This window comes from Phyllobates terribilis, unplaced genomic scaffold (genome assembly GCF_046119375.1).
Source record: "Phyllobates terribilis strain yellow unplaced genomic scaffold, ASM4611937v1 Scaffold_2__4_contigs__length_985480577, whole genome shotgun sequence".
NCBI classification, from domain to species: domain Eukaryota; kingdom Metazoa; phylum Chordata; class Amphibia; order Anura; family Dendrobatidae; genus Phyllobates; species Phyllobates terribilis.
The window spans coordinates 243,450,660-243,594,838 of NW_027362762.1; the positions used below are offsets into that span (position 1 = coordinate 243,450,660).

General features: G+C 43.7%; 1 long non-coding RNA gene across 1 annotated transcript; it reads left to right on the top strand.

The window, feature by feature from the left end:
• The first annotated feature begins 31,770 nt into the window (after positions 1 to 31,770).
• On the top strand, positions 31,771 to 70,032 carry LOC141251438 (uncharacterized). The gene is made up of 3 exons (XR_012313183.1): positions 31,771 to 31,837; positions 65,514 to 65,572; positions 68,264 to 70,032. It is a non-coding gene; the product is annotated as an uncharacterized lncRNA (long non-coding RNA).
• Positions 70,033 to 144,179: the final 74,147 nt, after the last annotated feature.

Below are 144,179 nucleotides of genomic sequence, written 5' to 3' on the forward strand. Positions count from 1 at the left end.
ACGAGTGGGTCTCCTATACTGTTATTGCGTATGCAGTGACTGCAAGGGCTAAAAAAATTTGGACGCAACCCAATACCCCTTTGAAGAGACATAGAGGAGGGTCTCAGTAATAAAAATTTTTCCCATTATAAAGGAGCTGGTCTCCTATAGTGGTAATGCCCATGCTTTGACTGCAAGGGCTGCCAAAATTTGGGAAAAACCCCAATAACAATTTAAAGACACACATTGCTGAGCCACAGTAACGAGTACGACATGTTCCCATTAGAAAGGAGAGGGTCTGCTATACAATTATAGGGTATGCAGTGAGTCCAACAGCTGAAAACATTTAGGAACAACCCTACTAACAATTTAAAGACACATAGATCTGGGCCACAGTAACGAGTATGACAAGTTCACATTAGAAAGCCGAGGGGCAGCCAAAATTTAGGGAAAACCCTACTAACTATATAAAGACACATAGAGCAGGGCCACAGTAACGACATGTTCCTATTAGAAAGGAGAACTGGGCCACAGTGACAAGTATGACATGTTCCCACAAGAAAGAAGAGGGTCTACTATACAGTTATAGGATATGCAGTGCGTTCAATGGCTGGCAAAAGTTTGGAGGCACTCCAATGTCCCTTGCAAGAGACGTAGAGGACAGAGGGCCTCCTGAAAACAATGTTTTCATTTTTTAAGAGTCAGCCTGTCAGCATTTTCAGTTGACAGGCGGATACGCCTATCGGTTATAATTACACCAGTGGCACTAAAACCCTGCTCTGACAAAACGTTAGCGGCAGGGCAGGTCAGGACCTCCAACGATTAGAGAGCCAGTTCATGCCATGTGTCCAGCTTGGATACCCAATAATTATAAGGCACAGAGGTATCACGGAGGACGTTGATACGGTCAGCAAGGTACTCCCTCACCATCTTCCAAAACTTTTCCCTCCTTGTGAGAGTACCCCGCTCCTCAGGGCCTGTGCGATGGGAGGGTCAGAGAAAACTGTCCCAGAACTTTGACAGTGTTCCCCTGCCTCTGCTGTATTGCATTTGTGTCTCTCTCGCCTGTACTCCTTGATTGTCCAACGAATCATGACCTCTGCCATCAACGTTTTCAGATGGGAATTTATTAAATAATTCTGCAACAAGGGCCTTCTCGTACTGCCCCATTTTAGTAGGCCATCCACGCTGAAGAGCCGGTATGACATTTGTGCAGATAGTACCGTCTATAGCGCAGAAAACTATCTCCTGTTCTTCCTCCTCCTTTTCCTCATTGTCACCCAGTTCACGTTGGGATGAGATGAGGCTGGGAAGTGTGGAATCACTCTGTATAGTTCCTTGCTCCATCTCATCGTGCTCCGCCTGCAATGCATCCTCTTTTATTGTGAGCAGAGAGCGTTTCAGAAGACAGATAAGCGAGATGGTGATGCTAACTATGGCATCATTGCCGCTCACCATCTTGGTGGAGTCCTCAAAGTTTTGGAGGATGGTACTGATGTCTGACATCCATGTCCACTCCTGAAAGTCGTATGTGTAGAGTGTTAGAACCCTCCTGTTAGGTTTTTTCTATTTTATGGTCACGTGATCTGCTGCCTATTTATTCCATCTCCGCCCTTCTGGCTTTGCTGGACTTCAGTGTTACTTTGACTCTTAATCTAGCCAGGTGCTTTGTACCTAACTCTATAGTTTGCTTGGTCCTTGGACCTCTAAGTATTTTTGTCTGTTTGTCTTTTTGCTCCTCTACAACTTCTGCTAGGTGGTGTCCAATTTTGTCCTAGTCCTTAGTACTGTTAGGGACCCCTCCCTTATATCTATAGGTCTGCGTTCAGACTAGCTGAGGACGAAGGCGGGTCTGTTCACAAGGAACAGGTTGCCCACTGCATCGTAGGGAATCAGCTAAGTCCTAATGTAGGGACAGTTTTCCTATCTTTCCTTAGTTATTGTAGCAGATCATAACATAGAGTCTGACCTGAATACTAACAGCCTTGTTGATGCTGGTAGTCAACAACCGCCCTCTTCGGCTCACAAATCCTTCCCAACATCTACAATGTAGAGTTCCAGTGCATGGGGAAGTCACACACCAATTGGTGAGCTGGAACAGCAAATGCTGCTGAAGCACGGCAAGGACGGCGGAAGCTGTAGTTGACTTTCTGAAATGACAATACAAGCGGCGTACTTTGACAAGCAGATCTGGCATATCCGGGTAGGATTTGAGAAACCACTGAAATACGAGGTTAAGCACATGGGCCAGGCATGGTACTTGTGTGAGCTCACCTTGCTCCAGAACCGCCACCAGGTTCTGACCATTGTCACACATGACCATGCCTGGCTGTAAGGTCAGCAGTGTGAGCCACAGATCGGCCTGCTCTTTCAGAGCTGTCCACAGCTCTTCCGTTGTGTTCGGTTTGTCACCTAAGCATATAAGCTTCAGCACAGCCTGTTGCCGCTTGGCCAAGGCAGTGCTGCAGTGCTTCCAGATTGTGACTGATGTTGTCATTTCGCAGATGGAGGCTGAAGAGGAGAAGGAGGAGGTTTAGAAGCTGTAGAATGTGGGGTCAACACTGATTGACCCAGGGCCCGCAATCCTCGGCATCGGGAGGACGTGTTCCGTCCCAAGGTCCGACTGGGTTCCTGCTTCCACTATATTAGCCCAGTGTGTCATCAGCGAGATGTACCATTGCTGCCCGCAAGCATTTATCCACGTGTCCGTGGTTAGGTGGACTTTCCCAGTAACTACATTTTTGAGGGCACGGCTAATGTTGTGGGACACGTGCTCATGTAATGCGAGGTTGGCACACCGGGAGAAATAGTGGCGGCTGGGGACCGAGTACCAAGGGACGGTTGCCGCCATCAGGTTGCGGAAAGCTTCCGTCTCCACGAGCCTAAAAGGCAACATTTCGAGCTTAACCATTTGCGATATGTGTGAGTTTTGTAGTGTAACCTGTGTGACTGGGGTAGGGACAACTGAATGCTGTGCTGGGACAAGGACATGGACGTGCTTGCTGATGGTGCTAGTTGAGAGTGTGCAATGACACATGCCGGGCAGGAGACATCTTTGCATGTGCCATGGACAGGGGACTGTCGTGCACGCACAATAGTGGAAGAAGCAGTGGTGTCACCCGCAGACCCTGTTTCTGGACCCTGGGGTTCGGTCCACAAAGTCGAGTGCTTTGCTGCCAAGTGCCTGATCATGCTGGTGGTATTCAGGCGGCTAGTTTTGCTAACCCTGCTGATGCTGGCCTGGCAGGTGGTGCACATGGCCTTTTTGGGGTTATCTGCAGACTCTTTAAAAAGACACCAGACTCAGGAAGACCTAACAGTTGTACTGGCAACTTCGGTGTTGTTGGCGTTATGGGAAATGCTTTCCCGCCTTGTGTCTGCGGCAACCACACTGTTTTTTCCTGCCTGTTGTGGTGCTGTGCCTCCCTCCCCCTCTGTGCTGCTGTCCTCACTCTGCATGTCCCCCTGCCAGGTTGGATCAGTTACTATATCATCCAACACCTCGTCTTCCACTTGCGCACCCTGGTCCTCCTCATGACTCTCTGGCAGTTGGGTCTCATCATCATCATCCACCTCTTGCAACCGTAATTGTACTTTCCCACCATTGCCTTCGTGTGCCCGTGGATGCTGAAATATTTGGTCATCGCTACACGCGTTCTCCTCTTGACTCACTTGAAGCTGGCCGGACAAGAGGACCGAATCTACAAATGGAAAAGTGAAAAGCTATTCTGAGTGTCCAATTGTGGGATCAGTTGTCTCCGAGCATGGTGGGATTAAGGAAGATCATGGTGAGGAATATGGGGTCCAAACTCACCGCTACTGAGACTTCACCATGTGAAAGACAGGGTGGTCGTGATGGTGGAGTGACTGGAAGCATTATCTGCTATCCAACCAAAAACCTTTTGACACTGCTCTGGGTTCAATAGTGTTGTGCTGCTGTCCCCTAGCAATTGGGACAGGAAGGTCAAATGACAAGATGCGGATGTTTGTTGGGGCAAAATTTCAGCTTGCCCACGGCCACATCCTCAGCCTCTGCATGCACCATCACGCCCACTTCCTCATCCCTTGCCACGCACCTTGCCCATTTTAAATGGAAGACAATATTTTCCAAGTTCACGAGAAATGGCTGATTTTAAAACAAAGTTATATGTGATACATCTGTCAGAGAACCACGGTTTTAAATAGCAGGCCTGTAGCTTACTAATACTATTCTTCACAGAGACCTAGTGTGAATAGCTTGACCAACACACTGCAACGAAATGGAAGGCAATAATGGCTGATTTTGGAATGCTGTTATATGTGATACGTCTGACAGAGAACCATGGTTTTAAATAGCAGGCCAGTAGTTTACTAATACTATTCTTCACAGAGATCTAGTGTGAATAGATTGACCGACACACTGCAACAAAATGGAAGGCAGAAATGGATGATTTTCTTACCCTGTTATATGTGATATGTCTGACAGAGAACCACAGTTTTAAATAGCAGGCCTGTAGTTTACTAATACTATTCTTCACAGAGACGTAGTGTGAATAGCTTGACCGAAACACTGCAACAAAATGGTAGGCAAAAACGGCTGATTTTGAAATGCTGCTACATGTGATACATCTGACAGAGAACTACGGTTTTAAATAGCAGGCCTCTAGTTTACTAATACTATTCTTCACAGAGATGTAGTGTGACTAGCTTGACCAACACACTGCAACGAAATGGAAGGCATAAATGGCTGATTTTGGAATGCTTTTATATGTGATATGTCTGATAGAGAACAACGGTTTTAAATAACAGACCTCTAGTTTACTAATATTATTCTTCACAGAAACCTACTGCGAACAGCTTGACCAACACACTGCAACAAAATGGATGGCAGAAATGGATGATTTTCGAACGCTGTTATATTTGTTATGTCTGACAGAGAACCATGGTTTTAAATAGCAGGCCTGTAGTTTACTAATATTATTCTTCACAGAAACCTAGTGTGAACAACTTGACCGACACACTGCAGCAAAATGGAAAAAGAGGGCAATATTTTCCGCATTCAGTTCAAATTTCAGAATTTTTATCGCTGTAATATGGAAAAGAACTGGTTGTATTCTGCAGTGTTAATAAGCAAATGGATCATAAAAATTGTGTATTCTGGATTGCTTTTTAAGCAAATAACCAGGATCAAGATCAAAAAAATTTTTTCCCATGCCCCGATACCTGGGGCTATGTCTACAAATATCTGTAAGAACTGCAGAAGCAGACAGAACGTTCAATGGACCCTCTTGTGCTGTATCATGCACTGCAGTCTGCCACATACCCTGCCTGCCTAACTCCTGCTATCTCCACTGAATATATGCAGGTAGATTAGTCCTCAGAATGACTGTTTGTTCAGGTGGATGTATATATATATATATATATATATATATATATATATAAATATATATATACAGTACAGACCAAAAGTTTGGACACACCTTCTAATTTAAAGATTTTTCTGTATTTTCATGACTATAAAAATTGTACATTCACACTGAAGGCATCAAAACTATGAATTAACACATGTGGAATTGCATACTTAACAAAAAAGTGTGAAACAACTGAAAATATGTCTTATATTCTAGGTTCTTCAAAGTTGCCACCTTTTGCTTTGATTACTGCTTTGCACACTCTTGGCATTCTCTTGATGAGCTTCAAGAGGTAGTCACCGGAAATGGTCTTCCAACAATCTTGAAGAAGTTCCCAGAGATGCTTAGCACTTGTTGGCCCTTTTGCCTTCACTCTGCGGTCCAGCTCACCCCAAACCATCTTTGGGGTGAGCTGGACCGCAGAGTGAAGGGTTCAGGTCTGGTGACTGTGGAGGCCAGGTCATCTGGCAAAGCACCCCATCACTCTCCGTCTTGGTCAAATAGCCCTTACACAGCCTGGAGGTGTGTTTGAGGTCATTGTCCTGTTGAAAAATAAATGATGGTCCAACTAAACGCAAACTGGATGGAATAGCATGCAGCTGCAAGATGCTGTGGTAGCCATGCTGGTTCAGTATGCCTTCAATTTTGAATAAATCCCTAACAGTGCCACCAGCAAAGCACCCACACACCATCACACCTCTTCCTCTATGCTTCATGGGGGGAACCAGGCATATAGAGTCTATCCGTTCACCTTTTCTGCGTCGCACAATGACACGGTGGTTGGAACCAAAGATCTCAAATTTGGACTCATCAGACCAAAGCACAGATTTCCACTGGTCTAATGTCCATTCCTTGTGTTCTTTAGCTCAAACAAGTCTCTTCTGCTTGTTGCCTGTCCTTAGCAGTGGTTTCCTTGCAGCTATTTTACCATGAAGGCCTGCTGCACAAAGTCTCCTCTTAATAGTTGTTGTAGAGATGTGTCTGCTGCTAGAACTCTGTGTGGCATTGACCTGGTCTCTAATCTGAGCTGCTGTTAACCTGCGATTTCTGAGGCTGGTGACTCGGATAAACTTATCCTCAGAAGCAGAGGTGACTCTTGGTCTTCCTTTCCTGGGGCGGTCCTCATGTCAGCCAGTTTCTTTGTAGCGCTTGATGGTTTTTGCAACTGCAGTTGGGGACACTTTCAAAGTTTTCCCAATTTTTCGGACTGACTGACCTTCATTTCTTAAAGTAATGATGGCCACTCGTTTTCTTTAAGTAGCAGCTTTTTTCTTGCCATAATACAAATTCTAACAGTCTATTCAGTAGGACTATCAGCTGTGTATCCACCTGACTTCTGCACAACACAACTGATGGTCTTAACCCCATTTATAAGGCAAGAAATCCCACTTATTAAACCTGACAAGGCACACCTGTGAAGTGAAAACCATTTCCGGTGACTACCTCTTGAAGCTCATCAAGAGATTGCCAAGAGTGTGCAAAGCAGTCATCAAAGCAAAAGTTGGCTACTTTGAAGAACCTAGAATATAAGACATATTTTCCGTTGTTTCACACTTTTTGTTAAGTATATAATTCCACATGTGTTAATTCATAGTTTTGATGCCTTCAGTGTGAATGTACAATTTTCATAGTCATGAAAATACAGAAAAATCTTTAAATGAGAAGGCGTGTCCAAACTTTTGGTCTGTACTGTATATATATATGTATTTGTTGTGGAATACCTATACTAACTATAAACAAGCAAATCTCTTCCTGACTTAGCAGCAGCTCTCCCTACTCTGTCTGGTTCCGGGGTAGACTGTGATGAGCATAACGGTGCCAGGTCTTATGTACGCCTGATGACGCTGTGCGGCCAGCCAATCCCTGTAATGCCCACAGCCAACATGACTATGGCATTACAATGCATGGCAACCAATCCCTGCATGTTCATTGGCTCTCTAAAGTGCGCCAAATATGCAGGGCGGTAGCCCCAGTTCCCACCCGAGCAACCCAGAAATACTTGCCGAGTTTGTCGAGCACTGTGATGCTCGGGCGAGTACCGAGCAGTGGCGAGCACATTTGCTCATCACTATTGACTACTTTTCCAATTTCATTGTCCTCATCTGCGAACTCTTTGACCTGCATTATTTTGTATACCTGTCTATACAATCAAATATATACCCTGCAGGTTCTATCCATATATGTTTTTTAAATAATTTGTCTCATTAGTTTTAATATTGTGTTTGTACCTGTCATAAATTTAGCCACCAAAAACCTACTTGTGCATTTAATAAACATTGGATATTTGTCTTATAGACCTTTTATTCGAATTTTTTTTTCCAATTTTTCAATGTTTCATAACAGGTATGTAGCAAGTAAGTTTCTGACATCTATCTAACATTATTTAATGATATATAGTCTGATTATCCACCACTATGTGCACTTTATTTGTTGTTAATCATGTATTTGTCCCGTGTATCCATCTCATTTATCCCGTATAGTTGTGGTTAATAAAGTGTTTATAATTTTGGTTAAAATGACCTTTTTGTCGTTTATTTTGGCCTTAGGGCCATCTCCCCTCGGCTTAAACTCTGTAAGAGATTGAGCCAAGTGTCATCTGAGGATGATCCAATTTTCTCGCACTAGAGAATCGCAGCACAGATACGGAGAAGATGGAGAATTTCATTTTTCCATCTTCTCCATTCTGTGTGTCTGCGGATATCTGACTGCACTTGGATGAGACCCGAGTGGAGTCCAATGTTTTACACGCACCTACAGACTTGTATAGGTGCGCATGATCTGAATATTGGAGCCACTTACAGCATGCTGCAATTGTTTTCTGATGAGTGAGCCATTTAACTGATATCCATAGATGATAGAAAGGTTTGTTTCCCCCTCCAGGCTTTATTGGGTTCAGGACAAAAAGGATAAAGGTTTGTTCCAGCTACTGGGTGAAGATTAAAAAGATTTTTTTCTTTAACAAAATATTCTTAAAACATGGTAACAAGATGTGAGCAGAAAGAGGCAGGCAAAAGCGAAGTGTTTCAAACTCTATCTGGCATTCTTTATCAAAACTTGTCTGTGAGTGGCAGTGTGAACGAGCCATTTAACTGATAACCCTAGATGGTAGAAAGGCTTGTTTCCCCCTCCAGGCTTTCTTGGGTTATCTGTTGGTAGGAACATTTCCTCAGTGTTTGTACTTATGAGTAGTTCAGTCATTTTTCCAAGTGGCACACTACTTCCAGTGAAGCTTAATCTTGAGGTAAAAGGCTCAACAGTTTACCTACAGCAGTGGTGCAACAGAAGCTATTTTAATAATTTGTGCTATGATTAAAATCAGATGTTTGGAAAATGTGCTCTGAATATTTCATAATGCATGTACTTTTAAGAGACAAATGTAATTGTGAATTTTGTATAAAAGCACATATAATACATCTGGTACAAGCATGTAGCTTTTGAGACCACACTTGAGATCAAAATGTTTTTCTTTAGTACTTTGTATTTCAATACACAATTTTTCACACTGATTGACAGGATTTGTTACATTGTAAAATGTACATTGAATAATATTCTGTAGCTATTAAATGTTATTTAGTAGGTTATTAAATCACATGCCAAACAATGTATAATCCAAAGCCAAATCAATTAACAAGCAGTACACATAGCTTGTCGCTACTGGTCTGTTCATTGATGTAGATTACATTTTAATCTGCATCATATAATTCATCAACAATTATACTTGCTTTATTTAATCAACATTGTTGTGGTGACAATATACTAAGATAAGGTATATAAGGTATATACAGGTGTTTAGAGGTCCTTTTTCTGTTCCATTAGAGAAAAAGAAAAACGGAGCTCTTGCAAAAAAAATTGGCTCTGTTCATTGATCAACAAAAACAATGTCAGAAAGACCTTATTAACTATAATGTTTCTGTTACTGGTCCGGATGGTGGAACCTCTGTGCTTCAGTGCAAGGAGGGACCAGAGGGGCATGACTAAATACCTACTCAGCCTGATCAAGGTCGCACGGCGGCTCAATCGACTCCGTGAACCAGGGAGGGACCGAGCAGGGGGGACCAGGTGTCACTCTGGGACCGACTTTGTGTGAGAGCATGTGACTCCCACGGGTCAGATGGCAGGAACTGACCAGTACAGCGGATGAGCACGGCTGGAAGGCTGACGGGTGGTCCGGGTACACAACCTAACGGGCACGACTGGTAACAGGCAGGTGCTCCAGGTAGGCAGCCAGCCAGCACAACAGGTAACAGACAGGTGCTTCCAGGTAAGCAGGCTGGCGGGCACAACAGGTAACATGCAGGTGCTTCCAGGTAAGCAGGCTGGTGAGCTGTTCACCCACACCGGGGAATGCAGGAACAGGCAGGTTAGCTGGTATGCAGACAGGTGAGTACTGGCAGGCACAGCAGGTATGACGGCAGGTGGGTACTTAGCAGGCACGGCTGGTATGAAGGCAGGTGGGTACTGGCAAGCACGGCTGGTATGCAGACAGGAGGGTGCTGACAGGCACGGCTGGAATGCAGACAGGCAGATACTGGCAGGTATGAACGCAGGCTGGATAGGGACCAGCACAGACTGGGATACAGGAACAGAGCCGCATGTGAGGTGGACTAGCAGAGAAAAACCGCAGAAGCAGTGAACTAGCATAGCGGAGCAAAACCGCAGGTGCGGCGACCTAGCAGACCGGAGCAAAACCACAGGTGCGGTGAACAAGCAGAGCGGAGCTAAACCGCAGGTGCGGTGAACAAGCAGAGCGGAACAAAACCGCAGGTGCGGTGAACAAGCAGAGTGGAGCAAAACCACAGGTGCGGTGAATAAGCAGAGTGGAGCCAAACCGCAGGTGCGGTGAACAAGTAGAGCGGAGCAAAACCGCAGGTGCGGTGAATAAGCAGAGTGGAGCCAAACCGCAGGTGCGGTGAATAAGCAGAGTGGAGCCAAACCGCAGGTGCGGTGAACAAGTAGAGCGGAGCAAAACCGCAGGTGCGGTGAACAAGCAGAGCGGAGCAAAACCGCAGGTGCGGTGAACAAGCAGAGTGGAGCAAAAGCGCAGGTGCGGTGAATAAGCAGAGTGGAGCCAAACCGCAGGTGCGGTGAACAAGTAGAGCGGAGCAAAACCGCAGGTGCGGTGAACAAGCAGAGTGGAGCAAAACCACAGGTGCGGTGAATAAGCAGAGTGGAGCCAAACCGCAGGTGCGGTGAACAAGTAGAGCGGAGCAAAACCGCAGGTGCGGTGAACAAGCAGAGCGGAGCAAAACCTCAGGTGCGGTGAACAAGCAGAGCGGAGCAAAAGCGCAGCTGCGGTGAACAAGCTGAGCGGAGAAAAACCGCAGGTGTGGTGAACAAGCAGAGCGGAGCAAAAGCGCAGGTGCGGTAAACAAGCGGAGCAGAGCGGAACCGCCAGAGCGGTGAACAAGCAGAGCAGAACAGAACCGCAGGTGCGGTAAACAAGCGGAACAGAGCGGATCCGCCGGAGCGGTGAACAAGCAGAGCAGAAGGTGAAGGCAGACAGGACAGGGCTCTGTTCACATGGAACAGACTGGAAAATACAGGAAGATGGATAGAACACATGAGGTAGATACGGAGGCAGGAAAAGGGGACAAGCAGAACCAGATGCACACAAGGTACTTACAATGAAGTAGCGAGTGGACACAAAACTCACAAACAGAAGTATAGAGACAACGAGTTGGAGTTAGGTGCAGGTTAAGACACTGCAGGAAAAGGGAAGGTACAGACATAGAGAGGAACAAGTAACAGGCTAGGACACTGTTCAGACAGGAACTGAACCGCGAACAAGATACAGGAGCGAGCCTGGGAACTCAGCCCCCAGGGTGGCAGAAACAGCCTAGAAGTCAGAGATACAGGTAGCGGCCATGGGTACTCAGCCCCCAGGGTGTCGGGAACAGACTGAAAGTCAGAGATACAGGTAGCGGTCCTTGGTACTCAGCCCGCAGGGTGGCAGAACAGACTAGATACAGGACAGGATCTGGCAACTCAGTTGCAAAAGACAAACTGAGTGAAAGTTTTGCCCAGGCCCCTCCTACTGGCTGGAGGGGGTTTAAGTATCCAGTGACTCACAGCAATAGGCTGGAGACGCATTAGGACTGTGCACACAGTAGCTATAAGAAACAAGCAGAAAGCGGCTCCGACGCCCTTAGCAATCAGACAAGAGACTTGGACACAGCAGGTACTGGAGCAAAGAGTGCAGCATGGACTGACAGGTAAGATTGTGGTCTTGCATGGTGGGAGGTGGTGCACCATGCAAGCATGCCACCAGGGATGTTACAGTACCCCCCCTTTACGCCGCCTCTTCCTCCTGCCAGCAAGGATTTTCTGCAGAGAATTTGGAGGCCGATCCTACTTCTCAAGAAGATTTCCTCTTCTGTCCACTAGAGGGAACAAAGCTCGTCTCATCATCTTGGTAAATACGATGCTTCCTTCCATCGGGCCATCCACAGCAACAGATGAAGTGGGCAAGGTACCAGGAACAGGGCAAAGGAAAGTCTCTCTCCACTTATTAATATCGGGTAGCACCTCAAAGGATTCACGGGACAACTGGAGGTCCTCAACCAGGTTGGAGGCGTGCAGAGACTCGGGGTTAACCACCGCTTTGACGTACACTTTGCCAAGCTTACTGGATGAAGTGGGCGAAGTACCAGGTACAGAGTGCAGAAAAGTTTCTCTCCATTTGTTTTCAGGTAGCACCCCGGGTAATTCAGGAGACAACTGGAAGTCCTCCGCCTGGTTGGAGGGGTGCAGATACTCGGGGGTAACAACCGCCTTGATGGACTTATTGCCAGATTTGTTAGAGATGGAGGTTCCTTGCTTAGGGACCAACTTCAGTCTGGTTTCTGAGATGACACGTTTGTGAGGCGGGGCGGTTCCTAAAGCCAGATCATTGATACAATCGTCGAGACTGTGTGGGGACAACGCCTCCGCTTCCCTTCCTTCGGAGACTTCAGCGCACAGCGAGTCAGCGACTAGCAGATCTGGTGAAGAAGAAGAAACTGCTGACTGTCCTGAAGATATGGGGACTGGACACCCCTTGCACCTCAGCAGTCCCCCAGGAAACACCATGCAGGATCTCCAGACCTGAACAGGCACTTGATCTCTCGGCTCTGGATGACCTGTGGGTAAACCAAACTGCACCTGGAATGTGAACTTCTTCACGTGTAATGCTCCAATCTGGAGCTTAATTTGTATAGACATATTTTGACTGTTTCTGAGTAGGGCTTTTCCTTCCGCTGACAATGCCCAAACTGGCTTCTGGAGTTGTCGGACGGGAATCAGACACCGACTCTTCAAGGCTTTATGCCCGAAACTTCCGGTTAATCCGAGGCCTTCACTTGCCACGGAGACAGTCATGGTCATCTGTAAAGAGGAAACACTAACGCCAAGGGCAGCCTCTCCTACAGGCTAAATGTCTAGGAATTCTCCAACCTTCGCTGGACAAAGACCATCAGGGGATCCCAAACAACCGCAGTGGGATCGCAATCTGATTTTGTGACTGTGTTCGGGCCTCTGCTTTGCCTGATGAACATAGTCATCCTTCATGCATTCTGTGCGGACAGCTGTCTCTACAGGCCGGGGAACAGAAGGTCTTTGGGAGGACAGAACCTGGTGTGACGGTTTACCTCTATGCCTTGCACGTCTGTACTGCCTCTTGAGGTTGGGAAGGGAAGTATTCTGTAGAGCATTGTCATCCTGTGTGGATTCTGTGTGGGCAGCAGTCTCTTCAGGCTGGAGAACTGGTAGGCTACCTACACACATCACCCATCGGGGCTGCTCCAGGATATTGGGAAGGGAAGCTTTAGTAGAAGCTTCAGGATTAGGGTCATCGAAGACCATTAGAAAGGCCACCAGGAAGGCCTGCAGGTCAGAGACGATAGGATCCCATGCTTCCCATAGGGGGATGATCCATTTCAAGGCATCACCCGCTAGGTAGGACATCATGAATGCTACTTTAACCCAATCAGTAGGAAAATATTGAGCATAGAATTTGAAATGCAGCATGCATTGCTCCACAAATGCACGGCTTTGTTTTGAATCCCCATAGTACCGTGGTGGATCCGCAGGAACGAGTGCTGATAGATCCATTTGGGCTGGTGAGTAAATCGCCTAGGCCTCAGCTTGCGAAAAAATTTTTCCTTGGTGCATGTATTCGCCAGACAAGGATTCAAATGTCTCTGAGAGCGAAGGGCCGTGGGGCTCAACGGGAGCCATGGCCTGAGCAAACTGCTATGCTCGCGCCCGGACAGACAGGCGTGAGCGTGATTAGTGATCCCACTGGACCATGAACCGAGGAGTGCCTGGAGGGGCATAACTAAGTATCAACCAGGTCCAACCAAGGTCGCACGGCGGCTCAGTCGACTCCGTGAACCAGGGAGGAACTGAGCAGAGGGACCAGGTGCTACTTCAGGTCAGACCCCGGTCACAGCTGTTGACCCACACCGGGGAATGCAGGAACAGGCAGGTTAGCTGGTATGCAGACAGATGGGTACTGGCAGGCATGGCTGGTATGATGGCAGGTGGGTACTTAGCAGGCACGGCTGGTATGAAGGCAGGTGGGTACTGACAGGCACGGCTGGTGTGCAGACAGGCGGGTGCTGACAGGCACTGCTGGAATGCAGACAGGCAGATACTGGCAGGTATGAACGCTGGCTGGATAGGGACCAGCACAGACTAAGATGCAGGAACAGAGCCGCAGGTGCGGTGGACTAGCAGAGAAACTGCAGGAGCGGTGAACAAGCAGAGCGGAGCAAAACCGCAGGTGCGGTGAATAAGCAGAGCAGAGCAAAGCAAAACCGCAGATGCGTTTAAAAAGCAGAGCGGAGCAAAACCGCAGGTGCGGTGAACAAGCAGAGTGGAGCAAAACCGCAGGTGCGGTGAACAAGCAGAGCGGAGCAAAACCGCTGGAGCGGTGAACAAGCAGAGCGGAGAAAAACCGCAGGTGCGGTAAACAAGCGGAGGAGAGCGGAACCGCCGGAGCGGTGAACAAGCAGAGCAGAACAGAACCGCAGGTGCGGTAAACAAGTGGAGCAGAGCGGAACCGCCGGAGCGGTGAATAAGCAGAGCAGAACAGAGCAGAAGGTGAAGGCAGACAGTACAGGGCTCTGTTCACATGGAACAGACTGGAAAATACAGGAAGATGGTTAGAACACAGGAAGAAGATACGGAGGCAGGGAAAGGGGACAAGCAGAACCAGATGCACACAAGGTACAATGAAGTAGCGAGTGGACACAAAACTCACAAACAGAAGTACAGAGACAACGAGTTGGAGTTAGGTGCAGGTTCAAACACTGCAGAAAAAGGGAAGGTACAGAACGAGCCTGGGAACTCAGCCCCCGTGTGGCTGAAACAGACTAGAAGTCACAGATACAGGTAGCAGCCCTGGGTACTCAGCCCCTAGGGTGGCGGGAACAGACTAAAAGTCAGAGGTACAGGTAGCGGCCCTGGGTACTCAGCCCCCAGGGTGGCAGAACAGACTAGATACAGGACAGGACATGGCAACTCAGTTGCAAAAGACAAACTGAGTGAAAGTGTTGCTCAGGCCCCTCCTACTGGGTGGAGGGGATTTAAGTATCCAGTGACTCACAGCAATAGGCTGGGAACGCTTAAGGATTGTGAACACAGTAGCAATAAGAAACAAGCAGAAAGCCGCACCAACGCCCTAAGCAATCAGACAAGAGACATGGACACAGCAGGAACTGGAGCAAAGAGTGCAGCATGGACTGACAGGCAAGATTGCGGTCTTGCATGGTGGGAGGTGGTGCACCTTGCAAGCACGCCGCCAGGGATGTTACACATTGGCCGGGGACTTTTTAGAATGGCGCACGCGGCCCCTTTAAGAGGGAGGGAGAGCGAACGCGCGCCCTAAGCACAGTGCCTGGGAAGCTGCACGCTGTGCGCGCCACAGTAGCTGAAGGACGGGAGCCGGAAGACGCCGGACCAGGGCCGTGGCGGTGAGGGGAACGGCATCTCTGCCCAGCAAGAGGCAGAGACGCCGATGCTACAGTTGTCCATTTGGTTTTCATTTGAGTGGACATCATTTTAATTGAAAAAATAGTACAACATGCTATAGTTTGTTTCCACTGGTGAAAATAATGGAACTTGCAAAGGAGTCTCCTAATGAAGGCTCTGATGTGAGTGTGATCCTATCATCACCTACTCAGTACACTTATAAAATTGGCTTCTGATTTTCATATTTATTTATGTGTTAACCTGTTCTTTCAGCAGCCAGTTTGAGCTTTCGAGATCCAGGCAAATATTTGAAAGCTGATATGAGTCACTTTATGCGGTAATTAGCTCAGGAATATTTCAACAGATCCTAGTTATTTTGAGACTTCTTTTTCTTGACATACTGTATGTTATGTTAATTCTAAATTTAGGTTGAAATTAGTGTTGAGCGAGCATGCTCGACACTGCTCGGTACTCGCCCGAGCATCTCACTGCTCGGGATGTTCGGCGAGCACAGAGCATTTCCGGGTTACTCGGGCGGCAGCTTGGGTCTCCGCCCTGCACGTTTGTCGCTCTTTACAGAGCCAATGATTATGCAGGGATTGCCAGCCAGTCACTGTAATGCCACAGCCATGTTCTTTGTGGACATTACAGTGCCTGGCTGGCCGCACAGTGTCACCTCGAGTATTTAAAACCGGGCGCCGCCCTCTCGGACACAGTCGCACGGGATCAGACAGTGTAGGGTCAGTGCTGCTGAGTTAGGGAGAGATATATAGTGCGAAATAGGTAGTGTAGGGTCTCTAAAGCCTGCCAAATCAAACAAACAGTCCTTCTCAGGACTAATATCCATCACAGATATCAGGCAGGCAGGCAGGCTGTATAGGAGACGCAGTGGTTATACCAACAAACACTGCATTACAGTCCTGTGTGCTCCTGCTGGTCAAATTGCTAGAATTATCCCCCGGTCTCTGGGGCCAGGAAAAAGCCTTTTTTTTTCATCTAAATCCTGTATTTTTTTTATTTCCTCAGTCAGACTGTTCAAATACGCGTCTTATTAACCTTTTGGTATTCCCCCACCCCAAAAAAAAATAAAAATTGAGTGTGTCTGTAACTGTTCAGACACCAATATATCTGTTTAAAAGAGTCTGGTGTAGGCCAGATAACTAGCACTGTGGTTTTGCAGTTCCGCGGTTCAAATCTCAGTATTATGCAGCTCTTGGCCTTTTTTTCCGTTAAAAAAAACTGTAATAGTGTCTCCCTGACTGTTCAGACACAAACATATCTGTTTAAAAGATTCTGGTGTAGGCTAGATAACTAGAACTGTAGTTTTGCAGTTCCACGGTTCAAATCTCTGTATTATCCTGCTTTTGGCCATTTTTACGCAAAAAAAACAGTAATAGTGTCTCGCTGACTCTTCAGACACATATATATTTAAAAGATTCTAATGTAGGCCAGATAACTAGAACTGTGGTTTTGCAGTTCCACGGTTCAAATCTCAGTATTATGCAGCTTTTGGCCTTTTTTCCGTAAAAAAAAAACAGTAATAGTGTCTCCCTGACTGTTTAGACACAAATATATCTGTTTAAAAGATTCTGGTGTAGGCCAGAGAAATAGAACTGTGGTTTTCCTCTTCCACGGATCTAATCTCCTTTTTGTTACCCTTTTTCCATTGATTGTGCGAGTGTAAGCTATTTTACTTCATATACAATGAGCAAGGCACGTGGCAAGGGACATGGAACTGGACGTTCTGGTGATGGTGCGTGTAGAGGACGGGGCCATGGCCAAGGTGAAAATGTGCCACAACCAACAGCCACATCTTCTCGCTCCCACTTCTTAACTGAATTAGTAGGGAAGCACACTACAACACCAGTATTGCGAACTGATCATTGTGAACAGGTTATTAATTGGATAGCAGATAATACTTCCAGTAACCTGGGCACCACCAACTCCCGTCTGTCTTGCACACGGTAAAGTTTTAGTACCCATGAGTCTCGACCTCCTCACCCTGATGCTACTTCCTCCCACCATGCCGAGTGTCGTCAGACAGCATCTGATCCCACAGCTGGACACTATGAAGAGCTGTTCACTGGTCTATTTCCATATTTGTGCCCCTCGCCTGCTCCGCTTGAAGTGGTGGAAGAGGAGATCCCATGTAGCGATTCCCAAATATTTAAACAGCCACGGCCACAGGAAGTCGACGCTGGCAATTTTGGCACAAGAGGTGGACGATGATGAGACACAGTTGCCACAAAGTGAGGAGGAGGTTCGTGGTGCGCAAGGGGAAGAGGAGGAGGTGGTGGATGGTAGGTCTTCCAGAGTTTGAAATATTTTTAAAGACTCTGCTGAAAACCCTAAAAAGGCCATTTGTACCACCTGCCATGCCAGCATCAGCAGGGGTGACAAAACTACCAGCCTGACCAACACCAGCATGATTAGGCACATGTCAGCAAAGCACCTGACTCTGTGGGGTGAACCCCAGGATCCACGACCAGTGTCAGCGGGTGTCACCACTGCTTCTTCCACTGTTGTGCATGTAAGAGAACCCCTGTTGTGCGTGCAAGGCAATCCCCTGTCCATACTGCATGCAAAGATGACCCCTCCTCTCAGTCTTCACTTGTCATGGCAATTTCTCAAGAAACAGCATCAACGTCCACGTCCACGTCCCACTGCAGTGTTCAATTGTCCATATCCAAGACCTTTGAACGAAAGCGCAAATTCGCAGCCAACGCCCCACAGGCCACAGTCCGAAATTCGCACATTTCATGACTGCTTGCATTGGAAATGCTGCCTTTTAGGCTGGTGGAGACGGAATCCTTCCGCAACCTTATGGCGGTGGCCATCCCTGAGTACTCGGTCCCCAGCCAACACTATTTTGCCCGGTTTGCCATCCCCGCACTACACAAGCACGTGTCCCAAAACATCTGCTGTGCCCTCGGTAACACAGTTACTGGGAGAGTCCCCCTGACCATGGACAAGTGCTTGTGGCCAGGGATGGTACATCTCCCTGACAGCACACTGGGTAAACATAGTGGAATCCGGGACCCAGTCGGACCTTGGGACGGAACACATCCTCCCCACACCGAGGATTGCGGGCCCTATGTCAGTCAGAGTTGCCCCCACAGTGTACAGCTCCTGCGCATCATCCTCCTCCTCCTCATGTTCAGCCTCCATCTCAGATATCACCACATCAGTTACAAGCTGGAAGCACTGCAGTAGTGCCTCAGCCAAGGGGCAACAGGCTGTGCTGAACCTCATAAGCTTAGGTGATAAACCTCACACTGCTTGTGAGTTGCGCACAGCTGTGAAAGAGCAGGCAGATCTGTGGCTGAGACCACTAAACCTACATCCAGGCATGGTCGTGTGTGACAATGGCCGTAACCTGGTGGCGGCTCTGAGGCGAGGCGAGATCACACACGTACGATGCCTGGCTCATGTGCTTAACCTCGTGGTTCAGCGGTTTCTTAAATCGTATCCCGAGTTTGCCAGTTTGGTTCCTTAAAGTGCGCCGCCTGTCAGCTCATTTTCGCTAGTCAGCTACAGCTTTCGCCGCCCTTGCTGTGTTGCAGCAGCGTTTGCAGCTTCCGGCACACCGACTGGTGTGTGATGTCCCCACATATTGGAACTCTACCCTCAACATGTTGCAATGGATTTGTGAGCAGAAAAGAGCAGTTGTTTAGTACCAGCTGCAACAAGGCCATCGATATTCAGGTCAGACTCCACACATAACACCTCAGGAGTGGACCTGGATGTCTGACATATGTACCATCTTGACAAACTTTGAGGAGTCCACCAAGATGGTGAGTGGCGATGACACCATCATTAACGTCAGCATCCCACTTGTCTGTCTTTTGCAACGCTCTCTGCAGAGAATTAAAGAGGAGGCATTGCAGCCAGAGTATGATGAGTTGGATGAAGAAGCCGTAACGGGCGATTACACACAGCCCAGCCTCATCTCATCCCAACATGCATTGGGGGACAATGATGGAGAGGAGGAGGAGGATGAGGAAGAACAAGAGCTGGTAACATGCGCTATAGATGGTAGTACCTGTACAACTGTCATACCGTTGGTTCAGCGTGGGTGGCCTGAGGACAGGGGGGAGGAGGAGGAGGAGAGCATGGTCAGTCGTCATCTTGGTGAGGACACGGATGTCTTGCCCGTTACCAGTTTGGCATGCATGGCTGACTTTATGTTACGCTGCCTTAACCGTGACCCTCGCGTTATCAAAATGTTGGGTGACAGTCAGTACTGGTTGGTGACACTTTTAGACCCCCGCTACAAGGAGAACTTTCACTCTCTTATTCCTGAGGTTGAGAGGTCTACAAAAATGGGGCAGTACCAGAAGGCTCTTGCTGCAGAACTGCTAAAAAAATTCCCATCTGAACACTCTAGCGGCAGAGGTCACAGTTTGTTGCCCAACCAAGGCATACAGGTGAGAGAGACGCAACTCCAATCCAGCAGAGGCAGGGGAACACTGTCAACGTTCTGGGACAGCTTTCTGAGTCTTGCCCAGCTTACAGGCCCTGAGGCGCGGGATACTCTCACAAGGAGTGGAAAGTTCCAAAAGTTGGTGAGGGAATACCTTGCCGACCATACCAGCGTCCTCCGTGATTCCTCTGTGTCTTTTATTATTGTGTTTCCAAGCTGGACACTTGGAATGAACTCACTCTGTACGCCTTGGAGGTCCTGGCCTGCCCTGCCGCTAGCGTGTTATCGGAGCGTGTTTTTAGTGCCGTTGGGGGAATTATAACTGATAAGCGCACTCGCCTGTCAACTGACAATGCTGATATGCTGACCATTATCAAAATGAGCAAGGCCTAGATTGGGCCAGACTTCTCATCACCACCAAATGACAGCAGAGTAACATAAAGTCAAATCCACTGTGTTATTTCGGGAGGTGTATTCCCGTGTATACGCTTCCTCATTTCGGCTGTATTTTGCTCTTCTCCTTATCCTCAGCCTCCACCACCACTATACCACCAGGGTGACCGTGGTACGTGTTACTGGCATTGCAAGTTCCTCTGTCCTAATATTTGTCAGCTTTTGCTTGGAAGGCATAGGCAAAGACTATGGGAGACCCACTCCCCAATGATGGGAATAATGTTTTGAATATGCTGTACTGCATGGCTCTTGGTTGCCAGCATTGCAAGTTCCTCCGTCCTAATTTTGGCAGCTTTTGCTTGGAAGGCATAGGCAAAGACTATTGGAGACCCACTCCCCAATAATGGGAATAATGTTTTGAATATGCTGTACTGCATGGCTCTTGGTTGCCAGCATTGCAAGTTCCTCCGTCCTAATTTTGGCAGCTTTTGCTTGGAAGGCATAGGCAAAGACTATTGGAGACCCACTCCCCAATAATGAGAATAATGTTTTTAATATGCTGTACTGCATGGCACTTGTAAGGGGCATGAAAACCGTCCTGTTAAGCTACTCTGAACTCCACGTCACTTCCAAGGGCATTAAAACCATCCTGTTAAATCACTCTAACCTCCACGTCTCTTCCAAGGGACATTAAAACCGTCTTGATAAGTTACTGTGACCTCCACGTCTCTTCCAAGGGGCATTCAAACCGTCTTGTTAAGCTACTGTGACCTCCACCACTCATCCAAGGGGCACTGATATTGTCTTTCTATTCAACTGCGACCTCCACCACTCTTCCAAGGGGCATTACAACTGTCTTATTAAGCTACTGTGAGCTCCACCACTCTTCCAAGGGGCATTAAAACCATCTTGTTAAGCTACTGTGACCTCCACCACTCTTCAAAGGGGCATTGATATTGTCTTTTTATTCCACTGCGACTTCCACGTCTCTTAAAAGGGGCATTAAAACTGTCTTTCTAGGCCACTCTGAACTACATGTCTCTTCCAAGGGGCATTAAAACCATCTTGTTAAGGTACAGTGACCTCCACCACTCTTCCAAGGGGCATTAAAACCGTCTTGTTAAGCTACTGTGACCTCCACCACTCTTCCAAGGGGCATTAAAACCCTCTTGTTAAGCTACTGTGACCTCCACCACTCATCCAAGGGGCATTAAAACCGTCTTGTTAAACCACTCTGAACTCCACAGCTCTTCCAAGGGGCATTAAAACCGTCTTGTTAAACCTCTCTGAAATCCACAGCTCTTCCAAGGGGCATTGAAATGTTGTTTTTAATTACCTGTAACCTCCATGACTCTTATAACGTGCATTGCATTTCCTCCTAATTTTAGTCAGCTTTTGCTTTTCAATGCATAGGTGAACACTAAGGGAGACTCACTCCCCAAAAATGGGTAGAAGGTTTTTAGTATGCTGTAATCCACGTCTGTTTCAAGGGGCATTGCAGTTCCTCATAATTTTTGGAAAGCCTTCCATTCACTGCTTAGGCCAACAGTGTACAGGAGAACCAGTTGCTATAAATGGAAAAAATGGTTTAGTTAAGACCCTCTGACCTTCCCGTCACTTCCAAGGGGCATTGGAGTGCCTCGAAAATTTTGGTAGGCATTGCACTCACTGTATGCCCTATAACTGTGAAGCCGAACTGCTCCTTTTGGTATAGAAACATATCCTACAAGACATGTGTGGTTGACTCGCCTGATATTGATGTGAATGGTCCCTGTTCCTCCTGCTCTTTCTCCTTTGCCACCACCTCATCCATCATTCATCACCTGAAGCTTTGTTTTAACGGGAGTCATAGAACTGGGATAGTAGCAGGAAAACATCCAGCAATCCTCGGAGGAGGTAGGATATGCACCAAAATGCTGACCAGCTCAGGCCTAGTCGCTACTACCTACATGCGCTTGCATTCCAAGGAACAGAAAGCTAAGGAGATGGATGGCCTCATGATCATGAATAATTTACTCTTTGAGTAGGAGGCCGACCTCTGCTGCTGTCTACCTTCTGAACTGTGTGTTGAAGCCTGATTGACCCAGGACCTGCAATCCTCTATGTCTGGAGGATGTGTTGCATCCCAGTGTCCAACTGTGTCCCGGCTTCCATAATATTAACCCAGTGTGAAGGCATCAGTCAGATGGACCATCCCTGGCCACATTCACTTGTCCACGTGTTTCTGGTTAGGCTGTCCTTCAAATAGAGGCGGCTGGGGACCGTGTGTGGGCACCCTGCCACTGGGAACTGAGTCAGGATACCAGGCCGCCGACGCAGCCATGACGTGGTGGCCAGATTCCGCCGCCACATGCCAAAAGGGCCAAATTTCAAGTGCAAGCAAGCAAGCAGTATGGTATTGCAGCCTGGGGGTGGGCGGGTGGCAGGCTGCATACTTGCGCTTGAATTGCAAAGAATGGGAGAGGTACAATTGAACACTGCCCTGGGACAAGGACTTGCACGGGGATAGTTGCAAGTCTGCATCTTCTGATGCGACAAGGATTACTTCTGATGGGCACACTTTTAGGCAGTGACCTAGGTGTCAGAGATGCTTCCAGGGGTCTTCCCCATGCTGTTCCCATGTCTTTTCAGCACTGTATGCATGTGTCACACAGCACATGGCCAGATAAGGTTGTAAAATGTTAAAATGACATTTCCCAGTAAATGCATTTGTCACGGTTGAAAGCAATACAAAAGTGCAAAAACGCATAAAAAATGCTACTTGTGAACATAGCCGAAGGTGTGGAGTAGTATTTTTGTTTTTGGTTATTTATTTTACCTTATGCACAAGTCTTTACCCTGGAAACTAAGTTTCTTAACATATTTCACAGGAAAAGCGTTTCTTTTTAGTTTTTGAACGTTTTATTGTGAACTCGTAAAAGTGGCTTAATACCTCTGACCACGTTGTTGACAGCAGTGACCTGGGGGTCACAAATGCTTCCTGGGGCGATCCCCATGCTGTGCCCATGTCATTTGAACACTGTCACTATCGTTTTTCGTTTTGGGCACTTTTTAGGCTTTCTACAGACTGCCGGGGGTGCAGCTGCAAAAATGCTCGGGTCTCCCATAGACTAACATTGGACTCGTTGCTCGGGTTGAGCACCCAAGTATCACGGTGAGCTTGGCCCGAGCATTTTAGTGCTCACTCAACACTAGTTGAAATGCTTTATTTATTTATTTATTTTACTCACTTTTATAGTGCCATTAATTCCACAGCGCTTTACAGACATTATCGGCACAATCTAGATTACCTATCAGTATGTCTTTGGCGTGTGGGAGAAAACCGGAGAACCTGGAGCAAACCCACGCACACACAGAGAGAACATACAAACTCCTTGCAGATGTTGTCCTTGGTGGGATTTGATCATGGGACCCCAGCGCTGCAAGGCTTCAGTGATAACCACTGAGCCATTATGCTGTTCTGTTTCACTGGGGTCAGTGAGAGGGGCCTCTCAGCCTGACAGGGGTGTGAGTGAGTGTGGTGCCACATCAGTGACTGTGTGGGCCGCCTCTTCTCACTCCCTGTACCTTTCTATGCCCATGTGGACAGGGAGTGTCTGTGTAGAACTGTACCAATCTGACCTTACGTGTGCTTGAGGGGGTGCGGAAAGTCACCTTGGTGCAAAGGGCAGATCCATATCACGTGATCCGTCTGATGTAATAGTGACGACAGGTGGATGGAGAGGTGAGGATGCTTCACATGTGGTGGCAGGGGTGGGATTCTGCAGGATCTCTCTGGTGCCATTCATCACATTTGCAAAGCATCAAATGCTTTGCAATTTTGTATTAAAATATTTGACATTTGAGCAAAGATTCTGAAAAAAAAAGCAATATTCAAACTTTAAATGCTTGCACTTTTTGATAGTAATGTGTTACTAGGTTTTTGCTATCCCAATAGAGAGCAGCATGATGTAGGGTGAGAGACGCTGATTCAGATATATATCACTTTATGTGGATGCTTGGTGTAGTTTTGATAAAATAAATTTTATCTGCTGCAAATCTACCAGTTCTCTGAATGCTGAAGCCTGATCATACCACTGATTGACAGCTTTCTCTGTGCTGTATAAAAAAACATGAAAAACAACACATTTCAGGAGTTATTTTGTGAGCTACAATATGGCATACAGGAGCTTAAATAGGAAAGGATTGTCACCACAATATTTTTATTTACAATGCAGAGTCCATGCTTTTGTTCAGTGGTACTCAAACCTATCAAAGTTTGAGACAGGATTCCACGATTAGATGCATTAGGAACATTGAACTATTGGTACACAAGGGGCGTTATGAGTGCCTTTTAAATAAAAAAAATTGACTTTATAATAAGCAAAACCATCAAAGGTGGTAATATGTTGTCATGTTTTTAAGCTACATAAAGGTATTACCTACCCACCTAGATGACCTATTATTTCCAAAACTAATTGCCTAACTGCAAACTAATCTAACTACCGTATTTCTTAGATTATAAATCGCACTCCCCCTCCAAGTTTGGGGGGAAATTGGGGGTGCGTTTTATAATCTGAATGTAGCTTACCAGGGAAAGGGGGAGGCTGCAGTGAAGAGGGTTCCCAGGAAGCAGGGTTGCTGCGGCAGGAAGTTGGAGGTGGCGGCAGGAGTAGGGAGATTCTGCGGACCCCGGGCTAGAGGAGGGGGTGTTCGGCGATGTAAGGCTGCTGAGTGTTCTGGGCTTTCAGAAATTATCTTGGGAGCTGAGATCTCAATCTGCACATGTGCCACCTCCAGCGGCCATTTTCCCCAACTCCACCGCAATAAAAATCATAGGAAGTGTGGGAACTCCCAACCTTTTCTGAAAGCCCAGAGTCCACCACAGCCTTGCACTGCCGAATATCCCCTCCTTGCTGCCCGGGGCATGCAGCATCGCCCTACTCCTGCTGCCACCTCCAGCTTCATGCAGTAGTGACCCTGACTCCTGGGACTCACTTTTTGTAAGTGCATTTTTTATGGAAATATCATCCTTCAAATAAATGGAAATTTTAATTACACCACATCGCTGGAGTCTCCTCACTCACTGGATTTTGGTCTGAAGTTGTGTTCAATGCAGCAGTATGCTGCTATCTGAGCAGAAAGGAGGAAACACTGGGAAGGAGTTTATAGGTGAGCGGACTTTATTATCATCTTATGGTCCGATGCCTTTCATAATCCACAAAATCCATGCTATATAGAAAAATACCTTTAATCATGTGTCACTCAATTGCCAGTCTACTTTAAGGGCACAAGTCATAGTGTTGAAATGCTAAATATGATTTATTGGGATCAAAAATATCTAGGAAAATGGATGACACATCGATGGAAACTAACATAGAAAAATAAAGGGTGCAAGGCCGTCCAATTCTTCATGAACCGAAGGAGGAAGTATAATATCATCAAAATCATTTTATTATTATGACTGCAATAAAATGCAAACTTGTACCCCAAGTCAAAGTACAATGAAAAAAAAAAAAAAATTAAAGGGCTATTTAGAGCATGTTAGTACTACTATTTAATTTGCTTCAACTGGAAGAAACTATCCTACAGCATGAGCTTTTATTCCTGTAGAACAATTTTAACACCTAGTTTAACCCCTTTACAACCCAAGGTGGTTTGCACGTTAATGACCCGGCCAATTTTTACAATTCTGACCACTGTCAATTTATGAGGTAATTACTCTGGAACGCTTCAACGGATCCCCTGATTCTGAGATTGATTTTTTGTGACATATTGTACTTCATGATAGAGGTAAAATTTCTTCAATATCACTTGCGTTTATTTGTGAAAAAAATGGAAATTTGGAGAAAATTTTGAAAATTTAGCAATTTTCAAAATTTGAATTTTTATGCCCTTAAATCAGAGAGATATGTCACACAAAAGAGTTATTAAATAACATTTCCCACATGTCTACTTTACATCAGCACAATTTTGGAACCAAAATTTTTTTTTGTTAGGGAGCTATAAGGGTTAAAAGTTGACCAGCGATTTCTCATTTTTCCAACAAAATTTACAAAACCATTTTTTTAGGGACCACATCACATTTGAAGTCACTTTTAGAGGTCTTTATGACAGAAAATACCCAAAAGTGACACCATTCTAAAAACTGCACCCCTCAAGGTGCTCAAAACCACATTTAAGAACTTTATTAACCCTTCAGGTGCTTCACAGGAATTTTTGGAATGTGGAAGAAAAAAATGAACATTTAACTTTTTTCACAAAAATGTTACTTTAGACCCAATTTTTTTCATTTACGCAGGGGTAACAGGAAAAAATGGACCCCAAAATTTGTTGTGCAATTTCCCCTGGGCACACAGATACCCTATATGTGGGGAAAAAACACTGTTTGGGCGCACGGCAGGGCTGGGAAGGGAAAGAGCGACATTTGACTTTTTGATTGTAAAATTTGCTTGAATAATTAGCGGATGCCATGTTGCGTTTGGAGAGCCCCTGATGTGCCTAAACAGTGGAAACCCCCCAAAAGTGACCACATTTTGGAAACTAGACCCCCCAAGGCACCTATCTAGATGCATAATGAGCTCTTGCAACCCCCAGGTGGTTCACAAATTGATTCGTAAAAATGAAAGTGTTTTTTTTTCCACTTTTTCATTTTTACGAATCAATTTGTGAAGCACCTGAGGGTTCCAAGTGCTCATTATGCATCTAGATTGGTGCCTTGGGGGGTCTAGTTTCCAAAATGGGGTCACTTGTGGGGGAGCTCCAATGTTTAGGCACACAGGGGCTCTCCAAACGCAACATGGTATCCGCTAAAAATTTGAGCCGATTTTCCATTCAATTTGTTAGCGGATACCATGTCGCATTTGGAGAGCCCCTGATGTGCGTAAACAGTGGAGCTCCCCCAGAAGTGACCCCAGTTTGGAAACTAGACCCCCCAAGGCACCAATCTAGATGGATAGTGAGCACTTGGAACCCCCAGGTGCTTCACAAATTGATTTGTAAAAATGAAAAAGTGGAAAAAAAACACTTTTTCATTTTTTAAAATCAATTTGTGAAGCACCTGGGGGTTCCAAGTGCTCACTATGCATCTAGATAGGTGCCTTGGGTGGTCTAGTTTCCAAAATGGGGTCACTTGTGGGGGAGCTCCAATGTTTAGGCACACAGGGGCTCTCCAAACGCAACATGGTGTCCGCTAACAATTTGAGCCGATTTTCCATTCAATTTGTTAGCGGACACCATGTCGCGTTTGGAGAGTCCCTGATGTGCCTAAACAGTGGAGCTCCCTCACAAGTGACCCCATTTTGGAAACTATACCCCTTAAGGATTTTATTAAGGGGTTTAGCGAACATTTTGAACCCAGAGGTATGACAAAGAATTTGATAACATTAGGTCATCATATTGAATAAGTTGTCATTACTCTTGAGCGCAAGTGCTCGCTACTTGAGTTTGCATCGGGTACTCAGGTATGCACCATGTATCACGGGTGCTCAAGTGAAATGCTCGAGTCCCCGCCCACATGTTTCACGGTTATTAGACACCCCCAAAAAAACATGCGGGGATCGCTCGTGCATGGCAGGCAATCCCCGCGAGGTTTTTTTGGCCGCGAAGCATATGGGGCGGAGACTCGAGCACCCGCGATACTCAGTGCATACCCGAGCACCCGATGCAAACTCAAGTAGCGAGCACTTGCGCTCATCATTAGTCGCCATATCGTCATCTTTTTTTTTTTTTTTTTTTTTTACTTTGGAAAAAAAAAACAACCCCAACCCTAACATTAGCATAACCCCAACCCCAGCCCTAGCGTTTATTTTTTACGCTGTTCCTCATGCAGTATAAGTGATGAGATTACTTTATTCTTCGGGTCGGAGCGATTACAGCGATACCAGAATCATATCGGGTTTTTATGATTGACAGCTGTCACACACTAAAAGACACATATTTTGTAAAATCTAGTTTTTGCATCGCCATATTTTGACAGACAGAGTCATGTGATGGCTTGTTTTTTGCGGGATGAGTTGACGTTTTTATTGGTGCCATTTTAAGGCATGTGACATTTTTTGATCGCTTTCTATTCCTATTTTTGGGAGGCAGAATAAACAAAAACCAACAATTCAGGAATTGTGTTTTTTTACATTTTTATATTCAGCTCTGGGTGTGGTAAAATTGATAAGGTAGCTTTATTCTTCGGGTCAGTACGTTTACAGCGGTACCACATTTATATAGTTTTTTATGTTTTGGCGCTTTTACACAGTAAAAGCTATTTTATAGAAAAAATAATTTTATTGCATCGCTTTATTCTGAGAGCTCTAACTTTTTGATTTTTTGGATGATGGAGCTGTATGGTGGCTTGTTTTTTGTGGGATGAGATGACGTTTTCAGTGGTACCATTTTTATTTATATTTGTCTTTTTGATCGCGTGTTATTCCATTTTTTGTTTGGCGGTATGATGATAAAGCATTGTCTTTTGCTTTGTTTTTTTATTTGTTTTTTTACCGTGTTCACTGAAGGGGTTAACTAGTGGAACAGTTTTCTAGGTCAGTTCGTTACAGACACGGCAATACCAAATATGTGTACTTTTATTGTTTTTTTGTTTTTTTTTATAATAATATTTATTGATGGGTACATTATATTTTTATTTTTAGTGGATTATTATTATTTTTTTTATATTTTTACAATTTTTTATTTTTTTTTTCACTTTCAGACAGTTTTTTACTTTTTTACTTTGTCCCACTATGGGACTTTCACTTTTTTTATTCTGATCGCCTGCATGGCACAGGAATGCAGCACCATCCCTGTGCCATGCAGGCTGTCAGCGCTGGACAGGGAGAAGATAGTTTGGAGATGCACTGTGCATGTCCAAACAATCTTCCTGCTGTCTGGTGACCCGGATGTTGTCATGACGACATCGGGTCATCATGGCAACACCCGGGAAGCCGCGGCAGACAGCGCTGGAGGCCGGAAGAGGGGGTGAGTATACCGATCACCTCCCCTTGCCTCCGCAATGCTGCGATCGACTTCGATCACAGCATTGCGGGGGTTAATGTGCTGGGAGTGGTGCAGGACCACTCCCTGCACATAGTATCGGGTGTCAGCTGTGACAATCAGCTGACACCCGGCGGCGATCGCGCCCGCACAGCCTGTGTGCGCGCGCGATCGCCATGACGTACTAATACGGGTCAGGCTCTTAAAGACCAGGGCACAGACGCGTGTTAGTACGTCATGGGCTTTAAAGGGGTTAATATACTGTATCACAATTTACTATGGTTCTAAAGTCCAAAAGAGGTCCAACACACTGCTAAATCGGCATCTCTAATAAAGTGGCCATTCAATTTATAAACTTGACGCCTAGACGAGGACATACTTGTTGTAAACAACAGCAGTGTCTCAATACCTATTGCATGCAACACCTGTTCTTTAAGTAGAGTGAATGAGTGAAACTATGAACTAATTTAAATTAATTTAGGTGATACATATCTGGACAAACCCTCTAATTACTTAGACTGAGTCATTTAGAATGGTTGTTGTAATTATGTGCCAAGTTTATCAGAATTTATATACCTCCTTGGGTGTTCTTAACTTGTAGCTGAAGATTTTATTGCATGGTATTGCAAGGAACCTCTTCTGCACAAACATTAGAAAAATATGGAAAGAAAGCCATAAAGGAAATAAAGTTATTGAAATTTTGCAGCTTTTTTTAACTTTTAACTGCCCTATATACTGTAGTTAATATATTAAAAACATCGTTTCTAAATCACAATTGTTAAAAGAAAGTAGATTACACACTGACATAAGAACGTAGAAAAATCTTAAATATTAATGAGTATGAAAAGTCCCTAGCTTTTCAGCTTTAAAATCTTAAAATACTTGATACCAAACTTTTGGAATCAATCACATAAGTGGAGACAATGTCAGCAATAATTGAGATAATAAAATGATATACATAATAGAGATAGAGAAAGTTTAAATAAAGCAATTCAAGGAAAGCTTGAAAACAACATGTAATTTGCACATAGAGATTGAATTTTCATGGGGTTCTTAGTAGGTTTAAGCTACACCTACTTAATAATTACACCTTTGCTTAAGGGTAAATAGCAATAGATTTCATAATAATTACTATAAAGCATTCTGATGCTGAAGGGCAAGGTTGTGTGCCTCAAATGCACCGACAGAAAAGACAAGAAGAAATAAACTCAGCTGGGTGCTATTCTAAATACTATGTGACTCTATAATTTTCTACTTGTGCGAAAAATACTTTTAGAAAGGCTTTTCAGAAAAGCTCCTTTAAAGGGCATCACATTCACAGGACTAACACAATAGAAAAAGAAGGTAAAATCTATATTTTTTCCCACTACTATAAAATTCATTTTCATTGTTTATAGTTTTAAACATGGTTAAGCGAATAAACATACAGCACTTAAATGGCTTTTATGACTTCCACTTCATATCTGATAGGAGAGACAAGAAGCCTTCTGCTAGTAATAAGATTTTGCATGCGTTGTCAAGAACATGAAAGAATATTGTTATGTTTCTTTTATCACAATTGTAAGCGTTCTTTCAATGGATTCAATATACAAGATTTCTGGGGTTTTTTTTGTATCACATCAGTCCTAACACAACATTAATAGAGGCTTATTTTTTAAAATAGGAATACTGTAGTGGCTTTTTTTCTATTACTCTACATTTTTGTACATTCTGCTACTATTGATACTTCATTCACCATGAAAAACTGTATAAAAAAAAAAAAAAAAATCCCAAATGGCTTTTATGTTTTTTTGGGGAATTAATTATGTAACAAACATATGCTGTACAAATAAAAAAATGTAATACATTAGTCAAAAACTCCCCCATTAAAAAATATAAATATGACATTAAAATACATTGTTTTTAGCAACTGCACTTGGGGACACTTTCTTAAAGTAATGGTGGCCACTCATTTTTCTTTACTTAGCTGCTTTTTTCTTGCCATAATACAAATTCTAACAGTCTATTCAGTAGGACTATTAGGTGTATCCACCAGACTTCTGCACAACACAACTGATAGTCTGAACCCCATCTATAAGGCAAGAAATCCCACTTACTAAACCTGACAGGGCACACCTGTGAAGTGAAAACCATTTCCGGTGACTACCATCAAGAGAATGCCAAGAGTGTGCAAATCAGTCATCAAAGCAAAAGGTGGCTACTTTGAAGAACCTAGAATATAAGACATATTTTCAGTTGTTTCACACTTTTTTGTTAAGTATATAATTCCACATGTGTTAATTAATAGTTTTGATGCCTTCAGTGTGAATGTACAATTTTCATAGTCATGAAAATACAGAAAAATCTTTAAATGAGAAGGTGTGTCCAAACTTTTGGTCTGTACTGTTTATATATATATATTTATATATATAGCCTAAAATACAAAGGAAAAGTGTCATCTTTAATTTTAAGCCATTTAGAGACTATTTCATCTTCAATTTGCTTAAATGTTTACAATAACAGTAATTTTGACCAGGAGTGCCCAAACTTTTACAAGCCACTGTTTACATAAAATTCTCTCTAATTTTATATCAATACCTGGAGTTTACAATGGACTATGTCTATAATACTGTAAAAAGATTTTTTCTACATTCCCTTCATGTTCCACCATAACCTAATACAACCCATTGCTTCAGATTACAGTATTGCTTTCTGGAAAGCCTTGATGACAGCCATGCCTCTGTGCTTCTGCTTTACAGTTGTGAGTAAGAGACTTCTGAAAAAATAATTTTACTATTTTAGTTGTGTTGAGTACAAAAAAGATTTTTTAACATTAGAAATATTGTTAACTACCAGCATAATGTAATCTTTAGGAGGCAGAATGCAGGGATTGACAGTGAGGATTGACAGATACAAAGCCTGCTTCTCCACTTTGTGCACTCATATGTCAGCAGGGACTGCATCTGATGACTATGTATGCAATGACTACAAGGATTGCCAAAAATTTGGTCGCATGCCAATAACCCTTTGAAGAGACATAGTGGAAAGCATCAGTAAAAATAATTTTCCCATTATAATGGAGTGGGTCTCCTATACTGTTATTGCGCATGCAGTGACTCCAAGGACTGCCAAAAATGTGGACGCACTCCAATACCCCTTTGAAGAGACGTAGAGGAGGACCTCATAAAAAAAAATAGTTCCCATTATTAACGAGTGGGTCTCCAATAGTGGCTCTCCTATACTGGTGGTTAAGGAGAGGCTCTCCTATACTGGTAATACACATGCACTAAGTGCATGGACTGAAAAACATTTACCCCTGGGGGGTATACATGAACATACTGTATAACATAAAAAATGCTAGAGGTAGGCCTCTAAAAAATGTTTCTACTGGCATCATAAACACCGTTAAAAAAATAATGTGGGTGTTGCATATGGTGATATGGTGGTGGAGGATGAGGAGAAGGAGGAGGACAACAGAAAATAGACAAAATCAGGAAGCATATACCCATGTCTGGATGTGAAGAGATGCATGAGAATAGACCCCCCCCAAAAAAAAATCCACTGGATTTGACTTTTTGTTCTGCTGCTATCATCCGATGTTGTTGAGAAATCTGGCCCAATCCAGCCCTTGTTCATTTTGATCTGAGTCAGCCTGTTATCATTTTCAGTTCACAGGCGGATGTGCCTATCAGTTATAATGCCCCGGATGGCAGTAACAACTCGATCTGACAAAACGCCAGCTGCAGGGCAGGCCAGGACCTCCAAGGTGTAGAAAGCCAGTTCTTTGCCTGTGTCTGGCTTGGATACCCAATATTACTCAGAAAAAGAACAAGACCATATATAGGGTGGGTGTTTAATATATCAAACGCAAAACCGAGAAGGGAATTGAACTACCCAAAAAAATGTATTAATTGTATATATCTTTATTTAGAAATAGTTTTAAAATATACATAAAACACATGAAAACAAAAGGAAATATGTACAAAGAATAATTTGTGGTATCTTAACTTTACATATTCAAGTAATATTTCCTGCTCCGAGATTACATGAGAAGAGCTAAGGGTATGTGCATATGATCAGTAATTGCTGGGCCAGATGTTACAGCATAGTGGATAGGATTTGTAGAAATTCCATGTCCACTATACATCTCTTCGTGCACCTATTAGTCACCCACGGACACAGAAATGTGGCCTGTCTTTCCAGACCGCAGCATGTTAATTTCTCTTTCTAAGCAACAACTTTCCTATATATTTAGACAGAATTATGGGGGAAATACTTGTGCAGGGGGGCACATGTGCAGATTTTATCGAAGTGCCATATTTTCCAATGTGCCAGGGCAGTTAAACATAGCAGTAAACCAGAAAAGAGAAAGTTAAGGCATGCAACAAATTAAAACAATCTTGTTCCCAGTTCAATCGTACAGAAAAGTGTATTCACCCTGTGTATTTGTATAATTTATGTTCGCGCTGCTGCAGTTACTCGTATCAACTGCCCTTTCACACACTCTGTGCACATTATCCATATCAGCCCCTCTGTCCTACCCTCTCCCATATACAGCTCCCATGCTCTCTCCATAATCTTAAACCGCACAGATCCATTCAATACCACCATACAACACAAGAGTTACTCTCTTAAATCACTTAACCATCTGCTAATTTTCTCTATTTTCCTTTAGTTGCAAGAGAGATATGTCCCAGAACCCAGGCTCTTGTAAGAGTAACTTCTTCCCTGTTATACTTAAAAATCCTGTGAGTCTCATTAATTTTGTTTGCACGCATTCTGTCTTTTTTAACTGTGAACTCTGGAACTCAAAGTCAGCATGTAACAAACTCTGCTACATCCATGAGTTTTTCTTTTCAAACTCCCTTAACCTTCTGTCTCTAATTGAAATCTGGATCCAGCAGTCAGACACCACTGCCGCTGTTGCTCTCTGCAGCTAGGAGCCTCTGAAGACAAAATTATCTGACTAGTCTCAAGCCCAATTTGGTCCTGATGGATTTTAAAGCTTGTTTTTCTTTAAAGCGCCGCTCATGTATAGGACAGCATGTATCAGCTGTCAGGTTCATTTCAAGATATTTATGGCCATGTACAGTACAGACCAAAAGTTTGGACACACCTTCTCATTTAAAGACTTTTCTATACTTTAAAAATTGTACATTCATACTGAAGGCATCAAAACTATGAATTAACACATGTGGAATTATATACTTAACAAAAAAGTGTGAAACAGCAGAAAATATGTTTTATATTCTAAGTTCTTCGAAGTAGCCACCTTTTGCTTTGATGACTGCTTTGCACACTCTCGGCATTCTCTTGATGAGCTTCAAGTGGTAGTCACCGGAAATGGTTTTCACTTCACAGGCGTGCCCTATTAGGTTTATTAAGTGGGATTTCTTGCCTTATAAATGGGGTTGGTACCATCAGTTGTGTTGTGCAGAAGTCTGGCGGATACACAGCACAGAGACCTACTGAATAGACTGTTAGAATTTGTATTATGGCAAGAAAAAAGCAGCTAAGTAAAGAAAAACCAGTGGCCATCATTACTTTAAGAAATGAAGGTCAGTCAGTGCGAAAAATTGGGAAAACTTTGAAAGTGTCCCCAAGTGCAGTTGCAAAAACCATCAAAGGCTACAAAGAAACTGGCTCACATGAGGACCGCCCCAGGAAAGGATGACCAAGAGTCACCTTTACTTCTGAAGATAAGTTTATCTGAGTCACCAGCCTCAGAAATCACAGGTTAACAGCAGCTCAGATTAGAGACCAGTTCAATGCCACACAGGGTTCTAGCAGCAGATACATCTCTTCAACAACTGTTCAGAGGAGACTTTGTGCAGCAGGCCTTCATGGTAAAATAGCTGCTAGGATACCACGGGTAAGGACAGGCAACAAGCAGAAGAGACTTGTTTGGGCTAAAGAACACAAGGAATGGACATTAGACCAGTGGAAATCTATGCTTTGGTCTGATGAGTGCAAATTTGAGATCTTTGATTCCAACCACCGTGTCTTTGTGCGACGCAGAAAAGGTGAACGGATGGAACCTACATGCCTAGTTCCCACCGTTAAGCATGGAGGAGGAGGTGTGATGGTGGGGGGGTGCTTTGCTGGTGACACTGTTGGGGATTTATTCAAAATTTAAGGCATACTAAACCAGCATGACTACCACAGCCTCTTGCAACGGCATGCTATTCCATCCGGTTTGCGCTTAGTTGGACCATCATTTATTTTTCAACAGGACAATGACCTCAAACACAACTCCAGGCTGTGTAAGGGCTATTTGACCAAGGAGCAGATTGATGGGGTGCTACGCCAGATGAATGGCCTCCACAGTCATAAGACCTGAACCCAATTGAGATGGTTTGGGATGAGCTGGACCACAGATTGAAGGCAAAAGGGCCAACAAGTGCTAAGCATCGCTGGGAACTCCTTCAAGAGTGTTGGAAGATCATTTCCGGTGACTACCTCTTGAAGCTCATCAAGAGAATGCCAAGAGTGTGCAAAGCAGTCATGAAAGCAAAAGGTGGCTTCTTTCAAGAACCTAGAATATAAGACATATTTTCAGTTGTTTCACACTTTTTTGTTAAGTATATAATTCCACATGTGTTAATTCATAGTTTTGATGTCTTCAGTGTGAATGTACAATTTTCATAGTCATGAAAATACAGAAAAATTTTTAAATGAGAAGGTGTATCCAAACTTTTGGTCTGTACTGTTTATATATATATATATATATATATATACACACAGTGGGTACGGAAAGTATCCAGACCTCTTTAAATTTTTCACTCTTTGTTTCATTGCAGCCATTTGGTAAATTCTAAAAAGTTCATATTTTTTCTCTGCACCCTAACTTGACTGAAAAAACCCACAAATTGGAAATGATGCAACAAGTTTTTCACACCTAGATTTGGAGATCCTTTGCCATTATTCCTTGCAGATCCTCCCCAGTTCCATCAGGTTGGATGGTGAACGTTGGTGGACAGCCATTTTCAGGTCTCTCCAGAGATGCTCAATTGGGTTTAGGTCAGTGCTTTGGCTGGGCCGGTCAAGAATGGTCACAGAGTTGTTCTGAAGCCACTTATTTTAGCTGTGTGCTTAGGGTCATTGTCTTGCTGGAAGGTGAACCTTCAGCAAAGTCTGAGGTCCAGAGCACTCTGGAAGAGGTTTTCATCCAGGATTTCTCTGTACTTGGCCGCATTCAAGTTTCCTTTGCAACCAGTCGTCCTGTCCCTGCAGCTGAAAAACACCTCTATAGCATGATGCTGCCACCACCATGTTTCACTGTTGGGATTGTATTGGGCAGGTGATGAGCCGTGACTGGTTTTCTCCACTCATACCGCTTAGATTTATCACAAAAAAGTTCTATCTTTGTCTCATCAGACCAGAGAATCTTATTACTCATAGTTTGAGAGTCCTTCATGTGTTTTTGAGCAAACTCTGTGCAGGTTTTCATATGTCTTGCACTGAGGAGAGGCTTCCTTCGGGCCATTCTACCATAAATGCCCCACTGGTGGAGGGCTGTAGTGATAGTTAACTTTGTGGAACTTTCTCCCATCTCCCTACTGCATCTCTGGAGCTCAGTTACAGTGATCTTGGGGTTCTTCTTTACCTCTCTCACCAAGGTCTTCTCCCACGATTGCTCAGTTTGGCTGGATGGCCAGGTCTAGGAAGACTTCTGGTGGTCCCAAACTTCTTCTATTTAAGGATTATGGAGGCCATTGTGCTCTTAGGAGTAGAGATGAGCGTTGTTCTACTCGAACTGTTTGCCAATCTCAAATTCAAGCTGTTTTGGGCGGTGTTCGAACCGTTCGGCGAACACGAACAATTTGAGAAAAATTCGGCTGTTCGAGGTTATGTTCGATAACTGTTCGTGCACCAAAATCATAACTGGATTTTTTCTCAGTAATGATGAAAATTAATGTTAATACGCAGTTTGAGTGTACAGCGGGGTGGGGGGAGGGGCAGGGGATGGATCTCTGCAGGAACAATGAAGATCTCCATTTTTTTTCCTCTTTCCCGCATTTACAGTGGGGAGGTGCAATCTGTCAGCCTATCAGCAGCGCACACACGGAGCGATGTGCTTTTTTTCACACAAGCAAGGGCATGTGTCATTGGCAGTGTATGTCACATGTCCTTGCCCTATAAGACCAAGCCATTTTCCCCGTCGCCAACATTTTCTCACTGCTGCAGCTGCGTGTTAGACGGCACCGCTGTTGCTGTGTGCGCTATACCTTGTTAATTTCAAGCCAATTTTCGCACAAATCTACAGATAGCTTGGGAGTAGGGAATAGTTGTGATTGCAGTCCTTTTAAGGACTAGGTTACAGCATTTCCTACGACTTTTATCAGGCAGGTCTGTGCTCTTAAATAGATAGATTGTGGGAGTAAAGACTAATTGTAATTGGAGTCCTTTTCAGGACTAGGTTACATCAGTTCCTATCAGTTTTTGCCAGGCAGGTCTGTGCCAGTGCTGTGCAAGTTTTTTTCACAGCATTTGGCTGAATCTAGCAAAGCTAATCCTTTTTGGCCTATTGCAGAGTGTGTTAGTCAGTGGAGTAGCCTATCTGTGTTGCAAGATATACCACCTGTGTATAGAATACCAATTTTTTTACTGCATCTAGTGAAGTAAAATCTTTTGGGCATAGCATCATTCTATTAGTCCATCTATACTGACCTCCATCAGGTTGCAAATTGAATATAATTTTTTTCTGCATCTAGCTCTGAAAAAATATTGGGCTTCTAGCTGTGTGTGGGACTTGTTCTATTAATCCATCTATACAGACCTCCATCAGGTTGCAAACTGAATATATTTTTTTCTGCATCTACCTCTGAAAAAATATTGGGCTTCTAGCTGTGTGTGGGACTTGTTCTATTAATCCATCTATACAGACCTCCTTCAGGTTGCAAACTGAATATATTTTTTTCTGCATCTACCTCTGAAAAAATATTGGGCTTCTAGCTGTGTGTGGGACTTGTTGTATTAGTCCATCTATACTGACCTCCATCAGGTTGCAGACTGAATATATTTTTTTCTGCATCTACCTCTGAAAAAATATTGGGCTTCTAGCTGTGTGTGGGACTTGTTCTATTAATCCATCTATACAGACCTCCATCAGGTTGCAAACTGAATATATTTTTTTCTGCATCTACCTCTGAAAAAATATTGGGCTTCTAGCTGTGTGTGGGACTTGTTCTATTAATCCATCTATACAGACCTCCATCAGGTTGCAAACTGAATATATTTTTTTCTGCATCTACCTCTGAAAAAATATTGGGCTTCTAGCTGTGTGTGGGACTTGTTGTATTAGTCCATCTATACTGACCTCCATCAGGTTGCAAACTGAATATATTTTTTTCTGCATCTACCTCTGAAAAAATATTGGGCTTCTAGCTGTGTGTGGGACTTGTTCTATTAATCCATCTATACAGACCTCCATCAGGTTGCAAACTGAATAATTTTTTTTTCTGCATCTAGCTCTGAAAAAATATTTGGCCTGCTATCAGTGTGTGGGACTTTCTCTATTAGTCCATCTATACTGACCTCCATCAGGTTGCAAATTGAATATAATTTTTTTCTGCATCTAACCCAGCCAATAGTTTTGGCCTAATACCACAGTTTGGCCACTCAGCTCTGCTCGGTTCTCATCCATTGTTTTTTTGTGCAAACAACTCCAGAGTTGTTAATTAGTTAACCACCAAAATGAGTGGAAAAAGGCCTGCTGCTGGTGGAAAGGGGAATAGGCGTGTTGGGAAGGGGAAAAAAGGTTGTGTCCGTGGGGTAGGTGTTAAAGCAACAGTAACGTCTGCAGAAGAAAGACCATCTTCCAGCCAAACTAAAATGTCTACTTCTTTTAGCGGACAGTGTGATAAGATCCCTTTCTTACGGCCACGCCAATCGCTACAAATTCCAGATGAGGCACAAAAACAGCAGGTGCTTCAACGGATATCAAGTGCTCCTTTAAGTGGGCTCTCCTCCACATCAACTTCAACATCACAAATACTCCAGTCCTCAAAGGTGTCACCCCAATCGCACTTGCTTCCTCACAGCTCCCAAATCTCCAGCTGCCCCTCTGAGTATGAGGTAGAACAGATGGTTGAGTCTGCAGAGCTGTTTACTCATACTATAGCCTGGGAATCAGAGGTCGACTCCAGCGCTTCTGTGAATCCAGACGAGGAAATGATCTGCACTGATGCCCAGAATCTTTATGAGTCGGATCCAGGACCAGACGCAGAAGGTTCTGACCATAATGTAGACCCTCATTCCCAAACTGTAACTCCTGTTGGTGGAGACAATGAGGAAGACGATGATAAGACTCAAATACCTGATTGGAGCGACAACTTTAGTTTTTTGTCAGGGCAGGAACAGGTTGGCTCTGAGGACGACGGGTGTGATAACGCACAGGGTGATGATGATGAGGTTGGAGATCCCACTTACTGTCAACCCACAGTCAGCCAAGAGATGAGGTCAGCAGAGGAGGTGGAGGAAGATGCTAGTGACGACGAGGTCAGGTTGCGCCTTACTGGACAGAGACATAGTACTGGAAGCACGTCAACAACTGCATCCTCAAACACAACTCTGCCTCTCACCACAAGTCGTGGTGGCTCTTCAGGTCGCATGGGTGCTAAGCCTTGCATAGCCTGGGCATTTTTTCAGATCGATAAAGATGACCCAACTCGTGTTATCTGTAACATTTGTCAGCAAAAGCTAAGTAGAGGCCAAAAAATACATAGTTTGAGTACTTCATGCATGAACCGGCACATGGACATGAAGCATAAGTTGCAGTGGGAAGCTCAGTGTGCTACAATGCGGCCTAGCCGGCCGGGCCAACCACCGTCTGCCATATCTTGTGCATCCGCGGCCTCTTCATCCTCTGTGACTGGGGGGGACAGCAGTCACATCTGTTTTGGGGCGCAGACCTGCCACCTCTTTACCCGCAACAGCCAGCGAGATTGGCAGGTCATCATTTTCTTTGGAGGTGGTAACACCAGCTGGTGTTGAGCGCTGTCCGACATCGATAGCACCACCTTTGGATCAAGGCAACCTAACATGTCCGCCTGCATCTTCCTCACAGACCGGCAGTTTGCCGGGGACACCCTTATCAACCCCGTCTAAGCACAATAGCCAGCCCTCGGTCCCTCAGATGTGGACAAGTAAAAGACCATTTCCTCCTAGCCATGAGAAAGCTAAGAGGTTGAATTTCACCATCTGCAAGTTCTTGGCTACAGAAATGCTGCCTTTCCGCCTGGTGGACACAGAGGATTTTCGAGACCTTATGTCCGTCGCAGTGCCCCAGTACCAGATGCCCAGTCGGCACTACTTCTCAAAGAAAGGTGTGCCTGCGCTCCACCAGCATGTCGCACACAACATCACCGCTTCTTTGAGAAACTCTGTGTGTGACAGGGTGCATTTCACCACAGACACTTGGATGAGTAGGCATGGACAGGGGAATTACATGTCGCTGACTGGGCACTGGGTAACTATGGTGACAGCAGGACAAGGGGCTGCTGGCCAAGTCTTGCCGTCCCCATGAGTTGTGCGTCAATCCTCTTTATGTCAAAGTTCCTCCACTGCTTCTGCCTCCTCAACCTCCTCTCGGTCTTCCACCTGCACCCAAAGCCTGTCTGGTCATGCCACAAGCTTTCTAACTGCGCAATAGGGATTCTGCACACCTCCTTACTATGCTGGCAGTAGGGCTCAACGTCATCAGGCGGTTTTTACATTGAAATGTCTGGGAAATGTGAGTCACACAGCTGAGGAGTTGTGGTCAGCTCTGGAGAACCAATTTCATGAATGGTTGTCTCCACTGGACCTGAAACCAGGGAAGGCCGTGTGCGACAATGCTGCAAACCTGGGTGCGGCCCTTCGCCGGGGCAATGTCACACACGTGCCTTGTATGGCTCACGTGTTGTACCTGGTTGTCCAGCAATTTTTAGCCCACTATCCCAAACTAGATGGCCTTCTGCAGAGGGCACGGTCGCTGTGTGCTCACTTTCGCCTTTCGCATCCCGCAGCTCAGCGACTTACATCTCTACAGAAGTCGTTGGGCCTGCCACTTCACCGGCTAAAATGCGATGTGCCTACCTGGTGGAATTCAACTCTGCACATGTTGCAGCGACTGTGGCAGCACCGACAAGCCCTGGTGCAATACGTTCTGACGTATAGCCTGGGCCAACGAGATCCAGAGGTGGGGCAAATCACGTTGGAGGAGTGGTCTCAGATCAGGGACCTATGCACCCTTCTGCACAGTTTGAAATGGCGACGAAGATGTTTAGTGCTGACGATGCCATTATCAGCATGACTATTCCGGTGATTTACATGCTGGAGCACATGTTATACAGAATTCGGAGTCAGGTGGTGGCACAAGAGGAGGTGGAGGAAGTAGAGGAGGAGGAGTTGTATGCGGAAGGGCTAACATCTGCAAGGTCCAGACGGTCGGCAGCACCAAGGCGGCAGGCATGTGAGGGTGGGGGAGATGGTTTTACCAGGGCGCATGGTAGCAGCCAAACTAGTGAGGAAGGTGCAGGAGCCCAGGAAGAAGTGGAGGACGAACTGATGGAAGACTCATCAGATGAGGGAGACCTTGATCACATTTCTGTTGTGTGAGGTTGGGGGGAGAGGACAGAGGAAGGAAGCATGATTGTTACCTCACCACCAACACAACAGGGACTTGGTGCTCCTGGATGCGCAACACACATGAGTGCCTTCTTGCTGCACTACCTGCAACATGACCCTCGAATTGTGAGAATTAGAAATAATCCTGACTACTGGGTTGCCACACTGTTAGATCCCCGTAACAAAAGTAAATTTGCAGAAATTAGTCCTGCCATAGAAAGGGATGCACACATGCAGGAGTATCAGCAGAGACTTGCAGAATCTTACATGTGCTTTTCCACAAAATACCAGTGGTGCACGTAGTGAATCTCACAGTTCCAACTTGCCAACCGTGGGACCGTCAAGTGTTCAGCACTCAAACCGTAACAGAACCACAGTATCTGCTGGTAACATCAATTTTGCGGAATCATTTCACCACTTTTTTAGCCCATTCTTTGCAAGGCCACAGGAGACAAGAAGTCTGACACATAGTCAACGCCTAGAGACGATGGTACAGGAGTATCTCCAAGTAAACATTGAAGCCATGACTGTGTCTCTGGACCCTTGCTCATTTTGGGCTTCCAATCTGGATAAATGGCCGGAGGTAGCCACTTACGCCTTGGAGATCTTGTCATGCCCCGCAGCCAGCGTTCTGTCTGAACGTGTGTTCAGCGCTGCTGGTGGTGTGCTGACAGATAAGCGCACGCGGCTCTCCACTGATAATGTAGACAGACTCACGTTCATAAAGATGAACAAATCATGGATCCGAAACGACTTTTCTACCCCTGTGTCATCCTGGGGAGAGTAAAAGCTTGATGATTGGTTAAAATCACCCTACCAACCGTTTTAAGCTTTCAAATTACTAATCATGTTTATCTGTATCTTGGCTGGAAAATAATTTGGGCTTTGTAGCAGTGTGCAGCACTGATTCTATTAGGCCATCTATAATAAGCTCCAACATATTTAAAATTACTAATCATGTTTATCTGTATCTTGACTGGAAAATAATTTGGGCTTTGTAGCAGTGTGCAGCACTGATCCTATTAGGCCATCTATACTAAAGCTTCACTAGATTTAAAATTAATAATAATTTTTAGCTGCATCTAGCCCGGAAAATAATTTTGGGGCTCCGAGATGCGCAAGACACATAAGTGCCTTCTTGCTGCACTACCTGCAGCATGACCCTCATATTGTCAGAATTCGAAGTAATCATGACTACTGGGTTGCCACACTCTTAGATCCCCCAAACTTTTCGATCAACCTTTTCATTTTAATAAAGACCAAAAAAATGGTCATTTTTGAAATTATAAGCATTAGCAGGTTGTTAGAAACTGAAATCAAACAGTTTTCAACTCAAAACTTTATTCTAGGTGATGTTACATTTTCACATAGGACCCCTTGTTCGAAAGGAGCTTCTGAACTCTCTCGTCCATTGAATTTGGCAGGTTTTGGATGGTTTCTGCTTCAATTGTTTTGCATGAGGACAGAATACCCTCCCAGAGCTGTTGCTTAGATGTGAACTGCCTCCCGCCATCATAGACACTCCTTTTAATGATGCTCCAAAGGTTCTGAATGGGGTAGAGGTCAGGGGAGCATGGGGGTCACACCATAAGTTTGTCCCCTTTTATGCCCATATCAGCCAGAGATGCAGATGTTTTATGTGCAGCATGAGATGGTGCATTATCATGCAGAAAAATGATCTTGCTGTGAAATACACGGTTCTTCTTCTTGAACCATGGCAGGAAGTGCTGTTTGAGAAAATCCACATACATTATGGAGTTCATCTTTAGCGCCTTCAGGGATCCTAAAGGGGCCGACAATCTCTCTCCCCATGATTCCAGCCCAAAACATTACTCCACCTCCTCCTTGTTGGCGCTGTAGCCGTGTTTGCGTGGGGTGTCCATCAACCAGCCATCCTCCACTCCATCCATCTGGACCATCGAGCGCTGCATGGCACTCATCCGTGAACAAAACAGTTTTGAAATCAATCTTCATGTAATGTTTGGCCCACTGGAGCCGTTTCTGCTTGTGTGAAGTGGATAGAGGAGGTCGACAGGATGGCGTATGCACAGCTGCAAACCTCTGAAGGACCCTGCATCTTGTTGTTCGGGGGACGTTGGAGGCACAAGCAGCTTCAAAAACTTGTCTGCTGCTATGACAAGGCTTTTTTGCCGCTGCTCTTTCAACCTGACGTAATTGCCTGTAGGAAAGAGTCCTCAATTTGCCCTTATCAGCACGCACACGTGTGTACTGTGAATCAGCTACATACTTCTTGATTGCCAAGACACTTCATCCTGATCATCGCACAATGTTGATTGTAGTCATGCCTTGACCTAAACACTCCACAATTTGTTGCTTCTCAGCAGCCGACACATCCTTTTTCTTTCCCATTTTGGCAGAAAATGTAGGCTGCTTAATAATGTGAGACAGCCTTCTTAAGTAGTCTTGCCTTTCATTGGACACACCTGCCAAACTAATTAGCACAGGTGTCTGCAATTGCTTACAGTGATATAAAGAGCCCTGACACACATCACCATCAATGAGTTTAACTGACAAACAAACAAATTCTTCCCTTATCACTCCTAAACACTTTTTGCATAATAATTTGGAACACAGTGTACATGTGCTTTTCCACAAAACACCAGTGGTTCACGTAGTGAATCTTACAGTTCTAACTTGCCAACCGTGGTCTGTATGGAGTTGTTCAATAAAGGGCCCAAAATTAAGATAACATAGATGGGAGAGGTCTCTATGAATAGGAATTCCTAAGTATTTGATACCCTGTGAGGGCCAGGCAAAGGGAAAGTTGGACTGGATGGAATCCTATATGGATTAGGGGAGGGAGACATCGAGGGCCTCAGACTTCGCTGCATTGATTTTAAAATTTGACCATTTAACAAAGTGATCTATTTCAGCCATAACAGAATGGATGGATATATGTGATTGAGTGATATATACTAGGACATCATCAGCAAATAGAGAGCACTTGTACTCGGTGCCTCCCACCTCAATCCACCTAATATTGGGGTTATGGCGAATTGATGAAAGCAGGTGCTCCGTCACTAGGATGTATAAGAGAGGGGACAGAGAACATCCCTGCCTTGTCCCATTGGTGATTGTGAAAGGTGATGAAAATGTTCTGACGCGCCCCCTGGGCCTTGGGACACCCGGAGCCGGACCCTTTTTGGTGGATGCTGGTGGTTGTAGTCTCCGTGGCGGCGACCCGGTTCCGTGGCTCAGGGCGGTCAAACCAGTGGCGGAACTATTTATGTGGTTTTTATGTTTAAATGTCCGACTACGCCACCCGTGGATTGCGGTCAGAGTGAACCGCCGCTCCAGGGCAGACCGCTGAGGCTGGTGTTGTGGGTGCAGCAGAGCGTAGCATAACTCCCCACGGGAGGAGTATAGCCTCAGGGAAGTGTATGCGGAGGATGGGGGTGATGGTGCAGGGCAGCAGCAGTAATGACACGGAGTCAGTGATGCAGTCCAGGGCCTTTACTCACAGTTCTTATTATCCAGACCACGTCTGCAGGTAACGGCTGCCCACGTCGTACTGTGCTCACCAGGTGAGGGGCTCAGACAACTCCCAGATAACTTTGGAGTGCTTCACAGGACCCCCTTTGTGTGTCCTTTGTCTGGCCTTTCTTACCAACCCTTCTGTCCGGCTGCCTCGGGCCTCCTCTTGGTAAACTTGGCACCAGTTTCCCTGACCCTATGTGGTGCCTTCCTAGCGGGTGTAGCGAGGGGCTGCGCCACATAAAATGTCACAGCCTCCTGTTTCTAGCTGAGGGTCGTTTCCTGCCTCCACTAGTTTCGGGGACCGGTCTCCCCCTTTGGCCTGACCCCTCCACGCAGGTGGATTCGGGCGTGCGGTGGCGACTCGCCCGTCCGCACCCCTGAGATCCCTTCGTTCCTCGTTCCTGGAGCCTTCTCCGCTCCTCTTCCTTCCTTCTCCCTCTTCCAGGCCTGGGCCTCTGTTACTAGGCCCGCCTCCGGCGCAGAGCTCATGCAGAGCCCCTGCTCCCTGCCACTTCTGCTCAGACTTCTCTGCACTGAACTAAGATGGTGCCCACCTTTTATACTCCCTTCTCAATGCACCCAGGAACTGCTTCCTCCCTGCTCCTGCACTACAGGGTTCCCCTTCCTCAGTGTTCCCTCCCCCCACTCCAGCCAGGGACAGGGACTGTCGTGCCCATCTCAGGGGCATATTGGTCGCCCTGCCCCACGGCAATGTGGTGTAATGCATGCAGGTGTTGGGTCCTGATCCACACTACATCCTTACCTGAGAGTGAGATATCACACCTCTGGGTGAGGTGCAATACCTCTGTAGCAACGGAGCCCTCAGGGTGCTACAGTTCCATTTATCTTCAGCCTAGGTGACGTATTGCGATACAGGGCCATGATTTTGGCTATAAAAGGGTCCCCTAGACCCCTACCCCAAGCTTTTTAAGAGAATCATATATGGCGTGCCAGGAGACTCTATGGAATGCTTTCTCAGCGTCCAACGAGAGTATCTAATTACAAATTTTTAACTGCATCTAGCCCAGGAAATACTTTGTGCCTTGTAGCAGTGTCTGCTAGTCAGCGGATTATCCCGGCTGTTAAGCAAGTTACACCACCTGTAGTTTGGACACTTCATTTTTTCAAAGGAAATGCTTCGGGACCACGGGATACTCAGTGAAGAGCATCAGGAGGCACCCCAAGGCATAGGGGCTCGGACTGGCAGTAGGATGCCTTGCGGTGGACAGCCGAGCTCGATCCTTATAAAAGCTTTTTAACTGCAGCAGCTTTAGTGGACGCTACTGGAGCTGGAATTACGTGGCTGCTGGCATGAGACTTGCCCTCCAATAGATCCTTGTAAATGGATTTAAAGTGTATTTATTCAAATTAGAGAGACAATTTAAATTAAAAAGCTTAGACTGCCTCCACCACAGGGGGGCTCGCTCGACCCACCAGCGGACAGGCACCAGTATTGGGAGAGGGGGGCTGGCCGTCAGGGTTCACCGCGGCTCTGGCACAAACCCGGCGACACGGAGGTGGCACGGGCAGGAGCGGACTGAACGTGTCGGCTTCTCACTTTTTGTATTTTAGAAGGGTATGACATGCCTATATCTGTGTCTCCCCCTCCTTTTACTCCTCCACCTCTTTTCTTTTCGCATGACTATATGTACTTGTCACTTTTCCATGTGTTAGTTGTGTCTTCTGAGCAGTTTGTCAGCTTTTGGACACCTTTGAAGGTGTTTTCTATGTGTTTCTATGTGTTTTTGTTTGCCTGCCATTGGTTTTAACGGTGTTCGAAGGTGTTCGACGAACAGTTCGACGAAAAGTTCGGCGAACACACGGGTGTTCGACGAACCGAACCGAACTCGAACACTACGGGGGTGGCTCAACACTACTTAGGAGCCTTGAGTAATGCAGAAATTCTTTTGTTAACTTGGCCAGATCGGTGCCTTGCCACAATTCTGTCTCTGGGCTCCTTGGGCAGTTCCTTTTCATCCCATGAATCTCATTTGTAAATTTACTGGTGCCATACAAAGGGTTAATTAGGGAAAACTCCTATTTAGACCTTGCAAAAACTGACATAGAAAGCTGGAGCTAAACATCCCACAGTATAAAGAAACATTGTCAGAGTGAGTCAATTAAAAAATATCCATTTTATTAGTGCATAACATTAAAAATCTTCATCAAGAATAGAAAAAATGTGTATATATAGAGTACTTCTAGGAAAGGTTTCACGGTAAAGACACAAGAAAAAACGCATGACAGTTGCAGAAAAAATCACATATATCAGAATACTACAAGTAGTAAAGAGTAAATAGTGGAAAAAATGATGAGCAGCAAGTCATGAAATAGTTAACACTGCTAGGAAAACATACTCCTTCAAAGTGATTACGAGAAGGTCCTGCCTAATGTGAGCTCTGTTCCAGAGTTTCAGATATAAAGTAAACTAAGTGTGTTACTATCTGAAAAAGTGGCAAGTGCATATACCTATGTGTATGAGAATCGGCTGTAAAAATAATGATAACAAGCCGAGCATGGAGCAGAAATAGCAGGACCAGATTTATAGTTTAGACATGCTTACCCTCAGAGTAATAAATCTGTCCTGACTGTCACGCAGCCCCGATGCGCATTTTGCATATCTTGCTTCCTCAAGGGACTTGGACATGAATCTCATTTGGTCTGACATGCACTGTAAGCTGTGAGTTCTTATATAGACTGGTGTGTGCCTTTCCAAATCAAGTCCTAACAGTTTAAACACAGCTGGACTCCGATGAAGGAGTAGAACCATCTCAAGAAGGATCACAAGGAAATGAACAGCATGTAACATAAATACACTGCTCAAAAAAATAAAGGGAACACTCAAATAACACATCCAAGATCAGAATGAAATATTCTCATTGAATACTTAGTTCTGTACAAAGTTGAATGTGCTAACAACAAAATCACACAAAAATCATCAATGGAAATCAAATTTATTAACCAATTGAGGCCTGGATTTGGAGTCACCCCCAAAATTAAAGTGGAAAAACACAGTACAGGCTGATCCAACTTTGATGTAATGTCCTTAAAACAAGTCAAAATGAGGCTCAGTATTGTGTGTGGCCTCCACGTGCCTGTATGACCTCCCTACAATGCCTTGGCATGCTCCTGATGAGGTTGCGGATGGTCTCCTGTGGGATCTCTTCTCAGACCTGGACTAAAGCATCCGCCAACTCCTGGGCAGTCTGTGGTGCAACGTGACGTTGGTGGATGGAGCGAGACATGATGTCCCAGATGTGCTTAATTGGATTCAGGTCTGGGGAATGGGCAGGCCAGTCCATAGCTTCAATGCCTTCATCTTGCAGGAACTGCTAACACACTCCAGCCACATGAGGTCTGGCATTGTCCTGCATTAGTAAGAACCCAGGGCCAACTGCACTAGCATATGGTCTCACAAGGGGTCTGAGGAGCTAATCTCGGTACCTAATGGCAGTCAGGCTACCTCTAGCGAGTACATGGAGTCTGTGCGGCCCTCCAAAGAAATGCCACCCCACACCATTACTGACCCACTGCCAAACCGGTCATACTGAAGGTTGTTGCAGGCAGCAGATCGCTCTCCACAGTATCTGCAGACTCTGTCACGTCTGTCACATGTGCTCAGTGTGAACCTGCTTTCATCTGTGAAGAGCACAGGGCACCTGTGGAGACTTTGCCAATCCTGGTGTTCTGTGGTAAATGCCAAGCTTCCTGCACGGTGTTGGGCTGTGAGCACAACCCACATCTGTGGACATTGGGCCCTCATACCACCCTCATGGAGTCGGTTTATAACCGTTTGTGCAGACACATGCACATTTGTGGCCTGCTGGAGGTCATTTTGCAGGGCTCTGGCAGTGCTCCTCCTGTTCCTCCTTGCACAAAGGCGGAGGTAGCGGTCCTGCTGCTGGATTGCTGCCCTCCTACGGCCCCCTCCACGTCTCCTTGTGTACTGGCCTGTCTCCTGGTAGCGCCTCCAGCCTCTGGACACTACACTGACAGACACAGCAAACCTTCTTGCAACAGCTCGCATTGATGTGCCATCCTGGATGAGCTGCACTACCTGAGCCACTTCTGTGGGTTGTAGAGTTCATCTGATGCTACCACGAGTGTGAAAGCACAACCAACATTCAAAAGTGACCAAAACTTCAGCCAGAAAGCATTGGTACTGAGATGTGGTCTGTGGTCCCCACCTTCAGAACCACTCCTTTATTGAGGGTGTCTTAATAATTGCCAATAATTTCCATCAATTGTCTATTCCATTTGCACAACAGCATGTGAAATTGATTGTCAATCAATGTTGCTTCCTAAGTGGATAGTTTGATTTCACAGAAGTTTGATGTACTTGGAGTTATATTCTGTTGTTTAAGTGTTCCCTTTATTTTTTTGAGCAGTGTATGAGTGTCTGAGCAAAGGGTCTGAATACTTATGACCATGTGATATTTCAGTTTTTATTTTTTAATAAATTTGCAAAAATTTCTACATTTCTGCTTTTATTTCAGGCAAGATGGGGTGCAGAGTGTAGTTTAATGAGAAAAAAATGAACTTTTTAGAATATACCAAATGGCTGCAATGAAACAAAAACTGAAAATTTGAAAGGGGTCTGAATACTTTTCGTACCCACTGTATATATACATACATATATAAATATATATATATATATATATACATATATAAATATATATATATATATATATATATATATATATATAGTACAGACCAAAAGTTTGGACACACCTTCTCATTTAAAGATTTTTCTGTAATTTCATGACTTTGAAAATTGTACATTCACACTGAAGTCATCAAAACTATGAATTAACACATGTGGAATTATATACTTAACAAAAAAGTGTGAAACAACTGAATATATGTCTTATATTCTTGGTTCTTCAAAGTAGCCACCTTTTGCTTTGATGCCTGCTTTGCACACTTTTGGCATTCTCTTGATGAGCTTCAAGAGGTAGTCACCGGAAATGGTTTTCACTTCACAAGTGTGCCCTGTCAGGTCTAATAAGTGGGATTTCATGCCTTATAAATGGGGTTGGAACCATCAGTTGTATTGTGCAGAAGTCTGGTGGATACACAGCTGATAGTCCAACTGAATAGACTGTTCGAATTTGTATTATGGCAAGAAAAAAGCAGCTAAGTAAAGAAAAATGAGTGGCCATCTTTACTTTAAGAAATGAAGGTCAGTCAGTCCGAAAGCTTGGGCAAACTTTGAAAGTGTCCCCAAGTGCAGTTGCAAAAACCATCAAGCGCTACAAAGAAACTGGCTCACATGAGGACCGCCCCAGGAAAGGAAGACCAAGAGTCACCTCTGCTTCTGAGGATAAGTTTATCTGAGTCATCAGCCTCAGAAATCACAGGTTAACAGCAGCTAAAATTAGAGACCAGGTCAATGACACACAGAGTTCTAGCAGCAGACACATCTAAACAATAACTGTTAAGAGGAGACTTTGTGCAGCAGGCCTTCAAGGTAAAATAGCTGCTAGGAAACCACTGCTAAGGACAGGCAGCAAGCAGAAGAGACTTGTTTGGGCTAAAGAAGATAAGGAATGGACATTAGACCAGTGGAAATCTGTGCTTTGGTCTGATGAGTCCAAATTTGAGATCTTTGGTTCCAACCACCGTGTCTTTGTGCGACACAGAAAAGGTAAATGGATGTACTCTACATGCCTGGTTTCCACCGTGAAGCATGGAGGAGAAGGTGTGAAGGTGTGGGGGTGTTTTGCTGGTGACACTGTTGGGGATTTATTCAAAATTGAAGGCATACTGAACCAGCATGGCTACCACTGCATCTCACAAATGTTCTTCTGTGTGATCCAAACACCTCAAACTTTGATTCGTCTGTCCATAAAACTTTTTTCCAATCTTCCTCTGTCCAATGTCTGTGTTCTTTTGCCCATATTAATCTATTCCTTTTATTAGCCAGTCTTAGATATGGCTTTTTCTTTGCCACTTTGCCCTGAAGGCCAGCATCCCAGAATTGCCTCTTCACTGTAGACGTTGACACTGGTGTTTTGCATATTTTAATGAAGCTGCCAGTTGAGGAGCTGTGTGGCATCGATTTCTCATACTAGAGACTCTAATGTACTTGTCTTGTTGCTCAGTTGTGCAGCTGGGCCTCCCACTTCTCTTTCTGAAGGGAGTAGTACACACCGTTGTAGGAAATCTTCAGTTTCTTGTCAATTTCTCGCATGGAATAACCTTCATTTCTAAGAACAAGAATAGACTGTCGAGTTTCACATGAAAGTTCTCTTTTTCTGGCCATTTTGAGAGTTTCATAGAACAAACAAATGTAATGCTCCAGATTCTCAACTAGCTCAAAGGAAGGTCAATTTTATACCATCTCAAATCAGCCAGACCGTTTTCAGGAGGGCTAACATACTGGTGCAAGGGTTTTCTAGGGTTTTCTAAACATCCATTAGCCTTCTTACACAGTTAGCAAACACAATGTACCATTAAAACACTGGAGTGGTGGTTGTTGGAAATGGGCCTCTATACACCTATGTAAATATTGCAATAAAACAAGACATTTGCAGCTAGAATAGTCATTTACCACATTAACAACGTATAGAGTGTATTTATGATTCATTTAATGTTAACGTCATTGAAAAAAATGTGCTTTTCTTTCAAAAATAATTAAATTTCTAAATGACCCCAAACTTTTGAACGGTAGTGTATATATATATATATATAAATATATGTATATATATTGTCATCTATTACATTTTAAAAATTACAAAAAGGAAAATAGGTTGATGTAAAAGTCTGGGCACACCGTGGAGACTTCTGTGCTAACATAACTTTAATCAAGGTTTCAGACGTTAGTTAACCTGTGGATTATGGATTGTTCACCAACATCGAAACGCAAAGAATCAAATTTTATTACAAAGTGACCATATAATGATAATAACCAACGGAACGTTTCGTTTTGGCTAATTGCCTTTGTCAAGATTAGCTATTTAATAAAAATATGTATACGCCAAATTTAATAAAGGTCACAGAAAATGAAATTATATATATACAATATATATATATATATATATATATATATATATATATATTACAAATATAATTATCACGTGCAAACTGATATGAAATATAGCCAAACGGAAGATCACTTTTTTCCAGACATTAGGGGTCATATTCTAGCGTAAACGTGTGCCTGTAAAATAAAAATATATGAATATACGATAAGAGATAGGAAACAATCCTTATAATAGCAACAGTGGAAACAGGCAATCTAAGGACCCCAAGGCAATGAAAAATGGAGTAAAGGGGAACGAAAGAAGGGAGGAAATGCTGAGAACAAAAGATACCAAAATCTTCCAAGTAAGTAATGAGGGAGGAAAAGAGGGGATAAAAGAAAGGAGGAACAAAAAAGCTATGAGATAATAAGCAATAAGGTAGAACCATAGAAATAACCATAGATTACCAGAAAACTCAAGTTTACAACTGGCAGGTGTTAGAACCTTGCTCTTAGTTTTTTTTCCTTTGCTGGTCACATGACCATGTTGGCCTATTCAATCCTGCTCCGCCCTTCTGGCTTTGCTGGACTTCATTGTATATCTACTTTCTAGCTAGCCTGTGCTCTGTGTCTTGCTCTGTTAGTTTGCTTGGTCTTCTGACCTCTATGTTCTATATATTTTGTTTGTTTGTCTGTCTGCTACTATTTCTGTTAGGAGGTGTCCCATATTCCTCCCAGTCCTTAGTACTTGTAGGGATTCCTTCCTCACATCTATAGGTCTCCGTACAGACTAGCTTAGGACTTTAGCAGGTCTGATCGCAGGATCAGGTTCCCTGTTACATCGTAGGGATTAAGCTGAGTTCTATCGTAGGGACAGATCTCCTCTCTTTCCTTAGCTCTGGTAGCAGAACATAACAGTAAGTCCAGCCAGCAAATTCTCTAAGGAAAGATTTTTCTGTTCCATCATGGTGTCGGTTCAGGATTTGGTTCATCGCCTGCAGGGACTCTCTCTGGAGGTGGCCGAGCTCCGTCAGCACGTGAGTAACTGTCCTGGAGCACATTTCTTGGAGCCTAAGGTATGTTTGCTGGATTTATTTTTTGGTGAACACCGAGAATTTTTTTCATTCAAAAATGCTTGCTTATTGTATTTTCGTTTGAGACCTAAGTCCTCTGGGGATGAATCCCAGCGCGTAGGGTTCATAATGTCACTTTTGCGCAAAGAGCCTCAGGAGTGGGCCTTTTCTTTGCAACCTAGTGATACATGCTTCAGATCAGTGGATAGTTTTTTTTCTGCTTTGGGACTATTATATGATGATCCTGACCGTGTCGCATCAGCTGAGACTAAGTTGAGACGTTTAAAACAAGGATCAGGTAATGTGGAAAAATATTGTACTCATTTCCGTCGTTGGTCTACTCAAACAGGGTGGAACGATTCTGCTCTGAAAAGTCTATTTCTTGCTGGGCTCAGTGAAAGGGTTAAAGACCTGCTAATTGCTTATCCTACACCTGAAGATTTGCAACAGGCTATGCAATTAGCTATACGGGTGGATAGAAGACTGAGTGCAAGGGTTAATGAGAGCAAATCCTCTGCTATGTCAGTTTCTGGTTATGAGAATGTGTGTACTAACAGTGGTGAACCGATGGAGATTGGATCGGTGGCACCTCGCTCTCAAGAAAAAGACCGTTGATTTTTTGAAGGCTTGTGTTTCTATTGCGGAAAATCTGGTCATTTGATTAAAGGCTGTGAGCTTCGTATGAAGAAAGAAAAAAAAATGGTCAGTCATGCCCGTATTGCCTGTTTAAATTCCAAGGGTGTATTTTTAGCTGCTTCCACGATTGCTCAGGAAAAATTAATGGAATTTCGGGTGTTTGTCGATTGTGGGTCTACTCTGAATGTTATTGATGGGGGATTCGTGGAAAGACTCAATTTAAAACCTGAACCTTTATCATCCCCCATTGCTGTGGTTTCTGTGGATGGTTCCCCTTTGAAGAATATTACTCTCAAGGTCTGTGAATTTCCTCTCACTATTAATGGTGTTCACCATGAGAAATTGGATTTGGTAGTGTTGAATAACTTGCCTTCTCCAGTAATATTGGGATTGCCCTGGTTAAAATTTCACAATCCTGTACTGGATTGGTCTACCAGTGAAATTAAATCCTGGAACCATAAATGTTATGACAAGTGTTGTAATGGGCGTATTGCAGCTTTGGATAGGGGAGAATTGCCTGTTCCTATTCAGGATTTTTGGAGAGTTTTTTCTGAGAAGGAATCGCAGGTTTTGCCTCCCCATAGAGACTATGATTGTTCTATTGAATTTGTCCCTGGAGCGACTCTTCCTAAAAGTCGTTTATTTAACCTTACTATTCCTGAGAGGAAGGCTTTGGAGGAATACATACAGACAAGTTTGGCCGCCGGTCACATTAGGCCCTCTAAGTCTCCTGTGGCGGTTGGATTTTTTTTTGTAAAAAAAAAGGACGGCGGTTTACGTCCTTGTCTGGATTTTCGTGAGATTAACAAAATTACTGTACGCAATCCTTACCCACTGCCATTGATTCCTGATCTGTTTAACCAGTTAATGGGGGCCAAGTGGTTCTCTAAAATTGACCTTAAGGGGGCATACAATCTGTTGCGCATGAAGGAGGGTGACGAATGGAAGACTGCTTTTAACACTCCTGTGGGTCATTTTGAGAATCTGGTTATGCCTTTTGGTCTTACTAATGCTCCTGCATTTTTTCAGAATCTGATTAATGACATCCTTAGACCTTTGATCGGTAAAAATGTGGTTGTGTATTTGGATGACATTTTGATTTATTCGCCGGATCTGGAGTCTCATTGGCGGAGCGTGCGTGAGGTATTACAGTTATTAATGGACAATTCGCTTTTTGCTAAACTGGAGAAATGTGAGTTCGCTGTACAGAGAATTAGTTTTTTGGGCTACATTATCTCCAGCAAAGGTTTTGAGATGGATCCGGTTAAGGTTCAGGCTGTGCAGGAATGGCCTAGGCCTATTGGTTTGAAATCGATACAGAGGTTTTTGGGTTTCGCCAATTACTATAGAAAATTCATAAAAAAAATTTCTAGTATTGTCAAACCTCTGACTGATCTCACCAGGAAAGGTGCTGATGCGGTTCAGTGGTCTTCTGAGGCCATTGAAGCTTTTGTGTATCTCAAGGAGTGGTTCACCTCTGCTCCCATCCTTATGCAGCCTGATGTTACTAGGCCGTTTTTGGTTGAGGTTGATGCTTCCTCTGTGGGGGTTGGCGCAGTATTGTCTCAGGATAACGGGGATGGATTACATCCCTGTGCCTTTTTTTCAAAAAAATTTTCGGAGACTGAACTGAATTACGATATTGGTAATCGGGAATTATTGGCTATTAAACTCACATTTGAACACTGGCGCCACTTCTTGGAAGGTGCGGAATTTCCCGTTCAGGTTCTTACGGATCATAAAAATCTGATATATCTTGATGCTGCCAAGCGCCTGAATGCCCGTCAGGCTAGGTGGGCACTGTTTTTCTCGCGGTTTAATTTCTCCGTTACTTACATCCCTGGTACTAAGAATGTTAAGGCGGATGCCTTGTCTCGCAGTTTTTCTCCCATAGTCGGTGCTGAGAAAGAGGAGAACATTTTACAAGAAGGTGTTGTGATAGCTGCTTTGGACTCCGTTTTGGAAAATGAGATTCTTAAAGCACAGGAGAATGCCCCTTCTAACACTCCTCATGGGAGGTTGTTTGTGCCTGGGACCTTTAGGAGAGATTTGTTTGTTGAGTGTCACGAATCTCGGTTGGCGGGTCATCCCGGAATCTCTGAGACCAAGAGACTGGTGGGTCGCAGTATTTGGTGGCCTGGATGGCTGAAGGAAGTCATTAAGTGGGTGCGTCAATGTACTATATGTGCTAGATCTAAGTCCTCACATACTCCTGCTGCGGGTTGCTTTGTCCTTTGGAGGTTCCCAGTGCTCCTTGGACACATTTGGCTATGGACTTTATAACTGACCTTCCCCCCTCTGAGGGTTTTACTGTCATCTGGGTGGTCGTGGACCGTTTTAGCAAGATGTGTCACTTGGTTCCTTTCGTCAAACTGCCCTGCGCTAAAACTCTCGCTAAGGCCTTTGTCAAGGAAATTGTCAGACTTCATGGCGTTCCTACTGACATTGTTTCTGATAGGGGTCCTCAGTTCGTGGCTCGTTTTTGGCGTGCCTTTTGTGATAGGTTGGGAGTTCATTTGTCGTTCTCGTCCGGATATCATCCTGAATCTAATGGCCAGACAGAAAGGAAAAACCAGGATGTTGAGCAGTTCTTGCGTTGTTTTGTGGCAGACAATCAAGAGGGGTGGTCTGAGTTTCTGCCACTTGCTGAATTTGCTCTGAACAATCATACATCTTCTTCTGCTGGTTGTTCGCCTTTTTTTTGTTGTTCTGGGAGACATCCGTCGTTTGGGTCGTTCTCCAAGTTGGGATCTGCCGTGCCTGAGGAGGAGAATTTTTCCGGTGATTTGGAGAGAGTTTGGACGGATGTGCGTGGTAATCTTCAGGAGGCCAACAGAAAATCTAAAGACTACTTTGATAGGAAACGACAGGAGGTTTTGTTCGCTGTTGTTGACATGGTTTGGTTGTCCTCTAGGAATCTGCGGTTGAGGATTCCTTCAAAGAAATTGGGTCCCAAGTTTGTAGGGCCCTTTAAGGTGCTTCAGGTTGTCAACCAATCTGCTGTTAGGTTGGAGGTTCCTACCTCCTGGAGAATTAATCCGGTATTTCATATCTCTCTGTTGAAAAAAGCTGTTGTATTGGATTGTGACGCCTCTGCCTCTGTTCCTCCGGTGGTGGAGGACGGGGAATATGAAATTTCTCGCATCCTTAACTCTAGACGGTATAGAGGTAGTTTGCAGTATCTTGTGGCCTGGAAAGGTATCGGTCCCGAGGATAACTCTTGGGTGAGGTCGGATGATGTTTCCGCGTCCAGACTTATCAGAGCGTTTCACAGGAGATTTCCTGATAAGCCTGGTCCTAGGGGATCCGGAGGATCCTCTTAGAAGGGGGGGTACTGTTAGAACCTTGCTCTTAGTTTTTTTTCCTTTGCTGGTCACATGACCTTGTTGGCCTATTTAATCCTGCTCCGCCCTTCTGGCTTTGCTGGACTTCATTGTATATCTACTTTCTAGCTAGCCTGTGCTCTGTGTCTTGCTCTGTTAGTTTGCTTGGTCTTCTGACCTCTATGTTCTATATATTATGTTTGTTCGTCTGTCTGCTACTATTTCCGTTAGGAGGTGTCCCATATTCCTCCCAGTCCTTAGTACTTGTAGGGATTCCTTCCTCACATCTATAGGTCTCCGTACAGACTAGCTTAGGACTTTAGCAGGTCTGATCGCAGGATCAGGTTCCCTGTTACATCGTAGGGATTAAGCTGAGTTCTATCGTAGGGACAGATCTCCTCTCTTTCCTTAGCTCTGGTAGCAGAACATAACAGCAGGATCCCAATTTTTTTCAGGACCGTAGATTTTATCGTCAGCAACAAGGAGGGGTGGACGAAAGCATCACCACATCCTGCATGCAAACGAGATCTCAGGTACTATAGAACCTATTGTGTACAATATTTCCTCAACCAGCCTATCCCCTGTGGAATCTTCAATAGTACAAAAGGGTCTCACCTTTTGCCCAACACCACGATTTGATGACTTCACTCCGAATCGGGAATTACACCGTTTTTCTAGAACATTGAGATTAAAGGCACACTTTTCCCTCCTGGAATCACAGCAGAGGGGGAGTGATCCCCCGGGGAGTTCAGAAATCTTACCATCTATGACCCTGTTTTCTTTGAAACAATTGAATTTATTTATCGATACCTAGCTCATTGCAACCTCCATGAATATACCATCCAGTGGAGACATATACTGCTTTGGTACGTAAGGAAGTAGACACAATTCTAGGAAATATCAGAAAAGGAACTATTCAAATCCAAAAAACTGTACACAACTGGAGGAATGATCTTTGAGTTGAAAAATAATAAGAATATTGTCATAAAACCAGGTGATAAAGGGGGTTCAATTGTTACTAGCTATTTATCCCTTTCTACACCCGGGTGGCGAGCATTTTTATTGGTATATGGTCTCCCATGCTGGTATTTGTGCTGCCCCCATCCTGGTATTTGTGCTGCCCCGATCTTGGTATTTATGCTGCCCCCATTCTTGTATTTGTGCTGTCCTCATCCTGTTCCCCTATCCTGTTATGTGCTGCCCTCATCCCTATTCTGGTATGCATGGAACCCCTCACCCCCAATCCTGGTATGCATGGCACCCATCATCCCCAATCCTGGTATGCATGGCACCTCTCACCACTAATCCTGGTATGCATGGCACCCCTCATCCTTATCCTGGTATGCATGGCACCCCTCACCTCCAATTCTGGTATGCATGGCATCCCTCACCCCCAATCCTGGCATGCATGGCGCCCTTCATCCCAATCCTACCATGTATGGCGCCCCTTATCCTGGTATGCATGGCTCCCTCATCCCTATCTTGGTATACATGGTACCCCTCATCCCTATCCTGGTATGCATGGCACCCCTCATCCCTATCCTGAAGTGTATGGTACCCCTCATCCTAGTATGCATGGTACCCCTCATCCCTATTCTTGTATACATGGTACCCCTCATCCCTATCTTGGTATGCATGGCTCCTCATCTGAATCCTGGTATGCATGGCCCCCCAGATCCCTATCCTGGTTTGCCTGGTACCCCTCATCCCTATCCTAGTATTCATGGCACCCCTCATCCCTATCCTGGCATGCATGGCACGCCTCATCCCTATCCTGGTATGCATTGCATCCCTCACCCCCAATCCTGATATGCATGGCACCCCTCATCCCCAATCCTGGTATGCATAGCACCCCTCACCCCCAATCCTGGCATGCATTGCACCCCTCATCCCAACCCTGGCATGCATGGCACCCCTCATCCTGGTATGCATGGCTCCCTCATTCCCAATCCTGAAATGCATGGTACGCCATCCCTCATCCCTATGCTGGAATGTATGGTAACCCTCATCCTTATCCTGGTATGCATGGCACCCCATCCCTCATCCTGGTATGCATGGTACCCCTCATCCCCATCCTGATATAGATGGTACCCCTCATCCCTATCCTGGTATGCAAGGCCTCTTATCCAAAACCTGGTATGCACGCCTCCCCCAGATCACTTTCCTGAAATGGATGATACCCCTCATTCCCCAATCCTGGTATATGTGGCCCCCTCATCCCCCAATCCTGGTATGTATGATCCCCTCATCCCCCAATCCTGGTATGCATGGTCTCATCATCCCCCAATCCTGGTATGCATGGTCTTATCATCCCCCAATCCTGGTATGCATGGTACCCCTCACCCCCTAATCCTGGTATGCATGGCACCCCTCATTCCCAATCCTAGCATGCATGGCACCCCTCATCCCAATCCTGGCATGCATGGTGCCCCTCATCCTGGTACGCATGGCTCCCTCATACCCAATCCTGGTATGCATGGCATGCCTCATCCCTCTCCTGGTATGCATTGCATCCCTCACCCCAATCCTGATATGCATGGCTCCCCTCACCCCCAATCCTGGCATGCATGGCACCCCTCATCCCAATCCTGGCATGCATGGTACCCCATCCCTCATCCCTATCCTGGAATGTATGGTGCCCCTCATCCCTATCCTTGTATGCATGGCACCCCATCCCTCATCCTTATATACATGGTACCCCTCATCCCTATCCTGGTATGCATGGCCCTTTATCTGAATCCTGGTATGCATGCCTCCCCCAGTTCCCTATCCTGGTATGCATGGTACCCTTATACCCCAATCTTGGTATATGTGGACCCCTCATTCCCCAATCCTGTTATGTGCGGTCCCCTCATCCCCCAATCCTGGTATGTGTGGCCCCCTCATCCCCCAATCCTCGTATGCGTGGCCTCCTCATTCCCCAATCCTGGTATGTATGGTACCCCTCATCCCCTAATCCTGGTATGTATGGTCCTCTCATCCCCCAATCCTGGTATGCATGTTCTCATCATTCACCAATCCTGGTTGCATGGTACCCCTCAACCCCCCAATCCTGGTATGCGTGGCCCCCTCATCCCCCAATCCTGGAATGTGTGGCTCCCACATCCCCCAATCCTGGTATGTGTGGCCCCCTCATCCCCCAATCCGGGTATGTGTGGCCCCCTCATCCCCAATCCTGGATTTTGTGGCCCCCTCATCCCTCAATCCTGGTATGTGTGGCCCTCTCATCCCCCAATTCTGGTTTGTGTAGCCCCCTTTTCCCCAATCCTGGTAGGTGTGGCCCCCTCATCCCCCAATCCTGGTATGTGTGGCCCCCTCATCCCCTAATCCTGGTATGTGTGGCCCCCTCATCCCCCAAACCTGGTATTCATGGTACCCCCCATTCCTTTCACGCTGAACACATACGAAAAAAAAATAAACACTTATACTCACCTTTCTTCCCTGTGCTCCAGTGCTGCGGTGTCCTGTTCTGTGAGAGGCCGGGGGAGGAGTGTGACGCCGGAGTACGCGCGTGCCCATACTGCAAATGTGTCTTCAGTAAAATTGTGCCGGATAGCGCTATGCGCATGCGCCGATTCCGACGCCTTCACTCCACCCCCGGTCTCCGGCGAGAAGAGAGGCGCCATGGCAACGCTCCTCCCAGTCTGGTAAGTATGTAAGTATGGCGCTGGAGATCGCGGTAAGCGTTCAGTGCCTACGCATACCACGATCTCTGGCGCCATATACACTCCTCTTACCTGTAAAAGCTCCATGCGTGCTTCTGTCTGCAGCCAGACTGCGCGCCGCACATCTGTCTGCATGTCTGTAGAGGCTTCAGACAGAGACACGCATCCCCGGTTATATTATAGATTATGGACAAATCTAAATATTTAGCTGCGATACACTCCCAGTTATCTAACAATGATGTCTATTTACCTTTACCCCATGATCGCACATGGGAAATATCCAGAGAAATTCAGAATCTAATTAAACAGTTCAGAGATCGGGGATTTATTGATAATAAATTGAGTGAATTTCTGGTGAATGTACATCCCATTACACCAGTTTTCAACACCCTACCCAAAATTCACAAAAATCTCCACAACCCCCTAGGTCGACCCATTGTGGCCTCAACAAAGTCATTACTTTCTCCATTAGCAATTGCTTCAGAAAAGATTCTAACCCCCTTGATACAAAGCATACCGTCTTTTCTTAAAGGGTAGCTGTCACCCCCTTTGGCGATATCAGACCCCTACTATGGGCATACAGGTTATAGAAAAGTAAATCTATACATACCTATATGGCCCATAGCAGAAATCTCATTGCAGATAAAAGCACTTTAATCAATTCTTTTTTCCACAGGCTTGGTGTCCAGGCAAACCCCTCCTATCTGCTTACTATTCCCCTAAATCCCCACCTCTCTGCTTAATTATCATATCCCCCCTCCCCTGCACGTCACATGGCCCTATTCCCAACTTTGTCATATTGGGTGGATTTTGAGTGATAGGGCCTTTCATAAAATTAGACTGGAAGAAATGAGAACTAAATTCAGAAACAGGGGTTACCCCCAGCACCTTCTCCAATACCCTAGACCCTCTATTCCAATTAGTTCTCAGAAAAACACCTAGGATCTCTTTCGCCAACGCCCATCACCCACTGATGAACTTGGTTCATCAGACCATTAAAAAACATTGGCCTTTATTGCACCAATCCTATCTGGAAGTTAGGGAATTCTCCACATCTCCACTCGTGTCATAAAAGATGTATGAATTTACGTAACTGGTTGTTAGAGCTGATATTGGTTCTCGCATTAGGGTGAATCCTCAAACGTTTCTAGCAACCCCTAAGACGGCACATTTCCTTGCCTTCACTGTCTTCAATGCTCTAATGTCACCAATGGAGAGTTCTTCACACATCCCAGATCTGGAAGGAATTTTCGGATCAACGCCCTTTATACATGTGATTCTTCATTTGTTATTTACTTAATCAAGCGTCTGTGTTGTCTCGGATATGTTGGGGAGACAACCTAGCATATCTGAGACTGCATTTAACAACATAAATCTACCATAAGATGCAAAAAGACGTAATTGGCAATCTGTGCTCATTTTATCATGCCTGGACATAATGTCTCCCAGCTTCGTTTCCAAGTGTTGGAAAATGTCCCAATACCACTACATGGAGGCAAATTCTAAAATTTAAAAAAAGAGAATCCTTTTGGATTTTCAAACTGAACACTTTGGAACCAAACGGGCTGAACAGGGAATATGAGGTACAATATTAAGATTTCTGATTATGTCCATTGTCATTAAGATTGCCTTGTATACCTACATACCACAGGAACTATAGTCTACTAATGTAACTCTTTACTGTTAAGTTCACAGGCTCCATAGAACTTTTTTCTCCTTTTCCTTCCTTCTATTTATTTTTACATATCCTTCTTTTTCTTTTCTTTTTTCCCATATAGATTCATTTTCCTAATTTTTCCCTTTTTTCTCTTTCCTTCTCTCTCTTATTTCTCCCTCAACTACATCCACGGTGTCTCTATTCACTCTCGAATGCCCCTTTGCTTTCAGCTACAGTTTTCCTTGCACTGCGCAGATGCATGGTGGAACGCAATTCACCCCTCGCTTCCAGCAAGTCCCGATGCATCGATTCCGATAAATGGCGGTGACGTAATTTCCGGTCGGCAATGAAACGCAGACCAAGCCTCAATCCTGGGCTATGGTAGTGTGCTATCCTCAATTAGGATCTCCTCTTACACTTCCACCACCTGTAGCTTGTTCCTCACACCTCCTGACCCATATATAATGGGGCACAAGTCCCACACACGGACACACTGCGTACATCCACGTGGCGGTATCACATAGATGCACCCTTCTGAAATTCCTGGTCCTAAAACCTTTATTGAGCATTTCTATGATTCTTACTTACAATGGTGGCCAAAAGTATCGGCACCCCTGCAATTTTGTCAGATAATACTCAGTTTCTTCCTGAAAATGATTGCAATCACAAATTCTTTGGTATTATTATCTTAATTTAATTTGTCTTCAATGAAAAAACACAAAAAGAATTGTCCTAAAGACAAATTGGATATAATTCCACACCAAACCTAAAAAAGGCGGTGGACAAAAGTATTGGCACTGTTTGAAAAATCATGTGATGCTTCTCTAATTTGTGTAATTAACAGCACCTGTAACTTACCTGTGGCACCTAACAGGTGTTGGCAATAATTATATCACACTTGCAGACAGTTAACATGGATTAAAGTTTACTCAACCTCTGTCCTGTGTCCTTGTGTGTACCACATTGAGCATGGAGAAAAGAAAGAAGACCAAAGAACTGTCTGAGGACTTGAGAAACCAAATTGTGAGGAAGCATGAGCAATCTCAAGGCTACAAGTCCATCTCCAAAGACCTGAATGTCCCTGTGTCTTCCGTGCGCATTGTCATCAAGAAGTTTAAAGCCCATGGCACTGTGGCTAACCTCCCTAGATGTGGACGGAAAAGAAAAATTGACAAGAGATTTCAACGCAAGATTGTGCGGATGGTGGATAAAGAACCTCGACTAACATCCAAACAAGTTCAAGCTGCCCTGCAGTCTGAGGGTACAACAGTGTCAACCCGTACTATCCGTTGGCGTCTGAATGAAAAGGGACTGTATGGTAGGATACCCAGGAAGACCCCACTTCTTACCCCGAGACATAAAAAAACCAGGCTAGAGTTTGCCAAAACTTACCTGAGAAAGCCTAAAACATTTTGGAAGAATGTTCTCTGGTCAGATGAGACAAAAGTAGAGCTTTTTGGGAAAAAGCATCAACATAGAGTTTACAGGAAAAAAAAGAGGCATTCAAAGAAAAGAAGATGGTCCCTACAGTCAAACATGGCGGTGGTTCCCTGATGTTTTGGGGTTGCTTTGCTGCCTCTGGCACTGGACTTCTTGACCGTGTGCATGGCATTATGAAGTCTGAAGACTACCAACAAATTTTGCAGCATAATGTAGGGCCCAGTGTGAAAAAGCTGGGTCTCCCTCAGAGGTCATGGGTCTTCCAGCAGGACAATGACCCAAAACACACTTCCAAAAGCACTATAAAATGGTTTGAGAGAAAGCACTGGAGACTTCTAAGGTGGCCAGCAATGAGTCCAGACCTGAATCCCATAGAACACCTGTGGAGAGATCTCAAAATGGCAGTTTGGCGAAGGCACCCTTCAATTATCAGGGACCTGGAGCAGTTTGGCAAAGAAGAATGGTCTACAATTCCAGCAGAGCATTGTAAGAAACTCATTGATGGTTAACGGAAGCGGTTGTTCGCAGTTATTTTGGCTAAAGGTTGTGCAACCAAGTATTAGGCTGAGGGTGCCAATACTTTTGTCTGGCCCATTTTTGGAGTTTTGTGTGAAATGATCAATCATTTGATTTTTGCTTCATTCTCTTTTGTGTTTTTTCCTTGTAAGCAAATTAAATGAAGATAATAATACCAAAGAATCTGTGATTGCAATCATTTTCAGGAAGAAACTGAGTATTATCTGACAGAATTGCAGGGGTGCCAATACTTTTGGCCACCACTGTATTACTTATCAACTAGTAGTTTTTTTTTTCTTCCTTTCTTTTTTCCCCTCTTTTTCTCCCTCTTATTACTTACTTGGCAGATTTTGGTATCTTTTGTTCTCATCAATTCATCCCTTCTTTCGTTCCCCTTTACTCTATTTTTCATTTGAAACTTATGCTTTGGGGTCCTGAGATTGCCTGTTTCCACTGTTGCTATTATAAGGATTGTTTCCTAACTCTTATCGTATATTCACATATTTCTAGATTACAGGCACACATTTACGCCAGAATATGACCCCTAATGTCTGGAAAAAAGTGATCTTCCTAATTTTCATATGAGAATGCTTTTTTTTTTAGTTTTACACACTACTGTAATGTGCCAATAACCATGTTAAACTGTATGGATGACTAATTGAATCGAGAAAAAAATTATGAATGTAAATATTTTGAATGTGTAGTGTATGTACTTCTACACTCATAAAGGCTTTGCAGAAAGTGCAAAGCCGGGAAAAAATATAAGGAGGGTCATCCATAGACTCCAGAAGTGCAACAACTGGTAGGCCTCATTCAAAAATTTTAAAGTGTAGTTGCTTTACTCCTACACTCATGAAAGCTTTTCACAAAGTACAAAGCCAGTAAAAAATTCTAAGGAGGGTAATACAGTCTGCGTCCATCGTCTTAAGTGTCTCATCGCTTAAGTGTACAAATATGAATTAAACCAGATGTTAATATGATGTATACACACTGTACCTTGTCATCTGCCACCATCACACTCTAATCAGCATGTCTATTCATCTATTCTGCCTACAGGTATGTGACCCAACTTTCCCACCCTGATTTTTCCCTACCTCTGCTTCTACATGCACATGGTAAGTGACGCAACTTTCAAATCATGATTTCTCCCTATCTCTGCTGCTACATACACATTGTATGTTACCCAACTTTCCATCCTGATTAGTGATGAGCGAGCATGCTCTGTACTTGAGATTTACGAGCATGCTCGGGTGTTTTCCGAGCATCTTCGGCGTGCTCGAATGTTATGTTTAAGTCTCTCCGTGTGCATGATTTGCGACTGTTAGACAGCTTTAATACATGTGAGAAATGCCTCTCCAACACAACTTTCCCTCTTTCTGACCACAATCTACTTTCATTCTCCTCTCTCTCTTCTCCAGGTCCACAACCCCCACTCCACAAACCTGCACACCCTCGCAGAAATCTTAGACACCTTGATCTACACTCACAATGTGAATCCCTTCTCCCTCTTACAGACATAAGTTCCTTGCACGACGCAGATGCTGCTGCCACTTTATATAACACCACAATAGCTGCAGCTCTTGAATCTGTTGCCTCTCTCACACATACCAAAGCTCACTCAATCAACAATCAACTCTGGCACACTAGCCTGACTAAAGAGCTGAGGCGGGCTTCCAGAGTTGCTGAGCAGAGATGGAAATATCCCACTCCAACGAGCACTTCATTGCATTCAAACTGTCCCTCACTACTTTACAGTCCACACACACTGAAGCAAAACAATCATACTTCTCATCTCTCATTTCCTTCCTGACTCATAAACCTAAACAGCTATTCAACACTTTCAATTCTCTCCTCCATCCCCCAGCTCCTCCTCCTTCTCTACTCTGAAGACTTTGCCTCATTCTTCCAGCAGAAGATTGATAATATCTGAGCAAACTTTGGCCTACAACTCCCACAGCCCCGCCTCACAACTACTCAGCCCTCCTCCTCCAAAACCAGCTTCTCCACCATTACGGAAGATCAACTTCTGCTCTACTCTCAAGATCACATCTCCACCACCTGTGCACTCAACCCGATCCCATCCCACTTCAACCCAAACTTCACCACAGCCTTTACACCAAACCTAACCCAACTCTTCAACCTATCTCTAACAACGGTTGTCTTCCCCTCATGCTTCAAACATGTCTCAATCACACCCATACTCAAAAAGCCCTTTCTTGACCCATCTTCTGTGTCTAGCTATTGCAGCATATCACTTCTCCCCATATGCTTCAAAATTAGTGGAACAACACATCCATCTTGAACTGTCCTCCCATCTCTCCTCCTGCTCCCTCTTCAACTGCTTGCAATCTGGTTTCTGACTGCACCACTCCACTGAAACTGCCCTGATTAAAGTCAGCAATGACATAATAACTGCCAAATCCAACCAACACTACTCTGTCCTCCTCCTCCTGGACGTGTCCTTTGCTTTTGACACAGTGGACACAGTGGACCATTCCCTACTACTACAGATTCTCTCATCTCTCATCTCCTGGCATCACAGACTTGGCCCTATCTTGGATGTTGTCATAACTAACAGACCGAACTTTCAGCGTCTCTTACTCACACACCACTTCCTCACCTTGTCCCCTAACTGTCATTGCCCCCAAGGTTCAGTCCTAGGGCCCATGCTTTTTTCCATTTACACCTTCAGCCTGGGACAGCACATAGAGTCCCACGGCTTCCAATTTTACTTCTATGCTGATGACACACAGATCCACCTCGCTGGACCTGATATCTCCTCCCTTCTATCCCACAATGTCTGTCGACTATTTCATCCTTCCTCTCTGCTAGATTTCTACAACTTAACATGAACAAAGCAGAAATCATCATCTTTCCCTCATCTCACTCAACCCCTCCAACAAACTTATCAATTAAAGTAAATGGCTGCTCATTCTCCCCAGTCCCGCAAGCTCGCTGCTTCTGGGTAACCCTGGATTCTGACCTCTCATTCAAACCACATATCCAAGTCCTTTCCACTTCCTGCCAACTCCAACTCAAAAATATATCCCTGATCCGTACATTCCTTATTCAAGAATCTGAAAAAAATCTTAGTCCATGCCTTCATAATCTCCCACCTTGACTACTGCAACCTCCTGCTCTGTGGCCTCCCTTCTAACACTCTCGCATCCCTCCAATCTATCCCAGACGTTGCTGCCCAACTGCTGCCCCACTAATCCTCTTCCCCCTCACTATTCCCTGGCCTCTCCCCTCTGTCAATCCATTCACTGACTCCTCAATACCCAATACTCAATAACCATGGCATACAAAGCCATCCACAACTTGTCTCCTCCATACATCTGTGACCTAGTCTCTCGCTGCTTACCTGCATGCAACCTCCGGTCCTTACAAGTTCACCTTCTCTACTTCCCTCTTATCTCCTCTTCACACAATCACATACAAGATTTCTCCCGTGCATCTCTCCTACTCTGGAACACTCAACATATAAGACTCTCCCCTTCAAGAGGAACCTGATGACCTACCTGTTCCAACAAACTTACAACATACAGTAAACACCGCTTCACCATACCGCTGCATGACCACCACTGACCTCACCTACTGTATTTCCTCACTCATCGCTTGTACATTGTAAGCCCTCGCGTACAGGGTCCTCTCTTCTCCTGTACCAGTGAGTGACTTCTATTGTCTAAGATTATTATACTTGTTTTATTATGTATACCCCTTTTCACATGTAAAGCACCATGGAATAAATGGCGCTATAATAATAATAATAGTAATAATAATAATAATACATTAATCCTCTTCAGGGGTCCATTTCTTCTCCTTATTTGTGATGCTGGGGGGATTTCCTCCACATGCCTTCTAGATCCAGATTCCCAGTTTCCTGGGCAATAAGTGACCTGGCTTCCTGTTGTGCCGGAGGCACCAACATAGAAGAATAGGCAGCAGCCATCCGTCTCACCTGTACCATCGCCTGCTCCCACATAGGAGCAGGGGAATCCCAAGGACAGTACAAACTCTCGGGGTGGTAGTAGCCTGTCTTGAGCCACCTCAAGGAGCCTCTCAAAGGTCCTTTCATTAGGGAATCAGCCAGATCTGGATCACAGGCTCCTGCAACATCTGCTGTTGTGCCAGTTTCCTCTGGCTCAAATATTCCTCTAGTCACTCCCTCAGGAGTCTCGCATGGTTCTGACATCTTGTTGCCAGCAAAGGACGTTACACTGTATGGATGACTAACTGAATACAGTAAAAAAAATGTACACTTTTTGGAGTGTTGTATATCACAAAAATATACCCTAGACCACAGAATACTATATTGATGAGAAATTTAACCCTGAAAAACTCTACAATGCGTATCGGAGCCCGGTGCTTACTTTTTTGCTATTATCTGCAAAATTACTTTAGTTAGAATTTTGAAACTCTAGGTATTCCTCAAGTATGTTGTTGTTGGTAATATCCAGTTGTTCATATAATTTTTTTGATAGGCATTTTGGTGTAACAATGCTTTTTTGGGGAAAACCACATCTGTACGAAACGGGGGCCTTTTAGGCCCCTGGTATTTTTATCATGTACTCAGAAGTATTTGTGTCTCAAGTTACTTTATTTGTAGTCAGGGTTGCTGCTGGAGGGGCAAGGGGGTGGATTATGCCATGTGAGGATGTCATGTGTTTTTTGGAGGGAGTGATAAGGCCTAGAAGGAAGAAGAATCGCTTCTGCAAAAAATATGTCTGGAAAAATATCACAAAAGAGCAACTTTATGCATATGTTGGACTTTTACTGATGGCAGGGAGTCAAAAATCGTATGATCTTCCAATCAGAGAATTATTTCTGGACCCACTTTCTGATCCACACTATAAAGCGACAATGGCAGTGGACAGATATGAGGAAATTAGAAGAAACATTCGATTTGATAAGCGAACTCGAGCAGCAAGGTTCCAAACAGACAAATTAGCCCCTATCAAAGTGACACTGGTATCTTACAAAGCGAAGAAGGAGAAATCCGTTATATTACTCAGTACCATGCATTATGATTGTAGTATTGACAGCAATGACAGGAAATTGAAACCAGAAATCATCCTGTATTACAATAAAACTAAAGGAGGTATAGACAAAATGGATGAAATGGTGGGAGAATATTCATGCAAGAGGCAAACAAGACGTTGGTCTGTAGTAATTTTTTCAACTATGCTTGATGTAGCAGCCCTGAATTCATTCATTATTTATACAGAAACTCATTCAGAATTCCATGCAAGGAGGAAGGACAGGAGACGCCTATTCTTGAAGGACCTTTGCCATGAACTTGTAATGCCTGAAGCAACATGAAATGCTTGCCAAAGCAAACTAAAGAAGCAATTTAACGGTGTGGCGTAAAGTTTCAGGATATTCCAGGGCCAGGAGAAAGAAAATGAAAGCGTTGTTTCATTTGTCCAAGAAACTTAGAGAGGAAAACTGAGCGATATTGTACCACTTGTGGGAAAAATGTCTGTAAAGAACATTCTTCAGAAAAGATAACATGTGAAAATTGTTTGGAAGACCAATAGAATTGAAAAGAAAAAGTTAGAAAAGAAATGTAGCTGCAGCTAGTTTACTCTAGATTTATATACCTTTGTGTGTTTTTCATATCTTTGTTTGAAATTTGGCAAAAAAAAATGTTTTTTGTATTTTCTGCAAAAAATTATAATTAAAATGTTGTGCATTATTCATATCTTATTTTGCAATTTTGAAATAAACGTCACGCATGCTAGAGTTAATGCTTTATCAATTTTATAGATCACAGACATTTACCCCAGACCACGTAATGCTGTATGGCTGAGAAATTTAACCTTGCAAAAAGTTTTTATGTTTTTTTTTACTTTTATAGATCACAGAAATGTACCCCACACCATGGAATAGCGTATGGTTGAGAAATGTGATCCAGCAAATTTTTAAATGCTTTCTTGGAGTGTTAGATATAACAGAAATGTACCCCAGACTATGGAATAGTGTATGGGTGAGAAATGCAATCCAGTCAATTTTTTTAATGCTTTTGAGGAGTGTTAGATATCACAGAAATGTTCACCAGACCACGGAATACTATATGGCTGAGAAATTTAACCCTGAAAAACTTTTTAAGGCTTTTTCAGTTTTATAGATCACAAAATGTACCCCACACCACAGAATAGTGTACGGGTGAGAAATTTAACCCTGCCAAAGTTTTACATGCTTTTTGGAGTGTTATATATAAAAAAAATGTACCCCAAAACACACACTAGTGTATGGGTAAGAAATTTAACCAAGGAAATTTTTTCACAATGATTTTTTGGAGTGTTATATAGATATAAAAAGAGCTATAGGGATTAATTTGCCAACAGACTGAACAGCCCTAATTCCTGTCTACAGATTGTATTCTGTCACTCTCCCTGCTCTCCCTGAGACACAATCGTGAAGTGGAACAAAATTTATTGGATATTTTAAAATTTTAACAAATTAAAAACTGAAAAGTGGGGAGTGCAATTTTATTCAGCCACTGAACTTTTAGTGCAGCAAACTCCTTCCAGAAGTTCTGTGAGGATCTCTGAATAATCCAATGTTGTCCTAAATGACTGGTAATGATAAATAGAATCCACCTGTGTGTAATCAAGTCTCCGTATAAATGCACCTGCTCTGTGATAGTCTCAGGGTTCTATTTCAAGTGCAGAGAGCATCATGAAGACCAAGGAACACACCAGGCAGGTCAGAGATACTGTTGTGGCGAAGTTTAAAGCTGGATTTTGATACAAAAAGATTTCCCAAGTTTTAAACATCTAAAGGAGCACTGTGCAAGCGATCATATTGAAATGGAAGGAGTATCAGACCACTGAAAATCTACCAAGACCCGGCAGTCCCTCTAAACTTTCATCTTCAACAAGGAGAAGACTGATAAGATATGCAGTCAAAAGGCCCATAATCACTCTAGATGAACTGCAGAGATCAACAGCTGAGGTGGGAGAGTCTGTCCATAGGACAACAATCAGTCGTACACTGCACAAATCTGGCCTTTATGGAAGAGTGGCAAGAAGAAAGCCATTTCTCAAAGATGTCCATAAAAAGTCTTGTTTGAAGTTTGCCAATAGCCACCTGGGAGACGCACCAAACATGTGGAATAAGGTGCTCTGGTCAGATGAAACCAAAATCGAACTTTTTGGCCACAATGCAAAACGATGTGTGTGGCGTAAAAGCCACAAAGCTCATCACCCTCAAAACACCATCCCCACTGTCAAACATGGTGGTGGCAGCATCATGATTTGGGCCTGCTTTTCTTCAGCAGGGACAGGGAAGATGGTTAAAATTGATTGGAAGATTGACGGAGGCAAATACAGGACCATTCTGGAAGAAAATCTGTTGGAGTCTGCAAAAGACCTGAGACTGGGACGGAGATTTATCTTCCAACAAGACAATGATCCCAAACATAAAGCAAAATCTACAATGGAATGGTTAAAAAATAAACGTATCCAGGTGTTAGAATGGCCAAGTCAAAGTCCAGACCTGAATCCAATTGAGAATCTGTGGAAAGAGCTGAAAACTGCTGTTCACAAATGCCCTCCATCCAGCCTCAATGAGCTCGAGCTGTTTTGCAAGGAAGAATGGGCAAGAATTTCAGCCTCTCGATGTGCAAAACTGATAGAGACATACCTCAAGCGACTTGCAGCTGTAATCGCAGCAAAAGGTGGCACTACAAATTATTAACTCAAGGGGGCCGAATAATATTGCACACCCCACTTTTCAGTTTGTAATTTGTTAAAAAAGTTTAAAATATGCAATAAATTTCGTTCCACTTCACGATTGGGTCCCACTTGTTGTTGATTTTTCCCCCCAAAAATTCGAATTTTATATCTTTATGTTTGAAGCCAGAAATGTGGCAAAAGGTAGAACAGTTCAAGGGGTCCAAATACTTTCACAATGTACTGTATGTGATACAAACAACAAAGCAAAGGATTAGCCCTGACAAGGGCTCTTAGTATGATGGTTCTGCTTCAGCACTAGTATCAACATTACAGGACTCTGATTCGTTATACTGTGCACACACACACACACGCCTGGACAAACACGGTTTCTCTCCAATGCAAACTGTCACAGAACTGTGCAATGGTATCAGAGTGCTGAACCGGGCGGCGCCTGTTCTTTTATAATCCCTGATGATGTCAGACAACCAGCCAATCACAGTAATGCCACTACCAAGATGGCTACAGCATTACAGTGACTCACAGGCAATCGTCACATGTTTATTGGCTGTGTAACAGGCGCCAAACATGCAGGTTGGGGATTCGAATTTGAAATCAAGCACAACCCAATGCTCACCAAGTAATGATCACATCCAAACACCCAGATAATTGAGTGATATCCAAATATCACCGAGGACGTTAGCTTATCCCTAGTCTTTAGGTTCATTTTGAAGATTTCCATCGTAGACAAGAGTCTGATTTGTTGGGGTAAAGAGTTCCCGAGTAGGGGAGATGCATGGGAGAAATCTTGTATGCAATTGTGGGAAGAGGAGATTAGTAGATCTTGTGAGGATCAGAGTTTACGTGCTGATAAATACAAGGAGAAGTGGGAAGGAGATGGGTTGAAGAAAGGTGCGTATGTCATGGTTAGTGTTTTGAACTGAAGTCTCTGGGCAATGGGGACCAAGTGAAGGGATTGGCAGAGAGGAGAGGCTGGGAAATAGTGGTGGGACAGGTGGATTAGTCGGGAAGCAGAGTTTAGGATAGATTGGAGGGGTGCGAGAGTGTTAGAAGTGGAAGCCACGGAGTAGGGGGCTGCAATAATTGAGGCAGGAGATGATGAGGATATGCACTAGTGTTTTTGCAGATTCTCGGTTAAGAAACGTACATATGCAGGAAATATTTTTGAGTTGGAGTCGGAAAGTGCTTGGATATGTGGGTTGAAGGAGAAAGTAGAGTCAAGGAATACCCCGAGGTAGTGAGCTTGCGGGACTGAGGAGAGTAAGCAGTGATTGACATTGATGGATAGGTCTATTGAATGGATAGGTCTATTGAAGGGGCTTGAGTGAGATGGGGGAAAGATGATGAATTCTGCTTTGTTCATGTTAAGTGTTAGAAATCAAGCACAGAAGGATGAAATAGTGGACATATATTGTGGATTCTGGTTAGTAAGGGAGATTTCAATGGGCCCAGAGAGGTAGATCTGTGTGTCATCAGCGTAGAGATGATACTGAAAGCCATTGGATTCTATGAGCTGTCCCAGGCTGAAGGTGTAGATGGAGAAGAGCAGGGATCCTTGAACAGAGCCTTGGTAAAAGTTGCCAGGTATTTACACACATGGAAAGAAAGAAATGCTTTTAAAGTATTCCTTTTGCTTAATACTCGATCGAGCATCAGATTGCTTGGGCACGCTCTGTATTTCCTTGAGTATCCCGGGTGCTCGAGCACCGTACTTGGGTTCCCACCCCGCATGTTTTGCGCCTCTTAGACAGCCAATGAACATGCAGGCATTGCCCACAAAGCACAGTAATGTGGTTGCAATGCTGGCTAATGGCATTACTGTGATTGGCCGGCCGCATCGCGTCATGGGGTCTTATATAAGAACCAGTGACGTGATGCTCGCACAGTGTGCTCAGGAAGCAGTTCAGGGAGAGTTATTAAAGGATGGAGAGCGTAGTTTAGAGCAGGGATATAGTCAGGGCTTAATAATATTGCTATAGGAGTACTTGTATACTGCTCCTGCAGCATTAAAACAGCAGTCCTTTTCAGGGCTAAATATCTTCTTTTCTGTGGTAAAACTGCGGTTACCTGCATTCAGTGCAGTAAACATTTAGGATTAGAGGCATCTAGACAGGTTTTAATAATACTATTGCAGTAGTAGCATACCACCACTGCTGCTGCACTGTTAAAACAACAGTCATTGACAGGGCTAAATATTTTCCTTTCTGTTTTAAAACTGCTGTTAGCTCCATTCAATCACATATCAATAAATCTGGTCCTAATCTGATAGATACGTCAGAGACCCACAGGGACGCTGCACCATACGGTTGTCTGTTATATGTGCTGCCTTTAGGTATGTTTACCATCTCTTTTATTACTCTGCATCTGCACTGTTAGAGCTGTAATACTCACAAGTTGCAGTATAGCACTCTATGGCAGTATACTCATTGTATTTTTACTAGTGACTATCTAATCGGGCACAGTATCTAATATTGAATCCCTCACAGTTTGGAGGTGCTTTTTATCTTGTTCCGTTATCATTTATGTATTTTAATCAATAAAAATCTATGTGTGCTGAATTGATTTGGTCTCTGACGTATCTCTCAGATTAGGACCAGATTTATTGATAAGTGATGTTATGTTGGCTCAGCAACTACTAGTCATTATAGGACTTTATTTGAATATTTGATATGTAGTTCCATTCAATGTAGGGAAAGTTTAGGATTTGAGGCATCTAGGCAGGGTATAATATTACTATTGTATCACCGCTGCTGCTGCACACTGAAAACGACAGTTCTTGTCAGGGCAAAAAGACATTTTCTCTATTAATACTGTAAAGTTTGCAGGCATATATACCTAATTTAAAAAAGGCAAGGTTTGCGATAAGAGATGGGGAAGTGCACATGCTGCTGATGGGGAATGCAGAGGCCTAGGCCATGGGCCAGGTGAAACTGTTTGCTGCGGATGCGAAACAAATAGTGATGAGCGAGCACTAAAACGCTCGGGTGCTCGATGCTCGGGTTGAGCAAATTGGAATATTCGGGTGCTCGTCCCAACCAACGAGCCCAATGTAAGTCTATGGGAAACTCGAGCATTTTTCAGGTGGCTCCCCCCGGCGGTCTGCAGAGGGCCTAAAAAGTGCCCAAATCGATGGGAACAGTGCTCAAATGACATGGGAACAGCATGGGGAAGACCCCTGGAAGCATTTCTGACTCCCAGGTCACTGCTGTTAACAATGTTGTCAGAGTATTACGCCACTTTTACGGACTCACACCAAAACATACAAAAACGAAACCAAAATGGATTTTCCTGGGAAATATATTAAGGAACATCCTTTCCAGGGTAATGACTTGTATATAAGGCAAAATAAATAACCAAAACCAAAAATACTCCTCCACACCTTGGGCTATGTTCACATGTTGCGTTTTTAATGCGTTTTTTCACTTTTGCATTGCTTTCAACCAAGACAAATGCATTCACCAAGAAATTCAATTTTAACATTTTACAACCTTATCTGGCTATGTGGTGTGTGAAACATCATCAGAAACATGCATACAGTGATGAAAAGACATGGGAACAGCATGGGGAAAACCTCTGGAAGCATCTCTGACTTCCAGGTCACTGCCTAAAAGTGTGCCCATCTTAAGTTATCCTTGGCGCATGCGAAGATGCCTCCCGCCATGCACTTGTCATTGCAGACTTGCAACAATCACTGTACACGTCCTTGTCCCAGTGCAGCGCTCAGTTGTCCCTACCCCATTCCTTGGAATGCAAGCGCAAGTATTCAGGTAGCCAGCCACCAACCCACAGGCTGCATTACTATACTGCCAAATTTTTGACAGCTGCTTGCCCTTGAAATGTGGCCTTTTAGGCTCGTGGAGGCGGAAGCTTTTCACAACCTCATGCCGGCGGCGCCCGGGTGTCCATACTCGGTCCCCAGCCGCCACTATATTTCCCAATATCGCCTCCGCCTTCCACAAGCACGGGTCCCACAACATTACCCGTGCCCTCCCCAGTGCACTTACTGGGAAGGACCGCCTAACCACAAACACGTGGACAGGTGAATGTGGCCAGGGACGGTACGGAGCCAGTCCACAACTTTTTTTTGCTGACAGTTGTATTTAGCTCAGTGGAAGGACTGGCATAGAGGGAAACCCTATCTAGCCAGCATGTCATTTCTCACAGGAAGTCCTGTAATGCAGCTTGTTGCAGAAGCAATGGCAGCCCGTCCAACATCAACTCGCCCTTGCAGGTGTTTCTTTGACACACACACACATCTTTCTTTGCGCATTTAATTTCTTGAATACAGAGATGGACAATGGCCTGATCTGTAATGCGGTTTGAGAAATAACATGCATAAGCATGGCCGATCCACATTAAAAAAGCAGCCATAGAGGGTCCGGGAACCTTCCCCCACACTTTTCTTAGCCAGGGCTGCTTTTCGGCAGGGTTGGACGAGCCCACCAGAGAACCGGAGACTCCTCCGGCGGGCCCTGGCTTCTCCTTCAGGAGAGTTCATAGTGCCAAGGTGAGGCCATGATGATGATAGAGCCACCATTTGCTTAGTTTTCTGTTACTTGGAATGCAAGTGCAAGTATGCAGCCAGCCACCCACCCATCCACAGGCCGCAACACTAAACTGCCAGATTTCTGGGCAGCTTTTTGCACTTGAAATATGGGCTTTTAAGCTCATGGAGGCGAAAGCTTTTCACAACCTCATGCCGGCGGTGACCGGGTGTCCATACTCGGTCCCCAGCCACCACTATATTTCCCGGTATCGCCTCCGCCTTCCACAAGCATGGGTCTCACAACATTACCGCTGTCTTCCTCAGTGAACTTACTGGGAAGGACCGCCTGCCCACAAACACGTGGTCAAGTGAATGTGGCCAGGGACGGTACGGAGCCAGTCCACAGCATTTTTTGCTGAGTTGTATTTCACCACAACCATATTGTTTTGCTTGGTGAAAGGACTTGGGAAACCATATCTACTCCAGCTGTCATTTCTCCCAGGAAGTTCTCTAAAGCTGCTTTCACTTTAAATGTGGCCTTTTAGGCTCATGGAGTGGTAAGCTTTTCACAACCTTATACCGGCGGTGACCGGGTGTCCATACTCGGTCCCCAGCCACCACTATATTTCCCGGTATCTCCTCCGCCTTCCACAAGCACGGGTTCCACAACATTACCCGTGCCTTCCCCAGTGCACTTACTGGGAAGAACCGCCTAACCACAAACAAGTGGACAGGTGAATGTGGCCAGGGACGGTACGGAGCCAGTCCACAACTTTTTTTGCTGACAGTTGTATTTAGCTCGGTGGAAGGACTGGCATAGACGGAAACCCTATTTAGCCTGCATGTCATTTCTCACAGGAAATCCTGTAAAGCTGCTTGCTCTTGAAATGTGACCTTTTAGGCTCGTGGAGGCGGAAGCTTTTCACAACCACATGCCTCATGCTTCGTCTCCATACTCAGTCCCCAGCCACCACTATTTCTCTTGGTGTGGTCTCCGTCTAATACAAGCGCGGGTCCCTGAACATTACTGCTGGTACTTTTCTGGGGGAATCTGCTTGCCTCCTACCAGCCTGGAATATTTCCAGCAAACTATGGTACGACACCATGGTATTAGCACTGCCCCCAGTACCAGTAGCAAAGCCATCCCCAATTTCCTTCTCAGGAATTTTATTTGGTAGACTGAGTGGCTGCCCAAATACATTTTCTCACAAAGGAGCTGAAAGAGTGGCAGCATGTGCAAGTTTCTCCAGCCTGTTGGATATTAGAGGGTGAACGGCAGCACATTGGATCAGTGGTTAGCACTGAAGACTTGCAGCGCTGGGATCCTGGGTTTAAATTCCAGCAAGGACAACATCTGCAAGGACTTTGTATGTTCTCCCCGTGTTTGCGTGGGTTTTCACCTCAGAAAAAAGCAGCCATAGAGTGTCCAGTAACCTTTCAACACAGTTTTCTTTGCCAGGACTTCTTCTCGGCAGGGTTGGACGGTCCCACCAGAGAATCCACTGGTGTGCCTTGGCTTCTACCTCAGGAAAGTTCATGATAGCGCAAACTTTGCAGCTGCTATGGTGCTCTTGAGCGGGGGAGAATGGTTAGCCCTCAGAATCAAATACTCTGGCGGGCACAATGTTTTTCAATCTGAAACAGCTTCTCAGTGGGAGTTATATTTCACCACAGCCATATTCTTTAGCTTGGTGAAAGGATTGGCATAGAGGGAAACCATATCTACACCGAATGTCATTTCTCCGTCACCAGGTTCCGCTCATTGTCACACACGACCATGCCTGGCTGTATGTTCAGCGGTGAGAGCCACAGATCAGGCTGCTGTGTTACAGCTTTCAACAACCCTGCAGCGCTGGGCGGTTTGTCAATTAAGCATTAAGCATGTTATCTTCAGCACAGCTTGTTGCCGCTTGATCAAGGCAGTGCTGCAGTGCTGTCAGCTTGTGACTGATGTGGTCATTTCGGAGATGGTGGAGGAGGTGCATGATCTGAACAATGTGAATACATTGTTGTTAAATTGGTGACGCTGTTTTTTATACTAAAGAAAGATCCTATTGTTTTGTTTTTTTTTAAGTTTTTTTTTAAGACAAATGCATTCACCGGGAAATGTCATTTTAACATTTTACAACCTTAGCTGGCAATGTGGTGTGTGACACATCATCAGACACTTCCTGTTTTATTTATGATGGAGGGACTCTGAAACTAATAAAGCCTATTTATTTATAGGGACATCAGACGGCCCTTACTATTCTTAAAGGCCAGCAGTCGGCCATAGCTATTGTTAGAGAGCCATCAGCCGGCTATGCTTTATTGTTCCCATTATTAACAAGTGGGTCTCCTATACTGTTATTGCGTATGCAGTGACTGCAAGGGCTGCTAAAAATTTGGACGCAACCCAAAGCCCCTTTGAAGAGACATAGAGGAGGGTCTCAGTAAAAAAAAATGTTCCCATTATAAAGGAGCGGGTCTCCTTTAAGTGATAATGCCATTCTGTGACTGCAAGGGCTGACAAAATTTGGAAAAACCCCACTAAAAATTTAAAGACACACAGAGCAGGGCAACATGTTCCCATTAGAAAGGAGAGAGTCTGCTATACATTTATAGGGTATGCAGTGAGTCCAACAGCTGACAATTTTTGGAAAAACCCCACTAAGAATTTAAAGACACATGGAGCAGGGCCACAGTAAAAAGTATGACATGTTCCCATTAGAAATGAGAGAGTCTACTATACAGTTATAGGGTATCACAGAAGAGCAAGAAAACAATCAATAAGCCAATATTTTGAAAAATAATTCAATAGACTTTATTATAAATGACAAAAAGCATAATTTAGGGTAGTTATAAATATAAATATAGCCATTCTGAATCTTGAAAAGATAGCTCCACAAAGTACAGCATATATCAACTAATCCACAATTGAAAAATATATGTATGTAAACAAATGTTGACAATCAATGCACATACTAGCAGGTGCCTAATATCCCCCTAGTCGGTAAAGCGCCAAGGTAAATCACATGTGAAATCATTTCAATATAATATAATATGCAGTCCATCATAGTCCTGTCTATACATACCAGGAATTAAACTGCAGAGGAAAAAATTACAGGGCACAAGGACGTCACTTTCACTGGCTGTACACGTGGAGCAACAGCCCCGACGTGGGTTTTGGATTACCCTTCGTCAGGAGGCGTGGAGACTTGTGTGTTAAGATTCATTTAAATAAGAGCCAAAGGACCCACAGGCCGGAAGGGGCGTATGCGTAGTCATAGCTGCTATGACACTATCAGCGCTCTCATCACGCCACCACCGGAAACCAGGCCCCACGTGACCCGGAAGTGATGCATGCGTTACTAAGGAGACCACGAAGCGCGCTGGCATCCACGTCACATGGCGATGACTACAGGCCACTCGTGACCCGATAAGAACCATCACCATAGATATAGACAGACGGCAGGTGTCGAGGAGCCACAGCACGCATGCGTACAGGGTCAACATTCTAGGAAGTATACAGGCTGTATATACATTTATTAGAGAAGAAGGAGGGGGGAAAAAATGAAGAGTAGTAGACACTGGGTTTACCATAGCCCCATATACAAAAGAGAATAGATGTATATCAACTCAAGAATGGGCGATGTGAAAGATAAAAATAGTTACATCATGTATAAATATATGCATTTGAAGCCCCGAGCCAGCAAACACAAGGGGATTCCATCAGGACATCCCACAATGTGTACATACATGTGTGTTAAAAGGCACAATAAATAAGTACATGGATTAGGTACGTCCTCAATACAAGAAAAAGAGCATATTATAATGTTATAAATAGATCAGCACATGGATGTAAATACATCAATCGCATACAATGTTGCAACTCAAATCAGATCAAAGACGTCCATACCCACAAACATGTAGATGGATATCTAGATGCTTTTTCACATAGTGAGTACATCAAGCCCCGTAATATCCAATTGTATGCATCACTTATCAAATAAGTACCAGGACGGCTTCATATATGTGATGCAGAGAAGAGACGGGCAGAGCCAATTGTATGCCTCACTTGTCAAATAGGTACCGGGACTGCTCCATATATGTGGCACAGAAAAAGGAATGGGTAAAACCACAGCAGAGAAGAACAGGTAGTAAAGGGTCCTAAATAGCATAGAAAATATACAGTGCCTACAAGTAGTATTCAACCCCCTGCAGATTTAGCTGGTTGACATATGCGGAATTAACTTGGTATTGTGACATTTGTACTGTAGATCAGCCTGGAAGTGGGAAATGCACTGCAGCAAATTTTTTTTTTTTTTTTTTTAAAACGGAAAAAGTTAATTCAGAGTGTCATTTATTATTCAACCCCTCAAACCACAAGAATTCTGTTTGGTCCCCCTAAAGTATTAAGAAGTAGTTCAGGCACCAAGAATAATGAGCTTCACATGTGTGGATTAAAGATCTCTTTTGCCAGCCTTTTCTGACTATTTAAGACCCTCCCCAAACTTGTGAACAGCACTCAGACATGGTCAACATGGGAAAGACAAAGGAGCATTCCAAGGCCATCAGAGACAAGATCGTGGAGGGTCACAAGGCTGGCAAGGGGTACAAAACCCTTTCCAAGGAGTTGGGCCTACCTGTCTCCAATGTTGGGAGCATCATCCGTAAGTGGAAGGCTTATGGAACTACTGTTAGCCTTCCACGGCCAGGACAGCCTTTGAAAGTGTCCTCCCGTGCCGAGGCCAGGCTTGTCCGAAGAGTCAAGGCTAACCCAAGGACAACAAGGAAGGAGCTCCGGGAAGATCTCATGGCAGTGGGGACATTGGTTTCAGTCAATACCATAAGTAACGTACTCCACCGCAATGCTCTCCGTTCCAGACGAGCCCGTAAGGTACCTTTACTTTCAAAGCGTCATGTCAAGGCTCGTCTACAGTTTGCTCATGATCACTTGGAGGACTCTGAGACAGACTGGTTCAAGGTTCTATGGTCTGATGAGACCAAGATCGAGATCTTTGGTGCCAACCACACACGTGACGTTTGGAGACTGGATGGCACTGCATACGACCCCAAGAATACCATCCCTACAGTCAAGCATGGTGGTGGCAGCATCATGCTGTGGGGCTGTTTCTCTGCCAAGGGGCCTGGCCATCTGGTCCGCATCCATGGGAAGATGGATAGCACGGCCTACCTGGAGATTTTGGCCAAGAACCTCCGCTCCTCCATCAAGGATCTTAAGATGGGTCGTAATTTCATCTTCCAACAAGACAACGACCCAAAGCACACAGCCAAGAAAACCAAGGCCTGGTTCAATAGGGAAAAAGTCAAGGTGTTGGAGTGGCCTAGTCAGTCTCCTGACCTTAACCCAATTGAAAACTTGTGGAAGGAGCTCAAGAATAAAGTCCACATGAGACACCCAAAGAACCTAGATAACTTGGAGAAGATCTGCATGGAGGAGTGGGCCAAGATAACTCCACAGACCTGTGCCGGCCTGATCAGCTCTTATAAAAGACGATTATTAGCTGTAATTGCAAACAAGGGTTATTCCACAAAATATTAAACCTAGGGGTTGAATAATAATTGACCCACACTTTTATGTTTAAAATTTAATAAAATTCAACTGAGCAACATAACTTTTTGGTTTGTAAGATTTATGCTTCTGTTCATAAAACCTACTCTCGTTTGCAGTTTGAAGGCTCTAACTTATTTGCATCTTATCAAACCAGCTAAATCTGCAGGGGGTTGAATACTACTTGTAGGCACTGTATTAAAAACAAATAAAAAAACAATGTAAAAACAGCAACACAAATACAAATACAAGGTTCACGGCATAGAACATAACATAGGCGTTGCACAATTCAGTATTAAATAAGGGACATTTTCAAATATTCAAAGAAATGGTGCATAGCTGATGTTTTCATTCAACCCTCGTGGGTGTACAGTATTTAGGGTCCAGATCCAGAAAGACTCAATTTGGGCTAATTTCTGTCCCATCTTAGCTCCCCGTATATTTGGTGTAATGGAGTCTATCCCCCTAACTCAAAAAAGTGAGGCATCGCTATTGTGATGGATCTTATAGTGACGCGGGATCGTCTTAGTAATAAGAGATATAAAGTTCTCCTTGTAGCTTGGGTCTAGAAATGTCACCAACCATAAATGACTGTTACCCAAAATTTTGAGAACGCGAGGGTCATGGGAAAGGCAGCGTAACATAAACTCAGCCATGCGTGCCAGACTACTAACAGGTAAGACTTCCATGTCCTCATCAAGTGGATGACTGACTATGCTCTCTTCCGCCTCCTCCTCTGTCCTCTGGCCATCCATGCAGAACAGACGGTATGACAGCAGTGCAGGTAATACCGTCTAGAGTGCATGAAACTAGCTACTGTCCTTCCTCCTCCTCCTCCTCTTCCTTATTGTCTCGCTGCTGAAACACTGCAAGGGCGTTGGAAGCTGTAGTTGACTTTCTAAAATGGGCACACAGGTGGCGTACTTTAACAAGCAGATCCAGCAGCTCTGGGTAGGATTTGAGAAACCGCTGAACCACGAGGTTAAGCACATGGGCCAGGCATGGTACATGTGTGAGCTCGCCTTGCCTCAGAGCCGCCACCAGTTTTCGGCCATTGTCACACACAACCATGCCTGGCTGTAGGTTCAGCGGTGTGAGCCACAGATCTGCCTGCTCTTTCAGAGCTGTCCATAACTTTTCAGCATTGTGAGGTTTTTCACCTAAGCATATTGGCTTCAGCACAGCCTGTTGCCGCTGGGCCGAGGCAGTGCTGCAGTGCTTCCAGCTTGTGACTGATGTGGTCATTTCGGAGATGGAGGCTGAAGAGGAGGCTGAGGAGGATGAGGTGCAGGAGCTATAGACCGTGGGGGCAACCCTGATTGACCTAGGGCCCGCAATCCTTGGAGTCGGGAGGACGTGTTCCATCCCAAAGTCCGACTGGGTCCCGGCTTTCACTAGATTAACCCAGTGTGCCATCAGCGAGATGTACCGTCCCTGCCCACAAGCACTTGTCCACGTGTCCGTGGTTAGGTGGACTTTACCGGTAACTGCGTTGTTCAGACCACGGCTAATGTTTTGGGACACATGCTTGTGTAATGCGGGGACGGCACACCGGGAGAAATATTGGCGGCTGGGGACCGAGTGCCGAGGGACGGCCGCCGCCATCAGGTTGCATAATGCTTCCGTCTCCACTAGCCTAAAAGGCAACATTTCGAGCGCAAGCAGTCGTGAAATGTAAGAATTTATTAGTGTGGCCTGTGGGACGTTGCCTGCATATTTGCGCTTGCGTTCCAAGTACTGGGATATGGACAACTGAACGCTGCACTGGGACAAGGACATGGACGTGCTTCCTGATTCAGCTACTTGAGAGTGTGCTACAACAGGTGCAGGGCAGGAGGCATCTTCCCATGCACCATTGACAGGGGATTGGCTTGCATCCACAACAGCGGAAGGAGCAATGGTGCCACCCGCAGACACTGTTCCTGGACCCTGGCATTTGGCCCATAAAGTAAGGTTCTTTGTTGCCATGTGCCTGATCATGCTGGTGGTGGTCAGGCTGGTCGTTTTGCCATCCCTGCTGATGATGGTCTGGCAGGTGGTGCAAATGGCCTTTTTGGGGTTATCGGCAGAGTCTTAAAAAAACAACCAGACTCGGGAAGACCTAACAGTTGTACTGGCAACTTCCTTCGTGTTGATGTTACGGGGAATGGTTGCCTGCCTTCTGTCTGCGGCCAACACACTGCTTCTTCCTGCCTGTTGGGGTGCTCTGCCTCCCTCCCCCTGTGTGCTGCTGTCCTCGCTCTGCTTGTCCTCCTGCCAGGTTGGGTCAGTTACTATATCGTCCACCACCTCGTCTTCCACTTCCGCACCCTGGTCCTCCTCCTGACTTTCTGGCAATTGTGTCTCATCATCATCCACCTCTTGTGACACTTTCCCACCATCGCCTTCTTGTGACCGTGGCTACTCAAATATTTGGGCATCTCTACATGTGATCTCCTCTTGCCCAGCTTCAAGTGGACCGGGCGAGAGGCTCGAATCTATAAATGGAAAAGTGAACAGCTCTTCAGAGTGTCCAAGTGTGGGATCAGTTGTCTCTGGGTACTCGGCATGGTGGGAGAAAGGAGGATCCGGGTGAGGAATATGCGGTCAAGATTCACGGCTACTGATATTTGACCGTGTGGAAGACAGGGTGGTGGTGGTGGTGGCTAAGTGACTGGAAGCTTTATCCGCTATCCAACCAACAACCTTTTGACACTGCTCTGGGTTCAATAGTGGTGTGCTGCGGTTCTCTAGAAATTGGGACAAGAAGGTCAGGCGAGAGGATGTGAGTGTTTGTTGTGGCACAATTTTGGCTTGTCCTCGGCCTCTGCATGCACCATTACCATCACATCCATTTCCCTGTCCCTTGCCACGTGCCTTGCCCATTTTAAATGGAAGCCAGTATTTTCCACGCTCGCTACAAATGACTGAGTTTGGAGCGAACTTATATGTGAGCCGTTTGACGGAGAAAGCACAGTTTTAAATACCTGGCCTGTAGGTAAGTAGTTTGAACAGCAAACTGCTGTGAATTGCTTCCTGACACACTGACATTTTTTTTTAATGGAGGCCAGAAATGGCAGTATTTTCTGAAAACATATATGTAATCCGTGTGACGGAGAAAACATAGTTTTAAATACCTGGCCTGTAGGAAATTGTTTTGAACAGCAAACCAGTGTCAAAAACTTTTCTGACACACTGAAATTTTTTTTTAATGGAGGCTAGAAATGGCTGTATTTTCTGACAAAGTATATGTGAGCCGTGTGACGGAGAAAACACAGTTTTAAATACCAGGCCTGTAGGAAACTATTTTGAACAGTGATCTGATGTCAATTGCTTCATTGACACACTGAAATTTTTTTTTAATGGAGGCCAAAAATGGCAGTATTTTCTGAAAACATATATGTAATCCGTGTGACGGAGAAAACACAGTTTTAAATACCTGGCCTGTAGGTAACTGTTTTGAACAGCAAACCAGTGTCAAAAACTTTGCTGACACACTGAAAAAAAAAATTAATGCAGGCCAGAAATGGCAGTATTTTCTGAAAGTGTTTTAAATAGCTGGATTTTTAGCACTGTAATATGGAGAGGACCTGGCTGTATACTGCAGTGCCAACAAGCAAATGGCGCAGAAAAACGGTGTTCTCTGGATTGCTTTTTAAGCAAATTATGAGGATTAAGATGCAAAAAAAATTATTCCTGACCTCTGAGACCTGGGCCTATTTCTAGAAATATAACAGCAGCAAAAGGCAGAACTGGAATGGAGCCTCTTGTTCTATGTGCACTGCAGTCTGTTATATACCCAGCCTGCCTGCCTATATACACTGCCTGCCTGATATCTCTGCAGATGGATTAGTTAGTCCTCAAAAGGACTGTTTGTTAAGATGGATATGTGTAATGCATGGTTTTTCTCCCTACACTACCTAATACACGATTAAATCTCTCCCTGACACAGCAGCAGCTCTCCCTACACTGTCTTATCCTTAGTGACTGTGATGAGCATGGCGGCGCCAGGTCTTATATAGACCTGATGACGCTGTGCGGCCAGCTAATCACTGTAATGCCCACAACCAACATGGCTACGGCATTACAGTGCATGGCAGGCAATCCCTGCATGTTCATTGGCTCTCTAAAGAGCGCCAAACATGCAGGGAGGGGACCCGAGTTCCCGCCCGAGCAACCCGGAAATACTTGCGGAGCGCTGAGAACCATGATGCTCGGGCGAGTATCGAGTAGAGGCCAGCGCGTTCGCTCATCACTAGTAACAAACACGCTCATCCACAAAACTTAGCTTCCTGTCCAAATTCGCAGGGTGGCACGGGACACCAGTTTCGAAGCCAGAACAATGGGAACAGGAGGTCATTTGGATGGTAGATAATGCTTCCAGTATGTTTCCCAGTACCTCCTTATCTTCACACATTTCAAGAGGCACATGATGAGCTTGTGTGTAGTGATACCCAAATATTTGAGCATCCATGGTCAGTGAGGAACGGCAATTAGTGTCTCAATAGGTAGGTGATGATGAGACACAGTTGTCAACAAGTGCTGTTGTTAAGTCAACAAGTCAGGAGGACCAGAGTGCAAAAGTTGAAGACGAGGTGGTGGACAATGAAGTCACTGATCTAACCTGGGAAGGGGCCATGCAAAGCAAGGCCAGCAGGGTGTGGGGGGGGTCCGCAGCACCGCAACAGGCAGAAAGAGGCAGTTGGATGGTCAGAGGGAGAAGGCAGGCGACTTCTCTCCACAACACCCACACATGTCAAGTTCCCAGGCCAAGGGTTAGGTGTTCCCCAGTCTGGTGCTTTTTTAAAGATAGTGCAGATTATAAACAAATGGTCATTTGCAACCTGTGCTGTACCAAGATCAGCAAAGGCCTGACCATTACCTGCCTGACCACCACCAGCATGCTAGGGCACATGTTATCAAAACACCCGACTAGGTGGGCCAAACGCCGGCATCCGCAATCAGTGCCTGCAGGTGACACCATTTCCTCTTCCCCTGTGCTACGTGTTTACCACCTGTCATTGCACATTCGCACCATCAGCAACCACGTCCACTTCCTTGTCTCTTCCTTTCTGCTGAAAATATTTTGTTTAGGTGGCAAACAGCACACCGCCGCAGAGTTGTTGAAAGGTATAACAGACCAGACAGATCTGTGGCTCTCGCTGTTGAACCTACAACCAGGTGGCGACTCTGAAGCTTGGTAAGCTCCCACATGTACCATGCCTGGCCCACATGTGCAATTTAGTTGTTTAGTGATTTCTACAAACCTTTTTGGATGCAATTCAAAATACTAAGTAGTCACCCCCTCCATGAAATGGTAGGTTATGAGTGGTTGTCTTATCAGTATTTTGCACCTGTGTAGCTGCCATCTTTATGTGGGTTTGCTGCACCCTGGTAGTGCATTTAGTTTTGAAGATCTGGGCAGGTAAACACTGCTGCCCTTTTTTGCTGTGTTTGTTTCGTACATTTCACTGATGGCACACAGGGTTAACCTAATGGAGGCTGGGACCATTTCAGACCTTGGGATGTTACACATGCTACCGATGTCGAGGATTGCAGGCTCTAGTTCCATCAGTGTTTCCTCCACCTCCTACACTAGTTTTTGCACCCCCTCCTACTCCTCATCCTCCAGGATTGTCATCCACATCAGTGGCAAGCTGGAAGCACAGCAGCACTGTCTCGGTGAAGCGGCAACAGGCTCTGCTGAAAATATTTTGTTTAGGTGGCAAACAGCACACCGCTGCAGAGTTGTTGAAAGGTCTAACAGACAAGACAGATCTGTGGTTCTCGCCGCTGAACCTACAACCAGGCATGGTTGTGTGTGATAATGGCCGTAACCTGGTGGCGACTCTGAAGCTTGGTAAGCTCACACATGTACCAAGCCTGGCCCACCATTGCAACTTAGTGGTTAAGTGGTTTCTGAAAACCTACCCAGACTTGCCTGAGCTTCTTATGAAGGTACGCCATGTGTGCGCCCATTTTCACAAGTCAGCTACAGAAGCCGCCAGTCAAAACAAGGTTCGTTCAAATGGGTTTTTCAAGTGTGCAGGGCAAAATTGTTACAATTACATGTCAATTTGCTGAGAAAGGAAAATTGTTTATCACTTTTGACAATAATTCTTTATTCAACAAATATTGTATTAATTGCAATACCATTTATGTTGTTTAATAAATTAGTTGCATTACTTGCAATGTGCTATACATCAGATGCACTATAAGGAAATGAAAATCCTGTATTGCTGAACATGTTGTGATATAGTTAAAAAGAAGTGGATTAATACTTATGTAGCAAAACATTTTGTAGAAATGCACTCTGGCAGTTTAGATTATTTCCATTTATTTAATAGAAAGGGTCAAAACGCTTAAACAGGCTGTCAAATGAAGAACACTGTTATTAAATAAAGAAGCACTTTGGATTTTGAAAGCAAACTCCATGTTGCCCAGTTGTGTGAACTGTTGTAATGATTTACCTAATGTACAGGGTGGGCCATTTATATGGAAACACCTAAATTAAATGGGAATGGTTGGTGATATCAACTTGCTGTTTGTGGAACATTAGTATATGGGAGGGGGGAAACTTTTCCAGATGGGTGGTGACCATGGCAGCCATTTGGAAGTCGGCCATTTTGTATCCAACTTTATTTTTTTCAATGGGAAGAGGGTCAAGTGACACATCAAACTTATTGAGAATTTCATAAGAAAAACAATGGTGTGCTTGGTTTTAACATAACTTTATTCTTTCATGAGTTTTTTTTCAAGTTTATTACCACTTATAAAATGTCTTCAAAGTGCTGCCCATTGTGTTGGATTGTCAATGCAACCCTCTTCTCCCACTCTTGACACACTGATAGCAACACCGCAGGAGAAATTCTAGCACAGGTTTCCAGTATCCATTGTTTCAGAGGTTGAAGTTTTTTTCACAAATGGTGAAAATTATCCCTGTTTAGGTAATATCAAGTGCTATGTTTTTTGGTAAATGAAGAAGTGATATATTTTTTACAAGTCATTCAAAAATGATAACTTTAATTAGAAATAAATATGCTGCTTTATAAATTGAAGAAGCAATGAACTATCAACAATTAGTGAGTAAAAAAGTGCTTTTTTTTTAAATCTGCAGCAGTTTTGGTATTTAAAAAATGACTAGATAATTACAATGGCTTTTTATCCAGCTGTCCCAAAAGTATTACTTCATTTAGAGTACAGGATCAGGTTAGCGGTCTTCAAAGGGAAGAAGCAATGGTTTGTCAAAAATGCAGATGGTATTGCTAATCTAATTATTGACATCAACCATAGGTGAATCAAAGTTTGCAATGATCCAGGCCTGATTTAGTTTGCCAAAAGCAAAGTTTGCCACGCTTGCAGAAGATAACCTGCTCCATTTGAGTGTGACAAAGTCACTGACTGAGGTGAATCCTCTCTCTGAAAGTTCACTGGATGCTGGAAATGACTGTACACCCACAGAAAACTGGTTCACTTCTTGTCACTGGTCCAATCTGCTGAGACAGATATCTATGGCATCAGGGTTCAGGGTATCTGTCGACGTAGAGACACAATTTTGGTATGACTTATGACTGAACATGGCTATGCGATAATTCTCTTTTTTCTCAAGTGGATCAGGTTGGATGATTGGCAGATAAAACATTTGGTCCATCATCCTAAATTTACTGTAGCTGTTGCTATTGAATTGGCTACTTGTTGAACCTTAATGTTAAGACAGGCGGTAAAGCAATGGTTTTGCGGAAAGCTTTAGGGGTCTTTTGGTCAAATGTGTGATCAGCAGGCATCTGCTCTGTGAAAGCCTTGTCGAATACAGAGCAAAGCTTATCCTGGCATAAGCCAATTAATTCTCTCTTTGAGACACTGGAAAAAATCCCACAGTGTTATACCACAAGCATTCTAAAATACAGCTAGCCAGCACTCCTGAGGACCCCTCTAGTTCACTTTCAACACCCTGCTGCAATGATTGCAATGGTTGTTTTTTAACATCTTCCTCATCATTAGCACTCTGTCAGTCTCAACCCTTGCCTGCACCAATGAATTATCCCCCTTCACATCCACTTAGTGCTCATTCTCCTCCTCTTCCCCTCTCTTCCTCCTCTACATGCTTCATCCAAAAATACTTTGGCCAGCAATAAACTTTTGCAAGTGGCTGTTTTTCCTCCATTCCTTGCTGCATTCTAGTGAGAATTTTTTCAGGTTATATATGAAGAACATGACACAGTTGATACCACAATTTTTGTTACCAACATATATTATTTTAATTAATAATGTCCACAATCAGTAGGATGGCACTTCACAAGAATACCACAACAATATGCTTTTGAATCATGTGGATTTTAAATTAATAATTATAGGCGATCATAAGAGGGTATAGATAGGCTGTGCTCAAGGCAAATGCACAACCAAAGAAAATAACTGTGTACGACAGATATGTACACAAAAGACCAAAGTGATAAATACACCATACATTTCAATATGCCCTGTGTGTGTGCTACTATATTACTAGGATGGAAAGTAAGTATATAGGAAAGCAGATATATATACACAATAGACCAAAGTGCTGGAATACATCATATACCTCAATAAGCTCCGTGATTCAAAGCCCCATGATTCAAAAGTATATTGATATGGCAGACAAAATACTTTTTGTACCCTTATTAATGTGGTGATTCCTTCAATACATCCAGTTTTATAGATAAACTATATCTCAATTTGTCTAGTTCAGTGTCCTCTACACGGCATTCTGCTTTTTTATTGTTCTTGTTTTATGCATTTTTTGTTTCAATAAATGATGGTTTTTATTTGATGGATTGCTTCTTTCCTCTGTCTAATACAACCTTTCTGGGTTATTTGTTGTGGAATCATATCTTATAGCCTCTTTCAAGGGCTTCGATAGGCAACACACATCCCTCATCAGCTGCCTATGGGGAATCTCAGAGTTACTTACTTCAGTTTGACTCCTACATTATATAGTCCATAACTCTCAGATGCTGCAATATGTGCTGTGTCAAATTCAAATGTTATGTGATGTCACAAATCTGGCTGTGCTCTAGCAGACTGTTTTGTTTTTGCAAAGCTGTGAGGGTGTGTTTTGCCTTGTAAAAATGGTTGTAATGAGCAGACACTTTCCTGGCCAACCAGCAACAATCATTCTCAAATGAGTATATTTCTTAAATTAATGTTGCATAATTAAATTCAGAATGGGTGCCATGCAAGGAGCGTTAACTTCTTTGTCCAACTGTAAAGCAGCCAATGTGGTCACACATGACAACTTCCAGCTGCAATTGATGGGGAGCCAGCTTGAGCTTTCCCGCTTGATGGTGATTATGACACTAGATACTATTTTTGTGTGAAACCTGGCTGAAAGGATAAAGAGCATGAGGAGGAGGAGGAAACTTTGAGACATGCTCATATTGCTGACCAGCTTCCTTTCCACAAATGAGAAGGCAATGTTATTCATGAGGTAATGAAGAGCTATAGCTCCTTGCCTATGCAAGCCTGGTCTCCAATGGCTTATTTTCCACCTAAAAGACATCAGACTACCAATGATTCATCTGGCAAAAGACAGAATAGCGTGTGTTTTTTACTGAATTTTTGAAGCAAAAACTCCAAAAAACTGTTGGAGAGTTTCTTAAAGCTCAGTAAAAAACTCAACATAAACATACCTGAAGAGTTCTAAAATCTCTGTTAGATGGGTCAGATTGATCGATTTTTAGTTAACACATTCTACAGCCAGCAGTAGACAGTGTAACACAGAAGCAATAGAAGGCAAAAGGTGCAACATTTTAAATGGAATCCAATTGAAAGATTATTTGCAGCCCAACAGTCAAGCATTTAAATAAAAAAAATGACCCCAAGGTGTACATACAGTATCTTTTAAATATCTCATATAGCTACTTGATACTTGAAGGAATCCACCTGCACCTTTATATGCTGACCTTCTATGTGTATGCATTCAGCAAGTTTTTGGAAATATTTCTTTATTTAGTCCATTTTGACATGATAACATGACAAAGTCGGGGAGCTTTGTGAGCTTTACAGTATATTTATGCAGCATTATTCCTGTTCTACTCAATCTTAAATATTCTCTATTTTTTTTTTGAGCTAGCCATGGTAAAAGCAAATCTATACACTTGCAACTAAGTGAGGTTTATGGTACTAGCTTGCAATGACATTAACTTAGTTATCTGTAAAAGTCAGTATTTGGATGTATAATGTGTGCCTATATAATATTTTCTATAATAGTACCAGCATATACTGTCGACAGAATGCCTTAATGCATTCATATGCTCATGTCATGCTGTCATACTCTAACAATACCATCAGCAACCTTGTCGCTCTTGAGAACAGGTAGACATATGTGTTCACTGGAAAAATGTAGTTTCCATTCAAATAACAGTTCAGCAAGGCCAAACAGAAAAATATACTCTTGACTCCCTACTAACCTATTGTTTTACAAATTTGAATTAAATTTCAAATACATAATTGCTCTTCAATATAATAACTCCTGACAACAAGGATTATCCATCCACTCTAGCAGAATACTAGACCCTTGGTAACATGGCAGTTTTGCATTTAATCTGCAGGCATAACATAGAATAAATGTAGAAATAAATGAATAGCACTTTTGTGCTTAATACGTTCTTTTTATATAATATGGTCATTTTTTTTATAAAATGTCAGAATATCGTAAACAAAAAAAAGCATTATTTAAAGTTATTGATGTCATAAAAGAAAAATTCATTCAACATTGTCACAACTAAAAGCACTATTTGCATTATTTCTGAAGTACTTGTACATTACACTACTGCAAAGTTACACTTCTGAACAAAAAAGACTGTTTTCATCTACATTGTCAATCAAACATCAATTAGTGCTAATTTTCCAGGGTAAAGCCTAGTTAGCAGCAAATGAAGCCTAATTTATATAGTTTCCCAGAAGCTTTATTTAAGAATAAAAGGTCTAATTTTTTTAATTGTATTATTGGATGTAACTGGTACCAATTAATGTGATTCTCACGTGACAACTTCAATGAATAATAATAACCTTTGTAGAGAAGAGAAACCACATTAAGGCAATTACCTTCCTATTATTTTACCTTAATACAGTTCTGATTCACTGTATAACATGGTGCTGAACCGGTGTGCCTTGAAAACACAAACTTGAGGTTCCAAAAAGGCTGGCACTGCTTAAACGAGGTACAAAGTCTATAGACAAATTTACAATGGCCAATAATCCTTCAGATTCTAACGTTAACGGCTCATCATTCACGATATTTGTTGAACAATGTGTCCAAAAACAATCACTCATCATGCATGAAATCATTTATGCGAGCAAAAAAATACTTGTTCATCTTTTGAAAATTGTGTAATGAAAAAATAGGTTCTTAGATCATTCAATGATTAGACCAGCAATAAGGAGGAATGGAAATTCAAATCCTAAATAGGTAAGACTTTTAGTGATTGATTGACAGATTTCTCTCGTGCCAGTTTTCTGGAATGCACTACATCAGCAGATCCGATTAATACCTTGCATCCACATAATTAAGCATGCTTTAAACACATCTCTTTAGACAAGCTTATCACATCACTTCACTAATTATCTCTTCCCTCTTACATCTTTCAAAATTTTCCTCAAAATATGGTAAGGTCGCGGTGACGTTGTGATGTCACTGCATGTGCCATGACCTTATAATGTGCACTGTAGGCTGGACCTTCCGATGCGACTAGGCCTGAAATGACTATTTGTATATGCCTGCAGTCCTGTCCTAGTGTGAAAATGCAACACGCGACGGTGATAAAAAAATGCACCGAAGACCATACAGGGGACAGTGAGCAGAAAAGGTAAATGGCGAGGTAAATATTTTATTTCATTTTTTTCCCTACATCTTATGTTTGCTATGCCCTGAAGTCTCTCCACACCCAAGATCATAATAAGAGACATCCAATTTGTGGAGAAAAAAATCACTGTGAATTGAATTTCCAGATAAAATCCACGTGATTTGGTGAATTCAAATCTTGTCAGATCCACTCATCTCTACTATTAAACCATTTCATTCACTATTTTCACACTGTATATATACTTGTTTGATAAGAAAGAAAAGCTAAGGAATTAAGGAAATTGCAGAATTCATAGACATATTGTTGGTGTGAACATGATGAAAAAATCTATACAATATTTTCAAAACATATCAATTTATTCAATATTGAGAATGAGCGCCATGCACAGAAATACACGTACTTACATGCCTTGGCATGCTGTTAATGAGTTTAATAATAGTTTTTTATGAAAAGTTCTGCCACTGAAAAATATTCAATATTCACTGCTAATTGCCAACCAATAACATCCCAGATTTGCTTGATGAGAGACATGTCTGGAGAAGCTGTAGCCCATGCTAGCATGTTTATGCAATGCAGGCTGCTTATAGTAGCATAAACAACATGCAGCCTGTCATGTTGAAAAATGACTCCTGAGACAATTTGGTGAAATGGCTGTACAACTGGTTCCATGACTGGTCAATTCTGAATTGCAAGTGAAATTAGATTCCACACACTAAGGCTGTGTGCCCACGATGTGTTTTTGGTGCGTTTTTTTGGTGCGTATTTGCAGCGCGGAAACGCTCCAGAAACGCATTGTATAACTTATCCCATGACTTCTTATGACATTCTGCAAGTTCTGTGCACATGGTCAGGATTTTTTCTGCGCAGATTTTACTCACCGAAAAAATCCGGACATGAACAATTCTTGTGTGTTTCTGCATGCGTATTTGCCTATACAATGCATTGGAAAAACGCATGGCAAATCCGCATGCAAGAACGCATCAAAAACGCGACAAAAAGCATGTAAAAACTGCATGCATTTTTCTGCCAAGGAGATGCAGAAATGCTCAGGAAAATTTCTGCTTGATTTCTGCATTGTGGGCACATAGCCTAAGCATAAATTTTCCAACAGCGTCTACACAAACCATTAGAAGGTGTTTTCATGACATTGGTCTGCGAGCTATGTGTACAGCTGCAAGTGCTTAATTGACCTCACACCACCGATTTCAATGTCTATTGTAATGCAGAGCAAATGGCAATGGAGGCTGGAATGGAAGTCTATTTTCTTCAGCAATGAACCCTGCTTTTATCTTGGACACAATGATAGCTGGAGATTGGTCTAGAGACTTCATTGGCAATGCTATAAATAGGCTTTCACAAAGGAATTTGACACCATTCCTAAACCTCAATTATAGTGTGGGATGGTATAATGTATGGTAACTAGACTCCTTTAGGCTTCATGCCAGGTACACCAATAGTGGCATTACATGGATTTGGTTGTGGAATGAGCAGTATGGCCATTTCTCCAAAAGTGTCCCAGGAGTCATTTTCAACATTGCATCACCTGGTATCATGTTGTCTGTGTTCCTGTGAGTGGCCTGCAATTCCTAAACAAGCTACCATGGCCTGCAACATCTTCAGAATTGACTCCCATCAAGCATATCTGGGACATCTTTGGTTGACAGCTGCAAAGGGAGCCTCCATCATTGAATCTTTATAATTTATTTGGTGTGCTCAAGTGCTTTCAGTGTAGCAAAGCATTCTTCAGACAAACATTATTGATTTTATTGACAGCATTCTAAGGTGTTTAATATTGTGCTTTTCTGTGTATGATGTACATGCCATTTGCTGAATACATTAAAAAGTTTTTAAAAATTTTGTTTACATTTTTTCAAAACTTATTCACATATAATTAACATGTCTATCGATCTTATGAATTGCATAATTCCATGTCTTTCCCTTTGTGTTGCAGTTTCAATATTGAGGAGTATATTTAGAAGAATAAACTCGTAATACAATCCAGAGGAAAAAAATGTAAGTTTTGCACAAATATTTTCAAAACATTAACACCAACTGAAGTTCCTAAGTGGTATTTTGAGAGGAGATGCATGATGCAAAACCTGCCTAGGTCACTACAATATGGATAAATGTGTCAAGGATGGAACCTAGTGGTATAAAGCAGGTGGTACAAAAGTGGGCTAGAATATATTGGGGATCAATTTTGTGTGCTGGATTTTCTAGATTAGAATAGGGCATAACTAATTATCCTCAGTTAGGTCTTCTGAACATGGGTGTTTTTGGTGATGATTGGGTGATAACCATAGCCCCAAAAGAGGCTCATAACTAAAGAGAGTTATTTTGAACTCTCAAAGTTGATGATCTGAAAATGTCTATGCCAGTAGCAAAACTACTGGGGGGACAGAGGGGGCATTGGCCCTGAGCCCTGCACTCAGAGAGGATGACCTAGAGCTACCACTACCCTTAACTGCATCGGCGTGTGCAGCACACAGATATAATTAAGCTGTGCTGTAGAGTGGGAAGATATGATTTCCCTGCACTACCACTCTACTTTCTGTAGACCGCAGGTTGCTTTAAGCCTGTGTTCTACAAAATGGCAGGGAGATGCAGGGACAAAGGCGCCGACACGCATACAGGACATCACAGTCCCGGCCCGGTGACATCATCGCATTGCTATAGGACTCTGATGTCAAGTACATGTGCAGGCAATTTGCAATTGGACTTGTCAGGATCCTATATTAGGTGAGTATATGATGATTTATATTTTAATTAAAAACTGTGGTGTGACTGTGAGGGCATCATAAAGTATGGGGAAAATCATACATCGTAGGGACTATTGTAGGAATCCCTCATACACTGGGTTGGCTACTGTGGAGGACCTCAAACAGTGTCAGGTTTACTGTGGAGGCATCTCCTACAGTATAGAGTCTCTGTGGGGTGACCTCATTCAGTGTGAGGGTTACTGTGGGGGTCCCTCATACACTGTAGGGACTGCTGTGGGGGCCTTCATATATTGTGGGCTTTCCATAACTTTTGTAGGACATTATGCAATGTGGAAATTAATGTAAGGGCCTTTAAAAACATTAGGGACTACTGTGGGAGCCATTATACAATGTGGGAGGTAATGTAGGGACCATTATACAGTTTGAAGGCTACTGTGGAGGCCCACATACAGAGTTGGGGCCATTATATGGTGTTGGGGCTAGTGTGGGTGCCATTAAACAGTGTAGGGGCTATTTTATACTGTGGGGGCTACCATACAGTGTAAGTACTACTGTGGGGCTCATTATACTATGAATAGAGAAGCTGTGAGAGACATGGACACTGTAAATTAGGCAGGCTCTCACCGCTACTGAAATATTAAACATGGATGCTTACTGTGGTTTAGGCACACTGTGCGGCTCAGAAGGGAGGGAGGCATTTGGATTTGGGAGCCCAGAATTCGCTGGATTTCTTTGGATGGAAGAGAAATGATAGCACTTTTCCAGAGCATTTGAGCAACCAGCAATATGGAAGCCCCTTATTTTTCCGTTAACAGATGAGTGGGGACTTGTTTTTTGTGGATTGAGCTGAGCACTTGCATCAGTGTTTCCATCTAAATGTCTGAGTGACGTGATTCAGATGAAACAGAAAAACAGAGTTGACCCAGCACCACATTAATTCTGACTGTATATATGTGCCAATGTCCCAGAGCAATGCAAACGGGAACTATGAGGAAAATTGGGACTAGGAGGGCACCAAATATACTGGATTATTTAAATATAAAGACAATGTTGTACAGAATTATACAAAATTTTTATTGGTCCAAAAACATTAAACACCATGATAAAAAACATGATTAAAAAACATATAAGACAAAGACACAGCAAAGAATAAAGACAAAAAAATCCCCCCAAGAGAAAGGGAGAGTAAACAAATCTATCCTATATAATATATAATAAATTTTGTGCAGAGACAATACAATTCAATAAATACAATGCACAATTTCAATATCCCTAATATAAGAATAAGATGGTTTAGATGAGGTTATTGATAAAGAATCAGGAAAGAATATATAGAGCTAGACTCAATCCTAATCAAATATCATATAAATATTATCATCATGTACTAAGATAGTATAGGGATTGAGAAAAGTGTCAATAATAAAGCTACACAAAGAAAAAGGAAAGATATAAATAACCTACGCATTACCCCAAGTGACTATGGCTTCATCAGTGGTATATCCAAAAAAATTTTTTGTAGAATTCTGTACAACATTGTCTTTATATTTAAATAATCCAGTATATTTGGTGCCCCCTAGTCCCAATTTTCCTCATAGTTCCCATTCAGATGAAACCTCCATGGGATCCATTCACTATGAGGCAGCAGAGTTACTCTGGACTCCATTGGGCCTCTGTTCAAGGGTGTTCTTCTTTTCAGAGGTGCACAAAACTGTGGACGATCACCCTTTTATGCACGGATAAAAAGACGAATACAGGTGGATCGTGAGCAGGATGGCGTCCACAGTGTCTCCATTTGCCTCACTATAGGGAATCTTCCTTTTGGGGTTCCGTATAAGTCACATAATTCAGAGATTTACATGGGTCTTGGCGTAACTTGAGCCAAGCTGCGGCGGTGATCGCGCGGGCACAGATCCTGTGCACGGCACGATCACCATGATGTACCCATAAGTCAAAGGTCAGGAACCCCTATCGGACCATGACGTATGGGTACGTCAAAGGTTGTGAACAGGTTAAGTCAGAATTGAGGAACTGGAGTAACACAGTTGAGTTTCACAAGATATTCAGAGGCAGAACTAATCCAAGACTTTAGCAGAGCTGATTAAGCAATGTAACAGTTTTATTGCAGCCCCGCAAGCCATAGGCAATGTGCCCACGATCAGGAGCCGCTGCGGGTTTGAAGCTGCGTGTTTATGCAACGTCAAACCCGCAGTGGCCAGATGTTACAGCATAGTCCACTATGCGTCTCTGTGCACCTGCAGATCACCCGCGGAAACTGACATGCGGTGCGTCTTTCAGACCCACAGCATGTCAACTTCTCTTGCGGGTCCGCATGTGGCATGTGGACTTTCTCCATAGATTAACATCAGTGAGGAAAGTCCTCATGTGAAAAATAAATCCCGGGCACTCATTTGCATAATGAAGGCGGAAGCCGAGCGGCTGTACTGTAGCATCGGGGCCACAGGAGGCTCCGGATCATAGGCACATACCCTAACATTGAAGGAATAGTACAGCATTGGTTGCAAAGCTGGGTTTGTCTGAAGGTTCAAATAACAATAGATGAGAAAAGAAGTCTATGTAGCACCCTGAAGCATGTACTACAGACACACCACCACACTGACAATTGAAGCATTAGGAGAGCTGAAAACAAATGTCATGAATTAGGCAGCAATATTGAAAAATATAGAAATTAGTCCACAATTTGAATCTCAATAAATTAGTATGTGCTGTGTATATGATATAATTAATTTTAAATCATGTTTTATAAGAGTAATGCTTTAATAATGCTAATGGATATAGTGGAAGAAAAGTATAATTTTTCTGTCCATTTGGACAAATGTATATTTTCACTAAGGCCTTTTAGAAGTAAATCTGATCACATTCCAGTTCACAGCTTCAAAAGTATTTACTGGTTGGAAGAGGGATGCAGTAGAGATAACAGAATTGGAAGCTGATCAAACTGAACAGTGAGTTAGAATCAGATGATGAAATGGAAGATGAAAAAAGTCAGAATTCTAGGCAGAAATTAAAGCCAGTTTATAAAACCATAATCTTGGGAGCCCTATGTGAAATCAAGTAGATACTATAAGAAACAGTTGATAGAGGTAGTATCTATATAGCACCTGATACTCAAGCAAGAGTGTATGATAAATATATAAATATGTAAACCACTAAGATTATGTCAATGCTAGGCATCCAGTTGATACACCAAAATGGCACAAACATGGTTGAGACTAGAAGGAACTGTGTTGGGGAGAGGTATGAAACATAAGGTTGACATGGAACATGAAATACATTGGCACAAAATGCACAAAAAAATAAACTCCCTTATAATAATAATTTTATTTATATAGTGCCAACATATTCTGCAGTGCTTTACAATTCACAAACATTATCATCACTGTACCCACTGGGGCTCTCAATTTACATTTCTTATCAGTATGTCTTTTGAGTGTGGGAAGAAAGCAGAGGAAACCCACGCAAACACAGGGAGAATATACAAACTCCTTGCAGATGTAGTCCTTGGTGGGATTTATACCCAGGACCACAGCGCTGCAAGACTGGAGTGCTAACCACTGAGCTGCCTTATCATCTTCATTGTCTTAAATTTGATTCTGCCTCACATTGCAATAAAAACCGTAAGAAATATATTAAAAATTCCACTAGACATGTCCTGGAAAATCACCCATTTTTCCCTCAAAGGAAAATAGAAATACTAAGTAATGGCTTTTGGCTAAGCCCTACCTTTAGTTATTTCTATCTATTTCTATCATTTAGTTAAAGATCTGAAGACCCTCTTATCGTTCTAGGTAAATTTTCAGAATCAGCTGGTGTGTGTGTACATGTCAAAAAGCAGTATTTCTGACCAGTATATGACTGCATTTTTCAACAGTTTTCCCTAATATAGCCTCTGTTTCTATTTGTGAGTTTTCCCTTAATTCAACTCCAGATTGGCAGGCGATTAGCTGTTATGATGTCTGCTAAAGATAAGCAGATCTTGCTGAATTTGAATACGGCAGATTGCACAAATTTTCCTGGGAAATTCGATTCACAGCAAAGTAATTCTCCGTTAATTGAATGTCCCTTGAATATCCAAGGAGTCTCACAAGACATAAGATGTAAAAAAAAAAAAAAAAAAAAAACCTTTTACTAATCTCATTGCTCATTTGTCACCTGGTTTCTGGCCATGTTCAGTCCTCAGAGGGCACTGTGCGTTGAACATCCATGACATCACAGCATGCAACGCACAGTGACCTCTGAGACCTGAGCTCCACCAGAAGTCCCAACCTGGAGTTATCAGGCCGGGAGGTGTGACAAACACCAGGAGAAACAAGGACAGGAGCACTAAAAGGGCCATACAGATGAGCGGTGAAGTGAGTATAATTTTTTTACTTTTGACAGGTGATTATGGTTCAGCAAAATTGTGTTAATCAGAATAGAGAGCAATAGTCCTTGCCCCTTGCTGCTCACTTTTTACTTCCCTATATTGATGACATGAGAATGACTTCTACAGCCAACCACTTGACTCAGCAGTAATGCTCAGTAATAAACTGTATGTATAGCGCGTCATCATTGTATAACAGGTAAATGATAACAAGTGTGAACCAGCAGATGAGCAGTGCTGGACCTGCATTTAACTGAAAAGATGAATATATTTCATTTATTTATCATTATATTAACTTAATACACTTACCCAATTTTTTAAGATCCTGGACAACCCTTTCAATACCCTTCTAAATGAGGGAGTTTGATAACTTTCAGCAGATACATTTACTTGATTAGCTGGAGTATTATATGGATACATTCAAAAGTTCTATTGGAACAATGTTTGCAGGTTCACCTGTAATTCTCAATGAGTGTAATGAAACTAATGACAATTTGTTTGGCAATTATTAAGTGATATGATATGCATATTAAATCAGCATACAACTTGAGCTTTTAGATATTCTTACATAGATGGTAAACAAGAATCAGCACTGTTAAAATTCAATAAATCTAGTACTTTCATGTTTGAAGAGAAGAGCAAGGATATTTTGGCAAACATTTATTTGTATGTTTGTCAGAAAGTGCTCTAGATAAGCCAATTAAAATAAACAATTTGACATGCAGTGAACGGGAAGACTTTGCTGTAGTATTTTCAAAGAGCGCTGTTACTTAGATTCTACTGAAAACTGAAAAGGTCATGCTGAAACATTTTTCCCCAAAAACAACATCTTGCCTTGTTTGCTTGCTCACAGAATTGGAATGATTACATTATGTCTATATTTCAGGCATACATCTTTCTTGAAACCTACAGTATGTAAGCTTAGATATTCTGTTATAGTAAGAAGTTATAGTAAATAGTGGACAAATAAGCAACCCAGCATGTCGCAAAAGAAAAGCAAGACAAAATGTGCCATAATTTGTTGCTGTAAACTGACAGGTTTTCCTATTCATTTCTGTTTAGGTGGCTCCTAGAGATGAACAGATCAGACAAAATTTGAATTTGCCTGTCCGTACAGATTTTCCCAACAAATTTAATTTGCAGAGATGCAGAAATAATTCTCCGCAAATTTAATGTGCCTTGTTATGCACTAGGGTCCCTCAGGCTCTAATGAGGCATGGAGGGTTATGCGCAAGCATGCAAAACGTCACAACATTATGACGTCATGACATGCGACGTGACCCTGTGTGCGTATACGCTGAACTGTCCAGGGACCCATTAGAGCCGGAAGCCCTGGCCAAGCGTGAGAGGCCCAGGGATTGCAAAGGTGACAATGATGAGTGGAGGAATGGGAGAGGTGAGCCGTGAGGTAAGTATAAGGATTTTTTTTTAACCTTTAGATGGCCCTTTATGGTTCAGAAAAATGGTAATCAGTGAAGTAAACAGCAAAAAAATTGGAACCAAATTAAAAAATTAGAATGAAAATTACAAAAAAGTCAGAATTTTGGTGAATGCAGGTTTTTGTAATATTCAATTAGGATTCAATTCCACTTGAACTTTTGGTCATCTCTAGTTGCTCCCATTAGTGTCACCTATTTTAGGCCTCATTTAGGTTTAAGGGTTTTTCACGTATGGAAAAAAAAGTCAGAGTTTCATGAGTGTTTTGGATCTGAGTGTCATCAGTATTTTGTCAATATGTCAGTTTTTACTATCAGTGTTTCATTAGTGATGTTCACATATTAAAAAATAAATAAATTACAATGCTTCCTCTATTTATTGCAATGAAATCCGTTTGCTGTCCATGATTTTCTCGATGTCAAAGACTTGTATCTGTAATTTTGATTTGACTCAGATGAAAAATATACACGTCTCTGTGATTCTTTTGTGGACACAGGGTCTGTAAAAAACACTGACATGTGAATTGCACTATAGACTTTAACCCCTTTTCCCCATAGGACGTACTCATATGTCCTATCTGGGGTCCCAGCACCCCGTGCGGGCTCTGGTGCTGAGCCCGCAAGTTACTTGGCACACAGAAAGTGAGCATTTTTGCTATATACTGGGGATCAGATAATCACAGCTTCTAGTCTCCCACGGAGACTTTTTTGAAGCAAGTGAAAAGTAAAAATAAAAAATTAAAAAATCATCCCCCCTTTCTTCCCATTCAAAGTAAAACAATAAAAAAAATCAAATATATACATATTTGGTATTGCTTCATTCAGAATCGCCCAATCAATCAATATATTAACCACTTCGCGCCAGAGCCTGTTTTTGCCTTCGTGACCAGGCCAATTTTTTCAATTCTGACCACTGCCAGTTTATGAAGTAATTACCCTGGAACGCTTCAACGTATTCCCCTGATTCTGAGATTGTTTTTTCGTGACATATTGTACTTCATGATAGTGGTAAAATTTCTTCGATATCACTTGTGTTTATTTGTGAAAAAATTGGAAATTTGGCGAAAATTTTGAAAATTTTGCAATTTTCAAACTTTGAATTTTCATGCCCTTAAATCAGAGAGATATGTCACACAAAATAGTTAATAAATAACATTTCCCACATGTCTACTTTACATCAGCACAATTTTGGAACCCAAATTTTTTTTTGTTAGGGAGCTATAAGGGTTAAAAGTTGACCAGCGATTTCTCATTTTTCCAACAAAATTTACAAAAACATTTTTTTAGGGACCACATCATATTTGAAGTCACTTTGAGGGGTCTTTATGACAGAAAATACCCAAAAGTGACACCATTCTAAAAACTGCACCCCTCAAGGTGCTCAAAACCACATTCAAGAACTTTATTAACCCTTCAGGTGCTTCACAGGAATTTTTGGAATGTGGAAGAAAAAAATTAACATCTAACTTTTTTCACAAAAATGTTACTTTAGACCCAATTTTTTTATTTTCACAGGGGTAACATGAAAAAATGGACCCCAAATTTTTTTGTGCAATTTCTCTTGAGCGTGCTGATACCCCATATGTGAGGGAAAACCACTGTTTGGGCGCACGGCAGGGTTCGGAAGGGAAGGAGCGCCATTAGACTTTTTGAATGTAAAATTTGTCTGAATAATTAGCGGACGCCATGTTGCGTTTGGAGAGCTCCTGATGTGCCTAAACAGTGGAAACCCCCCACAAGTGACACCATTTTGGAAACTAGACCCCTTAGGGAACTTATCTAGATGTGTGGTGAGCACCTTGAACCCCAAGGTGCTTCACAGAAGTTTATAATATTGAGCTGTAAAAATAAAATTTTCACATTTTTCCCACAAAACCGTTTTTCATCCCTTAATTTTGCATTATCATAAGGGTAATAGGATAAATTGCACCATGAAATTTGTTATGCAATTTCTCCTGAACACGCTGATACCCCATATGTGGAGGCAAATTACTGTTTGGGCACATGGCAGGGTTTGAAAGGGAAGGAGCGCCATTTGACTTTTTGAATGTAAAATTTGTTTGAATAATTAGCGGACGCCATGTCACATTTGGGGAGCCCCTAATGTGCCTAAACAGTGGAAACCCCCCACAAGTGCCACCATTTTGGAAACTAGACCCCTTAGGGAACTTATCTAGATGTGTGGTGAGCACCTTGCACCCCCAGCTGCTTCACAGAAGTTTATAATATTGAGCCGTAAAAATAAAATTTTCACATTTTTCCCTCAAAAAATGTTTTTCATTCCCTAATTTTGTATTATCATAAGGGTAACAGGATAAATTGCACCATGAAATTTGTTGTGCAATTTCTCCTGAACACGCCGATACCCCATATGTGGAGGCAAATTACTGTTTGGGCACATGGCAGGGTTTGAAAGGGAAGGAGCGCCATTTGACTTTTTGAATGTAAAATTTGTTTGAATAATTAGCGGACGCCATGTCACATTTGGGGAGCCCCTAATGTGCCTAAACAGTGGAAACCCCCCACAAGTGCCACCATTTTGGAAACTATACCCCTTAGGGAACTTATCTAGATGTGTGGTGAGCACCTTGCACCCCCAGCTGCTTCACAGAAGTTTATAATATTGAGCCGTAAAAATAAAATTTTCACATTTTTCCCATAAAAAATGTTTTTCATTCCCTAATTTTGCATTATCATAAGGGTAACAGGATAAATTGCACCATGAAATTTGTTGTACAATTTCTCCTGAGTACGCCGATACCCCATATGTGGGGGAAAACTACTGCTTTGGTGTACGGCAGGGTTTGGAAGAGAAAGAAGCGCCGCTATGTTGGCTGGGATAGGCAGCAGACACCATGTCACATTTGAAGAGTCGCTGACATGCCAAAACAGCAGAAACCCCCACAAGTGACCCCATTTTGTAAACTACACCTCTCAAGGAATTCATCTAGGGAAGTAGTGAGCATTTTTTAATTTTTTAATTTATACCATTGGGCAGTGAAAAAAGCATAATTATATTTTTACCACAAAAAAATGTTTTACCCTCAGATTTTACATTTTCACACAGGGCAATGGGTAAAAATGGTGCCGAAATGTGTCACACAATTTCTTCTAAAAGTGTCAATACCCCATATGTGGCTGTATCGTACCACTTAGCCATACGGTGAGATTTGAGGGGGAAGGAGCGCTATTTGACAATTGGAGAACAAATTATTGTAGAATAGGCATTTGGATTTGGGAGCACAAAATTTTCTGAATTTCTTTTGGGGGGCAAGGACCATTTTGCTTTTCCAGAGCCTTTCTGCTACCAGTAACTTGGAAGTCCCTTATATTTTTAACAGATGATGGACCTGAGTGGGGACTAGCTTTTTTTGAGGACTGAGTTGAAGCTTTTATTGGGAACATTTTACGTAACATTTATCCGGCGCTCTAGGCTGAGCACTTACATCGGGGTTTCCATTTAATTTTCTAAGTGATGTAATTCAGATGAAACCCCTGCAGGATCCATTCACTGTAATGAGGCAGCAGAGTTACTCTGGACTCCGTCTGGCCTCTGTTTAGTGGTGTCCTTTTTTTCAGAAGTGCACAAAACTGTGGCCAACCGCACTTTTATGCACGCCTAAAACAAATGACACCGTGAGATCCCAGGCTAGACGGCATCCACAGTGGCCTATATCTGCCTCATTACAGGGAATCTTCCATCATGGGTTCTGGCTGAATCACGTATTTCAGAGATTTACACGGAAACTCTGGTGTAAGTGCTCAGCGCAGAGCACAGGATAAATGTGAGCAGAGCCTTACTGGGATCTTTGGGAGACATAATAAACAAATCAGTAGCAGGTGAATAATATTTGTTTTATTTATTTTTTATGCCGTTCCTAGTGTGATATAACTGATTAGATTACTTTATTCTTCGGGTCGGTGCGATTACAGAGATACCAGATTTATATCGGGTTTTTATGACTGGCAGCTGTCACACACTAAAATACGCTTTTTTTGCAAAATCTAGTTTTTGCATCACCATATTTTGAGAGCTATAATTTTTCCATATTTCGGCCGATAGAGTCATGTGACGGCTTGTTTTTTGCGGGACGAGTTGAAATTTTTATTGGAACCATTTTTGGGCACGTGACATTTTTTGATCGCTTTCTATTCCGCTTTTTGGGAGGTAAAGTTAACAAAAACAAACATTTCAGGAATTGTTTTTTGAGTTTTTTTTTATGCCGTTCTGCGTGTGGTAAAAGTGATCAGGCAGCGTTATTCTTCGGGTCAGTACGTTTACAGCGATACTACACTTACTGTATTTTTTTTATGTTTTGGCGCTTTTACACAATAAAACAATTTTATAGAAAAAAAAATATTTTTTTTGCATTGCTTTATTCTGAGCGCTATAACTTTTTTATTTTTTGGCTGATGGAGCTGTATGGCGGCTTTTTTTTGCGGAACAAGATGACGTTTTCAGTGGTACTATTTTTATTTTTATTCTGCTTTTTGATCGCATTTTATTCCACTTTTTGTTTGGCAATATGATGAAAAAGCATATTTTTTTGCTCCGTTTTTTATTTATTTTTATTACGGTGTGCACAGAAGGAGTTAATTAGTGTGACAGTTTTATAGCTCGGGTTGTTTCGGACGCGGCGATACCAAATATGTGTACTTTTTTTGGTTTTGTAATAATTTACGGATTTATTGGTTTAATATTTTATTTATTTATTTTTATTTATTTTGTGATTTTTTTTTTAATAGTTTAAAAACTTTTTTTTTATTTTTTTTTTACATTTTTACTTAGTCCCTGTATGGGACATTAATTTTTATTTTTCTGATCACTGATCTCATGTAATGTAATACACATATATTACATTATATGAGATCTTCACTGACTGTTTCAGTCAGAGTCTCCTGTCTGACTTCAGCTACATACAGGCTGAAGTCAGACAGGAAGTACACCATATATGGCAGAGCTGGAGGCGGTCATGTGACCTCCAGCTGCCATAGCAACCCCAGGTCCTCAAACGAAACGGAGGTCTTCGGAGGTAAGTAAGACGACCCCCTCTCTTCCTGCTGTCTCCTATATGCCGCGATCACTATAGATCACAGCATATAGAAGACAGCAAAGGGTTAACATCACTGGGACCTGATCTAATCAGGTCCCGATGATGTACCCTGTCAGAGCTAACGCTCTGCACCGGAATCGCAGTGCTTGCAAGACCCTGGGGGTCCTGAGCACTGCAAGACCACCCACCGTTTTTAAACGTCGGCACTGCACAGAGCCCGGCAAGCGCCGACGTTTATCTACAGTGGGCGGTCGGGAACCGGTTAAAGAATTAATCAAAAATGGCGCAACGAGAAAAAAAATCAAAACGCCAGAATTACGCCAATGTTGGGAGTGGTAGTCTGCTCCTGCAGTGTCCATGTGTAAAAATAAGAATAAAATAATAAAATCCTTATACTCACCTGTTCGAAGATGTTCCATGCTGTAATCCTCTGACAACTGATGCTGAGGAGCTGGGGAGAATGAGCTGCTCCAGCGAGCGGGGCCCTGCACTTAGCAGAGCTCACTGAGTTCATCACAGCTCTGGGGCCTGCTGGAATGAGTCATTCTCCCCGGCTCCTCGGCATCAGCGGTCAGAGGATTACAGCAGGGGACATCTCCGGACAGGTCAGTGTAAGGATTTTATTATTTTATTCTTATTTTTACACATGGACAATGCCAGAGCAGACTATTACTCCCAACATAATCCCTTGCTCATGCTGATCACAGCGCGAGCAAGGGACAATGATGAGGGCAGCGTTCAGCACCCGGCGCTTGGGAACAGAGCAAACTGTACACTGATTCCCAAGCGCTGGAATGTGTGCTCCTTTAAACAGCACATGGGTGGCACACGGTTGCCATACGTGTGCCACACACAGACACATGGGACATGGATATCTCCGGTACAGGTTTTTCTGGTACCAAAATATCCAGACGTATGAAACCGCCCTTAGCTGCACCATCGGTTCCTAATTGACAATACAAGATTGACAACTTTTCAGGCAAAGGATTTTTTTTTTAATTCTCATTATATTCATTCCATTGTAGAGAAATATAAATTTCTTGTCAGATTGATCTGTCTAATCATATGCCATTATTAAGTTTATTGTCATCACTGATACTATATTCTGATGAATCTCCTTCTTCCCTCTCTGAAGCAGAAAATGCAGCAATGGAGTTGTCCAGCCAGCAGCCACAGCTATGACTTCTTTATCCAATGCATAAGTGGGAAATCCAGCTATAGTATATGTATAATGTAGCAAAAAAAACAGAGTCTTTGAACTATCAATGTTTGTTTTCAAGCTTTAATATTCAATAAATGCAAATATTATAAAAAAAATAAGCAATAAATATAAACAGCACAAAATGTAAATTCAGATTAACCTTAACAAATAGGAAAATAAATTGAAAATAAATAGACATTTTTTTATGTAAGCACAAATATTAGAACAATTATCTGCTCAGTCTAACTTCATTACAATAGTCATCGAGTCATGCATTCTGGGACTACACTGCCATCATGTGGTCAAAATGTTAACCGCATCTCAAAAAGATCTATGAAAAGATGCAGTGGAACAGCATAAAATATTTAATTGCAAGACCTTTTAGACAAAAACCCAAATCTTTCAACCATATAGAAAAAGAAAAGAAGGCAGCACAAGAACAAGCTGTGCAAAAAAAGTGGTCTTTTTATTAGCCCAGGTGGTGAAGATTTATCTATCCCAGAACCTGTCTCAAGCAACAAATGGATATGAAATGAGAATATATAAAGCAGCATCAATCAATCATATAACCATGATTAGGCATGAGCGAACATTTCAATGTTCGGTTCGGAAAAGTTCGCCAAACAAATTGATAGTCGCAGAATTTATTCGCCGAATGTTCTTCAAACATTAACAAATCCCATAGGAGTCCATTGGGGGACCAAAAAAATGCATATACAACACCTAGAAATGGGACCAAAAGCTGCCAAAACACATCAAATTAGGTGTAGACACCAGGGAAGTGCCATCAATTGACCCAGAGTACAAGTACTATAATTATTATTACTCTGACAGCAACATTTATTCAGTTGCGCTTTACAAAAAGCGGTCACCGACTGGTACAACAGCAGAGAGGACCTTGCCTACGAGGGCGCACTGTCACAGACGTGGTTTGTGGAACCACTGTGCCATGGACCCCGGAGAACCTGGAGGAGCGTGACTAACAGAGCACCGGATGGTTCACTAGAGCCTCTTATGGTGAGGTTAGACTTGGCTCCCGGTGAAAGTCAGGTGCCACTCCAGGACAGACCAACGGATGCGCAGCAGCTGGACCCAGTAGGACAGACTATATGGTGCAGCAGGCAGAGTCTGCATAAGAACGCATCAGGCAGAGTCTGTATCAGTAGTGCAGCAGGCAGAGTCAGTATCAGTAGTGCAGCAGGCAGAGTCTGTATCAGGAGTGCAGCAGGCAGAGTCTGTATCAGGAGTGCAGCAGGCAGAGTCTGCATCAGGAGTGCAGCAGGCAGAGTCTGCATCAGGAGTGCAGCAGGCAGAGTCTGCATCAGGAGTGCAGCAGGCAGAGTCTGCATCAGGATTGCAGCAGGCAGAGTCTGCATCAGGATTGCAGCAGGCAGAGTCTGCATCAGGAGTGCAGCAGGCAGAGTTTGCATCAGGAGAGCAGCAGGCAGAGTCGGAATCAGGAGTGCAGCAGGCAGAGTCGGTATCAGAAGTGCAGCAGGCAGAGTTGGCATCAGGAGTGCAGCAGGCAGAGTCAGCATCAGGAGTGCAGCAGCCAGAGTCGGTATCAGGAGTGCAGCAGGCAGAGTTGGTATCAGAGTGCAGCAGGCAGAATCTGTATCAGAGTGCAGCAGGCAGAGTCTGTATCAGGAGTTCAGCAGGCAGAGTCTGTATCAGGAGTTCAGCAGGCAGAGTCTGTATCAGGAGTTCAGCAGGCAGAGGCTGTATCAGGAGTGCAGCAAGGACTGGTACGTAACCTTACACAACTTAGACTGCAGAACAGGAAGGTTTCACTACAGCAAACCCAATAGATGGAGACCCAATCAGGATTCCTCATATTTAAAAAAAATAGGGGCAGATGTCAGCAAAGTGGCATCAATTTCAATACTGTAGAAATAATGAAAATAAGACCCACACCTCTTCCAGCACAGCCAACCCAGGAGATGGAGACCTAACCTGAAGTGTTCACATTGCCCTAAATGAGGGCCTAACACCACCGAAGTGGCATCAATTTCACTAGAGTATAAGTACTGCAAAGGAGGCCAAAACTAGTTCCTCTACAGCCAATCCAATAGATGGAAACCCAATCATGATTATCCACATTTCAAAAAATTAGTGGCAGACACTAGCAATGTCTATTTAATTTCACTACAGTAGAAATAGTGTATATAAGACCCACACCTCTTCCAGCACAGCCAACCCAGGAGATGGAGACCTAACCAGAAGTGTTCGCATTGCCCTAAATGAGGGCCTAACACCACCGAAGTGGCATCAATGTCATCAGACTACAAGTAGTTTAACGCAGACCCAAACCTGTCCCACTACAGCCAACCCAATGGATGGAGACACAATCGGAATTCTCCACATTTCCCAAAATTAGGGTGTAAAACCTACAGCAGCAGCAGCAAGAGCAGGCACAGAAGCCATATCACAGATTCCAATTTCAAGAGATCAGTGCAGCACACTCAAAACGACAATATCGCCTGCTCTGTACAGTATGCAATTGGGGTGAAAAAGTCCTTGGAGATCCATGACTTGTTCATCTTGATGAAAGTTAGGCGGTCTACACTTTCAGGGGACAGCCGGGTGCGCTTATCCATCAAGACACTACCAGCAGTGCTGAAGACATGTTCAGAGAGAATGCTGGCTGCCGGGCATGATAAAACCTCCAAGGCATGAGAGGCGAGCTCAGGCCTTTCATCTATTTTTGATGACCAAAATGTAAAAGAGTCAAAATCCTCCCTGATGGTATTCATATTAAGCTCTAGATACACCTCCACCATCCTCTCAAGTCGTTCACCACGTGTCAGACTTGTATCTGTTGTGCTGGTGCAAAAAATGTGTGAAAGGACTCCGAGAAATTGCTTCTGCCACTTACTGTGCTGTTGCTGCTAATGTTTTGGTGTTGACGAACTGACTGTCGGAGGTAGAAAGACTACATCTGCGATGCACACTGTGTGCCTCACTGTTATCTTGGGGAAAACCTCTATTAAGGTTGCTTAAAAGATTGTTTCGATACTGCAACATAAGCGGGTCCCTTTCCAGGGCAGGAAGCATCTGGTAAAATTGACTTTTATAATGTGGATCTAACAGAGTGGCAACCAAGTAGTCAGCATTATTTCGAATCCTAGCTATTTGGGGATCATGTTGCAGATCAAGAAGGCACTCATATGTCGGGCTCTTCCAGGAGGTCCAAAGCCAGGCTGTATTGTGGGCTGTGTAACACTGATGCTCGTTTCCACTGTCTCCTCCTGCCAACCACATTCAAACGAGAGGGGATGATTTTCCTCTTCACCCTCTGACAGCTGCTCGCCCATCACCTCTTCCTCCTCCATTAGTTCCTCGGCTCTTGCACCTTCACTAACAGTTTGCCTGGTATCACCAATACCCCTCGATCGCTGTAATCCACCATCACTTGGCATCCGCCTGTGTGACGACAGTCTGGAAATTTTAGACATTGGTATCCCTTTTGCATCCTCCTCTTCTTCGGGGGCCACCACCTCCTGCCACAGGTTATTCAAACTTTGCTCCAGCATGTATATGACCGGAATAGTGATGCTGATGATGGCATCGTCAGCGCTAACCAGTCTAGTAGCCATTTCAAAACCATGCAGAACGGTGCAGAGGTCCTTAATTTGTTCCCACTCTGCAAACGTGATATGCCCCAAGTCTGTACTGCATTGCGCCAGGCTATACGTCATGACATACTGCGTCAGGGCTCATTGCTTCTAGCACAGTTGCTGCACCATGTGCAGAGTGTAATTCCACCGCGTCGGCACATCGCAGATCAACCTGTTAACTGCCACGGACAAAGATCTCTGTATCAATGCAAGCCGATGACATGAGGGGTGCAAACAGCGGAAGTGAGCACACAGCTTCTGTGAAGCAGCTCATCCAGGTTAGGAAAGTGACGGAGAAATCGCTGTACCACCAGGTTGAGGACGTGAGCCATGCAAGGCACGTGTGCAAGCTTGCCTCAGCCTAGGGCCGTTAACAGGTTCGCACCGTTATCGCACATGGCCTTCCCTGGCTCTAGGTTCAGCAGAGACAACCATTGCTCAAACCGAGCCTAGAGAGCTGCCCACAACTCTTCACCTGTATGACTGCAATCCCCAAGGCATATTAATTTGAAGACTGCCTGATTACGGTGAGCCCTGAGGGCCCGGAGGTGGTGTGTATTCGCTCCGCATCCTTGGAACGCGTGGCTCGTTAAGGCATAGGTTGAGTGTGCAGCTGGAGGCCCTAGAGGAAGTGGAGGATGCAGAAGCAGTGGAGGAAGTTGGAAATACAGAGGTTTCTTCTGCAAGCCTTGGGGATTCAAGATGTGTGGAGCAGCCCCTTCCCCACATCCACCAGAGTCACCCAGTGCCCAGTCAGCGAGATGTAACGCCCTTGGCCATGCTTACTCATCCTGGGATCTGTGGTGAAATGCACCCTGGCACACGTAGATTTAGACAAGGAACGGGTGATGTTGTCTGCGACATGCTGGTGTAGCGCAGGCACAGCTTTCTTAGAGAAGTAATGGTGACTGGGCAACTGGTACTGGGAGGCTGCGACGGCCATCAGTTTTCGGAAACTGTCTGTATCTACCAGGCGGAAAGGCAGTATTTCCGTGGCCAACAGATTGGAGACGGTGGAGTTCAAAGTCTTAGCTTTGTCATGCGTAGGATGAAACAATCTTTTACATGACCACAAATGTGGGACTGAGGGCTGACTAAGAGAGGGCAGAGTATGGTGAACCGGAAAAATTGGTGGAGCGTGAGTGAGGTGCAGATGTTACGGTGGATTGAGAAACATGCGGTGTGCTTGGTGAAACAAACACAGCAGGCGTGTCCGCTTCTGTTACAGCTGATGGGCTATCACTCAGCCTGACTGGAGCAGGTAAAGAACCAGAGTTTCTGCGATGGTAAACCTGCATGACAATACTTGGCACGGCAACAGAGGAGGAGGAAGAAGCAGCGGATGGATTTGATGGGGTAGGTGATGGTTGTTGAGGTGCGCTGGTCCGCATTTCAGCGCGTTAAGATTCCCAGCGAATAGAATGTTGTTTGAGCATGTGAACATTCATGCATGTAGTAGTCCAATTATTGCAGTTTCTACTGAGTTTTTTATCGCAAAGTTTGCAGATAACGTGAGTTGGCTCATACTTTGCAGTGACAAAAAAGGCCCATACTAGGCAACCCTTGCTGCCCCTGCAAGCTGCAGACCTGTGACTGCTGCTGGTTGTGGCTAAGGATGCAGTACTCCTTGTGCTTGCATCACTCCGTGTCTGCACCGTAGGGCGAAATGTAACCTCCTCGATTTCCTCCTCCACATCCTCAGATGAGCTACTCGGCTGCGAGACTCTGGGTTCACACCAAGTAGGATCTTCAACCTCGTTATCATCCAAAATGTTTTCCCATTCCTCACCCTCAGAGTGACCCCTCCCCTCTTGTTGTCCTGACAGCACAGTACAGTCTGCATGAGCCTTAGGTATCTGAGTCTCATCGGGATCACCTCCCTCCCCTGCGGTTAACGTCTGCTGACAAGAGTCAGGAACCTGCTCGGACTCTACTTTTTCCTGCCCAGAATCCAAGTTAAAAAAAATTTGGGCATCGGTGCAGATGCTTTCCTCCTCTTGACTCTGACTGTTTGGAGTACACTTCTGATGCCCATAGAGTAGAATTGGTGAAGAGTTCTACAGACTCGCCCATCTGTGGTTCGCAACAGTCAGTTGGGCAGTTGGCCAGTTGTGACGCGTGGGGAAGCATGGGTAATTGGGGTGCCACCTCTGTGGACTGTACTGCTTGTGATGTTGAGGTGGAGGAAGAAGAGAAGAGGCCACTGGAAGCAGAGATTGCCATCCACTGGAGAACCTGTACTTTCTGGGTCTTATCAACAAGGCGTATCGCTGTGCTGCTGCCAAAGGAAGGGAGTGCAGTAGGCCGCCCACTAACATAAGTTGTCAGTTGTCTTTGGATAGGACCTGTTTGTGTTGGTTCACTAGTGCTTTCACTAACATTTCCACGTATCCCACATACACCTTGAACACCAAGCCTATTCCCTCTTCCACCACACCCTCTCTTTTTCCCACTCATGTTGGTCAGATACAGTGATAAGAGCAAGCAATTAACTAAAGAAAAATATGTTCTTTTCCTGTGCAGAAGCTCAGCACACACCGGAATTTCAACGACACTAAATGACAAGGTAAGGTATGGCCTGCCGTATAACATTACTAACAGAAAAAAGAAATTTGTTAGTGTGCATGAGGCCAATAAAACCTACGTGATATTTTCCAAACTATTTCAAACTGAGATGCTGTATTACTTTAGGAACAGAAGAATTTTTTTTTTGAATATGGATGAGGCCAGTATGACATAGAATATTTCAAACTCAGATCTAGCCAGCTGTATCACTTTACTCAGAGCAAAAAGTATTTATTCGTAATCCCATGACAGCACCACGAGAGAGAGGATCCGCCCATCAAGGACAGGAAACCTACAGGTTAAAAAGGGCGGCACTTCTCTCCCGCCTCAGTTTAGGTTTCCTGTCCTTGATGGGAGACCTCTCAGACTTACCTGCAGGATGAACCCCAGATGGAATCGACAGGGTTTTTGGATCGGTGAAGTTTCCTACCCTAGTCGGTCCTGGACCTCTGGAGACGCCACGGCAGGGCTCATTGGGGCATTTCCGTGTGTGTTGCGGTGGGCGTGACATCCCCTCTCATGGAGGTAGATGTCCGCCATGTGTGGAGCCGCATGTGGGCATCCTCCCCCCGCTACACTATGCAAGAGATCTGGGCCGCGCTGGCAGGGAATTTGACAGGTGCGGCCCTGTGACGTGTTTCCGGTGCGTCAGAGACTCCACCGGAAGTGGGCGGAACTCACGCGCGACCAGGGAGACGCATGCAAACATGGTGACGCCGGAGCAGGAGGAAAGTCCAGGGGCGTTCCACTAGTACTGCTAACAGCAGTGAATAGCCCACCAAGGGAGGGGGGGTGAATTCCTTCTGAAGCCCATAAAAAAAATAAAAAAAAAACCACACAGGTACCAGGTATGGCCAGTAAAAAAGGTTCCTGGCAACATACAGAGGTGCTTCCCAGCCCATTGTTTTTGCCTTGGTAAACATGGGAGATACACTGGAGCACCTATCACCTCAGCAAGAACAACTGCTGCAGGAGCAGCCCTCTTGGGAGTCCTCACAACTGGCGGTGCAACGACGTTCCCGGTCAGGGTCCAATCGTTCAACTAGAAAGTTCACCGCAAAAAGCAGGAAAGAAGGTCCGGTTGTTCGGCGTGATTCTCCGCCGGTTAAGATGGATTCTTCTGCTTCTATGGTACCACATATTCCAAGGGGTAAGTGGAATCTTCGTGAAAGTTCTACTAATTCTTCTTCCTCCTTCTCTATCTATAACTTTCTTTCAGAGCAAAAAATGTTCATTTAAGACTAAACATAAGGAATGTGCCCTATGCAGCAATCCGCTCCCTGATGCATATGTTAAGAAATTGTGCCAACCTTGTATTCACAAGGTAATGACGGAAGAAACCCCGGGGTTTTCCTTAGGCCTAAAGACTTTAATTAAAGAAGAAATAGGCAAGGCTTTGCAATGGAATTCTGAGACCAGGTAAGTTCCTCAGGACCCTCAGCCAGGCTCGGACTCTGATATCTCAGACATTTCTTCCTCTTCCCTCTCTTCCTCTGATAGCGAGTCGGATAGACAGTGTTTTCCTCTGCAGGAGGTTGATGCCTTGGTGAAAGCTGTCCGAACTACCATGGGCATTGTAGACATGAGACCAGAAAAATCTGTAGAGGATGTAATGTTCGGGGGATTAGATCAGAAAAAGAAGAGATGTTTCCCCATAAATACAAAAGTCAAAGATCTCATTGATAGAGAGTGGCAAAAGTCAGACAGGAAGGGCAGCATTCCTCCCTCTTTCAAAAGGAGGTATCCATTTGATGATGCCGCATGTACCTCTTGGTCAAAAGCACCAAGGTTAAATGTTGCCATTGCTAAGGCATCAAAAAAGTCTTCTCTCCCCTTTGACGACATGGGAGCATTAAGAGACCCTCTGGACAGACGAGTCGATACCTTCCTGAAAGGTGAATGGGAGACAGCTGCAGGAGCCCTGAAACCAGCAGTGGCAGCCACCTGCACATCCAGAGCCCTGATGGTTTGGCTGGAACAGCTAGACAATCAACTAAAGGAGGGTGTCTCCAGGAAGGAGATTATTTCTTCCCTTCCCCTGGTCCAGGGTGCAGCGGCCTTACTTGCTGATGCGTCTGCGGACTCGGTTAGATTGGCAGCAAAATCATCAGCTCTATCAAATGCTGCTCGGCGAGCCCTATGGATTAAATGCTGGCCTGGAGATGTACAAATGAAGTCTAGACTTTGTACAATTCCTTGCGAGGGGGAATATCTTTTCGTCGAGACCATGGACGAACTGTTGGAAAAAGCCGGAGATCCTGAGAAGGGATTTCCATCAGTACCTCTACCCTCTTTTAAGAAATCGTTTCGGAAAAAGAAATTTGTCCGAAGAAGATTTTTCAGAGAACAAGACAAATTCAAAGAAAGAGGTCGCAAAGGTAGAGGCCTACTTTTTGGTTCTTCTTCCAAAAATGAGCAGAAGTCAGGGGAATCACAATCGGCCCAGGTGGGAGGGAGATTGTCGTTATTTTTCCCGGCATGGGAATGTATTTCACATAGTAATTGGATTTCGAGCCTTATTAGATTTGGTCTTAAATTTCAATTTCAAACTCTTCCTTACAGAAGATTCATGATTGTTCCCTCTAGTACCTCCCCAGAGCGGCAGACTGCCCTTGTATCGGAAATTCAAGTCCTAATAAAGAAAAACGTCCTGATTGAGGTTCCAGAATCAGAAGAGGGTCACAGATTCAACTCCCCGCTCTTCCTGGTCCTCAAACCGGAAGGGTGTTTCAGGACAATCATAAATTTAAGATCTTTAAATAGCTTTCTTAAAATAGACACCTTTAAAATGGAATCCTTAAAAACGATATTAAAATTACTTTTTCCCCACTGTTATATGGTAGTTCTGGATCTTAAAGACGCATATTACCATGTTCCCATTCATAAGGATTATCAAAAGTATTTGAGGGTGGCCATTGAAATAAGAGGGGTGGTTAAACACTTTCAGTATACCGCACTTCCCTTTGGGTTAGCTATAGCCCCGCAACTTTTTACCAAACTAGTGGCAGAGGTTATGGCCCATATAAGAGAAAAGGACATCTTAATAATCCCTTACCTTGATGATTTCCTGATAGTGGGGAACTCCTTTGTTCAATGCGAGGCCCACCTTCAGGTAACTATTTCTGTCCTAGAAGGACTAGGTTGGTTTCTAAATCTGGAAAAATCTAGGTTGACTGCACTAAAAGCTCAACAGTTTCTAGGGGTCATTTTAGATTCTGAAAGGCAGTTATGCTATTTATCAGGAGAAAAGATTGCAAAAATCCAGGGCTTAGTAAGACATTGTATGGATAGACCCTCTATGTCACTCCATAAAGCCATGTCATTACTAGGGTCCCTGACTTCAAGTTTTACCGCAGTGTGTTGGTCCCAATTTCACTCAAGGGCACTTCAATGGGATATATTGTATAACAACTCAATCCTAGATGGACATCTAGACCGGGAGTTTACCTTGGCCCCTCGCTTCTTATAATCCCTTCGTTGGTGGTTGGTACACACTAATCTTTCTATGGGAGTCCCTTGGGAATGTAAACCTACTGCTGTCTTGACTACAGATGCAAGTGCTACAGGTTGGGGAGCTCATTTTGAAGGTAACTTAATTCAGGGGACCTGGTCAGAAAATGAGGTACGGTTTTCCTCAAATGTTAAGGAACTTTTGGCGGTTGATTATGCGTTCAATAAGTTCCTTGTATATTTACAAGGCCTGGATGTCCGTATACTCTCGGACAATCAAGTCTCAGTAGCATATATAAATCATCAAGGGGGAACCCGTTCAAAAGACTTAATGAGAGTAGCAGACAGACTTCATCAGAATGCAGTGGATCATTGTCTCTCCCTTTCTGGTGTTCATCTAAGAGGGAAAGAAAGCGGCATAGCAGATTTTCTCAGCCGTACTTCCATAAAAGAAGGAGAATGGTCCTTGAACCCTCAGATATTCTCCAGGATTGTGGCAATGTGGGGTCTTCCAACAGTGGACTTGTTTGCAACAAAATTCAATCGAAAGGTGGCAACGTTTTGTTCCCTAAACCCCAGGGAAAGGGCCCTGGCAGTGGACGCCTTCATGGTTCCCTGGGAGTTTCCTTTGGCGTATGCATTCCCTCCCATGATCCTACTTCTGTCAGTCATAAGGAAGATCAGGGCAGACATAGCCAGAATAATCCTCATATGCCCCTTTTGGCCCAAGAGACCATGGTTCTCTTGCCTCCGGAGAATGTCCATATCAGCCCCCTGGGTTCTTCTGGAGATTCCGGACCTTCTCTCTCAGGGTCCGGTTTCCCATCCTCCAGCCTCAAATCTCCATTTAACGGCATGGAATTTGAAAGGGCGCTGTTAACCAGCAAAAGTTTTTCCACAAATGTAGTAAACACTCTCTTATGTAGCACAAAACCCATTACTACCCGCATCTACGCTAGGACTTGGAGGAAGTTTCTGTCCTTTTCGAAATTTAAACCAGAGGATGGCCCCCCTATTGGGAAAATACTAGAATTTCTGCAGCGGGGTTTAGAACAGGGCCTTACCCCTAGTACATTGAAAGTACAAGTTTCGGCTTTGGGAGCTTTGTTTTCTTCCGAAATAGCGGCTAATTATTGGGTAGCACGGTATATAAAAGCCTCTTTTAGGTGTAGACCTATTATTAAAACTAAAAACTCTCCCTGGGATTTAAATCTAGTCCTAAATGCCTTGACTAACCCTCCCTTCGAGCCCCTAGATTCAGCCTCCCATAAAATTATTCTTCTTAAAACAGCCCTGTTAGTTGCCCTGACTTCAACCAGAAGAGTAGGTGACATACAGGCTCTTTCTATATCCCCACCACTTACTCAAATTCTGGATGATAGAATTGTATTAAAGCCTGACCCAGCCTTTCTTCCAAAAGTAGTCTCACGATTTCATTGGACTCAGGAGATTAATCTTCCAACTTTTTGTTTTCCCCCTAAAAATCAGAAAGAGGAGAAACTACACACACTGGATGTTAGGAGTAGCGTACTTAAATACCTGGAGGTTTCACACAGCTTTACGAAAGAGTTCCCTATTCATATGCCATCAGGGGGCTAGGAAAGGTTGTAAAGCTTCAAAATCTATGATTGTGAGGTGGATTAGAGAGGCTATCGCCCTCGCTTACTCTTCAGGGGATAAGGAAGTACCGGAGGGGTTAAGGGCTCACTCCACCAGAGCAGTAGCAACCTCCTGGGCGGAGAAGACGGGGGTTTCCATCGAAGACATATGTAAGTCTGCTACCTGGTCTTCTCCCTCCACCTTCTATAGGCATTATAGATTGGATTTAGGTGTCTCTTCTGATCTCTCCTTTGGGAGAAGGGTGCTTCAAGCTGTGGTCCCTCCCTAATCTCTTTTCGTCTCTGTAATTCTCTCATGGTGCTGTCATGGGAGTATGAATAAAGCCTTAGTTACTTACCGGTAACGGGATATTTTGGAGCCCATGACAGCACCCTTATATTCCCTCCCTACACTTGTGTTTTCACACTCCGGTAGAGTTATTTTCCTATTTTGCGCCCTCGGGGGAAGTTAGTTAAAGTAATTGGCTTAAAATGAATTTGTTTTGCTGTAATTAACCTTGGCGGTCCTCTCATGCTCTGTTAACTAAACTGAGGCGGGAGAGAGTTGCCACACTTTTTAATCTGTAGGTTTCCAGTCCTTGATGGGCGGATCCTCTCTGTCGTGGTGCTGTCATGGGCTCCGAAAAATCCCGTTACCGGTAAGTAACTAAGGCTTTTTGAGTTACTCTGCATAAGCTTTACGTCCAGCTGAATTTGACCGCCACTGACGTAGTAGCTGGTTTATAGCACTGTATGACTTTTGGCACAGGAAAACATATTTTTTTGACTGGGCCTAGTAAGAGAAGTTTTTTTTTTTTTTACTGTGAAACAAGGACAAGTTCAATGCCACTAAAATAGGATCTGCCTTTTAGCAGACTGGATCAACTTTGCCACAGTAAAAAACCTTTGGTGGACTCTGCCTGCCAACCAAAAATATACATAGGTTTGACTGTGTGTACAAGCTGAATTTGACTGCCACTGAAGTAGTAGCTGGCTTATAGCACTGTATGACTTTTGGCACAGGATAAAAAAATTTTCGGACTGGGCGTAGCAAGAGAAAAAATGTATTTTTTTACTCTGAAACCACCTGAAGTTCAACTTCACTAAAATAATATCTGACACTAAAAAAACTTTAGTGCACACAGCTTTTAATATCACAATAGCAACAGAAAAAAAACTGATTTTGTGCTCTGCAATAAGAAGCTCTGCAGACTGTGCAGAGCACAATTTCAAAACTAAATGAAAAGATACCCTGTGCTTGCTTGATCACATTAGCAAGGGCAAAAAAAGATTGAAGGTATACTGAGACATGGAGCTCTATACCAGCAGTGCACAGCACTACTGTATGGCATTGGCCCTCTGTTTCTGTCAGAATCTCAGTACTTGCACAAGAACACCAAAAATGTTCTACACCATCGGTTGCAGAGGTACACAGGTCAGAAATTATCTACACTATCTGACTACCATACAAGCGCCCATCTATCTAGCTAATATCTCTCATTACACAGAACACTGAGCTGCATCTGTCTCCAACAGTGACCTGGATATAATGGAGATGAGGGAACATGGCCGCTTTTTATATAGAGAGGACATGTGATTTCTGCAGCCAATTGCAGAAGCCCTTATGTCTAGACAGTGTAGATGCTTCCTGTGCTATGATTGGCTGGCCGCGCTTTCTTCAGTTAAAGTTATCGCCTACAGGAAAAGACAAAAAACAGTGCGCCGCTGATATGACCTGTTCTAAGCTCTCCACAGCCCCCAATCACCTGGCACATGTCACCGCTCATCATACACTTGCACTATGCTAACAAAACTGTTCAAAACGCTGTGGTTGCCATGTATTCACGGTCCCGCGAACTTTTCCGATTTTAAGAAAATTTTGCATTCGATCACCAATCCGAATGTGCCATATTCATGCCGAATTGAAACTTTCGAACATTTGCCGAACAAATTCGCTCAACACTAATCATGATATCATTAACATTATTCTATAAATATTCACAGCTTTTATATAGTGAAGCAGCATAATACATATATAAATGTGTTAGACTGTGCCAATTAATATTAGTAGTGATAGAAGTAATATCTCTCTCTAAGTTGATATCTCTCTATGGGATTATCTCCCTTTAAAGGATGGTGTCTGGAACCTTCATGATTCTTTATGCGCATGCACGATTCAATCTTATGACGTAGCCATCTGCCTCCTCCAACATTGTGACCGGAACAATTATAAACATGCACAGCAGCTATTATTGGCGCTCCATATAACTTCAAAGGATCGTGTATATTTTTTTGTTGGGTGTGTCGCTTCTCTAATTATGTTTTTACAAGTGAATCACTATGAATTGTTAATACACTTTGCACTTTATTATTTAGTATATGATATTTGGATTCAGGGGCAGACACTGACAGTTTGAGGCCCCCTGCAAGAAATGTGTCTTGGCCCCCCTCCCTACCCGGCATGCCGCTTATGATCAGGGCAATCTGGCCGTGAGACCCCAGGAGCCTTGGGCTACGTGCAATAGGCTAGGTTTCCCTCATTCTTGCCACCCTGCAAGCAGGGGCAAACATAGAAATCACAGGGCCCCATAGCAAAAGTTCTATTTGGGCCTACTCACACCTCTAAAAAATAATTATTATTTTTTTCACTGAGATACATACACACATTTACATAAACATATACTGTACATACATATACTGTACATACACACATACCGTACATACACACATACTGTACATACACACACACACTATATACATACTGTACATATATATACCGTACATACACATACACACACATACATATACTATACAAACATATACCGTACATACACACACATACTGTACATACATACTGTACATACACATATACCTTACATACACACATACTGTACATATATATACCGTACATACACACATACAGTATATATACTATACATACACATATACCGTACATACACACACATACATATACTGTACTTACACATATACTGTACATACACACACAAACTGTACATACACAAACTGTACATACACCCACGTATGCATACACATATATCGTACATACACACATACATACACATACACACATACTGTACATACATACAGACACATACCGTACATACACAGACACACATATGCATACACATATACCATACATATACACATGTATACAGAGAAACATACACACACACGCACACACTGTACATATATGCACAGAGATACACATAGATACACTTACATAATGACACATGTATTCATACACAAATACTACTCTTCTACAGTTAGGTCCATATATATTTGGACACAGACAACATTTTTCTAATTTTGGTTCTAGACATTACCACAATCAATTTTAAACAAAACAATTCAGATGCAGTTGAAGTTCAGACGTTCAGCTTTCATTTGAGGGTATCCACATTAAAATTGGATGAAGGGTTTAGGAGTTTCAGCTCCTTAACATGTGCCACAATATTTTTTAAAGGGACCAAAAGTAATTGGACAGATTAAATAATTGTAAATAAAATGTTCATTTCAAGTACTTGGTTGAAAACCCATTGTTGGCAATGACTGCCTGAAGTCTTGAACTCATGGACATCATCAGACGCTGTGTTTCCTCCTTTTTGATGCTCTGCCAGGGCTTTACTGCGGTGGTTTTCAGTTGCTGTTTGTTTGTGGGCCTTTCTGTCTGAAGTTTAGTCTTTAAGAAGTGAAATGCATGCTCAATTGGGTTGAGATCAGGTGACTGACTTGGCCATTCAAGAATATTCCACTTCTTTGCTTTAATAAACTCTTGGGTTGCTTTGGCTTTATGTTTTGGGTCATTGTCCATCCGTAGTCTGAAACGACGACCAATCAGTTTGGCTGCATTTGGCTGGATCTAAGCACACAGTATGGCTCTGAATACATCAGCATTCATTCAGCTGCTTCTGTCCTGTGTCACATCATCAATAAATACTAGTGACCCAGTGCCACTGGCAGCCATGCATGCCCAAGCCATCACACTGCCTCCGCCTTGTTTTACAGATGATGTGGTATGCTTTGGATCATGAGCTGTACCACGCCTTCACCATACTTTTCTCTTTCCATCATTCTGGTAGAGGTTGATCTTGGTTTCATCTGTCCAAAGAATGTTCTTCCAGAACTGTGCTGGCTTTTTTAGATGTTTATTAGCAAAGTCCAGTCTAGCCATTTTATTCTTGATGCTTATGAGTGGCTTGCACCGTGCAGTGAACCCTCTGTATTTACTTTCATGCAGTCTTCTCTTTATGGTAGATTTGGATATTGATACACCTACCTCCTGGAGAGTGTTGTTCACTTAGTTGGCTGTTGTGAAGGGGTTTCTCTTCACCATGGAGATTATTCTGCGATCATCCACCACTGTTGTTTTCTGTGGGCACCCAGGTCTTTTTGCATTGATGAGTTCACAGTGCTTTCTTTCTTTCTCAGGATGTACCAAACTGTAGATTTTGCCACTCCTAATATTGTAGCAATTTCTCGGATGGGTTTTTTCTGGTTTTGCAGCTTAAGGATGGCTTGTTTCACCTGCATGGAGAGCTCCTTTGACCGCATGTTTACTTCACAGCAAAACCTTCCAAATGCAAGCACCACACCTCAAATCAACTCCAAGCCTTTTATCTGCTTAATTGAGAATGTCATAATAAAGTGATTGCCCACACCTGTCCATGAAATGGCCTTGCAGTCAATTGTCCAATTACTTTTGGTCCCTTTAAAAACAGGGTGGCACATGTTAAGGAGCTGAAACTACTAAACCCTTCATCCAATTTTAATGTGGATACCCTCAAATGAAAGCTGAAAGTCTGAACTTCAACTGCATCTGAATTGTTTTGTTTAAAATTCATTGTGGTAATGTCTAGAACCAAAATTAGAAAAATGTTGTCTCTGTCCAAATATATATGGACCTAACTGTATATCAGGTGTTCAAATGAGATGTGTAGGTCAGAGATCAGCAGGAGAGGGTGGCAGCAACTACTGTGGGGGATGCAGACACAGCAGACAGGACTGTTAGGGCTCTGCTGCTGCCGTACTGTCCTGTGCAGTGAGCCTCCTCCCCCAATCTCTTCTTTACAAGATGCTGCTGGAAGGAACAGAGGGAGCAGAATACTCACAATCACTAACGCTCTTCCTCCATTGTCCCCACCCCTGTGTGCTGTGCGCCGGGGCCCCTGGCTGCAGGTGAGTACTCACCATTGGGACGCGCCATGCAGGAGCCAGAGGCTGCAGCCAATGAGCGTTCTCATCTGTGATCTGCTGGGGAAAGGGTTCATTGGCCTGCTCTCTGTCCCTGCATGACACACCCACTTTTTGAAGTCTTACATTCTGCGTGTCCTCTCTCCCCGGCTCTGGGTAATCGGAATGATTACAGGGAGTGAGAGGGGCCCCATGCTGCTTGACACAGGGCCCATTTTACTCTGCCTGTAATCTTTACTAAGTGTCGCCATAGCAGTTGTGTGGGCTGCTGCTATGGCCAGTATGCCTGCAAGGGCCCCCCCTCCACCTCCGGGCCCCAGTGCAGTTGCACCGGTTGCACCAGTGGTATGTCTGCCCCTGTTTGGATTAAATATATCTACTGTGTATACTATAGATACACATCTATATATACATGTATTATACACTGTATTAAGGCTGTTTTGATTATTTATGAAAAAATATTAGTGATACCATGATTATGTGTTTGATTGAAACCTCTACATATTCTTATTGCATTGTAACACCAGCGTACCTGCATGCCTCTACTCCTCCCACGCCACAGGGATTCCAACTTACTCACCTCCCAGGCTGCCCTGCTGCTTCTCCTGTTTCATCTTCTGTGTCCCAGGGTCTGCGCCCGCCATGTAGGTTCCATGGCAGAGTGCTTAGGGCATGCGCAAACACGCTTCCTGTCTCTTAAAGAGACAGCACACACACTCCTAATGTGTCCCCAGCCAATAGCTGGGAGGCACTTAATACGTAAAGCATCTCCACCTGTTGGAAGGTGCATAAGCAATAATTGTAGTTAGTCAGTCAGTCTGCAAGCTTGCTATCATGTACCTGTACCTGTACCTGTGCCAGTCCAGTTAAACCAGTACAAGTATCAGTTCTGCTTTCCAGTATCTGTCTTGTCTAAGAGAATCCTGAAACCACTCCAGTGGTACCGGAACCTGAAACCGCTCCGGCAGTACCTAAACCTGAACCCGCTGCGGCGGTATCTGAACCTGAAATCACTCTGGTGGTACGTGAGCCTGAAACCGCTTCGGCAGTACGTGAACCCATCAGAACCAGTGTCTACATCATTACCATCTGTATCTGATCCTGCCTTGGACTTGGAGTCCGTTTCTGCTATTCTGACCCTTGGGGTCAGCTGGTGCCTAGGGCTCTGCCTTAAGGTACCTAGCAGCTCAAGTCTAACTCCACCATCAGGAGCTCTAGTGAATACCTGGTAGCTACTTAGCCTCGCCCCTCCAGGATTAGTCTGGCCCGTGGCACATTGGGTCCACAATCCACCAGCGTGACATGCATAACCATTTATTGCTGGAGAAAGGTTCTTGGATAGAAACAAAACGTTGTCACATGGCACGGTTTTCAACTTGACTTTTTTTCTGGTCTGCTTATCAAAAAATCACAGACAGACAATTTTGTTTATGGACACATTGGAAAACCATAATAAATCCATATGATTATAAGTGATACAAGTATACAGCCCAAAATTCTGATATAAAAACACCAGCTGCATTCACTGTAAACTGTAAGATAATGATAACTACAGTCAAATTCATCTGTATAATTTTTTTCAGCCTCAAAAAAAACATGGACAGCTCAATTTTTTACGAACAGGTCAAAAAAGTGCCCTAGTTTTATGTACTGGCTAGAAATTTCTGATTGGTTGGCAACCCTGCTACATGGGCTCATAAAAGGTCCACTATTTGCCCAGCTTGTTGGAGTGCAGCTTCCGTTTCTTTTTCTTTTCCCAAAAGATCAATGAATATTTTACAAATGTTTTTCTTTTTAGTTATAAAAAATAATATATTTTTTAAATGTATTTTGTTTGTTTTAATCTTAGATAGTTTGTCTTATTATGTCTTATTAATTAATAAATACATTCATATAACTTTTAGCATCATATCTGGAGCAACAGGAAAATAATTTGATGACATTCAACAATTGAAAAGCAGCCAAATGTAAGTATTTTCAGCTCAACTATAACAGTGTCTGAAGTCACTCGTAATTTTGTCTCGTCATCACATATTAATTTTATTATCTTTAAAAGAAACTAGATTACTATTAACAATGCAACACTCAGAATGTCTGAGAATTGGTTGAAATCACCTTGGCAATGTAAGCAATGACACTTCTCTAACTATCTAATGAGGTGTTCAGAATCTCAGAATGGAAAGAAAACAAGAGATGTTTGAAACATACTTTCAAAGCTAGTGATTTCATCCATACGCTGCATCTTTTACCCTTGCCTCCAGGAATAGAATAAATTTGACTTAAAATGTATTTTTTTAAATGGTGATGTACCTATGCTGTTTAAAATTTACCTTTTACGCTCTGCATTTTTCAAAACAGATACATTAATAGAAGAACATTCTCCATCAAGGATCGAAAATAGAAATGGAAATCTGTGTCCCTTAGTTGTCCTTTTGTGTGACGGTTAACATATTCTCTTTAGTGGTTTCTGAGTTATCTTGGTGTAACAGATCCAGGATTATCACAGGTAATGACAATCATTACACTGCCTAGAGGGGATATCAAGTTGCCTTTCTCTGACCTTACATGGCACATGTTTTGTTTTTTACCACAATGCCAACGCAGAACATTATCTTTATTTTTTTAAGGAATGCACGGATAAATTTAAAATGTAACCGGTATTTTAATTTTTAATTTTTTTAATCAATAATACACATAAAAATAAAAAAAACTTTGCAATATACAGTACAGACCAAAATTTTAGACACACCTCATTTAAAGATTTTTTTGCATTTTCATGACTATGAAAATTGTACATTTACACTGAAGGCATCAAAACTATAAATTAACACATGTGGAATTATATACTTAACAAAAAAGTGTGAAACAACTGAAAATATGTTTTATATTCTAGGTTCTTCAAAGTAGACACCTTTTGCTTTGATAACTGCTTTGCACACTCTTGGCATTCTCTTGATGAGCTTCAAGAGGTAGTCACCGGAAATGGACTTCCAACAATCATGAAGGAGTTCCCAGAGATGCTTAGCACTTGTTGGCCCTTTTGCCTTCACTCTGCGGTCCAGCTCACCCCAAACCATCTCGATTGGGTTCAGGTCTGGTGACTGTGGAGGCCAGGTCATCTGGCGTAGCACACCATCACTCTCCTTCTTGGTCAAATAGCCCTTACAGAGCCTGAAGGTGTGTTTGAGGTCATTGTCCTGTTGAAAAATAAATGATGGTCCAACTAAACGCAAACCGGATGGAAAAGCCTGCCGCTGCAAGATGCTGTGGTTGCCAGGCTGGTTCTGTATGCCTTCAATTTTGAATAAATCCCCAACAGTGTCACCAGCAAAGCACCCCCACATCATCACACCTCCTCCTCCATGATTCACGGTGGGAACCAGGCATGTAGAGTTCATCCGTTCACCTTTTCTGCGTCGCACAAAGACACGGAGGTTGGAACCAAAGATCTCAAATTTGGACTCATCAGACCAAAGCACAGATTTCCACTGGTCTAATGTCCATTCCTTGTGTTCTTGAGCCCAAACAAGTCTCTTCTGCTTGTTGCCTGTCCTTAGCAGTGGTTTCCTAGCAGCTATTTTACCATGAAGGCCTGCTGCACAAAGTCTCCCCTTAACAATTGTTGAAGAGATGTGTCTGCTGCTAGAACTCTGTGTGGCATTGACCTGGTCTCTAATCTGAGCTGCTGTTAACCTGCGATTTCTGAGGCTGGTGACTCGGATAAACTTATCCTCAGAAGCAGAGGAGACTCTTGGTCTTCCTTTCCTGGGGCAGTCCTCATGTGAGCCAGTTTCTTTGTAGCGCTTGATGGTATTTGCAACTGCACTTGGGGACGCTTTCAAACTTTTCCCAATTTTTCGGACAGACTGACCTTCATTTCTTAAAGTAATGATGGCAACTCGTTTTTCTTTACTTAGCTGCTTTTTTCTTGCTATAATACAAATTCTAACAGTCTATTCAGTAGGACTATCAGCTGTGTATCCACCAGACTTCTGCACAACACAACTGATCGTCCCAACCCCATTTATAAGGCAAGAAATCCCACTTATTAAACCTGAAAGGGCACACCTGTGTAGTGAAAACCATTTCCGGTGACTACTAGAGATGAGCGTTGTTCTACTCGAACTGTTCGCCAATCTCAAATTCGAGCTGTTTTGGGCGGTGTTCGAGCCGTTTGGCGAACACGAACAATTTGAGAAAAATTCGGCTGTTCGAGGTTATGTTCGATAACTGTTCGTGCACCAAAATCATAACTGGATTTTTTCTCAGTAATGATGAAAATTAATGTTAATACGCAGTTTGAGTGTACAGCGGGGTGGGGGGAGGGGCAGGGGATGGATCTCTGCAGGAACAATGAAGATCTCCATTTTTTTTTTCTCTTTCCCGCATTTACAGTGAGGAGGTGCAATCTGTCAGCCTATCAGCAGCGCACACACGGAACGAAGTGCTTTTTTTCACACAAGCAAGGGCATGTGTCATTGGCAGTGTATGTCACATGTCCTTGCCCTATAAGACCAAGCCATTTTCCCCGTCGCCACCATTTTCTCACTGCTGCAGCTGCGTGTTAGACGGCACCGCTGTTGCTGTGTGCGCTATACCTTGTTAATTTCAAGCCAATTTTCGCACAAATCTACAGATAGCTTGGGAGTAGGGAATAGTTGTGATTGCAGTCCTTTTAAGGACTAGGTTACAGCATTTCCTATGACTTTTATCAGGCAGGTCTGTGCTCTTAAATAGATAGGTTGTGGGAGTAAAGACTAATTGTAATTGGAGTCCTTTTCAGGACTAGGTTACATCAGTTCCTATCAGTTTTTGCCAGGCAGGTCTGTGCCAGTGCTGTGCAAGTTTTTTTCACAGCATTTGGCTGAATCTAGCAAACCTAATCCTCTTTGGCCTATTGCAGAGTGTGTTAGTCAGTGGAGTAGCCTATCTGTGTTGCAAGATATACCTCCTGTGTATAGAATACCAATTTTTTACTGCACCTAGTGAAGTAAAATCTTTTGGGCATAGCATCATTCTATTAGTCCATCTATACTGACCTCCATAAGGTTGCAAATTGAATATATTTTTTTTCTGCATCTAGCTCTGAAAAAATATTGGGCTTCTAGCTGTGTGTGGGACTTGTTGTATTAGTCCATCTATACTGACCTCCATCAGGTTGCAAACTGAATATATTTTTTTCTGCATCTACCTCTGAAAAAATATTGGGCTTCTAGCTGTGTGTGGGACTTGTTGTATTAGTCCATCTATACTGACCTCCATCAGGTTGCAAATTAAAAATAATTTTTATCTGCATCTACAGTACCTCTGAAAAAATATTTGGGCTTCTAGCTGTGTGTGGGACTAGTTCTATTAGTCCATCTATACTGACCTCCATCAGGTTGCAAATTGAATATAATTTTTATCTGCATCTAGCTCTGAAAAAATATTTGGGCTTCTAGCAGTGTGTGGGACTTTCTCTATTAGTCCATCTATACTGACCTCCATCAGGTTGCAAATTAAAAATAATTTTTATCTGCATCTACCTCTGAAAAAATATTTGGGCTTCTAGCTGTGTGTGGGACTTGTTCTATTAATCCATCTATACAGACCTCCATCAGGTTGCAAACTGAATATATTTTTTTCTGCATCTACCTCTGAAAAAATATTGGGCTTCTAGCTGTTTGTGGGACTTGTTGTATTAGTCCATCTATACTGACCTCCATCAGGTTGAAAACTGAATATATTTTTTTCTGCATCTACCTCTGAAAAAATATTGGGCTTCTAGCTGTGTGTGGGACTTGTTCTATTAGTCCATCTATACAGACCTCCATCAGGTTGCAAACTGAATATATTTTTTTCTGCATCTACCTCTGAAAAAATATTGGGCTTCTAGCTGTGTGTGGGACTTGTTGTATTAGTCCATCTATACTGACCTCCATCACGTTGCAAATTAAAAATAATTTTTATCTGCATCTACAGTACCTCTGAAAAAATATTTGGGCTTCTAGCAGTGTGTGGGACTTTCTCTATTAGTCCATCTATACTGACCTCCATCAGGTTGCAAATTAAAAATAATTTTTATCTGCATCTACCTCTGAAAAAATATTTGGGCTTCTAGCTGTGTGTGGGACTTGTTCTATTAATCCATCTATACAGACCTCCATCAGGTTGCAAACTGAATATATTTTTTTCTGCATCTACCTCTGAAAAAATATTGGGCTTCTAGCTGTGTGTGGGACTTGTTCTATTAATCCATCTATACAGACCTCCATCAGGTTGCAAACTGAATATATTTTTTTCTGCATCTACCTCTGAAAAAATATGTGGCCTTCTAGCAGTGTGTGGGACATTCTCTATTAGTCCATCTATACTGACCTCCATCAGGTTGCAAACTGAATATAATTTTTTTCTGCATCTAGCTCTGAAAAGATATTTGGCCTTCTAGCAGTGTGTGGGACTTTCTCTATTAGTCCATCTATACTGACCTCCATCAGGTTGCAAATTCAAAATAATTTTTTGTCTGCATCTAGCTCTGAAAAAATATTTTGCTTCTAGCTGTGTGTGGGACTTGTTGTATTAGTCCATCTATACTGACCTCCATCAGGTTGCAAATTAAAAATAATTTTTATCTGCATCTACAGTACCTCTGAAAAAATATTTGGGCTTCTAGCTGTGTGTGGGACTTGTTCTATTAGTCCATCTATACTGACCTCCATCAGGTTGCAAATTGAATATAATTTTTATCTGCATCTCGCTCTGAAAAAATATTTGGCCTTCTAGCAGTGTGTGGGACTTTCTCTATTAGTCCATCTATACTGACCTCCATCAGGTTGGAAATTAAAAATAATTTTTGTCTGCATCTACCTCTGAAAAAATATTTGGGTTTCTATCTGTGAGTGGGACTTGTTCTATTAATCCATCTATACAGACCTCCATCAGGTTGCAAACTGAATATATTTTTTTCTGCATCTACCTCTGAAAAAATATGTGGCCTTCTAGCAGTGTGTGGGACTTTCTCTATTAGTCCATCTATACTGACCTCCATCAGGTTGCAAATTCAAAATAATTTTTTGTCTGCATCTAGCTCTGAAAAAATATTGGGCTTCTAGCTGTGTGTGGGACTTGTTGTATTAGTCCATCTATACTGACCTCCATCAGGTTGCAAACTGAATATATTTTTTTCTGCATCTACCTCTGAAAAAATATTGGGCTTCTAGCTGTGTGTGGGACTTGTTCTATTAATCCATCTATACAGACCTCCATCAGGTTGCAAACTGAATATATTTTTTTCTGCATCAACCTCTGAAAAAATATTGGGCTTCTAGCTGTGTGTGGGACTTGTTGTATTAGTCCATCTATACTGACCTCCATCAGGTTGCAAACTGAATATATTTTTTTCTGCATCTACCTCTGAAAAAATATTGGGCCTTCTAGCAGTGTGTGGGACTTTCTCTATTAGTCCATCTATACTGACCTCCATCAGGTTGCAAATTCAAAATAATTTTTTGTCTGCATCTAGCTCTGAAAAAATATTGGGCTTCTAGCTGTGTGTGGAACTTGTTGTATTAGTCCATCTATACTGACCTCCATCAGGTTGCAAATTAAAAATAATTTTTATCTGCATCTACAGTACCTCTGAAAAAATATTTGGGCTTCTAGCTGTGTGTGGGACTTGTTCTATTAGTCCATCTATACTGACCTCCTTCAGGTTGCAAATTGAATATAATATTTATCTGCATCTAGCTCTGAAAAAATATTTGGCCTTCTAGCAGTGTGTGGGACTTTCTCTATTAGTCCATCTATACTGACCTCCATCAGGTTGCAAATTGAATATAATTTTTATCTGCATCTAGCTCTGAAAAAATATTTGGCCTTCTAGCAGTGTGTGGGACTTTCTCTATTAGTCCATCTATACTGACCTCCATCAGGTTGCAAATTAAAAATAATTTTTATCTGCATCTACCTCTGAAAAAATATTTGGGCTTCTAGCAGTGTGTGGGACTCATTGTATTAGGCCATCTATACCAAGCTCCACCAGCTTTGAAATTAATAATAATTTTTAGCTGCATCTAGCCCTGAAAATAATTTTTCCCAATAGTGGTAGCAATAGAAATATGGGGCACGCGCCTGGCTAACAAAAATATTCGCTTCATAACACAAAACACCAGCCTAGCGCACTGCATTAATAAGATGGCATCATCGTCTCTCCCAGTGCTAGGCCTACTACGCAGGCTAGTATTCCTGTGCCTAAAATACAATGTATGGGTCCGCGCTAGCCACTATGCTGAGGTGTATAAAGCTGCTGCTAACGCTTTATAACAATTCAATTGGCAGATTTTCACAGAGCTCTTCCACAATGCCCACCCATCGGGCAACAGTTGCCCACCCTCCCTATGGGATCTAGTGGCGAATAGTTGATGCCATTAATCAGAGCGACAGTTGCCCCGTCAACGTGGCAAGCATACGGTAAGGCATGGGAAGAGTGGACACGACTAGTAGCAGGCAGACGGGTTGACCAATGTGAACAAGCCAGATCACAAGTCACCATAGAATTTCTCCACCAGCTAATGATGAGGGGCATATCAGGGGCGTCAGCGCAGCGGTGTCTGACCGGAGTAGCATTTCACTTCCAACTACTGAATTGGGGAGATGTGACAAAGATTCATCATCAGACAATCCATAAAAGGGTGGAAAAGGGGTCAGCCAAGTCAGGAATGTAGACGTTCCGTCCCGTGTCACTAAAACTGATTTCTCACATCTTATCCCTAACACCATTAACATGACACTCACAATTTGAAACAACACTAATGTCTACTGCATTTGTGATCGCCTTCTTCGGGGCGCTATGTATAAGCGAATTAGTCCCTCAATCCAAAATTACCACCAGTGGACGCTTATTACACCAGGAAGTAGTCATAGCCAATAATGCAATACGTGTACGCATACACCAATCGAAAACGGTTCCAGCGGGCAGGGGTACTTGGGTACTTCTACAACCCACAAACGGTACACTGAGTCGGGTAACAATAGTAAAAACATATCTAACCATCAGATCACAAAGTAATTTCTTCGTATCACACATTGATGGAACGCCATTATCAAGATACCTGTTCCAAGCTATATTTAATAAATGCATAACATCGGCAGGGAACCACCCCAAAGATTACGGGACACACTCATTCCGCATAGGTGCGGCCACGGAAGCAACAAGAGCAGGACTGTCAGAAACGGAAGTTCAGAGGATAGGGAGATGGCGATCCACGTGTTTGGCGAGATACATAAGACCGGACTTGTTATCCTAACGTGGTTTGTTTCTTTTACAGGTGACGCTAAGCCAACAGTGTGAGTGATAGGCCACTCGTATATATATTGGGCACAAAAAAGGGCGAAAGTCCGCCCAGGCGGGAGGAAATTAGAGTTTCATAACACATATTTCAACTGGAGAGGTATTAGAGGCCTGCTATGGCCACAGGTACTAATGGAGGTAATCAAGGTAGGGAGAGAGGCAAGAGGTCCGGTCATCTTAGTTATACAGGCCGGGGGAAACAATCTAGGTCATCACAAGAGCGCATAACTAATGGCAATAATGAAACTAGACACTGAGCGCTTCAGAGAATTTTTCACAAAGTTAGCTATAGTATGGTCAGAGATTGTGCCGATAGCGGTATGGCAAGGTGCGCGAGACATCACGGCCATCGAATGGACAAGGCGGGTAATAAATATTCGGATGGCAAAATTTAGAAGAGACAGAGGCGGTGTAGTGATACGACACCGACAACTGGAAGGAGATAAAGCAGGCCTCATACGGCCCGACGGTGTTCACTTAATAGATATTGGACTGGACATATTCCTGTCAGGACTCCAGGACGGAGTGGAACAAGCGTTAAGAGTGATGGGTGGGGGTCAGAGTCCTGCATACGAGTATGCTGGATCCTCCGTGGCCTGGAAATAGAAAGGACATGTTGGAGAGTTACACTTGTTGGCCAACTTGCCGGAGTTGGGACCCAGGGCATGCTGCAACAAGCTGAATTATTTTAGAAATAAAATGCCTTTCTAATGGAATGAGTATAAAGAGTTAATAAAGCTGTGACCGATCCTCACCCATCCAGTTGTAAGAGTTACATTATTGGGTTGTCCATGAAAAGGGGGCGGTAGGGGGGCTGAGCATCTGGGTTTGGTTGGGGGTCCCCACAGTCTGCCTAGGCTAGATTAATTTAAAAATTCTTATTAGATACACAGGCGGTGCAGCTTGCTTCGCAGCTGGGCTACTACGCCCAAAGTATTGCCTAGGCTAGATGCAGTTAAAAATTCTACGCTGACTAGCAGACACTGAAGATTTGGAGCAGACCTCTGAGTAAACAGCTCTTCAGACTCAACCATCTGTGTTACCCCAAGCCATAATGTATGTAGTTTCTTACAGTTAAAAGGGGGGGTGCGACCCAACCCACCTGGAATTGACGATGCCAACGTCACATAAGACACAGCAAGGGGACTCCCAAAATTGTGGCACAGACACCACTTAACCCTAGAATGCATACCTGTGGCCTTGCAGGCCCGCCCAGTTAATTGTTTTCTATTTTCTGCAAGATTGCTTTAGTTAGAATTTTGAAACTCTAGGTATTCTTCATGTATATAGTTGTTTGTCATTTGAGTTTGAGTTATTCCATGTTATTTGCACACGGGCCTAAAGGGCCCCAGGTATGTGAAAGTGTAGATTTTTATGGTCATGCGTTCTAGGGTTAAGTGGCATCAATTGCCCCACTGTTGCTTAAAACGGTTGGTGAGGTGATTTTACCAAATCCCCAAGCTTTTAGTCTCCCAAGGATGACACAGGGGTAGAAATGTCCTTGCGAATCCATGATTTGATCATCTTTATGAACGTGAGTCTGTCTACATTCTCAGTGGACAGCTGCGTGCACTTATCTGTCAGCACACCACCAGCAGCGCTGAACACACGTTCAGAGAGAACGCTGGCTGCATGGCATGACAAGATCTCCAAGGCGTGAGTGGCGAGCTCCGGCGATTTTTCAAGATTGGAATACCACAATGAGCAAGGGTCCAGTGACACAGTCATGGCTTCGATGTTAACTTGGAGATTCTCCTGTACCATCCTCTCTAGGCATTGACTATGTGTCAGACTTCTTGTCTCCTGTGGCCTTGCAAAGGATGAGCTAAAAAAGTGGTGAAACGATTCCACAAAATTGCTGTTACCAGCAGATACTGTGTTACTGTTACTGTTTGAGTGATGAAGACTCGACAGTCCCACCGTTGGCAAGTTAGAACTGTGAGATTCACTACGTGCACCACTGGTGTTTTGTGGAAAAGCACATGTAAGATTCTGCAACAGATACTCCTGCATTCGTCAATACCTTTTTATGGCAGGAATTATTTCGGCAAATATACTTTTGTACCGGGGATCTAAGAGTGTGGCAACCCAGTAGTCGGGATTACTTCGAATTCTGACAATCCGGGGGTCATGTTGCAGGTAGTGCAGTAAGAAGGCACTCATGTGTCTTGCGCATCCAGAAGGACCAAGTCCTTGTTGTGTTGGTAGCGAGGTAAGAATCATGCTTCCTTCCTCTGCCCTCTCCCTCCAACCTCGCACAACAGAAATGTGATCAAGGTCTCCCTCATCTGATGAGTCTTCCATGCCCATTGCCAGTTCGTCCTCCACTTCTTCCTCGGCTCCTGCACCTTCCTCAACAGTTTGGCTGCTACCATGCGCCCTGGTTAATCCCTCTCCCCCACCCTCCCATGCCTGCCGCCTTGGTGCTGCCAACCGTCTGGACCTTGGAGATGTTATCCCTTCCGCATACGACTCCTCCTCTACTTCCTCCACCTCCTCTTGTCCCACCACCTGACTCCGAATTCTGTTTAACATGTGCTCCAGCATGTAAATCACCGTAATAGTCATGCTGATAATGGCATCGTCAGCACTAAACATCTTCGTCGCCATTTCAAGACTGTGCAGAAGGGTGCATAGGTCCCTGATCTGAGACCACTCCTCCAGCGTGATTTTCCCCACCTCTGGATCTCATTGGCCCAGACTATACGTCAGAACGTATTGCACCAGGGCTTGTCGGTGCTGCCACAGTCGCTGCAACATGTGCAGAGTTGAATTCCACCGTGTCGGCACATCGCATTTCAGCCGGTGAACTGGCAGGCCCAACGACTTCTGTAGAGATGTAAGTCGTTGAACTGCGGGATGCGAACGGCGGAAGTGAGCACACAGCGACCGTGCACTCTGCAGAAGGCCATCTAGTCCGGGATAGTGGGCTAAAAATTGCTGGACAACCAGGTTCAACACATGAGCCATACAAGGCACGTGTGTGACATTGCCCCGGCGAAGTGCCGCACCCAGGTTTGCAGCATTGTCGCACATGGCCTTCCCTGGTTGCAGGTCCAGTGGAGACAACCTTTCATGAAACTGGGTCTCCAGAGCTGACCAAAACTCCTCAGCTGTGTGACTCACATTTCCCAGACATTTCAAAGTAAACACTGATGCGTTGAGCCCTGCTGCCAGCATAGTAAGGAGGTGTGCAGGATTCCTTCTGCGCAGTTAGAAAGCAGGTGGCATTACCAGACAGGCTTTGGGTGCAGGTGGAGGACCGAGAGGAGGTTGAGGAGGCAGAAGCAGTGGAGGAAGTTCGAGATAAAGAGGATTAACACACAACTCGTGGGGACGGTAAGACTTGGACAGCAGCCCCTTGTCCTGCTGTCACCATAGTTACCCAGTGCCCAGTCAGCGACATGTAACGCCCCTGTCCATGCCTTCTCGTCCAAGTGTCTGTGGTGAAGTGCACCCTGTCACACACAGAGTTTCTCAAAGAAGCGGTGATGTTGTGTGCGACATGCTAGTGGAGCGCAGGCACACCTTTCTTTGAGAAGTAGTGCCGACTGGGCATCTGGTACTGGGGCACTGTGACGGACATAAGGTCTTGAAAATCCTCTGTGTCCTCCAGGTGGAAAGGCAGCATTTCTGTAGCCAACAGCTTGCAGATGGTGAAATTCAACCTCTTAGCTTTCTCATGGCTAGGAGGAAATGGTCTTTTACTTTTCCACATCTGAGGGACCGAGGGCTGGCTGTTGTGCTTAGACGGTGTTGAGTAGGGTGTCCTCGGCAACTGCCGGTCTGTGAGGAAGATGCAGGCGGACATGTTAGGTTGCCTTGATCCAAAGGTGGTGCTCTCGATGTCGGAGAGCGCTCAACACTAGCAGGTGTTTCCACTTCCCAATGAACTGATGACCTGCCAATCACACTGGCTGTTGCGGGTAAAGAGGTGGCAGGTCTGCGTCCAAAAACATGTGTGACTGCTGTCCCCCCAGTCACAGAGGATGAAGAGGCTGCGGATGCACAAGATGGGGCAGACGGTGGTTGGCCCAGCCGGCTAGGCCGCATTGTAGCACAGTGAGCTTCCCACTGCAACTTATGCTTCATATCCATGTGACGGTACATGCATGAAGTACTCAAACTATGTATTTTTTGGCCTCTACTTAGCTTTTGCTGACAAATATTACAGATAACACGAGTTGGGTCATCCTTATCGATCTGAATAAATGCCCAGGCTATGCAAGGCTTAGAGCCCATGTGACCTGAAGAGCCACTACGACTTGTGGTCAGAGGCAGAGTTGTGGATGAGGATGCAGTTGTTGACGTGCTTCCAGTACTCCGTCTCTGTTCAGGAAGGCGCAACCTAACCTCGTTGTCAATAGCATCTGTGATGCCCCGCTGCGCTTGGTATCACAGATTCTACAAGAGTGCATTGATGGAATCCTCCACAAGAGGCCCCCATAAACATTCACACATCTCCACCTTCCACCTCAGACCAGCAGAGGGAGCCCGTTAGGGATATAAATAGGGAAGGTGGAGCTAGGCAGTTCAGTTCCTCTGAAGAGTTCCTGCAGTAGAGAAGCCTAAGAGAGGTCAGTCTGCAGTGGAGCTCAGTCTAGTCTAGAGAACGCAGTTAATAGTTCAGCAGTGGAGCACGAGGCTCCTGCTTGCTAGATTCAGAGAGCCCAGATAGAGCTTAAGGTGTGCCGGTGCCGTAAGATCAGTGAAGCGCGGCAAGCTGCCGTTAGTGTGTATAGCCTAGTGAGGGCCCGAGTAGGCCGAAGGCGAGTGGCGAGTTAGTACATAAGGGGCAGAGGAGCTTAACCAGCTCACCCCGAAGCATTTACTGGACACAGGATCCGAGCTTACCGGTATCTCTATGACCCAGTAAGGCATAACCGGAATCCCTGGAGAACTACAAGTCCCAGGATCGCTAAGGTGCTGATATGTAACAGAGCCAGGAGACACTTAGGCCCCGCATACTGGGAGCGTGAACTCCAAGAGAAGGCCCTACCACAAGGTCAGCCAGCGCAGGACAGAGACAAAGTTAGGCCTAGCTCCAGGCAGGTCAGAAACTTACTACGCAGAGGCAAGAAACAGGAGGCCCTACACCCGCTCATTGGGGAGGATCCTGATATGCACCCTTCACCCTACAGTGCTCCGGATGTGCCTGAATTTCCACCAGTAAAAGGTACTGAAGTGACTACCGTGTCCGTTCCCATTCTTGCTCTGACCCAGCTGGGTCTCGCCTGTCCTGCATTCCCCCTGCATACGCTGCCCTGAGACCTAGCTCCACCTGTGGGGAGCTATACCATCGAGCTGCCTTATCACCGGCCTCAGTGGACTGCTGCAGCGCTGGTGCTTGTCACCAGATACCACAGGTGGCGTCATGAACTCTTATAAAATTAACAATTATCCACCCTTTTAAAGAGAGACCCCAGGGTACGGGCCATGGAGCCTACCACCGCGACATCCCCAAGGCCAGGCAAATGCCTGGGTACCGAGTCATCCCCATCCCCAGGGCTAGTCACATCCTCCTCCACCTCCTCTGCTGACCTCATCGACTGTCTGACTGTGGGTTGACAGTAAGTGGGATCTCCAACCTCGTCATCATCACCCTGTGTGTTATCACACCCGTCGCCCTCAGAGCCAACCTCTTCCTGCCCTGACCGAAAAGTCAAGTTGTCGCTCCAATCAGGTATTTGAGTCTCATCATCGTCTTCATCATTGTCTCCACCAACAGGAGTTACAGTTTGGGAACAAGGGTCTACATTATGCTCAGAACCTTCTTCATCTGGTCCTGGATCCAACTTATAAAGATTCTGGGCAGCGGATCAGATCATTTCCTCATCTGGATTAACAGAAGCTCTGGAGCAGACCTCCATTTCCCAGGCTATAGTATGAGTAAACAGCTGGGCAGACTCAGCCATCTGTGTTACCCCATACTCAGACGGGCAGCTGGAGACTTGGGAGCTGTGAGGAAGCAAGTGCGATTGGGGTGACACCTCTGAGGACTGGAGTATTTGTGATGTTGAAATTGAGGTGATGGAGAGCCCACTTGAAGGAGCACTTGATATCCGTTGAAGCACCTGCTGTTTTTGTGCCTCATCTAGAATTTGTAGCGATGGGCGTGTCCGTAAGAATGGGATCGCATCACATTGTCCACGAAAAGAAGTCGACATCTTAGTTTGGCTGGAAGATGGTCTTTCTTCTGCAGATGTTACTCCCCCCCCCACCGTGGGGGGCCTCGACCCACCGGCGGACAGGCACCAGTATTGGGATAGGGGGGCTGGCCGTCAGGGTCCACCGCGGCTCTGGCACAAACCCGGCGACACAGAGGTGGCACAGGCAGGAACGGACTGGCCGTGTCGGCTTCTCACTTTTTGGATTTTAGAAGGGCATGACATGCCTATATCTGTATCTCCCCCTCCTTTTACTCCTCCACCTCTTTTCTTTTCGCATGACTATATGTACTTGTCACTTTTCCATGTGTTAGTTGTGTCTTCTGAGCAGTTTGTCAGCTTTTGGACACCTTTGAAGGTGTTTTCTATGTGTTTCTATGTGTTTTTGTTTGCCTGCCATTGGTTTTAACGGTGTTCGAAGGTGTTCGACGAATAGTTTGACGAACAGTTCGTCGAACACACGGGTGTTCGACGAACCGAACCGAACTCGAACACTACGGGGGTGGCTCAACACTAGTGACTACCTCTTGAAGCTCATCAAGAGAATGCCAAGAGTGTGCAAAGCAGTCATCAAAGCAAAAGGTGGCTACTTTGAAGAACCTAGACTATAAGACATATTTTCAGTTGTTTCACACTTTTTTTTGTTAAGTATTTAATTCCACATGTGTTAATTTATAGTTTTGATGCCTTCAGTGTGAATGAACAATTTTCATAGTCATGAAAATTCAGAAAAATCTTTAAATGAGAAGGTGTGTCCAAGCTTTTGGTCTATACTGTGCATATATATATATATATATATATATATATATATATATATATATATATATATACACTGCTCAAAAAAATAAAGGGAACACTCAAGTAACACATCCTAGATCTGAATGAATTAAATATTCTCATTGAATACTTTGTTCTGTACAAAGTTGAATGTGTTGACAACAAAATCACACAAAAATCATCAAAGAAAATCAAATTTATTAACCAATGGAGGCCTGGATTTGGAGTCACCCCCAAAATTAAAGTGGAAAAACACACTACAGGCTGATCCAACTTTGATGTAATGTCCTTAAAACAATTCAAAATGAGGCTCAGTATTGTGTGTGGCCTCCATGTGCCTGTATGACCTCCCTACAACTTCTGGGCATGCTCCTGATGAGGTTGCAGATGGTCTCCTGTGGGATCTCCTCCCAGACCTGGACTAAAGCATCTGCCAACTCCTGAACAGTCTGTGGTGCAACGTGACGTTGGTGGATGGAGCGAAACATGATGTCCCAGATGTGCTCAATCGGATTTAGGTCAGGGGAACGGGCAGGCCAGTCCATAGCTTCAATGCCTTCATCTTGCAAGAACTGCTGACACTCTCCAGCCACACTCGAGCCATATCTAACATTCTGATTGTCATCCTGACGTGTTAAGAGTTTCAGACATGCTGTCTATTTGCATGGTAAATTACATAGCCAAAGTAAATTGGGAGTTTGCAGCTAGTTCTTGGGTGGATGGAAAGAAAAATTTACAAAAAAAATAAATTTTATCATTAAACCCCTTTAAGAAATTATTAAAATGTGCAAATAACTTGGAAATAGATATTTAGTAAATGAGTGCCTCCCAACTTACTTTGGCTATGTAATTTACCATGTAAATAGACAGCGTGTCTGAAACTCTTAACATGTCAGGATGACAATCAGAGTGTCAGATATTAAAAGTAAAACACCCCTGTAGTTTGTGTGCTAAATAGGCATAATTACAAAAGAAAAAATAACATTCTTATTGGGTTTTAAACCAAGCCATTGTAGTTTCAGAAGCTGATGTATTACCATTGAGCTATCCAGTCAAGAGATACTGACTTGGACCTTTCTTGTCTTATGAGATTAACCATGAAAATACTCAGGATGACTAAAAGTCATTGTGATTCTGATTCTGATGTTTGGAGAAAGTCACACATCAGACTGACACATCAAAATCAAACATCATTTGAATTTGGCTTGGGGGATGTATTTCAGAAAATCATATAACCACAAAGAACACTTAGCTTTTCTCAACTGAGTTGATATCTCAGTGGTTAGTGCACTGGCTTCTAGACATAGTGTTTTGGGTTCATGTCCCATCAGCGAACAGTGAATATTTTTTTATTATTATTACAGTTGTAAAACTCACTTGTCGGGATGACTTGTCGGGATGATTTGTCAGGATCACTTGTCAGGATCACTTGTCAGGATCAGTTCTCAGACAGGGTATTTAGCCTCAAACTGACATCATTCTGATGTTTGATTTTGATATCTGATCATGTCTAATAATGGACAATGTATGCCTGGCCCATGTGCTTTACCTCGTGGTTCAGCGGTTTCTCAAAACCTACCTGGATCTGCCGGTTTTGCTTGTCAAAGTATGTCTCGTGTGTACCCATTTTAGAAAGGCAGCTACATCATCCGTCGCCCTTGCCATGCTTCAGCAGCATTTGCAGCTTCCAGCACACCGACTGGTGTGTGATGTCCCCACGCATTGGAACTCTATATTGCAGATTTTGGGAAGGATTTTGTGAGCAGAAGAGGGAAGTTGTTGACTACCAGCATCAACAAGACCGTCGGTATTCTGGTCAGACTCCACAGAAAAAACCTTAGAAGTGGACATGGATGTCAGACATCTGTACCATCCTCCAAAACTTTGAGGACTCCACCATGATGGTGAGCGGCGATGACGCCATAATTAGCGTCACCATCCCACTTCTCTGTCTTCTGACTTCTGCTCACAATTAAAGAGGATGCATTGTAGGCGGAGTACGATGAGATAGAGCAAGGAACCATACAGAGTGATTCCACACAGCCCAGCTTCCTCTCATCCTAACGTGGATTGGGTGACAATGAGGAAGAGGAGGAGGAAGAACAGGAGGTAGTTTCCTGCGCTATACACGGTACTACATGCACAACTGTCATACCGTCTGTTCAGCGTGGATGGCCTGAGTACAGGAAGTAGGAGGAGGAAGAGGTTGAGGAGGAGAGCATGGGTCCTTGGTGAAGTCTTGCCTGTTAGCAGTCTGGCACACATGGCTGAGATTATGTTACGCTGCTTTTCCCGTGACCCTTGCATTGTCCAAATTTTGGGCTACAGTCATTACTGGTTGGTGACACTTCTAGACCCATTCTACAAGGAGAACTTTCTGTCTCTTATTCCATTGCAGGACAGGCCTAATAAAATGGTGCAGTACGAGAAGGTTCTTGTTGCGGAATTATTAAAAAAATTCCCATCTGAAAACACTGGTAGCAGAGGTCACAGTTCGTTGGACAACCAAGGAGTACAGACGAGAGACACAAATGCAATCCAGAAGAGGCAGAGGAACACTGTCAAAGTTCTGGGACAATTTTCTCAGACCCTCCCATCTCACAGGCCCTGAGGTGCGGGATACTCTCCCAAGGAGGGAAAAGTTTCGGAATATGGTGA